This window comes from Meriones unguiculatus, chromosome 10, assembly GCF_030254825.1.
Source record: "Meriones unguiculatus strain TT.TT164.6M chromosome 10, Bangor_MerUng_6.1, whole genome shotgun sequence".
NCBI lineage: Eukaryota > Metazoa > Chordata > Mammalia > Rodentia > Muridae > Meriones > Meriones unguiculatus.
In genome coordinates, this window is record NC_083358.1 from 119,364,196 (window position 1) to 119,508,374 (window position 144,179).

The window sequence follows — 144,179 nt, forward strand, 5'->3', positions numbered from 1 at the left end:
TATTTTTTGAGACAGGGTCTCTCATTGAGCCTGGCTAGCTGGTTAGGCTAAGTTGGTTGACTAGAGGGCCCCCTAGAGATCTGTTATCCCAGGAATTACAAGCACACACTTCTGCCTTTCAAAATATGTGTTCTCTGAAAGCCACCTCCACCTGAGAGCCACCTGAAAATGAAAAATGAGGGAGTCTCACTGGGGAAACAAACTGCTCTTAAGGGTAGGCCCCATTTCCATTAGTAGATGGTCAGCAGAAAAATGAACTCAATAGCATCTTTGGGGTTTTTTAGTCTTATAGTGCTAAATCAGGGCTCCCTGCCCCTACCATACAGGTCCACTGCATACATAATATTGTTTACCATTGTTTTGTGTTTTTAAGGGAGTCCTGAGTAGGCCAATGTGTGGGTTTCTGCATCTATATGTGTTTCTTTTGGTTTTTCTTTGGTTCTTTTTCCTGTTTGGTTGTTTTGTCCTGGTCTGAAGTGTTCGTTATTGATTTATCCTATCTTATTTTATTATTATCCCTTAGAAGCCTGTTTGTTTCCTAAAAAGAGACAGAACATGTATGGATGGGGGGAGTGTGGGGAGGAACTAGAAGTAGTAGGGGGAGAAAAAAGCACAATCAGAATAGTTTGAAAGAGAAAGAGAGAGAGAGAAGAAAGAAAGAAAGAAAGAAAGAAAGAAAGAAAGAAAGGAGGAAGGAAGGAAGGAAGAAACAAGGAAGGAAGGAGGGAAGGAAGGAAGAAAGAAAGAGAAAGAAAGAAAGAAAGAAAGAAAGAAAGAAAGAAAGAAAGAAAGAAAGGAAGAAAGAAAGAAAGAAAGAAAGAAAGAAAGAAAGGAGGAAGGAAGAAACAAGGAAGGAAGGAGGGAAGGAAGGAAGAAAGAAAGAAAGAGAAAGAAAGAAAGAAAGAAAGAAAGAAAGAAAGGAAGAAAGAAAGAAAGAAAGGAAGGAAGAAGGAGGGAAGGAAAGAAGGAAGGAGAGAGATGTTTTGGGGTTCTGTTGCTGTGAAGGGACGCCATTACCACCGGAACTCTTATAAGGAAAACATTTAATTGTGGCTGGCTTACAGTTAAGAGGTTTAGTCCATTCTAGTAATGGTTGAAGCATGGCAGCACACAAGCAGACCTGTGCTGAAGAAGGAGCTGAGAGTTCTCCCTCTGGAGCCACAGACAACAGAAAGAGAACTGGCTTGAGCTTCCGAGACCTCAAAGCCCGCCCCCTAGTTATGCTCCTCCTCCAACAAAGCCACGCCCACTCAACAAGATTACACCTACAAAACAAGGCCACGCCTCCTAACAGTGTGACTCCCTGTGAGCCTTTGGGGGCTATTTTTATTCAATCCACCACGGGTCAAATTCAGGTCCTCATGTTGCACAGTACGCACTTTATCAACTGAGCTCGCTCCCCACACTTCATAATGGACTTAAAAAATGATAATAGATGTTTTTCATGTCGTATATTGTGATTAGTTTCCCCCAACCCTTCTCAGTTCTTCCCCAATTCCCCACCCACCCAAATCCACACCCTTTCTCTCTCATCAGAACACTACTACTACTAATAATAACAAACAACTAGAAAAGGACAAAAGAAACAAACTAACAAAAAGAGCCAAAGAAAAAACACAAGAGACCCATATAGATGCTGAGACACACACATTCATATATACCCAGAAAAGCCGAGAAATATTTATGGGTTTTTTAATACTATTGCTTTCACAGCGAATCTGAAATGTGATAATTTTAAAAGTTTTTTTCCTCAGATTCTGGCTATTGGATATTGAATGTGGCTCTTTCTGTAATATGACCTAATTACTATTCAAATTCCATCAGTGAGCCCTGTCAAGACAATAAAAACTCTTACAATGTTCATTTTGAGATCTGAGACCAGCTTTTTGTTGTTGTTTCTGTTTGTTTAAATTAAACTATGACTTTCGCATCTGTGATCTCAAATTTAGTGAGACCAAATTATAGAAAAATGTACCAGGTTCATAATTCTAGGCAGAGAATACCTGATTCAGTAGAACCTGCCATACAATAGCCATGTGATGAAGATGAAACACGTGCCATGGAGAGTTTATAGAAGTCCTCAGTCATTGATAACACGCATCTACCTGTAAAATGTAGTGGTCTTCACATTCTCACCAGCTTACTGAGCCGCCCTTCTCCCAAGACGCTCAACAGCAGAGCCGAATGCTTGCTGGCACTCCCCAGATAGGGTGTATGTGGCAAGGCGTGCTTAGTGTGGTCAGCTATGTTAAGTGTCTTACAGTCTAAATAAACTCTCAGCAGTGAGCTGGGAGCCAGGATGAGGCAAAGTTTATCATTTCTTGGTTGCTCGTGAAGAATCAGTAAGAACATTCTGTTTATTTCTGCAAAGAAGTGTTTTTTGATGGATCCAGGCTCACGGAGGTAGTGGTGTGTCCCAACTGTTAACACTGGGGGTCAGGGATGCCCCCCTCTTCTACACGCTTTTTCCAGCTATTCTTTCCTGTGCTCAACAGCTGTATACACATCTCCTAACTGGACACTTGGAAAACAGACAAGTAGCCTGGGCTGTTCCTGCCATAAATGTCACTCAGGGAACCAGCCACTAGGTCATGCTCATGTGCAACGCAGTCTGTTTCCCCCTCCTGGGCTCCAGCTTCACCTTTCTAATGACTGGAACCAGAGCTGTCCCTCTGGGAGCTTGTTGTTCTGTGCTTGAGCTTGGAGTGGCTGGTAAATATGCTATTATTTTCCTAGTATGCTCATTATACAAACACAAAAATTCCAAGCTGGAAAATTTTGTCAGCTGGAATCAAATTCGGTCAATGCTATTAACTTCTCCATCATTTATAAGAGAATACTTAATTATGGAAAGTAGCCTGATGTTTTTATTTCTGCATATAGATTGTAATGTTTGTATGAACCCCTCCACCCCCATGAGTCCTTGTCTGTACCCATGTCCTTAGAGAAACATCATATTCTCTTTCTCCCAGCTCTACAGAGAACGAGTAACAAAGCTCACAGAGCTGATGTGGTAGGAGCAGATGGAGAAACTTGAAGGTAAGCTTACAGGAAACACTGACATATAATCCACAGTAGAAAACATGCCCGCTCTAAAATTACTTTGTTGGTCACTAGGAATACAGGGATATAGAAATAAATCTAGAAGGAATCCCAGCAGTTTCCTCATTTAAACAGTAGACTGTATCTTACCTCTCCAAAATTAGGTCTTAGCTGCTTTCTTCCAGTGTTCAGAAAACCGTAACTACCACTCATGTGTCCACCTCTCAAAATGTACATGGGTTAAATTTAGGCAGAAGGACCTGGTCAGTTTTGTGGTTTAGCATGCTCACAGTGTCAAGGCAAAGACGAGATGAGATTCTTTTTAAAGCATGCTAGTCTTTCATGACCGGAAGTCTACAAAAGCAGAGGATGCCACTCCAAACAGTCCTTTCCACTCAGAAAAATTTGCTCTGAAGGGCAAGGGAGCTGTGTGACTCAGCTGGTGGAGGGCTAGCCTCGACGCAGGCCTCTGAGTTAGAGCCCAGGGGTGGTGCACATGCATGCAATTTCAGAGCAGGAAGATCAAAAGTTCAACGTCATCTTCAGACACCAGCCTGGACTACATCAGGCCTCATCTCAAACAAACAAGCAAACAAAGACCCTCATCAAGACTGAAGACGAAATAATAACAGAAAATGAAATCCATCTTGAATTCCCAGGTCTGCTTTCTAGTTCTTGCTCTGACCCTACCAGCTGTGTTATCTCCAGTTTGGCTACTTATCTCAGTTATACGGAGTGGGTGACAGAGCTCCTGGAAGGCTTGGCGTATACGGAATAACATATTCAAGGACGTTAACATACTTCCTGGATCAGAGTAAAAACAGCCTGTGCTTAGCGCAGTTTTAATTGGGCAGCTGGGAAAGCCCCACTTGCTAAGACTTCTCTTCGCTCCTGCTCACCCTGAGGCTGTCCTAGGCCTCTCCTCTGCATAGGGCTGGTTTCTATCCACGCTGTGTGGACTGCTTAGGTGTGCCCACCATTGCTCTGAGGGCATCTAATTCCACACACTTCATTGCTGCTTTGGTTCATGGCCTGTGTTAGGAGCTGATATGCAGAGCAGCGGTACACAGCGATTTCCAAGTCTCTGTCACTTGTACGTCAGTCCTTTGGCCAGTTCTTCCAAAGTGCAGTTCTCCCACTGGAAGAGGCTAGAGCTCACCAGGGTATTTGAAGGCACCTACCGCTTAACGCACTCACTTTGCGTTCACATTTCAACTCCCCCTTCTAGCTAAAAGTGTGCAACGACCTCCCAGTGCTAAATGTTCTGTGTGGATATTAGTCGTGATCAGCGGTCCTCCAGCAGACACATCTTCAAGACACACCTCAACGCAAAAGGTAGATGCTACGGTGAGACGATGAGGGTGTCCCAAAGAAACGTGTCCGTGTCCTGGTATCTGACAACAGGCTTCAAACGCTGTGACGAAGAGTAAAGACAGTCATTCCACACATATTAAAGGAGCAGCCCATCTACAAGACATCACAATTCTCAACGTATGTGCCCCAAACACGGTGCGCTCAGCTTCAAAACAAGCGCCAATAATTGTAAAGTCACGGATTTTAGCACAGTGATAACAGGTGACTTTAATATCCCACTCTCATTGATTAACAGGTGTTTTTCCCCACAAAATATTGAACAGAGATAAATGATAAGTTAAATGATACCCAAAGGAATGTTTTCGATGCTGTGTGATTAAGCACTGAATTTTGAGATTTAACTTTTCAGCACACAGATTTCCCACAGTTAGAATTTTCTTAAATTAAAAAGACATATCCGGGTCTGAGGAGGGTAAAGTATTTGTCCCACAAGTATGAGGATTTGAGTTCAAATACCCGGCGCGCGTACAGAAGGCTGGGTGCAGTGGTGTGCGGCTGCACCGCCAGCACACCTATGGAGGCCTGGGAGGCAGGGACAGTTCCCATGCCAGCTAGCCTGAGGTACCCAGAAGTGAACAACGACAGATCCGGCCTCAAACATGTCCAATGTGCAGACCGACATCCTGGGCTTTTCCCTGACTTCCACACATCTTTATGGGCACAAGCACATCTGCCTTCACATAGGAACAGCCTCACACATACATGGATAACACACATTAAAAGCAATCAGTAAAAATCTAGCTTGTTTCCATTTCTTACGTTTAAGTCAATGTCTGTTTTCCTTTATTCTTTGCTTAAGTTTTATGTCTTTTCCCTATTTTTAAATTGTCAAAAATAGAAAATAATTCAAATTTTTGGATCTAAGGATTTGCTTTTAAGGTAATTAATTTAGTCTTTTTTTTTCTGGTGCATGATGTTCTAAATTCATTTTTAGTTTTTACTTTTTGATTAAGGCAACTATAAGAATAGCTTTATCTGCATTAGTTTTGGTGACTATTGGTAAATTTTGCTGTTTTCCCACAAAACTTTGACAATAGTATGATTTTATTACTCACTCACTCAAACATTTATTCAGTGTAGCTGCCAGAGAAAGAAGTACTAGTGTGTCTCATGGGGGAAGGAGCATGCGTGTTCACTCAGACTCACTAGTTATTGCAGTACCCAATGAAGCATTTTATCTGAAAACCTAGGATCTCAAACACTGGCTTCCTGTGGCTCAGGGGTGAGGCATTACCGGGTTCAGGACCCAGGCCCTGTGCAGGCAGAAGTCTGTGTTCTGTCACAGGACAGGATCTGTGGAGGAAGTTTATTTGCCATGAGTTTGGAGTAAAGGGGATCAAGATGGAAGATCAGTACTTAGGTGCTGAGGAAACCACCAGAAACTGGCAGGCGGGTAATGACGGCCACATAGGCCAGTTGTGTGACAGTGGACGTGAACAAGAGATATATTCAAAGTAGGCTTCTCTTGGATTAAATAGGGATTATACAGGAAAGAGGAAAGTTAAAGATCCGCAAGTTATGGCTTCAGCATTTTGGTTAAAACGTGAGTAGATGACAAAATCTAGAGAAATAGGATTTTTAGGAACGAGACCTTACCATAGTCATTTGAATTTTGGATATGTTCTGGGGGTTTTGGTACTCACTTGTCAAAATTTTCAAATAAAAAAGTTCTTGGCTATGTAAGTTCATGCTGTTGTCCAGTTTCTCATTATGCAACCAAGGATGATTCCCGGGGCCTCTGCATCTCGTTTCCTATTTGGAAGATAAGGGTAGTTTCAGGAGCTGTTTTGTGAATTTTTTGTTGAGATCAGCAGAACAAGCAATTTTCTAGCACATAGAAACCATTAATGTACGCTGTTAGTATTGTTAGAGGCTAGTATGTTTGGTCATTATAATTCTCTAGGAAATTTTCTATTCAGTTTTTGACTCATTTGTTGCTATTCTTATTTAGGCAGAGCTGTTGAATAGACTTGATATTGTATCTATCATCATGTTTTGGGAGAAAAATAGCTATAAATGAAATTGTGCTTTGAAGTAAATCTTCCTTCCCTCATGTAACTAGGACTAGCTTTGAACTTGCTATGTTGCTGGGCTTTGAACTTGAACTCGTGACCCTCCTGACCACTGTAATTATAGACTCACACCACTGTGCCCAGAGTTGTGTGGTGGTTAGAACAAGAATGGCCTCCACAGGCTCATGTATTTGAATGCTCACTCACCAGGAAGTGGCACTACTTAGGATTAGGAGGTGTGGTCTTGTTGGAGTAGGCACAGCCTTGTTGGAGGAAGTGTGTTATTGGGAGCAGGGTGTTGAGGTTGTCAGAAGCCCAAGGCAGGTCCAGTGGCTCCCTGCTTCTTCCTGCTGCCTGAAGATCTGATGTAGATCTCTTCCAACACCATGTCCGCCTATGTGCCACCTTGCTGATAATAGACTAAACCTCTGAAAGTGCAAGCATACCCTGACTAAATGCTTTTCTTTATAAGAGATGCCGTGGTCATGATGCCTTTCCACAGCAATAGAACACTACCAAGATAACTGTTTTCTAGAGAATCACAGGACTCATTGACTTTTTGGTCTGATTTTCCAGTGTCATTGCACCGTCTCTCACATTAAAAGTATCTGCTGGGGTATGAAACTTGTCGATGTTAACAAACATGTTCCTCTCAGGCTACAAGCAAGGCTGCTCTATAATCTTTGGATCTTGCCTGCTTAATGATTTCAGCCCTCTGGTTGCTACCCTGCATTTCTACACAGATATATATGTAATAGAATTTTTCTTATCTTTTTATTTCCGCATTTTATTAATACACATAAACTTCCATTCATTTTTGTCTCCACCACCAAGAGACGGCTTTGAAGGGCAGCAGGACAAGGCAGAGCTGTGAGATTCTCACATCCTGATGCTGGTTCTTCTCTTGCTTAGCTGATGGTATCCCCTACACATAATGCCTTTGGCTTCTGGTACCTCTGACTATCCCAGGGAGCAACAGTGCTTAACTTACTTATCCTATTTTCCTGATACATATAGCCTCAAAATGGATACAAAAATACACAAGTGATTCCATAGTGAGCTTTCTGCCTCAAATAACATCTTTTGGCCCAGAGAAGGACAATTCCCTTTATTTACAGGTTCAAGGCCCTGAGTCACTGTGATGGGAGAAAAGGCTACTGTGCTTCAAAACAGGATTTGAGGGTAAGCTGTGAGTTTTGTTTGTTTGTTTGTAGGTTAGCACCATTTTTGAAAATTCATTCCCAACTGTAACAACAGGTACTGGTCTCCACTTCGCCTCTCTCCATAGATCTTGGACCCTAGGATGATTCTTTTGGCAGCTACTTCCATGGTGCACCATTTTAAACAAAACAAAACAAAAAACCTCTTTGGTTTTAATTTATATTTTGGCGTTTCTATGTTGTCTCATCCCACAAAAACTTTTGTCAGATTTTGCAAACCATTTTAGGTCTCTCTAATTTTTTTCAGACTAAACATGTTGTTTTGTACTTTTAGGTCTTGAACTGCAATTTACATTATCTGAATTGTTTGTCTACTTAGATCACATTCTCTAGACAGTGTTCAATGCTTTACTAGGCTGCAGACAGATAGGCTGATATACAAAATCTTCTATTTATAAAGTCTTTGGACTAATAGAGAGTCGTCGGCAATTCATAGACATTTAGCTTTGGATGCCTAACTTTGGAAAATCTAAACCCAAACATCAAGGTTCTCCTAAGTGAACAACTATGGTTTGTGCGATCGTGTGTAACTGTGGAAGTCAGAGGATCTCGTGTTCGTCACTGCATACCCCAGGCGAGCTGGCTTTCTAGCTTCCACGGATGCTTCTGCCTCTGCTACCCAACCTTCAGTGCGGGCGCTGGGATCATAAACAGGTATGCCCAAACCGGCTTTTATGTAAGTTCTGGGGGGAGGATTCCAAGTCAGGCTCAGGTTGTAGTCCATGAACACTGACTTTACAATGATATATAAAATGTACATATTCTATACTGATTTTTAACTTTTTGTATTTTTAAATGTGTTTGTTTGTTTGTTTTTGATACAGGCTCTGACTACATATGCCTGCTTGGCCTGGTATTTGCTATGTACATCATAGTGGCCTCAAACTCACAAATATCCTCCTATCTCCAACTTTTGAGATCTGGGACTGTATTTTTTGTAAATTTCATGTATAAATAGTGTCTTTATATAACTTTCAGCACTTCAAACTCCTCCTATATTTCCCCTCAAATTATTGACCTCATCTTCCTTAATTATTATTGTCACATATATACAAATATGTGTATGTATGTGCACACACACAGAACCCATTGAATCCATTTAGTGTTGTTTGTACATTTGTGTGTTTGGGGTTTGATAACCTGTCAGGGGCTTGTCTCTGAAGAAAACAAAGTCTGCCTCTCTTAGCATCCATAAATAAGTGCGTGTAACTCTTCATCTAGGGGTGAGACCTGTTGTCCTGTCAGCTGCTGTTATTGTGTGGATCTTATTTATGACCGAGTTGCTGAGGTTTCATGGGTAGCTTCCCTGTCACATATAAAAGACCCTATTCCCTAGCAGATAACCCTAGTTCTCTGGCTCCTACAATCTCCCCCCCCCTTCTTCCATGATGTTCTCTAAACCTTAAGTGTAGAGGTTTTGCTGAAGACATATCACTTGGGGAGGGTCACCCCATGGTCAGTGGGATTTGCTCACATATCTTTTTATAAACTTGATGCTAAAGATCTTTCGATGTTACCAGGCTTTCATGATGATGATGGAAGCCCCACTGTCCATGCAGGGCTGCTGCATCTAGTCGCTTAGAGCGGGTAAATTATGGAGTACACAAATATGACTCTCCCAGCTCTGGAGACTGACAAGCCAAGGCCAAGGTGCATGCAGACAGGGGTCAGGTACACAGTATAGACGGAGCTTTCTTTTTGGGTCCTCACATGGCACAGGAGTGAGCAAGCTTTAGTTCTTTCTGGTGAGACACTAGACCCATTTTCGAAGGTCCCAGTGTTATGCACTCAACATCATCTGAGAAGGAACAAACATCCAAACCACAGCAGTGGCCACAGTATATCTCTTCTAAGTGCCTTGTCCTGAGTGTGTGAGGTGGGAAGGTAAGGCTTTCCTAGTCAAAAGGAAGCAGGTTTGGTGTACTTGAGATTTTAGCACTTTCCAAACAAATAAGCAAGCCAACTACCAAACACCAAAAATGAGAAGCCCTAATCAACATGAAACCAGGTGTTCCCTCTAAAGGGGGGGTAGAGAGTGAGGTCTAGAGCAGACGGTGTAAAATAATGAAGATCCAGAAAGAGGTCCCTTCTGTTGTCTCACACAACCACACCTCTTCCTTCCATTTTGTTGTAGACATAGGCACTGTTGGCTCTCCAGAAACTTTGATTAAAAAAGCACAGACATTTAAGGCTCAAAATTATTTTTTTATTATAAATTTCTAAGTGCCTTCAATCTTTTTTTTTTGTCAACTTACTAGTCATCCCTCCCTTTGTCAATAGATGCAAGCTCTGGAGGACTTCTTGGCTTGGCAGTTGAAAGGTGGTTGAGGTACCATGGGGGAAGTTGAGAACTTTATTATTAATTTTAACTTTGCTTGGTGTTGGGAATGGAACCCAGGTCTTTAAGTGTCCTGGGCAAGTGATCCACTACTAAGACTTAAGCCTAGTCTCTATAACATGATAGTAATTAATGATAATCATAAAGCAAAAATAATACAGTACTATATATCACATGCCATAAGAAATAGAAAAGGATTCGGTCTTAGACATCGGTTGTGATGTTAGTGTGGAGGCAGATGGTGGCTCTGAAATGTGAGCAGAATCCAGCTATGGTTCTTCACACTGACAGTGGTTTGGATGGGTGTTTTGTACTGCAGTGATTCAGGCTGAGGAAAGCTTGCCTGACTGCCTTTTACACTGCTTACTAAAGATGACAGCGTGTTCAGCTCTGAATGCTCTGCGTGCAAATGCTTACAAAACTATGCCTCCTTCCTCAACATGTCTGAAGTGCTTAGGAGAACACTTTAAACAGCTGAGATTCTTAAAAAAAAACTGAACCAAGAAGTTATTTCATATTTTTCTATAAATATGTTTCAGAACATAAGACATAGTGATATTCCATTTGATATTTAATCTTTCCCTCTCTTCCTCCCTCCTTCTCTCCCCCCATGTCTGTGTGCCTGTGTGCATACATGTGGGCTATGGCATACCTCCTCTGTAGGCATACCAGAGACCACCTCAGATGTTGGCATTCACCCTCCACCTCATTTGGGAAAGATTTCCTTCTTTCTTTCTTCTTTTTTAAAATTAATTTATTTTTTTTTCTAAATTACAGTTTATTCACTTTGTAGCCCAGCTGTAGGCCCCTCTCTCAGCCACTCCCAATCGCACCCTCCCTCCCTCATCTCCTCCCATAACCCTCCCCAAGTCCACTGATAGGGGAGGTCCTCCTCCTCTTCCCTCTGACCCTAGCCTATCAGGTCTCATTAGGAGTGGCTGCTTTGTCTTCCTCTATGGCCTGGTAAGGCTGCTCCCCCCTCAGGGGAAGGTGATCAAAGAGCCAGCCACTGAGTTCATGTCAGAGACAGCCCCTGTTCTCCTTACTAGGGAATACTCTTGGAGACTAAGCTGCCATGGGCTACATCTGTGCAGGGGTTATAAGTTATCTCCATGCATGGTCCTTCCTTAGAGTATCAGTCACAGAAAAGACCTCTGTGCCCAGATTTTTTGGTTCTGTTGCTCTTCTTGTGGAGCTCCTGTCCCCTCCAGGTCTTTCTTTCCCAAGATTCCCTGCGCTCTGCCCAAAGTTTGACTATGTGTCTCAGCATCTGCTTTGGTACCTTGCTGGGTAGAATCTTTCAGTGGTCATCTGTGGTAGGCTGTTCCCTGTTTTCTCTGTCTTCTGATGTCCTTCCCATTTGCCTTTCTGAGTGAGGATTGATCATCTTACCCAGGATCCTCCTCCTAGTTTCTTTAGGTGTAAAGATTTTAGCATGTTTATCCTATATTATATGTCTAATACCCACATATAAGTGAGTATATACCATGTGTGTCTTTCTGCTTCTGGGATACCTCACTCAGTATGATCTTTTCTAGTTCTCACCATTTGCCTGCAAAGTTTATGATTTCTTTGCTTTTAATTGCTGAGTCCTGTATAACAACAGATCATCTGGAAGTATCTCCATTCCTGATCTCAAGCTGTACTCAGAGCAATAGTAATAAAAACTGCACGGTACTGGTATAGAAACAGGATGTTGGATCAATGGAATCAAATGGAAGATTCAGAAATAAATCCACACACCGAAGGGATACTTGATTTTTGACAAAGAAGCCAAAACCATACAATGGAAAAAAGACAGCATCTTCAACAAATGGTGCTGGTCTAACTGGATGCTTACATGTAGAAAAATGTAAATAGATCCATATTTATCACCCTGCACAAAACTAAAGTCCAAGCAGATTGAAGACCTCAACATAAACTCAGACAGACTAAACCTGTTAGAAGAAAAAGTGGGCAAGAGCCTTGAACTCATTGGCACAGGAGACAACTTCCTGAACAGAACACCAACAGCACAGGCTCTAAGATTAACAATCAATAAATGGGACCTCATGAAACTGAGAAGCTTCTGTAAAGCAAAGGACACTGTCATCAGAACAAAACAACAGCCTACAGACTGGGAAAGGATCTTCACCAACCCTACATCTGATAGAGGGCTAATATCCAGAATACATAAAGAACTAAAGAAGTTAAACAGCAACAGATCAAGTAATCCAAATAAAAAATGGGTTACAGTGCTAAACAGAGAATTCTCTGTAGAGGATTATAGAATGGCAGAGAAACACTTAAAGAAATGCTCAATGTCCTTAGTCAGCAGGGAAATGCAAATCATAATGACCCTGACACCCATCAGAATGGCTAAGATGAATAACTCAAGTGACAACACATGCTGGAGAGGTTGTGGAGAAAAGGGAACCCTCCTCCATTGCTAGTGGGAATGTAAACTTGTACAACCATTTTGGAAATCAATTTGGCACTGTCTCAGACATTTAGGAATAGTGATTCCTCAAGATCCAGCTATACCACTCCTAGGCATATATCCAAAAGATGCTCAAGTACACAACAAGGACATTTGCTCAACCATGTTCCTAGCAGCTTTATTGTAATAGCCAGAATCTAGAAACAACCCAGATGCCCCTCAGTTGAGGAATGGATACAGAAATTGTGGTACATTCACGCAGGGGAAAGATTTCTTGTTGCTGCTACGGCACTGTGCCAGGCTGTGCAGCCTGGGGGCTCTGGCATTCTCTTGTTTCCACCTCTTATCTTATATGGGGCACTGGGGCTAGAGATGAATTCTGCTGCATCTGACTTTATGTGCAGTCTGGAGATTTGAACTCAGTCCCTCACACTTGCAAAGCAAGCTCTTCACCCCTCTAGCCTTCTCCCTAGCCCCAATGGTGGCTATTCTAAAACAAAATAGGAAAGGGATTCTTCACTGGTACAGCTCCAAAGATGTGGATACTTTGAACTTCAGAGAATGTATCTTCTTTTCCTCACCTCTCATATGGAAAATAAATCAAATTTTATTAAAAAAAAAAAAAAGACTAGGAATAGAAACTTGTTTTGATTGTTTCAACTACTTAAAACTGAGCTTTTAACTAAGTTGAAAACTTCCCCCGAAAGAGCACTCTGGAACACCACTACATTTTGATCATACTGGGAGTAGCCTAATTTTACTCTCTACCCCCTAGACTGCCTCAGTACAAGGAGAAATTACTCTGCGGCCCACCACCATGGAGAAAAAATGGTTCTCTCTTGGCGTAATTCAGGCCTCTACCATTCCAGCTCCCTTTTGCCTGTGTTTAAGTATATGGCTCAGGAGCCCCTTCTAGGTGTGGTTGTTTCTAAATGGCATGCACTATTTTCCACTGACAGCTTGTGGGACACCCAAGTAGGCCACCAGGGTGCTGGAAAGAACCAGAAAAACAAAGGTATGAGGCCTCTCCTCCCACTCCACCCTCCAATTGCAGGGTTATCAAGCCAGACCAGAGCCTTTAGCAAGCTAGTGACCAAAGGATTTGGGGTTTGGATGAAAGAAGAACAAGAGGGTGGGAAGCAACAGAAAACTGATCCGAGGCAAGGCCCAGAGCAAGTTCAAGGCATTTCAAAAGATCTTCTGTCAAAGAAAAATATACTGTTTTGCTTTCCATGAAACATTCATGAAACAAAACCTAGGAATTTCTCACAGTGTATGCAGGGGGATGGGCGTTTCCACTTCAGAACCAGCTGAATGAGAGAGCAGTAATGTGGAATACTGCCTCTGCGAATCTGGGTTTAGAATATGCCTGAACAGCTTAGGCAATCTTTGCAATCAGGCCCATCTTGGAAAATTCTGCAGCAAGCTCTCTGGGTGTTCCAGACCGTAGCAGAGTCTAGGAATTAAAAGGGGTAGATTGAGCTTTCTGCTCTTCTACTGGCCTGGTGAGATCTCTCACTGCTCAGGACAAATGATTTCACCTTCACAGTGGAGATTCACAGTGCTCCCTTCCTTGGGAACACTGAGACTGATTTTATTTTTATGACTCCTTCCCCTACTGCCTCCCTAGTGTGTGTGTGTCTGTGTGTGTGCTCATTTGTGCACAAGTGCCCCTGGGTGTGAAGGCCAAAGGCAAACTGAGGATACTATTCATCATTTGCCAGGTGCTAACTAAATTTACTTATCCATGTCGCTATCTGTGTATCTGTCCATCCATTTGTTTAGTTATTTATAGGCAGGGTCTTCAAAATTAATTAATTAATTTGTTTGTTTGTTTATAGGCAGAATATTTTCATGGCCTAGAGCTCACAAAGAAGGTAGGATGGCTGAATAGAAACCCCAAGGGATCTGACTATCTATGAGCTTTCAGTGCTAAGCTTTTTAGGGCAAGCTGCCTTTTTATTTCCTTCCCATTTTGATTTCTCTTTCTTCCTTCTTTCTTTCTTTCCTTTTTCTTTTCTTTTTCTTTTCTTTTCTTTTCTTTCTTTCCTTCCTTCCTTCCTTCTTTCTTCTTTTTTTCTTCCTTCCTCTTTTCCCTTTCTTTCTTTCCTTCCTTCCTTCCTTCCTTCCTTCCTTCCTTCCTTCCTTTCTTCCTTCCTTCCTTCTTTCTTCTTTCTTCTTTCTTCCTTCCTCTTTTCCCTTTCTTTCTTTCTTTCTTTCTTTCTTTCTTTCTTTCTTTCTTTCTTTCTTTCTTTCCCATGAGTTCAGAAAATCAAATTCAGATCTCCTGTTTGCAAGGCACTTATGGTACCAAGAGAGACACCTCTTTATTTATTTATTTATTTATTTATTTATTTATTTTAATGCAGTTTATTCAGGAACCTTGAACAATCATCGGCCCTGGGGAAAGCCAGCCCACAGCTTAAATAGCCTCTGGGTAGCCAACCCCAGCGTGCCACGTGGGCAATGCAGATAGGTCCACATACATGGAAGCAAGCCAGATCCTCAGCCTTAGCCAAATGTGGAGTTGTTTGTGACAGAGAGCACTCACCATCGGGAAGGTGGAAGGTGGAAACCAGCTCCATCTTTAAGGCGCGGCATTACGCAGCTCTCTACAGTTCCCCCTCCTTGGTTTGCCTGTGGTGTATATGCAAGATTAGAGTCTCACAGCAGCGTAATGCAGCCATGACCATTCAGGCCTTTACAGCCATTGAAGCAGGACATTCTCCCCAAGCATGGTTGGCTACCATAAAAAGCTAAAATGTTATGCTCAGGATGCGAAGCTAAGCACTGCACTCAGGGTCAGCCACTTTCGACCCAGAGAAGAGCATGTCTGATTGCATGCGGGTTGATGCCCCAGGTCCCGCCTCTGAGAAAAAGGTATCAGACGGGTCTGATGCTCTTTGGGTGGATGACACCTAAATGAACATCGGTACAAAGTCCCAATTTATTTCTAATATCAGAGATCAGACCTCTACTCTTGCCTGATGCGTCTAAAACAAAAAGAGAGACACCTCTTTAAGCACATGGTGACCAGTCCTTCTTTACCTGCTTCCCTAGGGGACACTTGGTGGCTCATTTGAAACCTCCCTGGGATAGCTCAGGCACGATGCAGTAGTTGTGTTGTAGTGGATGGTAAATGTACAGATAAGATCTTTAAAATACCCAGAGAGGATATGTCAAAGCTCTCTGCACGTTCGTATCGCTGCCTTCAGTTTTGAGACTCCTTCAAAGTGTGTGGGCCTGGACATCTTACCAGAGGTTAAAGAAACTCAGGGTATCATTTGTGGGAACATGTGGCTACTCAAACACATTCAGTTTTTAACTTTATAGTCTGACTCCTTGGATTGTGAGGGTCACTCTGTGTTTTTTAAAGTTTCCTTTGTGCTTCTCTGCCCAACCACTTCTTTCCAGTTCAGCTTCCTGCTCCTTCCTCCAGTCAGCCCTTTGTGTGACTTGGCATCTCCTTCCACCTTCGCATGCCCGGGATACTTTCTGAACAAATATTTTATTAAACTTCCTAAAAACACAAAATCAGAATGGGAAGGAAAAGGCCATGTAAGCAAAATCAGTAGAGCGTTTATGCTTACCAGAAAACATGCATAAGCGGGCTGCTATAGGGCTCTCTGATTCTCTCCTATCTCCACTATTTCCAGAGCCAAAAATGCCACTCAGACAGAAATACACCCGTGGCCTTTGTACTCAAGTTTCTGAACACCAATTTCCATAGTAATGTGTTTTTGAGGTTGAGAACAGAAAGCACTGCCTTGGTGTGAGTGCTGTGTTGCTCAAGTAGTCATTGTTATCAAGAAAGAAAATTATGTGATGACAGAAACATCTGCTTCAGCTCAAAAGTCCTGCCGGGGAGTTAGAGAGATAAGACTGCTAACTTTTCCAGTAGCAGGAGATATGGCTATTTGAGGGAATGCCTGAAAGAAATTTTAAATGTTCTTGGAAATAAAAACCTAACATGCATTGAGCAAATCCAACCTTCAGTTGTGTCTACTTTTCCCATTACCACCAATGCTGCCCTCAACCCAACATATTTATACATGTTAACTCATGATAACTTTTGTTAACCATTGGTGGGATAAGTCAAAGAAACAGCTATTATTATTATTATTCAAAATATCCATCTTTAGGAGCTATGGTATAATGTGTCTCTCTGAAGTTCTTGTGTTGAACTCCAACCTCCAGGATAGGCTCAGTTAGTGTCCAGATAGAGGCTTGGGAAAGCCACTTTGAGCTTTTGCCTGTGAGGAAGCGGAAGCGAGAGGGCATTGTTGATGAAGCAGAGGACAACCCTTCATTAGACAACAGATCTATGGGTTACTTGATTTGGGTCTTCCCCACCTACAGGGTTAGAGAAAAACAAATTTCTGCTGCTCACCGTTCCCCAGTCTAACACATTTGTCAGGGCAGGCCAGAGAGGAATTAGAACAGCCTTATTCTCCAGGTTCTGGTTCCCACTAAGAGTTGTGTTGTTACTTAAAAACAATTCTGTAAAAGCAAATTGCACTTTCTAACAAACTTCATTATATTTTCACTCATTTTCTGGAATATTATCCTTCATCTGTCTATGCAAAATGCAAGTTGTGAGTTAAAATTAAATGTGAAGTTGATTTTGGACCAAAACAAGTGGTCTTTTTGAGGTTGAAATATTATCTAACTGTTGACATTCACTGAGAATCTTGTATTCTTTTGCAATGCTGTAAACTACCAAGACAGGAGCCAAAAATGGTCTTCATTAAGGAATGCTCAATCCTTCTCCTGGGACATTTATTTTTGTTTTATTTTTGTCTATTTTGTCTTTCTAATGGGTTCAAAACACTAACTTTGTATTTGCCTGTTTATTAACTACATATTAAAAATATAGTGAGTGTGTCTCAAATCATGATGATCAGGGTCAACTGTTTAAGCATATTTTCAGAAAAGTCTGCCTTTCTGTGGGGACACTTGCAGAGACTTAATGGGGCTGAACTAGGTCTTACTAAATAGCTTTTCCAAAGAAGGGACGGTTGGGTTAAATGAAAGCGAGCAAAATCCCTCCCTGTTTAAAAAAAAAAAAAAAAAAAAAAAAAAAAAAAACTCTTCTAAACTATAGAGACCAGTTCACTTGCCAAGTGAGAACTCAAGTCCCAAGAAATGCCCTAAACACAGAAAAAACAAGCCTGTAGAAGAATGTGCCCCCCCCCCCCCTTTCCTCCTAGGTCTGAGGCTGACTGACAGCACCAGGGGGCAGCCCTCGCAACAGCCTGCTGCAGACACCCTACCTGCCAGCCAAAAGCTGGCAGGAATTAACCAGAAACACGTGCTTCCTGTGGAGGGCAACGGTCAGCAGGTGGGACCCTGGCCGACTCTGTAACTGAGCGGCGGCCTCCTGTGTGGTCATCTGGCCGCCCTCCTTGTGGGCACCCAGGGCCGGGAACAAGACATTTTCTCAGCTCTGTGTTGGAAGTCAGTCAAGTGCAATTACCCTGAATGTCGCTGCGGAATGGATGACTTAGAGGCTCCACACAAATTGAATTTTGAGGCCAGCCTGAAATTACATTAGATTTGGGGGCTTCGACAAAAGCCTGTCTGAATCCCGCTGCAGTCCCTCAGGGTCATCTTTCTTTAATCATTCACTAATGTTTTCCTAGTGAGGTCATTGATTAATGGATGAACTAAATCTCTCAATCCCCTAAACCCCCACCTTTTAGGACAGTATATAATGTTTTATTAATTGCCCTTCGGACTGCTTTTGAGATAGCAAATGCCAAACTAATTTCTGAACCTCAAAATTTTGATATTTCTATTTCTGTGGTGTATTATCTTAAAAACCAACAGCTGGATTGTGACACCAGCAGGGTACCTTAATTCTCTGTCCTTGTCTGTAACTCATGAGTGGAGAGAAACTGAGGGAGTGAAAGATCTAACTTAGGAGAAAAAGAGGAAATTGCTTTTTCAGGACAGGAAGTGCAAACTCGAATACTCAGATCAACAACATCCCGAATCTCAGACAATTACTTCATTTTTCTTGATCGCTTATGAAAGCAAGAAGTCATGAATCTCAGAAAATTGTTTAAGTTGTAACAAAGTCAGAGGTCTTCCAGCTTCCTCACCTCTGGAAACATTAGCATCTCCCTAAACATACAACCACTTGTTGGCTTAGCGTGTTCCAGGCGACAAATGAGCAAGTCCAACAGGCTATCCACAAGGTCTGCCTTTTCATCCTCCAGTCACGGATTAGTAAAAAAATCTTCAGAAGAAAATTCCAGCTTATGAAGTGTTTTTCTTTCTCTGAACAGAAGCATTGATTAGCTATCCCCAAGATGGGAGCAGATAATGGCTGCTGTGGAGGAACTAGCAGACAGGTACCAGACTCAAAGGGGTAGGGCATTTGACAATCTGATGTTTCGGGTAGTTTGGCTTCAAACTCTGTTTCTGTAAAAAAAAAAAAAAAGGAAAAAAGTGAAAGTTATCTCACTTTGATTTTGCATTCTTTCAAGAAATGATTGTTAGAATATGGCAGTGCAAGCTTATTACAGAGTATGTCGGTGCATGCTTACAGTCTCCGCCCACGCGGACTAGAGGCTGGAGGATGAAGTGCTCAAGTCCGCCTCCATGACACATAGAGTTTGAGGCCGCTGCCAGGCTACATGAACCTTTTTGTGTAGCCAGCCAGCAAGCAAATAAAATAAGTCTACCTTATGCAGGCTTGGGGTCAAACACTGGAAACCATGTTAAACACGCACAGGCTGGCGGCTTCATCAGAAATGGTTAAGGAGACAGACAGACTGCCATGTTTACAAGGGATTCAGATGCAGTCTATTAGTTTAGTTTTTCCGGATTTTAAATGTTCTGTCAGTAGAGCCATGAAATATACACTCTTTTACCCGGGCAATTTTCTCTGTTTATGAGATCCATCATGTTCTTCATGCAGTTTGCTCATGCTCTGTGACACATAATGCTCTGTTGCAGTAATATGTCATAATGCATTTGCCGTCATTCTAGATTAGAAGTTGAGTCTTTCCTGTTTGGGTCGTTACAAATGCTGTTTCTATGGACATTCCTACACATGTCTCCTGGTGAACATGTGTACTCATCCAATCTCTATTGGTTATTACCTCTGAGCTGAACTGCTGGACCAGAAGCCAAACTCACATGCCAAACTCCCAGCATCTCAGAGATAATAGCAGGAATCTCCAAAGTGTCTGTAGGAATGAATGTGAGCAACCCCCGTTAGCGGGTTTTTCTTTAGGCTCCTCAGTGCACTGCCTGTTTTCTTACTGCACTGCCTGATTTCTTTACTTCAGCAATTCTCTTGGACACGTAGTGCCTTTACATATAAAATAAATATAAATGCAAAGATGTCTTTCTGTCGGTAACTTAATTATAATGGCCAGAGTATGTCCTTTTGGACACAGCTCTGGCAGAGAGTGGATTATTTTACAAAGACAGAGATACAGTGATTCAACTTGTAATTGATTTTGTGACACCCTCAGAACTTGAAACCTCTCCCTAGTGCATCTTTTCCACCATTACTCTTCCATTACATGATGCTTTTGCCTCTCTGCAGGCCACCTCAAACTCTATGAATTCGCTCAGCATTGTTCTAAAAGCGCTCCACAGCTCCTGTCCTCTAATCCTCACAATTCTATGGCTTAACTGGGTACTGCACTTGACAGGTGTGAGGAATGAGACACACAGAGAGCATGTCACTAACCAGGTAGAACAGGCAGCCATGCAGACTGAGTTTGGAACAAAATGCACAGATTCAAACCCAAGAGCTGAATTTTTGTGCTGTTCTGAGCCACTGTGAAGCTTACCCCTTTTCCTTTAGGGTATATCTACAATTGGCAGTAGAAATGGATTATGGAACTCAACTCTTTATTGGTTAACAGAGTATTTATTTCTTAAGTATACCATGAATGCATGGTAAAGAGTTTATTGTAATTTTTCCAATTCTTTGAGAATTTAAAATAACGTGTTCTCTTTTTTCCTTATTTTTTAGATTGTATTTTAATTACATTTCTCCATTCCCTTTCCTTCCTCACAGCCCCCCCCATATGCCCCTCCCTGCTCTCCTTCAAATTCACGGCCTCTTCATTTCTCATCAATTTTGTTATTGCATGCATATACATATTTGTATATACATATATTCTCAAATATAGCCTGTTGAGTTCGTATAGTGTTTAAAATATAATTTCATGCTTGAATAAAACCTGTGGCCTTTCAAAACTTTTCCTTTTATTTGATCTTCATGAGAGTTAACTGACCAAGAAATTTAGTGAGTTGCCAAGGTAAATGGCAGCCAAAGAGAGATGGCATATTAATAACAAATCAAGAACCGAAACTATATAATATTTCCCCATGAACATTGGATCCAAGTCGCAGAGATAAACTTGAGTGAAAGATAAAAGTGAAAAAGGGTAAAGTTTTTGTAACCCAAGCCAGAAGGGTAGGCAGAGCCATCAATGCTACTACCGGTTTGTGTTTGCTACAGATTGTTTGAAAGTCTTTTCTCCCAAGTCCATCATCTGCTTTTCTCATAGGCAATGGTTAGGAGCTGCATTTTTAGCAATTGGTCTATAAATATCTTCATGAAAACCAAGTCTAGTAACCTACATACATAAAAAGTTTGACTTAGTATGAACAACCTCAAACCCAATAAAACAACGCAAACTCACTGTTTTGTGAGTCATGAAAGTCTACTCTTTTGGATAAATTACTCCAAAAATCAAAAGAAAAATCTGTTTTTAATGACTTATGCCATCCTGTGGGTAACACTGTGACTTTCCTAACACCCAGTAAGGAAAACAAACCAAGTTCCATGTGCCATCGCCCTGATCAACGTTGACTGTAAACGCCCTGAGTGCCTCAGTGCCACCCAGCATGTAAACACCTATGTCATATGTTACTTCAAGCTGACGTCTTCCATGTTGGCGGAGAAGGCTGGGTCAGGATCCAAGTGTAAGTCTTGCTCCTTCTGCAACAGTGTTCTCTGTTTTCTTCAACAGCCACTGCCCTGCAGTTAGGAAAACAAATCTCCCCACGTTTCCCTTACAGTTTTCAAACCTCTCCTAGACTTTGGTTTGACTTTGGTGCACATCTTTCATCTCGGCCTCACATATTCATAAAAGGAGTCCTAGGCATCACCCATTCCTCCTCTTTGGATTTGAGACTCTCTTGAGCATTCATGCATGAGTCATGAGACCATTTAGGGAAATGTAGCTTAAAAACACAACATGGAGTAAGCTATATTGAGAAGAAAGTATGTCCCAATGGTTCATGAGACTTACTTCAAGCAAATGTGTGCTGAGTGTTTTTTTTTTTCTTTTGGTGGTTGAATCTATGCCACTTATTTTACCTGTTATGCCACAATTTTATATTTATCTATTTGGCATCTTGGAGTGGCGAAGGTTGAGGTGATTGTAGTATGGAATGGAGAGAGAAGTGGACATTCATTTATAAGTACGTTTACAAATTTTTAGGGAGCGGTGGCATTTTTAGTGGGTTTATGGCTTTAAAGATTTACTATAAACATAGTCATTGACACATAGACATATAAAAACTATATTGAAAATTATGAAATAAAATGTACAAAATAATATAAATAACAACTTAAACTATATCAAACTCATAGATGAACTGGTTCTACTGGCTTTATCCTTATGGATTTGAGTAATTTTTTTCTCAGATTTTACATAGTCATTGAGATATTTGTTTTAAACAATAAATAAAACCCTAGTCAGTTAAAAAAAAAACTGTCTATAATCTATGGACACTAGCAGAAACTGAGTGTCTTTTCTTCTGATGTTAGAAAACAATGAGCCTTGGTGGCACTTATCCTCCCCACCCCCGCCCAAAGGTCCTCTGCCTCTGCTGGCCACATGACTTAGACATCATTTATCTGATTCTATTTGTGGGGTCCAGAGAAGGGGGCAGCAGGAGGACATGCCCTTTGGGGTACAGGGTTTGGTTCAGAGTTGGGAACAAGAAACATGAGAGATAAATCAGGACTTCACCTGGGTTGTTCAGGTTTTTCTTCCTCACTCCTCTTCAGTGAGGGTGAATAACACGGAGCCCTGGGGGTCTCAGGTGAGTGAGAGCTGCTGGAGAGTGGGAGTGCGGAGAGAAGAGCACCGTGAGGGAGGGCTGTGGACATCCTTCCAGTCTCTGACCAAGGTTTGTGTGAAACCAGGCCAACCCCTGAGATCTTCACTTATGCTATTGATGTAGGGATGGGGGAGAATTTGGTTTATATCCAATAAAACCACTATTATGCAGAATAAGAAGTTTCTATACTGCTTGTTCTTGCACCCCAAACATGGCTATAATAATGCATCATGTTGGTTGCACAGATGGATGGACCACTGGACCACTTTATTTTATTTTTTACTGTTTAATGTTTAGGTGGAGGTTCTTAGTTTTCCAAGTCTTGTGTCTTTTCTTAACCTATGCTTAATATTTCACATAGTTCACTTGTGCAAAAGTCTTTCTAATTTCATTCTTTGTTTCAGAATTAAAAAACATAAGCCTAAGGTAAATCCATGATGTTCTATCTATCAAGTATTCTTCCCTCGTTTACTTCAAAGGACCATTTTATTCAAGAAGACTGACTAAAAACATGGCTCAGAAGCATCCAGTACAGGATTACCGGCAGACGGCCAGCCTTTACCGAGTCACCCAAAGCGAATGACTTCTTATTGAAAAGCAGAGAAGACGAGCTTCGTTACAGTGCTAACACATGGCGCTCCAGCAGTGCAACCAGCCTATGATGAGTTATAATTTCTAAGTTGATGACGTTCACCTTTAGCTCATTTCTTACGACCCTTTATTGCTTACAGAGGCAGTTTACTGAAAGTAACAAAGGACCTGAGCATCAATTCATCTCCCTTGCAAAGGAAGACATAGAAGAGTTCAGAAAACAATGCAGAGTCTTGGAATGTTGCAAATTGGTGCTGCATTCTTTACGACTTTCGTATCTGAACTGAAAGATTTGCAGCATTCGATGGGTGGGTCTCTTTATGTTGGCAGACAGCTCCTCTGGTGTGGTAGGGAGGCCAGTGACTGTCCATGCTGTATGGTAGACGTTAGCTTCAGAAGTGTCCGGGATCCTCTGTCTCCCCAAAAGTTCCTTCCGGTCTATACTGATGATATTTTAAGCCTCATTGTAAACTTTGACATGTCTTGTGTGTGTGTGTGTGTGTGTGTGTGTGTGTGTGTGTGTGTTTTAACCACGCCTCACCTTCTACCTCTACCTAGCTTTTGATAAGTGAGACAGAGGAAAAAATATTCCACAATATGTGTGAAAAATCAAAGGCTACAGCATGGATAAATATTTAGATCCAACCTGGAAAGAGCAAGATTCTGCAAGCTGGCACAGAGAAAGGGGGCCTGGGATGGTTCTGAAGCATTTTAAAATCTGTATCTTATTGAGGCAAAATGATCCAGGATGAACAAATTCTTAGAAAGGAATTAGAGATATTTTTACTTTCTTAAGCAGGTTTTGTACAGGATTATCCTCTAATTGCCACCATCTTTGAAGTTTCTTTGGGCCTGCTCACCATCATCTTGGCTTGACCTATTGACTGCTTATCTTCCTCCATGGAAGGAGAAGGCCAGGAGGATCATGGAACCCTGTCTTGACTAACTACCCTCCTTGTCCACTCAAGTGTATGCAATTCTTCTTTAAATGCATGGGGCATCAGAGGAGGGGCTGGAGGGTATAGGTGGGGGAGGGGAGAAAGAGGCCCCCATCTACACGGGGTGGGGACACCATCATCCCTGCTGAGTGTAGGCCTTCCCGTATGGTCAAAGGTCACCTGTGCTCTTGCACATAGCCCCCAACCAGGTGAACTTCGGAGTAATCAAACCTCAGTCTCTGATTGGAATCTCAGAGGGAAGGTTAGACATTGCTTACATCTCTATTAAGGGTTAATGAAATTTTTCATTGTACCATTTTTATTTGTAGTTATAGTTGTAGGTTTTTATTCTTTCCAGTGGGCATTTCAAATATTTAAATATGCATTCTTGACAGGATAGTATTCCTTAAGTTATTAGAAGGTGTTTTTTTGTTTGTTGTTTGTTTTTTGTTTTTAATCCTTGGACTCCAGCTACATGTACCTTCAACATTTTCACTGGCTCCTTCCTTCCTGCATCCCTCTGTTCCTTCTTCCCTCCCTCCCTTCATTCCTCCCTCCATTCCTTCTTCCCTTCCTCCCTTCTCCTCCTCCCCATCCAGTCTTTCCTTTTTTTCTGTGCTGAGGACTGACCCTAGAGATTTGTGTATTCTATACAATGGTTTACCTGGGTTACATCCACAGCTTCTCAGCTTCTCTTTACGTTTGACTTTGATACCAGGATTTATTAAACTCTCCAGGCTAGTCTTGAACTTAGGGTTATCCTGCCTCAGCCCCAAGCAGCTGTGTTTACAGGCATGCACTACCAAGTCTTCCGGCATGTCTTTCCTCCCTTCCCTTTCTTTTATCACTTCATTGATCTATTTAAGTTTTTAATGTGTGCAGGTGCAGAGTGTGCCTGGGCATGTCACAGCATGCATATGGAGGTGAGATTAAAAACTCGAGGGAGTCAGTTCTTTCCTGCTCTTCTTTCACTCCATCTCTCTGTCTCTCCCTCGCTCCTCTTCCTTTTTCTTCCCCCTTTCTTCTTTTTTTTATTTATATATCTCAGCTCGTCCATTTTCTACATGTTTGCCTGCAAACCCAAGTGTCCGTTCTCCGTAACTATTCTATCCCAAGGGAGTTACCTGCTGAGATTGTGTTTACAATTGTAGGGTGGCAATCTTCAGCTTTCCAATTTTCACTAGGAATTATGTATCTTTTCATATATTTTGCCATTCTCTATCTCTTTTTAGAATGTTAACTTTTGTTATTCCAAAGCCCAAACATACCAACAGCCATATCCGAGACACTGAATCATTGGTGATCTACTGTTTTAGTGTTTAGTTTCTTGATTACTAGCCATCCCTTCCAGGCTCTTTACTATCTAATTGTTTTCAGCTATGTGCCAAACATTGGATGTAGGCATCTTTAGAGACTCCAGATTATACCCTCTACCAGTGAGGGCCTACATTATTGCTGTCATGTTAGGAAGGGCTGGTTGTTTCGTTCTAACCTTCACTAAGGTGGTTTGAGCCTGAGGTGTGGCTACTAATGACTGCAAATCTGTTTTCAGGCATATTTTTCCAAGTCTTTTCATTGAAAGTGTCCATCACCTTAACCTTGGAAGACTGTGGGAAATTCAGTCTACCCTCAGAGGTTTAGGACTTTGGTTTTGGTCTCCACCACTGCTCCCAACCTTGACACATGTCTGGAGGAGGAGTCTGGCCATCTGTTTGAGGCAGGTTGAATCCTCAAGAGAGACTTTGTCTCTTAAATTCCATTCCACTACAGGGGGTTTCAGTGTGCATTATGAAAGCTTCCTAGTTCCCAATTTCAACAAATACACTATGGAAAAAACTAACAAGGTGTTTAGGATGCCTGAAGTTTCCAATTGTCCCGCCAACACCGCAAGACCACTGAAAGTTTTGCTGATTCCTCATTCCCTCAGTGAAGTCCCTCTGTGAAGGCCAAGCACCATCAGCCCGTGTGTAGAACTGGCAAACCTTCCATGAAGAAAATGGTTAGTCACAGACTTCTCAGCTCAAAAGCCCACCCGCCACCACCACAGCCAGGCCCTGTCTTTCCAAGATCTTTAAAACTACCTTTTCTTTCCTACTTTACCTGCTTTTGAAAGTTACAGTAGGAGAAATATTGATCCTGTTGTCTATATTTCCTACTTAGAACTACAAAATAAATGTTTATATAAGTGAATGACTTTTTAAAACAGGTTATTGTGAAAGTGAACAATTTTATATAGAGATATTTTATGTAGCTTAGCATTCGTAAGTGTTGTTACATTAGTTATTATTGTAATTGCCCTGTAGTCTAACATTTTCTATCTATTTGTTCTGATTTTTATTTTAAAATAGTCCTTATATGAACATGAAATTCTGCTTAAATGTCCTAAGGAATCTGAGTAAATTTAAACTTTGAATCTGAGTAAGTTTAAACTTTGCATGAAGTGTCTTGCTCCCTTAAAAAACTTTCCTCTTTTCCTCTTTACATCTCAGAGGGTTAACATACCATCTCTAGTATGTACACCCACTCCAGCTAGTGGGTCATGTGTAGCTATGGTTCATGCTGGTGGTAGCCCTTAGCTGCATTGGTAGATACAAGGTTCAAGTGTGTCTAGATCACCTCCATTTTCAGTGCTAAGCATCCTTCAACAGCATTGCATCAATGACAACCCTGGACACAGTTCTAAAGACCAGGATAGACAATCCCTTGTTTTATGGGATACAGAAAACCTAGAATTTAAGAAAAGAGGAAAATATGATGTCAGTACCCACACAGTATTAAAGTGATTGTTCTAGTTTGCTTTCTGTTGCTATGGTAAAACTCTGGAAAAAAGCAACTTGTATAGCAAAGGGACTGTTTCATCTGCTGGATTATGGGCTCTCATAGTGGGAACCTAAGGGAGAAACTCAAGGTAAGATCTTGAAACAAAGCCCACAGAGGAGCACCGCTTGCTGTCTTTGCTGCCCTTGCCTAGGGATGCTACCATGTTCCATCGCTTGGCCTGGCTGCAGCAGTTATCAGTTAAGAAAATGCCTCACAGGCTAATCTGATCTGGGTAATTCTTCACTTGAGGTTCCCATTTCAAGGAGACTGTAGGTTTATGCTAAGTTGATAGCTGAAGCTAACTACGTAAAGCTAACACATAATAATTGTGTTGTGGTTCTGAGGTGGTCTGACTTCTGTCATGGAAGGTTCTTGATTATCTTGATACCTATAATGACTTTCTATTCCCCAATGCACGTGCACACGCTCACACACGCGTGCACACACACACACACCAAACAAATACAAACCAAACAAAAACAACAAGAGAGACGATCATTGATTCCTATTATAATCTTGGTTGGCCTTGTTGTTCTGTCTTCAAGAAATAGCCAATAGAATGCAAAAGTTGCAAGCAATTTGAAGAAGGAATTATTAATCTGGGGTATATCTTTCCGATTACTCATTAGCACATTGGGTACTTTGGTTGTCAGTCAGTTAGAAGGATGAAAATTTTAAGGAAGTAAGCTAGGAGTTGCTCCCTATCCCCTCTCTCATTGGGCATGATATGAAAACTACATGCATTTTAGCTCATTCTTGAAAGTTCCTACTCTGTAAGGCAGCCTGTAATTTATGAGCATTTATCTATTATACTGTGCTCTCAGTGGGTCTTACAGTCACTAATGAGCTATTCAACCCAGCAGCCTATGAACTAGGTCAGCCGAATCATCTCCACTCTGTACACATGAGAACAGACTGGAGAGTAAGTAAGAGACATGCCTGAAGGGATACAGCAAGCCCGAAGAAAAGCAAGTCAGAACTCATGAGGTCTTGATGCTCAGTCCCACGAATGGTAATAAACATTTTATGATCACTTCACCTTCACGATCATGCAAACAGAACTTTACTGCTGAGGCGATGCTAGAACAATACTGGAAAATCAAGTGAAGAGATGGCAGGCCTGAATGGTGGCCCCAGGCCTGTGTGTTTGCATTAGACTGGGGATCTGCAGAAGTGAGTGAAGGAAAAATTAACCACTTTCCCCATTCCGCCTACATTTGGGGTTCATTAAGACCCGGCATCCACCTTTATACTTGGATTTTGAATCTGACTGCACTTCCCAGCAAAAGGAATCTGAAAGCCTTTCATTGGAAGATGACTTTGAATGGATTCTTTGATTTTTTTGAAATGTGCATCACGGGTCTTCTGACTTTGAACACTGTTGTCAGCAGGTCCCAGCAACCAGGCCAGAGGGAGAATGAACGACTCACATTGGAAGCTCAGTTAAAAGAACTTCCCCAACTCAGACTCAAGAGTTTGCTTTATTCAAGCTGAAGCCTGTTATTACATTGGTTAGCCTTTCAGGGGAAAACCAAAAAAACCTATTCACTCATTAACAAATATGCCAGGCTTGGTGCAGGGTTCTAGAGAAAGAAATCTTGAGCAAAGGATGGTAAGAAACAAATAAAATCATGTTCAAAGCATTTGAAACAATTTGTGTTTTATAAGCACATTAGCTACTTGGCCTGTACTTGGTGGCTTCCTTTCTGGTCGCATGTGCCATCCCCATTGTGGCCTCAATGTGGCAGCGAATCCTGTGATTAACTGTCCATGGAAAAGGCTACAACAGAAACCAACCTAATTTTAAACCCTTTAAATGGCAACAAGACACTGAAGCACAAGAAATGCAACCAATCAGAGGGTTTTCATTAACCACTCTTGCTGGGAGGAAATGGTGACTGGTAGGAAAGAATAGAACCCCTTTGGGCCTAGACCACTTATTCTGCTGTAGATCTCAGGCCTGCAAAGCTGAAGGGATGACCACACAGGAGGAGGAAGAGGAATTCAAAAGGACACTCTTCTGGGAAGCGAGTCATGCCCAGAGTACCAAGTATTTTGCCTGCTTTATTCCATGGGTGCCCTGGAGCCAAATGCAGACAGGACTAAGTGAGCGAAGCAATGGGGGCAGGGGTGGGTATCAAGGCAGTTGTCCAAGGTGGTGCCAATGAGCGATTTGGGAGAATTTAAGAAGGGTAATATTGTGGCTATTTTCTTTTTCTCTAAGTGCTTAACTCAATTTTGCAAAGAGACACCACTGGCAATTTTTTTTCTCACATCCAAAAGAATAGGAAAAACAACTACAAAATAAACCAGTGGCCCCATTTCCTTCCTTTTTCTGAGGAATAATAGCTTTCTATCTTTTGATGTGCTGATTTAATAAAAATAATGCCCTCTTGCAACTCATGTTTTGCTGGTGGTAGTAATCAGTTTCATCAGAGACCGGATCTGCTCTCTCTCTGTCTCTCTCCCCCGGCCCTCCCTCCCTCTCACACACAGACACACACACAAGCACACAGACACCTACAAACACACAGACACATAGATGCGTATATACACACATACACACACACCTATACATATCCACTTACACATTCATACACAAGTGTCAGTGGAGAGGGAGTTCAACATCAGTTTGGAAACGTGATCATTTCGACATTAGTTTTTAAACAAGGAAGGAATTTACCTACTTCTCAACCATGTTTCAAAGGGTTTCTTTTATGTCTTAAGATAAATCAATTAAAAAAAAAAGGTTTACAGAATTGGATGTATAGAACTGAACTCTGTTGCAACCTAATACTATTGATTCTCTGCCCTGAATTAGCACCAACCAAGACTCTGGTCACCCGCCAGCTCTGTTCTTCCTTTTAGAAACCCATAGCTGAAGAGACTGTAGTTACAACAACCTTGTCCTGATCTGCTGGAGCCAACCAGTCTCTCCATCCAGTTCAAGGCTCAGCTGTGAGGCGCTTTCTTCCTTGTGAATGGGGAGGAAGGCAGAACAAAGCCCTGCACTTAGTTTTCTCTTCCAGGAATGTCTTAAAAAGTCTTGGTCTTAGGCTAGAGCTGCTGGTATGCATCAGGTGAGGGAAAGGATGCACGAGTATCCGAGTCTTCTTGTCGTAAGTGCACATGTGTGGGACATATGTGGAGGCCACAGGACACCCTTCCTTGAGATATGATTCCACGTTGGTCATTTTCTAATTAAGACACAAGGCTAGCTCTGTTGGTTCCTTTTCTTTCTATCTCCCCTTGTTCCATAGGACTCTCTGCACTCTGTCCAAAGCTTGGCTGAGTCTCAGCATCTGCTTTGATACCCTACTGGGGAGAGTCCTTCAGGGCCCTCTGTGGTAGGCGCCTGTCCTTTTCCCTGTTTTCTCCTACTTCTGATGTCCACCCTGTTTTCCTTTCTGAATGAGGATTAAGCAAGCATCTTCCCTAGGGTCCTCCTTCTTAGCTTCTTTAGAAGTATAGATTTTAGTATGTTTATCCTACATTATATGTCTAATATCCACTTATAAGCGAGTATATACCATGTGTGTCTTTCGGCTTCTGGGTTACCTCACTCAGGATGATCTTTTCTAGTTCCCACCATTTGCCTGCAAATTTCATGATTTCCTTGTTTTTATTGCTGAGTATTATTCCATTGTGTACATGTACCACAATTTCTGTATCCATTCCTCAGTTGAGGGACATCTGGGTTGTTTCCAGATTCTGGCTATTATGAATAAAGCTGCTATGAGCATGGTTGAACAAATGTCCTTGTTGTGTGGTTGAGCATCTTTCAGACATATGCCTAGGAGTGGTGTAGCTGGACCTTGAGGAAGCACTATTCCTAATTTTCTCAGGAAGCACCAGATTGATTTCTACCCCCTTGTTCCATTTAGGATTAGGCTTTTCTTTAAACCTTTTACTAGTGTTTTTTTTTTCTCCTCAAATTGTACATTAAAAAATTTTTTTCCTTGCTCAGATTGCTCCTTTTTATCGTAGGTCTTCATAAGATTGTCCTTTAATAACCCAGTTACAGAGTCAATACCAGGCTGCTTTGAACCTCCTCTGCCAATATCATTAATCCAAAACTCTTAAATTTAAGCTCAAGCAGACTTCAGACAATGGCAAAATCAGCCACACAATTCACCAAAATATCACAAGAATATCACAAGTCTCTAGGCCACTGGTATTCTCCTCCTCCTCTCAATTTTCCTGAGGTGGGCCATCATAGTCTGCATTGTCTTCAGCACCACTGCCTTCCCTGCTCCTACCAGTACGGCACACTGAGTCACACTTAAAATACTCAATGGCTTTCCTAATCCAAAGTCCCAAAGCCCACATTATGCCAAGAAGCATGGTCAGGCCTGTCACAGAAATACCCAACTCCTGGTACCAACTTCTGTCTTAATCAAAGCTCTATTTCTGTAAGAAGACACTATGACCACAAGCAATTCTTACAGAAAAACAACAACAACAACAACAAAAAGCATTTAATTGGGGATTGCTTACAATTTCAGAGGTTTAGTCCCTTATTGCCATAGTAGGAATTATGGCGACACACAAGAAGACATGGTGCTAGAGAGGTAGCTGAGAGTTCTGTATTCAGAATGGCAGGCAGCAGAGAAAGAGACACTTGGCCAGGCTTTGTATCTCTCCCCAGTGACACACTGCCTTCAACAAAGCCACACCTACTCCCACAAAACCACACCCTCTAATCTTTGTCAGGTAACACCACTCCCTAATGATGAAGCCTTCAGACATATGAGCCTATTGGGGGCTGTTCCTATTAAATGCCACAATTACTTATTTTTGAAATGAAAAGTATAGAATTCCTGATGGCCTTCCCACTGGACATTCCTTATTTGGGGCATTGATTCATTCCCTTTATTTTATCCTCTCATTCATGTAGATACAGATATAGATACAGATATCTTTTGCTTTTTGAGACAGGGTCTCTCTGTGTAGCCTTGGCTGTCCTGGACTCACTTGGTATCCATTTGGCCTTGAACTCACAGCCATCTGCCTGCCTCTGCTTCTCAAGTGCTGGGATTAAAGGCATGCACCACTGTGCCCTGCTCCCTCTCTAATATTATAGAAGTGTCTAATTTATGTCAGGCTCTAAGCTGGGAAATAGATTAAAACTGAACAAGAAGATGCAAGGCCCAACACCTAAGACTACTGTTTTAATCCACTTCCAGCTGGATTAGAACAGAACAGAAAATACATGAAGTTGGGTACATTATAAAGAAAGGTCTTTACTTACCTCGTGTTTTGCTGAAAGTTCAAGATCCAGCAAGATTAGGGCTGTGGAAGGTTCCTGCCTTCCTAGAACAAGCTGGAGATGAGCAAACTTTCCCATGGGAAGTACAAATGTAATGGACTGAGTCATTAGGGTGCTGAGGCAAATAATTGCCGTAAATTCCAAGAAATTCCCATTTCTTTTGGGAAAACGCCGTGCTATGAGAAGACCTGCAGCGGTTCTTGGGCAAATGGTTGCTCTGGTTTGTATGTGGTTTGTCCTTCAAAGTCTCCTCTGTTGGAAGGTGGGTTCTCAGCATGATGGTGGTGTTGGGGTGGTGGAGTTTTGAAGACTTCAGGCCTGCAGGGAGGTAGCTAAGTTACTAGGAGTATTTTCACAGAATCATGGAAGGTATTGCACTGGTCCCCAGAGAATTTAGTTACTGTGAGATTGCACTGTTATAAATGAGCAAGCCTGAGTCTCCCTGATTTCATGTCTTGACCCCCGCTGTGATCCCAGCAGCCATGATGCCTCACCAGAACTCTGAGTGATGGACCTGAGCTTTCAGTCTCCTAAACAGTGAGCTAAACCAACCCCTTCCTTTACAGATTAGCCAGCTTGGGGTATGTTGTAGTAATGGTCTTAGACTTGGAGCTGACCATTTGTTAGATTTCCTAGTAAGCTTGAATTGAATGGAGGGACAGATATAAATCAGGTGCCTACTGGGTATCCTCACTCGGTCCTTACAGTGGCCCCAGGATGTGGTCACCTCTGTGTTGAGAAAGAGCAGCAGGAGAGTGCAACAAGCTGACTTCTCCAGTAGACATGGCTTAGTCCACGCTAGGTGTAAAGCTCGAGCCTCCGCTGCCCTCTCCACCACGGCAGGCCACCTTCTCTGTCTGTCTCTTGGTCTTTAGGGTTTTTCCCCCTGGAATTAAGTGGAGATGAGGCATTTCATCTCTGCTAGCCAGCGCTCTCAGTGTGTACCTTCCCTGTCTATGCCTCGCCAGGCAGATGGATGGGTCCAGAACACAGCAGTTCTGTGGTTGGTTCCTGTTGCAGCCTTTAACCCTTTTCCTGCGTTAACGGTTTAAGACAGTAGACTAGGCCTTCTGCCTACTGAAGACCAGCATCTCCAGCACATGCATACCATGTTCTTTCAGTGGCTCAGTTAAAGCTGGTGTCCTTGGCAGGGAAAGGATGAGAAATGAGAAAGGATCAGTTTCAGTAGAAGAGAAACTGAGAAATGAGAACTCTTTACTTGCAGCTTTGGCTTGCAGACTCTAGCTGTTTTCTGCTCTCCAGTCCCTATAGAATGCAGCCGTGAAGAAATTAGAGTTTGGCTCTGGATGCGGCCTCACATCCAGCCTCAATCTATTTCTCTTGGATATGGTCCACCCAAGTTGCCTTACCACCCCGTCACAGGGGAAGCAGTTCCCAGCAGGACTGCCCTGAGCTCCATAAATACTCTCCTGACTCCAGCCGAATGTGTATGTGAAGGCTGTGCCCGGGAGCTTAAGTGTAGGGAATGCATCTGTAATTGGTAATATTTAAATATATGTTTTCGACACTCAGGGTGTTCTTTCTTTCTTCTTCTCTGTCTCTCTGTCTGTCTCTCTCTCACACACATATACATACACACATTTCATAAGGTTTGTTTGTTGTTAAACATTTAAAGAATAAATCTGTTATTTTTGGACAAAAAAATTTACTTTCTTTTTTGCATCACAAATTGTTGTGAGATTCATATTTTTATAAATGCATTTAGTATATTGAAGCAAGCTTAATATTAAAAATATAACTCAGTTCTAGGTCAAGAATAAAGCTACCTATGGATGTAAAGTGTGACATGATTTAAGAAATGTCCTTGTTCCAGTTTCAAACATCCTGCTTTCCTGAAGACTCAGATTTTAAGTTGTTCTGGAAGTCCCACCTTTCTCCCACCACTCAGAGTTTCATTTGCTTGCTTTCCTTTAGGAAAAAAAAAACTATTAAAGTATATTACTTGGTTCATTATTATTCAGGGTTAACAGAAATATAGAAACTGTACATGAGCTAGATTTAAGTGGCTCCAAGGTAAAAAAACAAATAATTAAAAAAGTTTCCCCAAGGCAGAATACAGACATATAAATGCAAAATGTAAAAAACTGTATCTGAAAGCAATCATTCAACTATATGACCAAAAATGTCATCATCTAGACCAAATTAAGAAGGGCCACACCCAGATCATCTCACACTGTATGAGGTTGCCAGCACAGCAAAAGTTAAGTCTTCTGGGGAAAAAGTACGGGTGGGCTCAAACTTTGGATTTAAAAAGAGAGGAGAAAGAGGGGGGAGAATGTCTGATACACAGGGTTTACCGGGATAATCTGTTAACTAGGATGACTCTGTTTCTTATCTGAGATGGCTGTGGGTAGTTCGTGCCACAAGCACAGGTTGTATGCATTCTTCTCCTTTCAAAATGGGAGTGTTTTTCTTCGTGTGCTTCGTGTTTGGGCATCGGGATGCTGGGGTTACATAAATTAATTGTATCCTTGCAGCACTGACGTGAATAGGCTCTTTAGGAATAACACGTTGAAGGAGGGATGGCTTTTTCCCCTTTACCACCCACACTATGTTATGAGAGTAGCACGGAGTATTTAAATGCTTTGGCACGGAGCTTGAATAAAGAGCTGATCTTGAAAATACCATTATCATTATTTATTTTGAAATTGACACCCGGCTCTATTTTAAGGCTTACACCCAGTTTTATCTGTGTCTCAGATAATCTAACACATGGACAAGAAGGGGCCCCAAATGTCTTTCTTTCTTCACCCCTATTCCTGGATCTTTCCATTTAATTTTTGGAGGAAAAAAAAAGGTGAAGAAAACATGAGTCCAGAAAAAGACATCAAGAGAGGAATGTTGTTTATTATGATTGGACAGTTTCTATTGGCCTAGTCGGGTCGTTTTATGTTTTATTTTGATTGAGCAGATATCATTTTGCCAACCATAATTCCTACAACTCAGCTTTTCAACCAGAATGAAATGACCTTTTCCAGCAGACGGTCTCTCCCTAAAAGTGTCATTATGGCAAATAAACTCTGTTACTGTAAAAGTGACCGAGGTGGTACTGCACTCTGTGCTCTTCTTCTTAATCCCACCTTGGCTGACACCCACAGGTCGGCTAAGGGTGTTTATCTGGTAGTGTAAGAAATGGGGATGAGACTTGGGGAATGAGCTACCAACTGCACCTCCACCAAGACTGTTGTCTTGAACAAAGGGGTGTGGCAATTGCCAGTTTAACACTAATTATGTTTGAGAGGGGTTTTCAGAGAGAGTTAAGGAAGATAGATCCGTGAATGTGGGAGCGTTAGCCTGCGGGCTGAGGACTCCGACAGAGTGCAAGATGGTAAAGCTGAAAGCCAGCTAGCTTGGCGCGTCTCTCTCTGTGTGGCCCCTCCAACAGGCTGGCTGCCTCTCCCCTCCATACTCCGCCTGCCATGACGGAGGAGCGCTCCTGGAACCACGAGCTAAAGTAATTCCTTCCATCCTCTTTGTGTCAGCAAAGCAAAGTCTTGCAAACGTACAAGTTCCTTCAAAAAGGAACTCTTAAAATAAGATGAAAAGAAATTGTTCCTGTCGGGCGCTATGGTGCATGTCTGTAATCCCAGCACTTGAGGAAGCAGAAGTAAGCGGATCTCTGAGTTCTAGGCCAGCCTTGTCTACAAAGTGGGCCCTGGACAGCACAGAGAAACCCTCTCAGAAAGAAAAAAAATGTCCCTATTAGCTTTGCCCAAACTTTAGTCTTTATCAGAAATGTGAACAGGAACCCATGTCACAGTCAACTCTTTTCTCAACAATCCTCCATAATAAAACGTCCCATGTTTTGGTTTAAATGGAATTTTTATCCTTTCACCTAGGCTTCTGACTGCTCACTTTTTTGAATGGTCTTTTTTTTTTTCAAGCCATGATTGATGGAATGAGCTTTTAAAGGTTCTGAGTCCACAGCTGTGTTCATCTTGCCCAGTGTGTGAAACCGGAAACAGAAGCCAGTGCTGACAAAGCACTCATGATGCCGAGGAAGGCCTTCTCCCAGAGCGATGGGGATTCCAATTTTACTGTACATGTGCTCTTAATTCCTGAAGTGTGAGGGAACGAATGTGGAATCTTATGCATTACTATTTCAGGATGAGGTCTGGAGTAAGGCTAATAAACAGAAACAGCAGAAGGGAATTTTGCCAACAGCACACCAACATCTTTAAAATTTAGCCTTCTTGTATCCAAAGTTGCCAGTGGAAGATGAAGCAGGAGACTGTTAACTGGCAGGATTCCTAAGTAGGAAGGGCAGAGGTTTGGGCCACGAATGGTTCCTCACTCTCCTGAGAGTAAGAGCCTACCAAAACGCCCAGTTTGTACATCTCTGACTTGAACTGAAGTTAAATAGTCATAGCTATGTGTATACAGAAACACACACACACAAACACACACATTGGCTAATTGTATTCTGATGCCTTTAATACTAATTCTCATATTTATAAATTCAGCTCTGACCCCTGCACTTTCCCTAACCCTACCTTTATGCTTTCATTTCATTATATAACTTTGCTCTGCATTTTAATTTTTTCACATTTGTGATGTGTGTGGATACATGCGTCTATGGCCCCCATAGACTCATATTTGAATGCATAGTCATGAGGGAGTGACACTATTTGAAAGGATTAGAAGGATTAAGAGGTGTGGCATTGGCAGAAGAATGTCACTAGGGTGGGCTTTGAGGTTTCAAAAACCCATGCCAAGGCCAGAGTCTCTCTCTCTCTCTCTCTTTCTCTCTCTCTCTCTCTCCTCTCTTTCTCACATGCCACCATACTCTAACCTCTGAAAAGTGTAAGCAAGCCCTCAGTTAAATGCTTTCTTTTGTAAGAGTTGCATTGGTCATGGTGTCTCTTCATAGCAATAAAACACTGATTAAGACAGTATTTCTACTTCCCCTGGTAGGATCATCTGAGTTTGATCCCAGCTCCTTCAGTAACAGTCTTTGTGAGACTCTGTACATTATTCATTTTAATACCTTAGTCCCTTCTGGAAAACTTGAAAGCTGAGATGTCCAGCACAGAGGGGGTTGTGAGGATTAAGGAAGTTGACTTGGGAATGACAGCCGTGCTCAGGCTGCACTGTATGGAAGGTGCTAACTACTGCTGGCTGGTCCTGTCGCTAAGTGCTCACTCAGCAAATGGCTAACGGCTTAGGGGAAGAGCTTTTAGCTTGAAGAACATCTCATTGTTGAACCCATCTCAGTTTATTTTTCCTCTTCTTATTAGTTCTTTGAGAATTCTGTACCATGTATTTTGATCATATCCACCCTTCCCCCATACCAAATGTCTTTATAGTGGTGGGGATGGGAATATGGATTTGGACTCTTACATGGGCCTTTTTAGAGTTATTTGTATTTATGTGAGATGCAGTCCAGGATTTGCAACATCAGCACTGTTAACAGCCAAGTTCACCCGCCAAGGCTGTGGCTGTATATGTAGCTATGCAGTAGTAATCCTTCTCATCAGGCCGAGCATGCCCGGTGAGGGCTGGATTTTAGACTGCACTTTCACCCACCTGGACTCACTGCTTAACTCAGCACGAAGCAGTCAATATTGCTAATGTTGAAAACTGCGTAGGAAGGAAATAAAACAAAAGGCTTTAGCTTGGATCAGGTTTCAACTTTGTTGTCAACTGTCATCATTTGTTTGAGAATGAGCTCTCCTGTATTGACTTGAGTCTAGAACTTGGCAGAGAGGGGTAAGGTGTTTAAATTTTTACAGTTGTGTTTAAAGTTTCATCTTCTGTGTTTTACAACATGGATCTACTTTCTAGTCAGTGTTTTATAAAATGACCCTTAAAACCGTCATCACATTTTAACTGATTCATTGTTGTGACTGGTCCTCACTGAGTACATTAGCTGTGGCAGGAGCAGTGGGAAGACATAGCCAGTGATCATTAATATTGACTGTCAACTTGATAGGACCTAGAACCACCTAAGAAGGATTATCTAGATTATACCACCTGAGGTGGGAAGACATGTCTTAACCAAGGATGGTACCATTGCCTGGATGGATAAAAAGGAAAGACTGAGGTGGACACCCAGTGCTCTGATTCCTAACTGTGAATTCAACATGACAGTGGCCTCACACTGCTGCCATCTTGCATCTCCTGCCACCTTTGAAGTACCTCCTGAACTGTAAGTCGAAATAAGCCCTTCCCTGTAGAGGCTGTTTTGGTCTGTCCCAGCAAGGAGGAAAGTGGCTATCACAAAATTATTCTGTGGCTACTAAAGTTGATAAGGTTGGGCCAGTGAGAAGGCTCAGAGGTAAGGGTGCCATGCCTGACAATTGAGTTTGGTCCCTGGGACCTACATGGCAGAAAAACAAAAACAAGAGCTGAGTCCTGCAAATTTTTATCTGACCTCCATGCATGTGTGGCATGTACATGTACACACACAGACACACACAGACACACACAGACACACACACACACACACACACACACACACACACCACACTGTGTGGGGGGGTCAGAGAGAGAGAGAGAGGAAAGGGGGAATGGAGGGAGACAGAGAGAGAGGAAGAGAAGTAGAGACTGGAAATGTTGGAGATGGTCTACTTATTTCTCGTAAAGAATTTCTTCTTTTAAATGGGATTGTAACATGGTTGACAGTCTGTGCAGCTCAGGGTCTTAGAGAGCAGAGCTGACACTATCAGGCCCCACGTTCACACACCTTCTCACCCTAAATAGGCACGTCCTGCCTGCTGGGTTAGATACATTTATTACAGATGGGTCTCTAAAAAGGGAATATTGACTTATTAAAAATTAAGTCAACTTAATTTTTGTGGTTGTGTTGAGGTTTTTGACTCTCAAGCAAACAGAAGATTAGATAACATCCTGGAGTGAAAGTTTCCTTTCCCACATACCCTAAGATTATCCATGTCTTTCTATCTGCCCTAGGTAATAAAACTTCAAATCAGTCTGTACTCTGAGAGTACTCTGATATTGTTTTCTTTTTGCTTTTAAGTTTTTCTTAAATCTAACAAGACAGTAGGCATCTTAAGAAAATCAGAAAGGAAAAAAAAAAAGAATGATTGTTCCTCATCTAAATCTCTCTTCTCTAAAGTTGTCTATACTGCTAATTCTTGCTGTGTCTTTCTGCATTTAGGAGCACAAAAACACAGACACAGGGTTGGAATGTTTTTAAAAAACTAAAATAGTGTTATGTTTATTATTTTGCAATTTTCCCTTCCAGTTTTTGATATCCATAAGATCTTTCCAAGTTAATGTATGAAGGCGCCAATGCTGATGCTTGAGTCTACCACGGGGGCCTAGTGTGTTTCTGTAGCCTCTCTTCTTTGTGGTTGGCAGCAAGCTCTTTCTTCAAGCTCTCTTGCTCGCAACAATGCTCCCCAAAAGTTCTTGGTACCTCTGTGTTCACACATGTATATAGTTAGTTCTTTGCGACAAACAGACATCCAGCAGTGGCTATCTCTGCTGCATTCAAACATCGAGAGTCTTCTATGTTTGTTGCCACTGTTTCGTATTTCAGTTCTGAAGCCCAGAGGGAGAGACAGGGATAGCCTTCCAGGCTTCAGTTTTTAGAAGCTTAAATCCTTAGAGGAGTGAAGAAAACTCTGGTCAGAAGAAATATGTGGGAGATACATCATAAGACTGCAGAACGTCTGTTTTAGGTTAGGAAAAGTTTCTCTGGCACGTTGGGGAAATGAGGAAGAGGAGGACAGATGCTCTTTTGAGGTTCTCACTGGTGACCACGCACTGTACTTCCCAGATTATCCACCCAGAGAGCAGCCAGCCTAGAAGGGCACAGCAGAGCCCGAGGAAGAAATGCCCTCCAAGGACACAGCTGCCCACAGACAGCCTGAGAGTCTAGATCGTCACACAGCAGCGCCATGGTAAAACTGCTACAAGGCTCCTGAGGGCAGCCTGACAAGGAAAAGAGAATGGTGGACGTGCTGCCAAGAAATGAATTGCCCGGCATTAGGGTGAGCAGAGCAAAGCCAATGTTGGCTAGTGACTGCTTTAAGGGCCACATTCTCTTCCCCACTCCCCAACATCTTGACATGATAGCCTTAGAGGGACCCTATGAAAAACAGAGCCTTGATTTGACTGAGACTGACTTTCTACAAGTCAACAAAAGAGCTTCCTTCCTAGGCCACTGGATCTGTGCATTTAAATGTGTGTTTCTGTGATGTTATTTTCTTCCCTAAAGGCTCTTCCAAGTTACACTTCCATAAGTATGATAGGACGCGCTTGTTCAACTAGATGTTCATTAGAAATCAAAGACATTAGCTCGATGTCTTTGATTATATGTACATTTACATGCAGACATGTGCATGAGGAGCATATTATGTTGACATAATACGTGAATAGGGAAATCCTTCTCGCTGCTCTAGGTTGCTTTCCTGGCCGTCAGTGGCCATCTTCTCGCGTGCTTGCTGCTTTCTGCTTTCGTGTTCTGTAGAGTGCTAACGCACACCCTCCACCCTTCCGTATTGTTGACAGCATGCCTTCTCTCTTACACGCTGCCAAGAACAGAGGTCACATCTCTATCTCTGCTTCTCAAGGCTAAATTTCGATTTGTTACAAGAATCAGTTTTCAGAGCTTTCGGGTCTTATCATGGAATGAATCATCTCCATGTTTTGTGAAATATAAAATATTATATTTTTTAAATATAAAAAGAAATGATGATGAGGAAGGCATGGGAGGGACATCAAGAAACATCCAGCTTTTTGACATTTTGAGGTGGGTGTCACCAGTGAAAAATTATTCTTTAAAAAGACTGCATTGGTTTCTGCAGTGAGACGATCACAAACAATGGCATGTGACAAGCTGTTGACCCCACTACCTGCTTCATCATTCTCTCTCCCTCCCTCCCTCTTCCCTCTGTTATATATGCACATATATTTGCACACAGAGACCCAGAGGACAATGGTAGGAGCCTTGCTCTATCATTCTCTGCCTTATTCTCTCAAGAAAGGATTTCCTAATTAACCCAGAGATAAGCTGGTGCTCATACAGTCCCAGTAACTCTGCTGTGTCCACCTACCTACACCCCACAGGGCTGGAGGAACAGGCTTGTGACCAAGACCATGCCTGGCTTTTTACACAGGCTCTGGGGATTTGAACTCACGTCCTTTTACTTCTACAGCAAGCACGCTTACCCCTGAGCCACCTCCTCTACCCTTTCCATTAGTTTTAAGTTTGATTTACAAAACCATTTGCTTGTGTTGTTTAATTTAAATTCTCAGGAAGGATGTTCTTTCTCCCCATCTTCTGATAACACTGTTTGATATTTTTGTGAGACTTTTAAAGCTTGGGATGCATCATCAACTAAATCAATATTCACTGCAGCTGTAAATACTGCAGTTAGGAAGGTGCCGTCTTGCTTGCCTCCTGGTGCTGGGTGGTGCAGGCCACCGGCAGAAGCAGGCGAGCCCTTCCCCCACCTCTTCTCTTCTCACTTCATTCCCTCTGTTTCTCAGCGCTCTCTCTCTTTCAGCTTAGCGGGTTCTATGAATCAGCAGTCTGAAGAGCTGCTAGCTGTTCAAATAGAGGCCAGTTGTTAGTCTTTACCACGTGAATGCTGCTTTGATGATGCTGTAAAGTGAATTTGTGACACCCAGAACACTACTGGCATCCTTGGAACAGTCTCAGCAGAGATCAAAGCAGCCCACCGCGTGGAGGCAGCTCCCCGAGGACGGTGCTGAAGACTCTTGGCAGGCTGTCCAGGCAACCTCACAGCACCACTACCTGTACCTGCCTGTTGGAGCACACCCCTGTCTGTCCCAGAGCCCCAGATTAAAGAGGGCTTTCAGTGCTCAGTCCCATTCTCTGAAAGAAGTTACCATCGATTCTACCACTTTGTAAATGAAGCATTAACACCAGCACTTTCACCAACACCGTCCCTTCGTCTCCTTGGGGCTGATGCTGTTCTCGTGGTGATGTTTACCATAGTTGAGATTATTTAAAATGTTATACAAGTGACTACCAGGAACACTGAGCTCTCTAGGTATGAGAGCTGATGTCAGGCAAACTCCATCTAATGCTCAGCAGAAGGGCCAATTTCATTGTCCTAAAATTACTTTTATTCTGTTTGCCAGCCAGATCCCATGGTCTTACCTAACCTGGCACACATCCAACTTTTGGCATGTCATCTCCAATTAGGAAGACGGTTTTCTCTTTTCATTTGCTTCTTGTTTGGCTAAGCAGAGGAAGACATCTTGACCTACCTGAGAAATTTTGCCTCTTCGTGGAATGCAGATTCCTTCTTGCAGGCTTGAAAACAAGGACACATGACTTAGACTACCAGCTTAGGCAAGGAATTCTTCAGTTGTAACCAACTGTACTCTAGACTTTCATTTTTATCAGTGTAGGGACAGGAAGGGATAATCCAACAATGAAGGGGCTCTCCTAGGCAGAGGCTGTGGGCTCTCGTTTTCCGGAGTGAGGACTTGGAGTATCACGGATCTGTGAGTTAAGAGGGCCTTGCTTTCATGTGGACACTGTGACATTCTTGGGAAAAATGAAAACATAGCCTGCTGTGTATACTATGGCATATTTAACCCTGACAAGGCAGGGTTTCAGAGTGCAGCAGGATTGTCTGAGGCCATTCGCTGTGCAGGTGTGAAGACAGGAGAAGGCTTGCCGGTTACTGGAAGTGAATGTAGGAAAACATAGAGCCGGCTGTTTTTGGCTTCCTGCATGTCTGTTAGAGCTGAATGCATGGGTGGAAACAGAGAAACAAACTATTCTGAAACCAATGAGCAAAATTCCTCGTCAGTGCAGCAAAGGGCTAAAGGCACACAAAGAGCAGTTATGATCAGGACAGTTCTTGGCTAATTGGATGAGCCCCCAAGTCACCTCTGAACCCAGTGGAACTCCTGTGTGTTCTAGCAGCCATACAAACTTGTCCAAACTTTTTACAAATATCACCTGGTGTATCTAATAACCCCCTGCGGTTCATAGAAGAATATTGCTGTGCTAATTCAGAGGTGAGAAAAATGAAGGGGAGCTCAAAGTAGTGATTTCCCAGCCAGTGTAAGGACTTGGGTTCGATCCTCGACACTACAGTGGGTGAATGAATGAGCGAATGAGTGTGTAAATCCTGAGAAGTAGAAGGAGCTTATGAGCCTGATAGATCATAAGCATGTGAGTGGGTCTGAGCTCAATCTCAGGCCTGAAATCAGTCCAAAATCTTTCATATGACTGCGTCCTGTCTCTACACAGGTTCCCTTAAGTTTCAGGTGACCTCATTTATGCAAGTAACAAATCATAATAACTCCATCTCCAGTCACAAGAAAGTTGAACATACTTTAATATTAAATAAATAATGCACATGTATAGTAGACAATGTAAAAAAATAGAAGAAAATAATCACCATTTATAAACCACCACAAGATAACTGTTGGTATTTCTGAACTATCCTGTCACTTTCATGAGGTAAATCTGTGCATTTATGTGGATTAATGTTTCAGGTACTGAGAAGAAGATCATTTGCTATAGAATGTGACTGTGTCTTAAGTTGACATATATATTGAGGAAAATCAGTCCACCCTGGGCTCCTCAACAGTGTGTGCCTTTTACGTTCATCTGTTTTTGCATTGTGCAGGCATAAGAACGAGCCTTGCGTTATCTGGTTTGCAGTTTTCAGTTCATAAACAATGACGCAGGGACTGACCTAGTGGACGTGTTTTACAAATATCCTTACTGCTTCCCTAAAACTCACTTCTAGAGTTTGAACTGCCATTGCAGATAATACATGCATTTTCACAGTTCCCAAGAGGACATCAGTGGAGAGAGAGGCCTCCTTTCTCCACCCCTTCAGCAGCGCTAGCTTTTACAATGCAACAAGACCCCAGGTCCTTCACAGAGCTGGAGCGGGGAGGCAGCCAGAGTGTAGGAATAGAAGGAAGTGTCCCAGCTTCTTGCTTCTGATTAATAAGCAAAACAAGTTCCACCCAGGTTTTTTCTGTACTTACTTCTCTCCACAAGACTGACTTCTGTAAGTGAAACAGGATCCCCAAGAGGGTACATTAAGGAAGATTACTCCCAACCCCCACTTCAAAGGCCTGGAAACAGCACCAAGGGAAAGTCTAATTCATCAGTGGCCCATGGCCATATACCTTCTCCTGTAATCCCTACACTTTCACCGAGCTAAGCAGGGTTAATCCAGGTCAGCACTTGGGAAGAGGGCCTCTAAAGAAATCCTAAGTAAGCAAAATGTTGTTCCTGATTGTGTAGGTGTCAATCTTACGCAAACAACCGGGGACAGTGCTTTCCCAAATACCTGGCCTTTGTGTGAAAATAGCCAGCTTCTTAAAGACTGCTGGTACAGAAAGCCTAACTGGGAAGAAGCTCTGGTCCGGTTCTAAGACTTGTTGGAAAGCCAGGGAGACCATCAGCCGGGTCTCACCTGATTGATTGGCTCAGGATCCTGAAATAACCTGCGCTGTTCTTCCTGCAGAAGGAAGATCCTCTGTCCCTTTTTGTTATAAAATGGTTTAAGAAAGCGAGGCGGACTTTCAGCTAGGATAACATATTGCATTTTTGGGCTGGCAACACAAGCCAAATTGAGGGCAGATGAAGTGATCTAAGCTCTTCAAGGAGACAGGAAAATATGAATTTCTCTCCTTGAAGACAGAAAATATAAGACAGCAAAATGAATTTTCAGCAAGGGCCTGCAATATTGACTATGCTTTCTCCCTGCCCAGCTCCATCAAAGTACACCCAAACCTCAGTGCTTCACTAAATTGTCAAAAAGGGAAAGGAACCTCTGGTTACCTGAAGGGTTAGGTGGAGTAAGGCAGATAGGGGGCTGTTAGCAGACCCCAATGCAGGATGACAGGCCCTTTTATGCTGCATGTGCTGGCAGGTTTGGAGGGCACTAGTATAGCTTGTAAATTTAATTTGCAGCCCTAATGTTCTTCATAAGAACTGTAATACTCAAATAAGCATGTATTGACTATAAAATAATAAGAAAAATACCCCTCAAAGTGAAGAATGCCATAAACTACAATGATAATTGTTTTATAGTTTCTGACGCAAAGTAGAAAAGTTCCAGGGACTCTGAATGCAGCCAAACTTGTCATCTCAGTTTGTTTATAACTGGTGGGTTCCAAAGAGAATTGAAAACAAATCTAACAGATGAATGGAAAGTTTGTAGATATAAAAAGAGTTTTTTTGTTTTTTACCTTTAAAAAGTGATTAATCATTTAATAGTTATATTGACTTATGAATCAACAGTCAAAGCAAAGAAAGCTGCCTATGGTTTTCAGCCAGGTTTTTTAAATTTGTGTGTACATATTCTTAAATATAGGGAAGTGTTTTATATCACTTAATTTAGATCATAAGTCAGGAAAAATATTCAATGAATGTTCATGGATAAATTATAAAGTGGGTGAATGGCAGGTTTGAAAAAAATTAACCAAGTAACATGGATTAGAAGTGAAATGTTCACCACAAATACGAAGTTTCCAGCAGACAAAAGAAAAATGACTCAAACGGAGGAGACATGTTCCATTAGTGAATTCATATTTCAGTCCCCACTGCTTGAACTGGAGACATCAGTCCCTCCAGGAGAGCCTGCAATCACAGCTGACAGGGCGGTGGTCAACTGTTCTACTTACTGTCCTGAGCAAACACGGTAACTTTGAAAAGTGTCTTCTCTGACAGTGTCTCTAATGACTGAGAGACCTCAGTTTCTAATTTAATATTCCTGCTGCCATAGTAATGGAGCCCCAGAAAATGGACAAACCTGATTTTAGAGATTGAAAGAATGTGTTTGCTATGGCTAATCTCAATTGCTAGTGTGAGTGTGTCTGTGGGGACGCTGGCAGAGAGGACCAACTAAGGATGAAATCCTGATCCAGAAATGTGGCTGGCAGCACCCACTGCCTGGAAGCTCTGATGGGAGAGAAGGAGAAATCCAGTGAGCACAGTCTGCTCTCTTTGCTTCTTGGCCACCATGATAAAAGAGGCTCTATTTTTCTGTTTCTGCCCAGCAATGATGGACAGAAAGCTATGAAACTGTGAGCCCAGATAAATTTCCTCCTCCTTCAATTGTTGATCTAACAGGCTTGGTGGTATCAATTTGTTATCCTGATAGTGATTAATATGGAAAATTAGTACCAGGAATTGCTTTACCTGTCAATGTGTTTCTAAGTTTTGGAACTGGTTTGTGGGGATAATTTTAAAAAGCATGCACATGTGGGCTGAAGAACTCAATAGATGATGCTGGTAGGAGCTCAGAAGACCAGAATGCTAACAGTGATGTGAGAAGAAAAAGCTATGCTAGTGAGATTTCAAATGACAATAAGGACCCTACTTGGAAACGGACAAGAAGTTGTTAGTATTATATTTTGGCCAAGAACACATCTACATTGTGTCTATTCCATAAGATTTTGCAGGAGGATGTGTTTAAAGATCAGGGTCCAATTAATCTGGCAAAATAAAAAATAAAATAAAGTAAAATAAAATAAAATAAAATAAAATAAAAGGCAATCCTCAGGGATGGCCATTGGTTTAACTAGCTTCTTTTTGCCAATTTATAGTAAGAATCTGGAACAAAAAGCAGAGAGAATGATTTTAAAAGCATGTGGTATGGGCAGAAAAGAAGCACACGTGAATTCAGAACGACATCAGATATGATTGTAAAAGAGATTAGATTTACTTGGAAGAAGCCGCATCCTGGGACAATGGAAAAGACACCTCAAGGGCAATGGAAAAGACACCTCAACAGAGTAGCTTTATTTTAGTCACCAAGAGAAATCTTTTTGCTTATTCAGTAACCCAGGAAATCAGAGTCTCCTATTGCTGTGGTCCAATGCGGTCTGGCTGCTGTTCAAGATGGTGGCAGACACTGGGATGGCCCACGTGATGTTGCCTTTTCAGTTGCACAGAATGTTAAGGGTTACAAGGTTATGAGACCTCATTCAGACTTCAAAGGAAGGCCCCTGAGATTAGGCTACAAGCAGCAGGTCACATTCCTGTAGACAGCCCTGCAGAAGCTGATACATACACCTATGGTAACTAAACTAAAGATATGACGGAGCCCCCAGGAAGGTGCCAGGAATATCTACTGAGGCAAAGTCACAATAGTGAACAGAGTCAGCCCAAGGGAGACTATGTAGCGTGCAAATGCCAAAACTACTGGGTCCAAAATGCCCAGGCCAGTGGCAGCTCACATCACCACAAACCGGCATAATACTTAACGTTTGGTCTGATTTTGACCCCACTCCTTCATTCTTTGCTCCCATCTTCATGCTTGGGCTGAGAAGGCTTCTTCTACATCACTGTATTTTGAGAACTTGTAATTTGTTTTGGTTTTGAGCTGCTTACAGCTAAGAATCAGCCTAAGGCTTCGAGGAGACTTTGAACTTTTAAACAATTCTGGAATTATAGGAATATAATTGCAGATGAATGAACTTTGCAGTTTGAGATGGATACAAACCATTGTGAGGTAGGGGTGAATATTGTGATATTAAGGAGATGTGCTCAGGCATCAAACTGACAAGGAGTGAACTTGTGGTGGTTGTTCTTCATAGCTTGACAGGATTTAGAAAACCCTCGGAAATTAATAACATGTAGCTTTTGGTATGCTTGTGACTGACGGAGTTTGCAGAGACGGGTACCTGATTAGGAGGGAAAGACCCATCCTGCATGTGGAAATGTGGGCAGCAGCATCCTGTAATCTCTCTCTCTCCTTCTTGGTCACACACTGTGAGCCTCTCTCTACTCCTCATGCCCTGCTTGCTGTGGTGGAATGACATCTTGAAACTGTGAACCAAATAAATCTTTCCTTTCTTAAAATTTTCTCTTATAAATTTGACCATGGCAACAAAAAGTATTAGCACACTATTGATGGGTTAAGGGAACCAGAATGTCTGATTATTTTCTGATGGCTTTATAAATACATGTGAATAAAATGAATGCTCAACTCTCATTGAGTAGCTTCTTTAAAACAAGGTTTGGGGTACATTCCCGTCTGAGACATGTAAGCAACGATTGTAACCAAGCACCCTAAAGATGCCCCATGGGCAAGCACACAGGAACACTAACCCTTTTCTTCCAGGAGAGTTGAAGCTAGCTTCTGCTGGATCTCCTTAAATCCTCTTAGAAGGGTTAGCCTGGAGAAAACTCATTTACTTTGATTCCTTCTCAAGAGCTGGAGAGGGGGTGTGGGCTTTTAAAGCATATTAGAAACAAGTGGATGATATACACAGAAAAGTTAAGTCTGCGACATTTTCTAGGATAGAAAAATAAATGGATCAATTTTATCACACTAGTGATTTATCTCAGTTGAGGTCACCATTTCTCTTTCTCAGGAAGACATAAATGCAAAGAAATAACCACCTAGCACAGGGAAACACCCTCTAGAGTGAGAATTTCGGTTCCCTGTCTCTGTTCACAAGGAAGGTGATAGCAGCCTGCAGGCCTGGCATGCTCGGGGGTACATCGCAGCATGATCCAGTGTGGGTGCCTTGCAGGCTGTTGACTTCAGAGCCACCTGCCTCTGCCGAGGTCTCTACCGACTCTGCTTGGTGTTCTGTTGATATGGATGGTGCAGCAGGTGAAACGCTGACCTGTGCTTTAAAGAAAAAGTGTTATAATGCTAAAAATATTGTTTGTTTTCACAAGCAAAATCCATGGAGGAATGAGGACATGAGCCATAAATTCTTCTTCTTCTTCTTCTCTTTTTTTTTTTTTAAGTTTCAACGGGTGACACTGCTCTGTTTATTTTAGGTTTTAGCCATCATAGGCCAGCTGCCTGCGCCTCCCTAGTTAACTTGTCACTGTGCACGTTAATGAACAGAAACAGAAAATCCGTCAGGACTAGAGCTTAGCTCTCCAGTCCCCAAAGACAACAAATATGGAGTAATAGGAAGAGGCTGTCCTGCCTGTGAAATAAATCACCCTCATCTCATTTGATGGAGAAAGGAATCATAGCCATCAAGGAGAATCTAAGTGGCTTTATTAGACCACTAATTTAAAAAAATTCTTTGTACTTCTATCATATCCATATTGCCTCATCCCCTCTGATGGTTTAGAATTAGATTTATTTTTTTTGTAATACACAATTTACTTTGGTTTTTAAGCTTTCATTTTTCCAAAACATATTGTGTCATCTTGTTATTCATTTTTAAACTCTATATCATTTCATTTATGCTCAAAAGAACTTTAGTTATTTTTAAAAGAAAATATCTAACTTCAATAGACATAAGTCCTATTTGTTAAACATGTACCCAGAGCCTGTTTTCTGTATTTTTTTTCTCAGTTCCCTGCTCAAAAAACATTAGCAACTGGGTGAAGAGAAGACTTGTAAAGGGCTGGTAATGGAAATGCTGAGGAAGGAACCGAGTTTCAAGTGACAGCCCATTTGTCATCAGTGACACCATAGAACAGGAAGAACCCTTTTTACATGAAAACCTCAAACTGTTGACATTGATGAGGGTTTCCTCAGAAGGATTACCTGGGAACTATCATAACTTAAGCGGAGAAGGCGGGTTCCTGGAAAGAAGCTGATATGAGATTTCCCTTTGAAGAGCTTTATTAGCAGGTGTCGACCTCTGTGCCCCCAAGGCAGCTGCATTAGAATACCTCCTATGCTTGTATTGCATGTCTGGAGTCCCCAAAAGAGACATAGATTCTTCAGTTCCTGGATATCAGGGATATAGTGCCATAGCCATCGATAGCCATGATGATTACCTAGTGGAAGAGGTGGAAGGGAGCGAGGCAGGGAGTCAGAGACAGACAGACAGACAGACATAATCTTCAAATCTAGAGAGAGGGTAGGTTTTGATGCAGGTTTTCAGGGGACCATGAACACACCCGGCAGTCTGAAGGGGCAGGAGCTGCAAGGTCACATCACGGCATGCCTTCTTACTGCCTCTGCCCCAGAGAGCTAGCTGAGGGAGCGCGGCCTGGTGTCTGAGAGGTAGATCAGGAGGTGGAGGAAATGTCTAAGGGAGCTTGCTCCAAGGAGCTAAAACATTTAATGTGACAGCAAACAACCCTCTCCAAATACTCTCAAAGTCCCTCATGCTGAGCTTTCTGGTCCTCTGCATTCCTCCTCACCGATGATGAAGATGATCAGGTTTTGCAACTGAACTGAACGGGGGGAAAATGATGTCTAGCAATGATGTTTAGTAGCAAGCAACGTGCCAAATATTCTCAACAGAAGGTAAAAGGCAAAAAAAAAAAAAAAAAAAAAAAAAATCCACGTTGTCAACAACCCAGATAGAGTTGATAAGAGCCTTTAGTCCAGAAGACCCTGGAGACAATCCTATTAACCCTGGCCATTTGCATTTCAGGCCACTCCATTCCAGGTTTTAGGCAATGGAGGAGTGCAGAAATATCTGTTTACATTGTTATCAGTACGATTGACTGAAAGTATTCATAAGAAAAGTTAATGGTTTTCTTAACATTTAATTTATTTTAGTAAAAATAACATTACCAGCATTCAAATAGCGTTCTAAGAAAATAAAGCCAAGAAAAGATCGAATTTAGGCAGCTGTTAGCATTAATGGTCAATGCCTGAATAACTTTTGCATTGCTTTGACCAAAATACCCGACAAAAGCATTTGGAGGGAGAAAAGATTATGTTGGCTCATAGATTCTATTTGATGAAAGCAGGGTGGACAGTGAAGAAGGCAGGGTGGATGGTGAGGAGGGCAGGGTGGACACTGAGGAAGGCAGGGTGGACACTGAGGAGGGCAGGGTGGACACTGAGGAGGGCAGGGTGGACAGTGAGGAGGGCAGGGTGGATGGTGAGGAAGGCAGGGTGGATGGTGAGGAGGGCAGGGTGGACGGTGAGGAGGGCAGGGTGGACGGTGAGGAGGGCAGGGTGGATGGTGAGGAGGGCAGGGTGGACACTGAGGAGGGCAGGGTGGAAAAGCTGCCTCTGTGGGGGTGAGAACATGAGTTGTTAGCTGATTCACATATACAAACAAGAAGTAGAGAAACATAGAGCAGAGCCAGGGCCTGGTGTAACCATCATCGGGGGTCTGCTCTGGCTGAAAGCCTTCCTCCTGGAAGACACTGCCTGCTAAAGCCTCCATAGACGTCAATATCACATCTCGGGCTGAGAAGGGAAGGTTCAAAACAAGAGTCTCAGAGCTGGAGAGAGCTAGTTGGTAAATCACTTGCCTTGAAAGCATGGGGACCTGAGTTTGAGCCCCAGAAACTGGGCAAAATGCTAGGTGTGCCAGCATTGATCTCAGCAGTGGAGAGAGGGAGACAGTCAGATGTCTGCAGTTTGCTGGCCTGCCTTCCAAACCGGGGAACCCCAGATTCTTCCCTCTACCCCATAGGTGCACAGTGCTTGAGGAGGGATGGCTGCAGTTGTACTGTGACCTGTGTATTCACATGTACATATGTGCATGTAAGCACACACACACACACACACACACACACACACACACACACACATCAGCAAGAGCACTTAGGGGACATTAACCATCCCACTAAGGTGAGACATCTTAGTGGTTTTCAACATGAGTTCGTTGCGGGCAGCCATCATGGCGGACACTAACATAAGTAGGAGAGAGAACAGTCAGTGAGAATACCTCCTTTTTTTACAGGGCTCACAGGCCCGTTGGGAGAATACAAGTGGGTTTCATTGTCTGATGAATTTAGCTTTGATGGGTTCTGACTACCTGCAGATTTTTTTTGTTGTGTTGTTTTTTGAGATGAGGTTTCTGTGTGTAGCCCTGGCTATCCTGGAATTCACTCTATACCAGGCTGGCTTTGAACTCAGAGATCTCACTTCCTCTGCCTCCCAAGAGCAGGCATGGGCCACCACCATACCTGCAGACTTTATAAGAAAAAGCCCAACTCCACCAGATAAAGTGCCTGAATCCTATACTTCCTGAAGCCCATGTAACTCTGTAACTTTGTAGAGACAGGGTCAGCAAAGACTGGCTAAGGACACAGAACTCAGGTGTCCCTCCCAAGTCTTCTGTTCACTTGACTAAGCCACTCCAGTGGGAAGGGCTCATGTACTGTGTACACGACACAAAACAAAACTTTGACTGTGAAACTACGTTTATATTCCAAACCCTAAATATGCTGAGAAGCATTTAAACAAGAATCATGAAACAAACTATGACTACAGGACCATTCTCCTGAGAACAGGTATCTCCCTGATTTGTTCTTGCCCTGTTTTATAGAGAAACTGTGTTAAAATCTGTGTGGGAACTGCAGTTAAGGCAGGGCTGAGAGTAGCTGGTGTCAGCGCGGCGAGCAGATGGCGCTGCGGCTGGAAGGTCGGGAAGGCTGCACAGCTTTGCTAGGCAGTTTACCGAGCCCATTTTCCTGAGGAAGACCCCGTTTTCTATGGTGGGATTTGGCCCACGAAAGCAGTTGGGAACGGTTGGCATGGATGAAGACTGGGAAGAGAATTTCAGTGCACTCATGTCTCCAATTTAACTCCAAACTCTGAGTCGTGTACCCCCAGCACAGTTCAGTGCTTTCAGTGGTGATGGAGGGTGGCAGCCGGGGCTGGTGGGCGTTCAACCTGCCAGAGCCACACAGATTTATACCTCATAATAGCTACCAACGTGCTGCAGTAAAACTTTACGTTTCAGCTAAATTACTAATGACTTTCAGACCCACGCCAGAAATTTTAGAGTAGGCTTATAAAGGGAGATGAGAGAATGTATGGTCAGGCATTTTTAAGAACAGCGGGTGTGTATGTGTGTGTGCATGTGCGTGCGTGTGCGTGCGTGCGTGCGTGCGTGCGTGTGTGTGTTTCATTTGGGACTACGGAACACATGCTCGTCATTTTTTGTTGCCTTCTTGATTAAATGTAATTAGGTCCTGGCAACCCACCCTCCCAGTCTCTTGGATGCTGGCCGTCTCTGCACACTGGCATGGGTTATCTGCAGGAGTCAGAGCAGTTAATGTCGTTGCCTTTTCTGCCTCTACTCCAAGGGTGGTCACATTTTTTTTTAACTTATTGCACTTTTCAGTGATTTATAGATTAAGGCCCAGGCCTGTCCTGGAGCCAGCAGGACTGCTGTTCTCTCTCGCCGACACATCCTCTGCTTGGATCCAGCGGCTCTTTGCTTACCCGCTCATTATAGTCCTTGGTCTGCACTTCCTCTTGGCACAGTGCAATTGGTTATTTTGTCACTGTGCTGGCTTTGTCCCCTGCCTGGACCCCCTGCAGAGCTGTGAAAATGACCCCAGTCCGGGAAGTAGGTGGTCAGGGAGCTCTGTGCTGTCTACTCCCTCGCCCACTCCTATCTGTGCCCAGAAATGAGGGTTTCTCCAAGCCTGAGGGTTTGCTTTGCACAGAGAGACTGCACTCTTGTCTGCTACAACATGCTTAAACAGCACAAGAACAAGGAGCCCCTATTACTAATACTTCCCTGTTAGTGATAGTTAAGATGGGGCCTTTCAGCTTGTGCTATTCTTGCAGCAAGGACCATGACTACTGTGAGCAATCTCAGGACCTCCTCCATACATGCTTCCTTCACTCTGACAAGGTTCCTGGGTAGCTGATGTTGACACGCACTGGCTTCACAAATGTGCAAACACTGAAAATTAAAGTATAGCTAAAATTACCCTCGATTAGAAGCAAGATCAATTACAATATAGGTATAATAGTTTGAAATGGCATAAAACCAAGGCAGTGTTTTTGAGGGGTGGATTTTTCCTGCCATTCTCAGACTTCATTACTTTTAAATGAGGAATGGCCAACCTATGCTACCTCAATTTTACTCTTCCCATTCTTTTAAAACATAAACTCTCATATTGGTCTAATAGGATTTGTTTTAAACAGTTCACACTCATCTTTGGACTTTATATGTATCAGTATGCTTATATTGCATTTTTTTACTTTTATCTATTTTGTATTAATTTATTTAAATGAAGGAAGACTAAGGTTATTATTGCAAAACTTTTCAGGTCACAGTCCCCTTCAGGTGTGTCTGATAGCCCAACTGTTTCTATACAGCATGCTGAGTACCTGAGCTTATAGCCCTTAAGCCTGTGAGAAGTGCTGGACAGGAGGACCCTGAGGTCACTGGGTAGCCAGTCTAGCTGAATTGCCAGGTTCAAGGAGAGCCTATCCCCAAAAAATGTGCTGGAACGCAGTTGAGGAACATTCCTAAAGTCCCCTCCTGGCTTTCCTACAAACACGGATATCTGTTTGTATTTCAGTCATCATCATTCTGGGTTTTTTGTTACTGTCATTTTTAAGGATGACGTGCCTTAACTTCTGTAATGAAGATTCCATTTCTTACAAATGAGAACCCTGCGATATAGGTAGGCGAGTGTCCCAATTAACCAGCTCATTCAGGTGACCTGTCTGGGTTGGCTCAGCACCTTTTCTCTTCACTACGGGTGCCCATAATCACCTCACACGGGCACATGACAAGCCCTACAAATCACGGGGGCAGAGAAAGGTGTTCAGTTTAACTATGGCTTAATGCGATAGGAGCCAAGTCGCACTAATTCACTTTCAGGCTGATGCGAAAGCTCACTAGGGCCAGCCTCGGTTTACAATCTGCTTTCTCTGCGCTCCCCCGTCCCTCTCTGAACTGCATGGTCTGCAGGCAGCTGGAGAGCTGAAGCGCTTCGCACCGTGTCCCGCAGGCTCTCTCTGGGTCTGCCCTGATGCGATGGAACCTGGGCTCACGTTAAGGCTCTTGGTGGTGGTGATGGGGGGGGGAGCTCACTGCGCCCGTGGTTCTGCTCCCAAAGTTTACTCAGCTAGTTTAGCTTTGGCAGAGGAGAGAGACAGAGACAGATCTGAGCCCTTCCTCCCAACCACCCTCTCGCACGGGGTTTCTTTTGAAACATCCACGGGCTTGGCCCAGAAACTACAAGCGAGCAGTGTGCTCAGATGTCCTTCAGCAAGACTCGGAAAGCCCCGGGTTAAGGCACTAAGGGTAGCAGGGCACTGTGGTAACCCTTCACCTCCTGGAAGATGGTCTCCAAAAGGAAGCCGGGCATAACTTGGTCTTTTCTTTCCTTCTTTTAAAAATGTTTCCTCGGTTTTTTATTCTTTCTTTTCTCTTCTCTCCAACTATTTTGCTTCTCTCTTTTCCTCTTTTCCTCTCTTCTTTATTCCTGGTCCAGCTTTCCTGCCATTTCTCTGTGCTGTGGCTTACAAAATGGGGCGTGGCCAGGAGCTGCCCTCTGAGAACATGGCCAGGAGCTGCCCTCTGAGAACATGGCCAGGAGCTGCCCTCTGAGAACATGGCCAGGAGCTGCCCTCTGAGAACATGGCCAGGAGCTGCCCTCTGAGAACGGCCTTTGGTACTGCCATAGCGTGAATGTCTGTAGCTTGGTCTGTGATCTGTGTCTTCTGTTAAGCTGTTTCAGCCCTTGTCAATCACTGTTTCCAATAAAATAAAAGTATGATTCCTTAACCTTAAGAAAACCAGACGCTTCAGATTATATATTGAGTTCCTACATCTGCCACGATAAATGACCACAACTGTGAGAATTTAAAGCAACAGAAAGTTGGGGGTGGGAGGAGAGCTCAGTTGGCAGACTGTTTGCTAGGCAACCGGGAGGCCTGGGCTTCATCACCAAAACTCAACTCCCGTGAAACAACTGCAATTGTGCCGTGTGCTTAGAAGCTCCAGAGAGGTGAAGGCAGAGACAGGCAGACTCTGGGGCTTTCTGGTTAGCCAGCTGTGCTGGATAGTTTTAAGGCAACTTGACCCAAGGTAGACTCATCATGAGGAAGGAGCCTCATCTGAGAAATGCTTCCCTAAGATTCAGCTACAGTGCATTTTCTTAGTTACTGATAGAAGGGCTCAGCCCATTGTGGGTTCTATAAGGTTGAGCAAGCCATAGCGAGCAAGCCAGTAAACCGCACTCCTCCATGGCCTCCGCACCAGACCCTGCCTCAGGCCCTGCTTGAGTTCCTGTTCTGACTTCCTTTCATGATGAACAGTGCTGTGAAGCATAAGGCAAATGAGCCCTTTCCTTCCCAGGTTACTGTGGTCATGGTGTGTTGGCACAGCGATAAAAATGTTAGCTACAAATCATACTTGTTAAGTTCTAGGCTTAGCAAGATTCCCTGACTTTATTTAAATAAATAAATAAATTTTAAAGGCTTAAGGAGTGACACCCAGGGCTTTCTTCTGGCATGTAATCAACACACACATGTATGCACACATGTACAAGAGGGGAGGGTGGGAAGTAGGGAGAGAGAGAGAGAGAGAGAGAGAGAGAGAGAGAAACAGACAGAGAGACAGGCAGAGAGACCCCACAGAACCCAGAGGTTTATTTTGGCCTAATTCCAGAAGCCCTGCCTTCAAAGGCTGGCCAGGAGGACTTTACCTGCTTCCTCCAGTCCCTGGGAGCACCTACCATGCTCTGGGCTGCAGTGCCACTGCCCTCCCTACTGCTTTCCTTGTCACAGGCCCTTGTTCCTATGTGTCTGTGTCTGTTTTTCCTTCCCTTCTGTGAAACTGACTTGTCATTGGATTTAGGGTCTGGTCTGCTCCAGTGTAAGCCCATGACCCCTAATTTCATCCGTGATGACCCCTTTTCCAACTGTGTCACATTTACAGGTTTTGTGGGCTAGAGTGTATGCATATCATCCAGGCGTTGACTTGTCTAACCTATTACAGAAGGTTAAGAAAAAATGTTCTGTATTCAGATGCAATAGGTGGTTGCATTAGTTCCCTTATGGCTGTGACAAATCAACCAAAGAGAATAGGATTTATTTTGGCTCCTGGTCTCAGAGAGCCCATGGTCGCATGGTTGCATGGTTGCATGGCTGCATGGCTGCATGGCTGCATGGCTGCATGGCTGCATGGCTGCATGGCCCCTGTGTAGAGGAGGACCTTCATGCTGGATAGAAAGCAAGGATTCATCTGGCTTTCTTCTTTTTCCTTCTGGCCCCAGACCATCAGATGATCCCACCACAATGGAGAGAAAGGTCTTCTCCCCTCAGTTCATACTCTCTAGAATATTCTCAAAGTCACACTCAAAGGTGTGTAGCCCCAATCTCCCAGGCAGTCCTAAGTCCAATCAAGCTGGCAAAGAAAAAGTATTTAGTGCAGTCAGGGGTAGACACTGGAGCAAGGCGAGGGATCTCCTGAGAGATGGCAGATCTCCAGCAGTGTGAGCTCAGAGAGCTGAAGATGGAAAGGGCAGAGGGCAAAGGAGCCCTGGATGGACCAACAAACTCGGGCACATGCTATCTGGTCTACATTGCTCAGAAGCAGGGGGCATTCCTCATGCTCCCCAAAAGTATTGTCAGCCTCTGATCCTAATGTTTTGTGGAATTTCTTTTCTATAATAGATGTCACTGGACAGAATTTTAGATCAGAGGCTGGCAATACTTTTGGGGTTCCCTAAAATGTTCTCTCTCCCCTCAGGGTTGTGACCAATTTTTAAACTATTCAATTTCCAAAGAAAACTCTTAAACTTGAAAATGTTGGAGATTAAACACCAGTTATTCTCTATACACAGTCATAATGTGCTAAGCAAAACTGATATGGAGTAGATTCTTCCTGAGGGACTTAACTCCAGAGCTCATGCAGCTGGCTATTGATATCTTCATAGCTCACCTTGCCAAAGGAGCTTCCCCGAGCAACCCCATCCAAGGAAGCCTTCCCGAGCAACCCCATCCAAGGAAGCCTTCCCGAGCAACCCCATCCAAGGAAGCCTCCCCAAGCAACCCCATCCAAGGAAGCCTTCCCTAGCAACTCCATTCAAAGGAGAAGCCTTAGCCAGAACTTGAATCCAGTTTTCTCCCTCCCACCATTCTTCTCTCCCTCCTTTCCTTTGGTCCTTCCTTCCTTCATTTCTTTCTTTTCTATTTTTTCATTTTCTTACGGATCTCTCCCTTCCATGACAATGGGAGAACCATGACAATAAGAATGGGGACTATGGCTCTCCTCCCAAATTCCCCAGGGTCTTTGTCATTGTCTGATTCCTACCTCCCTTTAGATAAAGAACCATGCAATAATGAACAAGTAGGCACCTGGGTGAATTCATCTGCCCATGACTGTATGGAGAGAGGCAAGACCAAGTTCAGATCTGAAACTGAGACAAAATGTACACTATCAAGTGAACTGGTGACTTCGGTGAGCTGGGAAAGAATAGTGACAGGAATTTTCATGAAAATCTCCGCCCCTACTCCCAGCACCCTCTACAACTGCCCATAAATAACAGTGTAATATTAAAATTAAAAGACTCTTGGAGAGTTTTAAATTTAAGAGAAATACCAGAAGCACAATAAATAAAACCAAAAGTAATTAATGGGTTATGAGCTAAAGCTACTGAAAATATTACATATACTCACTGGAGTCAAATTTCCTGTTAGGAATGATAATAAGAGAAAGGACTGACTTTGATGACTTGCCAGAAGCCACCACTATGGGGACTCAAGTCACTGTGATGTGGGTGCCTGGCCTACAGATTTCAAAATTCTGTGTGGTTTCCCCCAACCAAATTTCTGAAGGAGCTGGTAGAAAGGGGTGGGATGGGAAATGTGTTATCTATAAAAGCAAACCACAGAAGGAATTTCCAAGGGCCACTAAAGGCTTCAATTTGGGTTGTAAAAGCCAAGACATTTGGAATAAACTATTGTAGCTTTGTGCAAGGATGGCACACACCACCGGCAGTGTGCTGGACAGGGAAAGTGAGGTAGGCCTGCATGGGAGAGCAAGGGAGGCAGTGAAGGGGCCCCGGGGGAGGTGAGCAGCATGGGTTTTAGACTTCGCGTTGTCCTCTGGGAAAGTCCCTTGTTTGTTCTTGAGGTCAGTCTGTAACTGTTTACTAGACTGTGATGGTCATCATATTATTGGGTGGGGGTGTCAAAGGACACGAGTATGACTGAGTAAAACTCATTTTACAGTAACACTTCATCGGAGTGAAAACGCTCAAATAATTTTTTTCTTCTTCAAAACAAAACTAAAATCACTCACTCTGGTAGGAAGGCCCAGTCGACTCTCCTAATGATGGACAGTGCTAACCAAGAAGTTGTGTTTGGCCTGTTTGAGTGTATTGATCAGTAAATAGATTGTTCCCTCCCATGAAGACAAAGCCAGCATCTCCTGGAACTGTATCTCCTACTGATAACTGCAGATTTCCAGGAAGATTTTGCTGCCCACTGTCTCCTAAGTGAGATATATCATAATGCTTTGGGATTAAAGAGCAGCACAGGCAATTCTTAATGCTGGGAAGGAATTGTAGCATTGCACATTCTAATTCCCAGGCAAATAGAATGAAAGTTGACTATTTTTTATTTTTCTTTTCCATTGACTTTCCAACCTGCCTGCAGATTACAGATTAATTATAGTGACTCTGAGTAGCTGTATGACAACTTCACCCAAACGTCCAAAGGTGAAGAAAATACTTTGAATGCACAGCAAGCTGTTGTCATGTGTCCTAAAGTACACTGCCCTCATGCTGGCTTTGTCACATTGACCCTTTGTACTAAACTTTTATGGACAGCCATCTATACAACCAATTGAAGACAGGGTCCCCTCCCCACAAATACAGGGGCCTCCTTATGACTCAACCTGAGGGAATACACTTGGGAAGGCAGCGGACAATATCTGCAGCCCTTCAGAAAATATCTAGAAAATGATTTTGTCAAAAGTTCTTTTGGATCAAGGGTGGCTTAGCCAGGTTTTTCTTCTACTATTTTCTTTAAGTGTTTGCCCTTACTGCTCTAGGATGGTGTGACATTCTGTAATGTAGGCCAGCTGACTTTTTAATACAGGACACCATAAGGTTTTCCTATAAATACCTCCCATCTTTCAGACCACTCAACATCTCCGCCACTGATACTCTTGCTCCCTCACTTCCTCTTCCCTTTTTCTTCCCTTTCTTATTTCTCTTCCCTTCCTCTTTTTTTCCCATACAATTTCCTATCATTTTTCTCTTCCCTTTTCTTCTGTAATAAAATCCTTAACTTAGGTCTTCCACAATAAAGGCTGGGATCATCTGAACTGTTTGGCTTCAGTATGGTTTGACCTCATAGTCTCCATTTTCCATTAACTATGTATTATTCACATTTCATTTTCTAATTTACTGTTAGACTTTCAGGATACTTCTTAAGGATTAATAATTTAGTTAATTTAAAACATCTTTTATTGGAAGGAAACAAAGAATAGTGCGCTGTGATGCTGAAGCACAAACCTGTGAGCTCCCTGACCCTGGAAACAAAGACAGGATCATTCTGAGAGCGTTTTGGCTAGCTGGCTTTGCTGAAGTGGACTCATTCGGAGAGAGCCTGTCACAAAGCAATGAAATGGGGGTCACAGACAAAGACAGCTGGCCTCCTGCCTTGGCCTCCACAAGTGGACACATGCACTCTCTCACACGCAAACACAGTCTGAGCCTTACTTAGAAAACTCGTGTCTGAACACCCCACTGTACTGCAGTGTGGCTAGGAAGCAGGTGTAGAATAAGGGGTGACTTGTTAGGGAACACAGGGTCACCCCATATATCAGCGGGGAGAGAGGAGAAAAACCCTGCATTTCTCCAGCAGGAGGGGAGGGGAACCCTGAAAACTCTCATTTCTATGGAAATAATGTTCGATAACTTGATTTAATCTATTCCAGATATTGAAAAAGAACCTAGCCTCTTAAATGATGAAAATCTACTCCTTGTTTTTCTATTATGGCTGAGGTTTTAGAGAAGGTTCCACTGGTGTTTTAAGTGCAGGTAGTGGTGATTACTGACTTGAGCAGTCTTGTAGCCAAATACTGATAATTCAATGGCGTTCTGGAGGGGACTAAGTACTTGATTCATTTGTTCAAGATTTACAGAGAATAAAAGAGAAGAAATATGAAACATTCTGGTACAAATTGTATACTATTTTTGACCTTGAGAACATCATGTTTTGGGAACACCGATTTGTAAGTAAGTTGGAAAATCTGGAGAATTATCAGTCTTAGCAATGTAGAGTGGATACATGTTACAAGCAAGGATTATTTTTTATTTTTATTTTTATTTTTTTTCAATGCAGTTTATTCAGGAACTTTGAACAATCCTCGGACCCTGGGGAAAGCCAGCCCACAGCTTAAATAGCCTCTGGGTAGCCAACCCAGGCGTGCCACGTGGGCAATGCAGATAGGTCCACATACATGGAAGCAAGCCAGATCCTCGGCCTTAGCCAAATGTGGAGTTGTTCGTGACAGAGAGCACGAACCATCGGGAAGGTGGAAGGCGGAAACCAGCTCCATCTTTAAGGCATAGCATTCCGCAGCTCTCTACAGTTCCCCCTTTTTGTTTTAGATGCATCAGGCAAGAGTAGAGGTCTGATCTCTGATATTAGAAATAAATTGGGACTTTGTACCGATGTTCATTTAGGTGTCATCCACCCAAAGAGCATCAGACCCGTCTGATACCTTTTTCTCAGAGGCGGGACCTGGGGCATCAACCCGCATGCAATCAGACATGCTCTTCTCTGGGTCGAAAGTGGCTGACCCTGAGTGCAGTGCTTAGCCTTGCATCCTGAGTGTAACATTTTAGCTGTTTATGGTATCCAACCATGCTTGGGGAGAATGTCCTGCTTCAATGGCTGTAAAGGCCTGAATGATCATGGCTGCATCACACTGTTGTGAGACTCTAATCTTGCATATATACCACAGGCAAACCAAGGAGACCAACACCAGAAGGCCTGCTAAGGCTCCCATGCCCACCCATTCCTTCAGATGATTCATGGCTGCAGCAATCCATGTTGATAATCCTGTGGCTAGTCCTGCGTCCACTCTGGTAGAATTTACTGTGACAATGGCCACTCTCAGCTGCTCCATCGTAGTATCGAATTCTCCAGTCCAATTACCTAAAATATAGCTCGACAATTGTTTAGACAGATTTGCAGCACAGGAAAAATTCTCATGTTGTATGCACAAGCAAGGATTATTGCAAGGACAAAATACAAGCAATTTCCTTTCTGAAAAGATAGAAATAAATTGCAATTTTCATACCATGCATGAATTTATGAACTGTGCTGAATTTTGAGTTAAGCATGACTTCATGACCCCAGTGTTGTGTGTTAGCATGTCCGTCTCCTACAGGAAGTGGATAGACATGAGCCACTGGCGGACAATGGTGATGGTGTGTTTTCTATGAGGAAAGTTCTCAGTTGCCTCGGTTGCCGCTTCTGTTCCTCCAACCTACGGGGCTGCATGCTTCTCTCATGGTCTGTGTCTCCTGCTTCCTCTGTGTCTTCTGATGGATGCATCCTTGGCTATGTGTCCTGCTTAGTTTTTTGTCACATTTCCTTCAGGCAAGTCTCTGGAGGACATTTTCTTGATCAATGATAGATATGGCAAGGCCTAGCCCACTGCAGGCAGCACCGTCTGTGGGCTGCTGGCCTGGTGGCCTAAGAAAGCAAACTGAGTAATCCAGGAAGAGCAAGGCTCTTAGCAACGCTCCTTTATGACCTCTGCTTCAGTTCCTGCCTCGAGTTTCAGCCCAGATGCCACTTCTTGAAGGATTGGGGTCAGAGCTTGTAACTCAAATAAACCCTTTCCTCTCCGCCCCAGGTTGCCTCCTGTTATTGTGTTTTACCACAGCAGGAAGCAAACTAGGATGCCATGTTTCATCATTCTGTGCTGCCTCACGTGTGCCTTGCAGCTCCCTAGAAAGGGTGGGGAAGCACCAGACGCCCTGACCCTTTTCTCTGCCCAGCCCTGTGGCCCAGATATTACTAATGAGACTGTTTCATAATATGTGATTGCTTTTTATCTGGAATTGCCTGAGCAATTAAAAAAGCACAGGTTCTTAAAGATTGACACTAAGAGAGAGTGATCCTCTGGGCAATACTCTGCCACCCTTCACCCCGTTTTCTTCTCTTTTTTTGATCACTCCATCTCATTACTCCTTTGTGAAACTTCAACCTGTGGGCAGAAAGTCCTTCTGGAGAGCCTTCAGGAAGATCTGGAATAAACTCCAGTAATGGAGGTGGTGAAGTTCGTTGAGACTAATTCGTTGGAAGCTATGGCAAAATGAATGTGTTCCCCATGGCTGATGATGGCCATGGCTGTCCCATTTGTCTTCCCCTTGGCCAGGGTGAGTTTCCGGTGTGATGGTTATTTTCTCAAGGGATTTTTCCATCGGCAGGGGTGGAAATAAGATCCAGAGATGTGTGTCCTTAGCCCAAGGAAGGATGCATAGCTAATAAATAGTTAGGTTTTTCTGACTCAGAAGACAGGCCCCAGACCCTACTGTCTGCAGTACTTAACTGTGGCTTTTTTTTCCCTGAACCTCAGTGATGCAGATTTAGGAAGAATTACCTCAGGAGTGAACGATCAGTAGAATTCTCTTCTCTGTTTTCATAAGAGACTTGCATTGTGCTATGGCTCACACAAAACATAAATGAGTGCTATGTTGTATGAAAAACTGCACTGAAGGCTACACTAGGATGTTTAAAATGCTACTGTATCAGGCACATGAAAATGAGTGCTGTACTTCCTGCATTTATTGTCTAAATTTGCTTTGCCTTTGCTGTGTTTGGATTCTTTTCACAAAAAGTAAATTTGCTGTATTGTCTTTGACATATCTACCAACCAAAGATAAATGTTTATAGTGAATAAGTGAGTGTGGGAATTCTTGAGAATCCTTAGGTTATTTATGTTCAGAATCTCTATAACAAACAGCTTCAACACATCCAGAAGATAACGTATGGTAGGAATTGCATCTTTCCAAGGGGACAAGGACCGTCCCTGGCCTCAGAGTCAGTTCTCCCAGTAGTCAGGACTGTAGGTATGCCAGCTGGCCTTTGTATGTCTGTATTAACTTGGTACTCACTATTTTTAAGACATTTTTTGTGGGTCAAAATTTGTACAATCCTTGTTAAAGAAAGGTAAAATAATTTTTTATAATCACCATAAACATATAACCCTGTAACCATTTTCAATATTGTATTAATGTTTTCTGGATATAGGTGTGTGTGTGTGTGTGTGTGTGTGTGTGTGTGTGTGTGTAGATATAAATGTGAGTGAGCAAATGTATGTGCTGGCATGTACATGTGTGCATCAACAGACCAGGACTGTACTTTGACTACCATCAAAGGGACCTTGAGAGAAGATAGCTAGAAGATGTTGAAATATTACTCAAAAGTAAAATCTTGGGTCTGTGAGTATTGAGCTTCAGTAGAGGAAGTCCTACTGGTACAACATCATTTCCCTTTCCATAGGCCAGAAAGCTCGAGTTGGGCAGCTCCTCCCAGCCAACGAGCTGTTCAAGAACCTTTGTGTTGTAAAGCCATTGTGTATCAGCAGTGGGCTTAGAAAAATGAATATGGCATGATTTCTGCCTTGGAGACTTCCTCTGCAGGACGCTATGGTGCAAGGTAAGTCCTTATAACTCAGTCTGCTGAGTGAAACATTAGCGTGGTTATGATATCACAGAAACTGTTCCTGGCCAGAATTTGAGGCTGTATTCCTGGGGGCGGGGGGGGAGGCTTCCTTAAAGAGGCATCTTGCCATAGCTTTGATTTAGTGGAGAAGTGTAAGTTCCTGAAGACATTAGCTCTAATTGAAGCCTTATTTTCTTAGCATCATTTGTCAAAAAGCTTATTATTTAATCCTTGACTTCAGTAGGTTTATGCTAGGAGTGTGCCTAGCTGCTCTCTGTGTTTCACCTTTTGGTCATGCTGCTGCACCCTACGCAGCTAGTCTTGTAACAATGTGATGTGACAGAGCTATCCCCAGCACGTTTGAAAATGGGGGTCTCTGTGAGTGTAAGCAAGGCCATCTTCCTGGTGGCCTTACACAGCCTTCCTCTTAGGTTGGGGGCGTATCTCAGTTAATGAATGCCTCGCAGGCATGAAGACCTGCATTTGGTTCCCAGCACAGGTGTGAAACTCTAGCACTGGGCTGTGGGCTTGTAATTCAGCATTGCAAATGCAGAGGGCAGGGGGGAGCTGGGGCTTTCCGGCTAACCAACAGAGCCTAATTGCTGAGCTTTAGTCCAATGAGAGACCATGTCTCAAAGGAGGTAGACAGTGTTCCTCATGGTGACACCTGAGGTCATGCTCTGCCCTCAAACACACAGTGCACATGCACATACAGATGAAGACACAGACAGACAGACACGCACACACAAACACACATTTAAAAATTCTTACTCTGTGGAGAGAGTCACTAACTGACTTATTCAAGGATATACAGTAAGTAGATGACCAAAGCAATTTACTTCGTGTGCCAAAATCTCGGGTCACATAGACATATACTGTCTACCTGCTAACACAGAAGGCAGAAGTGGTAGAATACTGCCTGTTTAGATAATAAGAAAAAAGAAAATCTAATTCCTGGTAGTGTCATCCCAGGCCACAAATGAGTGGAGTATGTGATATTTATGGTTGGTGATGAGGAAACCTCAAGAAAGATGAAGGATTATTCGAAAGACTGAGTATTGCTCCATCTATGTTTGTATCTCCTGAAACTGAACATCGGGCTGGTCATTCTACAATAACCATTTGCTGGCTTCACTTTAGAAAACAAACAAACAAACAAACAAATAAACAAAAAAACAGTGTTTCTAAATATAAGAAAAGCTGTATCAGAAAGCAGTGCAATGTAAGACATTTTTAAAAGTTCAGGAAATGTTTTGAAATGTCTGGTGTGTGTGGTGTGTATGTGTGTGTAAAAGCAACTCAAACAGCCCAGAGCTCTGAGGAGGTTCCCAGCTGTTAGGATGGCTCAGACTCCAAGGCATATTTCCTTCTGGGGGCTTTAGTTTCTTCTGTATTATATAGAGGTTACAGGACTAAAGATATGGCTCAGTGAGTAAAAGTGCCCCCATATGGTGGCACACGTCTCCACCCCCAATGGCACACGAAGTAAGTAGATAATTTAAAAATCAAAGTAGCAATATTTTATTTAAGTTTTCTGGATATAGGTGTGTGTGCATGTGTGTGTGTGTGTGTGTGTGTGTGTGTGTGTGTGTAGATATAAGTGTGAATGACCAAGTGTATGTGCTAGCATGTACGTGTCTGCATCAACAGAACAGAATTGCACTTTGACTACCATCGAAGGTACCTCAAGCGAAGATAGCTAGAAGATGTTGAAATATTATTCAAAAATAAAATCTCGGGTCACATAGACATACATGTAAACATGTACTGTCTACCTGCTAGAACAGAAGGCAGCAATGGTAGAATAACGCCTGTCACGATAAAATTTCCTTACAACGAAACGCAGGGCCAGCTGGCTGATGAACAGAGAAGGCTTAGGGCGAGCAGGGCTGTGCGTGGCCTTGGGGCTTGTTTTCGGCCACGCTGAAGGGAAAGCTACCTAAGTTCATCTGTAAAACAATGCCGGGAGGTCTCCGTTATTCTATCCTGCGAATGCAGATCAAACCGAGACCCGCAAGGCCAGAAATATTACCCAGACACATTTACAGTGTAAAAGCGAAAGAGTTCCAACGCGAGTCTGCCTGATTACAAAGCTCCTAGCACGTTCTGTTCCTCAGCGCTCGCCCCAGTCCCCTGTCTGCAGGAGAGGCTGTGGCCAAACTGGAGGTAAGATCCCAATAAGGTTATTTTAGCTGAGCTTCTCCTCCGCTTTGGAAGCCGGCCTTCCTGCTGCTTCCTCTGTCACGGCCCTGTCACCCCCGCACTGTGAGGCAGGGAAAGGACCACCCCTGCTATGTTGACAAGAAATAAGCTTCTAATTTGCAACACTTCTTTATATGGTTTGTCAGCTCAGAGCTCCCACCAAAGAAGAATTTCACAACAGCCCTGGCCACCTTGTGCTCATCAGGCAGGGCCAGAGCTTTCCTGGGCTACGGTACTGGGAAACCTTTGTAGATACCAGGTCTTTGCCCTCTGTCTTAATGCCAACAGGATTTATCCTCTCCTCCCCCCATTTCCTCTCATCTTCAAAGAAGTCATATTATCTTCCATTATATACCAGGCAGCATGTGGCTCTGGGTTACAGAATAAGATAAATCACAGCATCTAACAGTCTGCTGCTTTGGCTGTGCACACGAAAGGCAAATTTGGTAAATTTGCGTAGCATGTCATCAGGACAACTAAGAAAATAATTTTTTTTTTTTAATTTGGTTTCTGTCTCAGCACTGTTTGCTAAGTGGAAAGAGGTTTCTTTCAGTTTGAATGACAGATAACTGGTTTTGCTTCTTCCTTGCATCCATCCCTCAAAGGACTGCCGTTTCTCCTGTAAACTACCCAGTGTGTGCCTGAAAAAGATTAAGATGGTCGGCAGGGGTGGGGCTTTCATCAGAATTTATTACTGCTCAAAGCCTCCATAAAGGCTCTCATTTAACACCGGCCTTTGTATTTCTATCCATGAAAATTGTTCATACCATGACAAATCTGAGACATTGTCAGTGTGCTTCATGGAATATTCCAAAGGAGACCACAGTGAACCATCTCCTCGGTGGGAGGAAAGGGGGAAGACATGGGTCAGTCAAAAAAACAGAAGTGGCATTTAAATTCTGTGTGGCATTTTCTCTCCAGGTCAGAGCCCGCTTAGGCCAGCAATGATGGAAACCCTGTTTTGACAGTTAGGAGAATACTTTCGATAGATGCTCCCCCACCATGTGGAGTTTGACAATGAACCCAACTTTCAATTAGCCTCCAGGAAAAAAGTAGGGTCGAAAATGTACAGTCTTTTGTCCCCATTGAAAACCCAACACCTGCCAATTACAACTGCCTATCTAACTGTTAAACTCTTGTTTTTCTTTCATGTAGTGAAAATCTTGCTTAGCATCTGTCAGACTTGTGTTCTAAGAAAAGAAGATTGTACGAACTCACGATGTCTTTATAATTCTTTATTTAAAACATCTTAATGTTCATTAAACACACATCCCTGCCTACACACACACACACACACACACACACACACACACACACCTCACTTGCAATCAGCATTATTTAAAATCAACTCTAAATACAAAAGAGAGGAGGTAGGAAGAAAAAAATATTCTTAGGGGTGGGCAGAGCTGGCGGTCTGCTGTCATTGAACCCCATCTCCAATGGGGAATGACCAGAAGCTTAATGCTCAGAATTTTAACTGGGTCCTATATTGACTGATGTTCTGCCTATGTCCGTGATTTCTGTACACAGAGGCTACAGTTCTAATGACTTAATGCTAACAATAAAATCTTGAAACAAATCTGCATGTTAAAAGCGGGCACCGTAAATCATGCGCTGAAGGGGGTAATGTGAGCAGGGGCTGGAATGTGGGTCCTGGGAGAGCTGGAACATTGCTTCAAGATTGCAAGTGTCAGCCTTAACTGGAGGGTCCGAAAATGTGCCCTTCTAGATTTCAGCCGGGCCCTGACCCCGAGGCTTACGTTCGTTTGGGGACCGCTTCTCCTTGCGCCCAGCCTCCTCGCATCCTGAGAGAAAGTAGTTTATGTTCCCACAGTTGCGCTGGGCGCGGTTAGTAATTTACATTGCGTTAGTTCTGATAAAGGGCCTCGGCAGCTTTCAGTGATTAACTTTGTAAAAAAAAAAAAAAATCTCCCGTCACTCACGCTCACCTCTTCCAATCCTCCAATCAGCTTGCTAAGGGTTATCAATTGGGTGGGAAATAGGAAAGGAAAAAGAAAATAAAAAGTGTGTGTTACCACAGCAGCCCCTTTCTGGTGTGGTAACATTTAATCGTCTCTGTGGGATGGAGATGCCACACTGCTCAGTGGCTGAACCTAGCTAGCCCTACAGAGCAGCTTGACATGAATATAGAAAATTCCCAACTTGGGCTAAATGCTGACAAACTATTTTCTGAAAAGCTGATCAAGAACATCAGTTATGCCTAATACAGCCAACCCCACCTCTCCCAAAGCTTGCACACATAACCAGGGTAGGAGAAAAAAGCCTTAATATTTCCATTTACTAAGGTTTTATGTGCTGAGCATATTCTGAATTTTTTTTTTCTGTTTGGGAGGTTTACTGATTTTTTTCTAAGTTATTTTTTCTCTATTAAGTTATTTATCCTTTTTTCCTTTTGATCTATAAGAAATCTTTAAACGAAGACATTTAAGCTGCTACAGATAGATTTTCCCAATGTGTGTGCACCATCTTGTAGGGTTTGAGGCTACTGACCACTATTACATACTAGTTCACTTAACTAGCACAGTCAAGGCCTTTCTCTCCCTCTTGGCCCAGGAAAATGGCTGGTATGGCTGTGTGTTTGTCTGGATGGGTGGTTGTGCCTAATCATACCTGTGCTTGTGTGACAAAGAGGACAAAAACATGCCACTCAAAAATCTCAGTCTTAACTGGGACATCTGTAGCGTACTCCCTGCTCCCAAGACTGAGGAGTCACGGCAGAGGGGAGGGCAGAAGGATTTTACGAGCCAGAGGGAGATGCCTATGAGAAGAATGCTTTTCAGACACAACAGGGCAGCTGCAATTATCACACAACAGTTGTGACAAACACGCACAAGACCAGCACACGCTCAAGACAAAGTCCCAGCATGGAGAGAGGAGGCAGGCATGAAGTCCGCCCATGACTGAATCGCTATTGGCAGTTGACAGCTGCTGAGAGGGAAAGTTGGTTTTCTTTAAGCCTGGTAGATCAGCTATACACCTGTGAAAAAACGACAGCCAAGAATATATCAGCCTCACTACTGGCCTTGAGGGAGAGAGAGCACAAAGTTGGGTTGAGAGTGATCTGGGGAGAATTGGGGGTGAGCATGAATAAGATCAAAATATGCTACAAGAAAGTCTCAAAGAATTAATTTAAAATGAAAAAAGTCACAACTATAGTCTTTCTGTTATTTGACATTATTTGATATATTTTGTGATTCAATGACGAGATGCTTTTTTTAAAATCCTTCTCAGTAGACAAATACATTAAAAATTGTAGTTGGTTTGTTTTCTGAGATTATTGTTAGTTTACAAAAAACAAATCTGTCATGACTTTAGGAAACAAATTCTTGTTTAGGAAAGCGCTTTCTTTGTTAGTCAGAAGTGAGAAGCTGTGTGACCTTCTCTAGGGAAGTCATTCCCCCATCCAATATCGTGAGTCACCTGCTTCATGAAGTGTGCTGCTGAAGCAGATGGAGAGTTTCAGGTATCCAGAAATTCTAGCCACCTTGAGTGTTATTTACCATGCCTGACTCTGCATTCAGTGTCTTAAAGGACAAACGTTGCCAACAACCCTGCAAAACCCTTAACTGGAGACTTCTAGGTCTGCAAAGATGCTTTCCTATGGGTTATGAAGGCAATTGTCTCTCTCTAATCTGTATTACATCCAGCTGTAATGTTGAGGACCTGTGCATAGCTTGATTCTACTCTAGTCATTGTTTCACAGGTGGTACTGACAGTGGCACCAGCATTCCTCTTGTCTAATGAGCCTTTCCTTCTTAACAACTTTGTAAGCATTTTAGAATTTCAATATTGTAGTTCATGAAAATGTAACATAAGCATCTAAGCATCAGAGTTAAAGAAGCAAGATGGTATGGTGCTGGCTTCCTCTTTGCTGCCGCGCTTACTATTTCTGGGTGGAAATATTTGTGATACTCTCATCAACTTCTTAACTATATTAAGTACAACTACCTATGTTATTTATATATAAGAAAGAAAACTTTCTAAAAATAAAAACCGGAGTAGCAGCTTCCAGACTCATCTCAGACATTTTGATGGGTCCCTCTGAAGTTACTTCAGCAAGGAGCCTGAGATGTGGAACTTTCTAGAGACACTGAAAATTCCCTGCTCTTGATGGATTGGAACCCCGTGCTTTCGGTGCTCTCGGCATGTCTCAAACACGGCACATCCACGTCAGCAGTCCTTGTGTCTCCAGGTCAAGCCTGAGCACCGAGTCACCTAAGTTGAACATTGGAGGGTGGGCCTTGCAGACGCAGCAAATGTTTATCTTTGTCATGTCCCTTCATGAGAACCAGCAGTAGGTGGAAGTGGCTGGGGAAGAGGGAACTCATCATAAACTCTAGGGAGGGCTTCTGTCATGGGAGAGCTTCATGCTGAGAGGTAGCAAACCTTAGGGAGGTAGGTTTTGTGTGTGTAGAAAAAGCTAATGGGGGGTGGGTCAGAGTGAGAAAGACAATGGCAAGAGAAGATGGGTAGGTTAGTCAGACTAACACATCTATGCCCTTAGTTCATGGAAAGAATGTGGGGTCCTAGCCTCCATCACAGAGATGACACTGAGAGGTTTGAAGAAAGCAAAATTTAATTGGTGACCTAGGAGACCAATTCTGGATTATAGCTTGCAAAATTGGATGAATATTGTCTTATTATGTGAAAGCACAAAACCTGGAAGCTGTCTATTTATTTAAAATGAAATAATTAACGATTTACCACATCTGTGTCATTGAACATGGTGTGGTTGCTTAAAACAACAAAGACTAGTGTAGTTTGGGAAAATATCCAGTTATTATTTTGGAAAGAAAAAAAGTAAGCCAAAGCCAAATATATATGTGTTCAATAGTTTTTGAAAAATGAATGAAAATGCTTGGTGAATTATCACAGTTGTTCTTGTGTTATAATATGTATATACACCTAAACACATGCTCTATGTAGGTATACACATATATATTTAAAAATTTGAAAGTGCACGATCACAGAAATTTTGTTGCCATTCATCTAAACATTTTAATGTTTAAACCGTACTTATTTTGACTCACCTAAAAATTAAAAACAAAACAAAAAAACAACAGGTCAGTCAGGTAAGTTCTAAGAATTGGTCAAGGGAAAAAAATAGAATATTCCTTTCTGAAGCACTAGTCTTTTCCCCCCCAAGTTTTGGCCCCTAAAATTGTATATTAAATGAGGACTGGGAAAATTTCTGGTGGTCTTACATGACTTAGCTTGAAAAATGATGAGAAAACTCGGATATTCTCCACTGCAGACCCACAGGGGGTTAGCTTATGGAGAGGAATTCCCCAGGACCAAATGATGCCGTTTCCCAGCTTAGTAACTATAATGGGCATGAGCTGGCTTGTGTCTGCTAAGGATCTTCCCAGTTTAGGGGAATCTTGTGACTCTGGGAGGAAGGCAGAGTCCTTTACATGCAAACCATTCTACACAAACAGGAAGATGAGCGGCTAGGCAGCCTTCCAGGCTCCGTGACCACAGCCTGTTACTTCACTCCGCTTTTCTCGGCCTCCACAGCTAAAGCAGAGCAGGAACTGCTCTCACCGACCACCCAGTGATAACGCGAGGCTTGGGTGATGCTCTAAAGATGCAGGGGACATAGTCAACCTGAAGAGCTTGAACCTACAGCGACCAGAGCACCATGGGGTGAGCTGGAAGCTATACCAGAGTCAGCTGGAGCTGGAGAGACAAGTGGCGTCCTCAGTCTCCCGCTCACTCGCAGGTGCTACCATTGACCTGAATGTGACACTCAGACTTTGAAAACTGATCTTTATAGATGTACACATGCAAATGCTCTATGAGTCGGTTCTTCAACATGGAGCATTATGAGAAGGTGTTGCATTCTGTCCCTGTTGGCTCTTCATTTTAAAAATTTGCTCCATTCGGTCAGTTATTGTGGGGGTGGGGTCAAATGGCTGAAGTCCTTTCTCTGGAGAAGCTACCTTGCTCAGGTAAGGAGAGCAGAGATTTCAGAATGGCGGGAGTCTGCTGCCTGCAGAAGATAACCCTACTTGATGGTATCATACCTACTCCATCATCTGCCTCCTACGACGCAGAATTAGTCTGGGGTGCCACTGTGCCAGGATAAAAGACTCGACTCCCAGGTCAGGGAGACAGCTGAGTAGGCAGAGCGCTAGCTGCAGGAGTACAAGGACTCAAGTTTAACCTCCCAGAATCCATGGTGAAGGAGAGAACAGACCTTACAAAGCTGTCCTCTGACATCTACCCATGCTTTGGCCCCGGGGTGACCTCTTTTAATTATTTCCTTAAAAACACTTGTGCTTTGCACATTGCAACTTCCTATCATGGAGGAGATAGCTTTGATTCAAGAGCTCTTGTTGCCACAATTCCCAGATTTTCTCATCCTCCAAATATAGCTATACTTTAGGCTTAAATAAATATTGCATATTTAACTTAAGATGAGCATATAAACATTTTTATAGTTAAAGCAATTGGTATACACAATGACCCTTTTTCTTCTTTTTTCCCCTTAGTAAAACTTTCTTGTCCCAAAGTTATTAACTCTCACAGGCTTCTCAACTTCTTCTATCTCTGTACTTCCCAGGTTCCTAACTCTCATCTCAATGGATGCAAACATTTCAGTTCTATTTGCTTCCTTGTTTTTTTTCATCCAACTGGTCCAACTCCTCCCCAACAGCTCAGAGGTTCCTACACATGGTGTTGAGGACTTTCTTGAATTTTCTCTCAGGTCTTCTGGACTTTTAATTTTTCTTCTTCACATTCTCCTTGGCACTGTATTCAGCAGCTTCCTGAAAAGAGGTGTGTAGGAAAAATTGCAATGTTCAAGTCTGAAAATGGGCCTCATTTTCTTTGTGACCAGAACTTGCAGTTTAAAAGTACATGGGATAATTTTTGCTCTTATGTAGGCAACATTGTTCTTTGACTTCTTGTATCCCATGATGCTTTCTAAGATGCTGATCTCAACATCACCTTGACTTCACAAGAGAACACAGTAAACCAATTTATCTCCTAAGTACTGATCAGTATTTCCTCAAAAGGTGTCAGCAAACTGGACACAGCAGTTTAGCAAAAATACTGTATAGCTTAAGCAAGTACGGTTTGTCCTTGGAATGTTAGGATGGTAATGCGCAGATCAATCGGTGGCACATCACCTTGACAGAATGAAAGATAAGAACCACATCAGCGTTTCAATAGATGTGCCAAAAAGTGTAAGACCAAGTCCAACAGTCTTTCCTGATGTCAACGTTCAATACTCTGGCTAGAGAAGGGAAAGTCATAACATGACCAGAGTAGTTTGTGAGACGTCACAGCTAGCAGCATAACCAAAGGAAAAAACCTGGAAGCCTTTCCATTAAGATCCGATTCAAAGCAAAAATGCTCAGTCTTACTGGTACAGTACTGGAAGGCCTGGCAAAAGCAGTCAGACATGACAAAGAAAAAGGCGTTCAAAATGGAAAAAGAATGTACAAATCATTTCTTTTGGCAGATGACATGATCCACTCAAAGAATCTGCAGAAGTCCTTTTTACTAAACTTGCAGGATGTAAAAGTTATACGTAAAATCCACAGCACTTCTATATGCATGAAACCTAGCTGAAAAAGAAGTCAATAAAACCATCTTATTTGATAACATAAAAGAATGACAAGCAGCAGGAAATATTAGGGATGTGACTGAGCGGTTAAAGCATCTACCCTCTGTGAGTAAGGTCCTGGATTAAAGTTGTGGCATAGCAGAGAAAACCACCTCTGTTACAGTCATTTTTATAAAACTGTGTTTATTTCTCTGTTTCTCTCTTAACCTGGCTATCACACAAATAATCTTTTCTATTTGTTTAATAATAAGCTTCACAACACAAGAACTGAGCAGTTATTACTCTATCCTTAACCCCTCTAAGCTAATCTGGTTTCCTCCCAGTGTACATACCAGAGACACTTGCACTTTGTAGCTTTCCTTACTGAGCTCTCTCTCCTGGTCTCTCGTGGACATCTGCCTGTGGCTGAATTCTGTATTTCTTCCTCTAACTCCTCTGACTGAAAAGCAGTCCAGCCCTATTCCTTCCCCTTTTCAGTGACTGACTGTGAGCTGCTTTATGGCATATCAGGGAACAATTGGAGAGCAGTGTTTATACAACGTCAGGACAGAAGATTCTCAGAACAAGGATTGCAAACAGATACAGGGTGGGGCAGGGTGCAGAAATTAGCATTTAAATTACACAATAACCTTATGCCTACTCACTTCCCTCCATACCACAAAAACACCAGCAAAAACCTGAGACAAATAAACCATAACACCCACCGCGATGTACCAACTAACATTCATCAAAACGAATACTATAAAAAGTTATACGGAGATGGTGGGAGTGCCCATCACATAGGAGCACTTTCTATGCAAGCCTGAGACTCTGGGCTTGAACCCCGGGTGCCCAGGTACAAAGGTAGGCATGGCTAGTTCAGGCTATGTTGTTGTTGTTGTTTGTTTTGCTTTTGTTTTTTAGTCTCTGTATCTGTTGACAGATGCCCAAGCTGTTTCCATAGTTTAGCTATTACATATGTGTGAACGGGATACTTCCATTTGCCACACATGCAGTAGTCTAAATGAAATAAACCAGCCATGAGAGGGAAATACTCCAAAATAACTTTATACATGGAATCTAAAAACCTAAATTCAACATGACAAAATAAAGAATAAAACTATCGTTACTAGGCACTGGGAGGTGTTTGAGGAGGAAAGAGCTAGGTCAGAAGAAAAAAAATGTAGCAAATGTGAGAAAAGGCTATTGACCTAGCATAAAAGAGACTACAGTAATAACAGTGCATACAGAATCCATCTGCACATGGATTTTCATTGTTCATAAAGAAAATAGAAAAGGGAAAATAGGTATGTGTCAGATGGTGGCTTCAACTTGCATCACTGTAGTATTCTGTGCTCTATCATCTATCTTCTATCTATATTCTATCTATCTATCTATCTATCTATCATCTATCTACTATTTCTGTCTATCATCTATCTGTCTATCTATTATCTATCTATCTCTCATCTATCAACTATCCATCCATCATCTATGGCTACCCTATGTATCTAAGTTGTATATGTTGTATACCTCAAATGTACATGATACAATTTGTTTTAAAAAGGCAAATTGTATCTTTCTGATTTCTGATCCTTCTTACACTGTCCGTCCTATCCTTCCACCCCACTCAACACTAAATTATAAAGTTGTAAAACACTCCTTTGGTTCCAAGTATTCTACAAAACTTGGATATGTCTATTTTAATTGATTTTCAAAGTATTTGGTAAGATATTTGTCTGTTTTTTTTTTCTTATTATATCCTCCTGAATTACTTTCTAAAATTTGTATGTTTCAGCCCTTTGGCTTCTCTCACATTTGCTACTCTTCTACATTCCATTTACTTCGTTAATCAGACTTGTTTGGAGGTCTAATTAACATGTAACACCTTTATGACATACACAGTTAAAAGAATCTAGACAAATACATATGGCCATCACCTGTTTTAGCTACTTTGTAAGTTATTACTACAAAACACCTGAAAAAAGCAACTTAAAGGGGTTCATTTTGGATCGCAGTTCAAGGTTGAGTTATGATGGGAAGTCAAAGTACCTGAGGCAGCTGATCATGTCATAGCCCAGAAGGACACACATGAACGGTGCCACCTGGCTCCATTAATTCTTTCTATTGATCCTAGGATCTCTTGTGGAATGGTGAAGTCTGCATTTACAGTAGGTGTTTCCATGACCACTCTAAGCTTGTTGAGCTGGCAATGGAGACTTTCCCCCACCCCACGCACTGTGGTAGTTTTGTGTCTGCCTTCTGTGTGTTGCGAGGACGCACGTCCTAGTGACTGTTCCTGGATTACTAGGTAGTACTATTCCATCGCTTAGCTCTGCCTTGCTTTGCCTAGCTTTTGGCAAAATATAGGTAGATCACTTACCTCCATTTGTAACTGGATGAAAAGGCTGTCATGAACAATGGCATTCAGGAGTATGGGAGAACGTACACTTTCATTTCTTTCAAGTAAATACCAAAGAGTGGAAATGGTGGATCTTGGCTAATGATAAATTTATCTAATTTTGTATTTTCCAAAGTGGGTGGGCTTTTTGGCATCGCCTCACAGTAACACCAAGTCTTACACCACCAGCCTTTTATATTTTAGATGTTCTAGAGGGTGTACAGTAAAAAGCAGTGTTGAAAAGATTTTTTCATAGAAATATTATAAAATTTTATTATCTATGTTGAAAACTAAATTCAATATACAAAAGCAAAGGACAAAACAGTGGTTACTAGGCATTTCAGGGTGGGCGGAGATGGCTAAATAGACCAAGGCTGAGAATATAGCTCAGAGCAGAGCATTTGCCTAGGATGAGCAGGTCCTTGGTGCTGCAAAAGCAAATAAATAAAAATATAATGTTGCTTTCCAGGTGACTAATGATGTTGAGCATCTTTTCAAAGAAGTTGGTGTATATATTTTTTATGAACTGGCTGTTCAAATATTTTGCCAATGTCTTTTATCAAATAATGTGTCTGGTTCTTGCTGAATTGCAAAAGCCCTCAGTATATCTGGATATAAATTCCCTGTCAGATATGAGTCTTGCAAATATTTTCAACCCAGTTTGTGGGTGGTCTCCTAATTTTCTTACCAGCGGTCTTTACAAGGCAGAAGTTTTAAATTTTATAAGTCTAATTTATAAATGTTTTGCTGTATGATTTGTGCTTGGCGTGCCAATGTAGATAAACTTTATCAAACTCACGCTCATATAAATTTTCTCCTGCATGTTTTCTGATTTAGACTTGATTAGAGCCCACAATCTCTTTTGTTTTTATTTTTGTGTTTGTTTATTTTTAGATAAACAATTTTTTCCAGGCTGGCCTTGAGCTCAATGCGCAGCTGAAGATGGCATGAACATGGCACCCTCCTGTCTCTCGAATAGTGGGACTGCAGGCGTGCATCAGCACCCCCAGAGTGAACGCAGGGTTTTGTGAGAACTAGGTAACCTATCAACTAAGCTGTATCTCAGACTCCTGTAACCACTTTTGAACAGAACATGGGATGTAGAGCGTGGTTTGCCCATGAATACTGAGATACCCAGTGCTATTGGGTAAAAAGATTTCTTTCTCTCTTCGAATACCCCTGGCACTGTTGCCAACAGCAGTTTGTTGTGCACAAATGAATTGGCTACCATGCCCTCTGCTCTCTCCTGTTCTCTAAGTCCATTCTTACATTGCCACCATGCTGTCTTACTGATTAGATTGCACTGTGTGTCTTGAAGGAAGGTAGTGTGAGTGCCTGAGGTTCACATCTTCAAAGTTGTTTTGAGGCTTTTGAGCATTTTTTCCCATGTAAACTAGATTTGGCCTGTTGGTCTCTAATGTAAAGGCCTGTGGAATATTATTTGGAATGCAGAGTCTACAGAATAGCGTAAGGGAAGTGGACACTGTAACAACATTCAGTCTTCTGGTCTTCCTACAGTCTCTCCATCCCTCATTCAGGCAGGTGCTTGCAGTCTCTTCTAGCAATTCTCTTTTTTTATTTAAAATTTTTTTATTCATTACAATTTATTCACTTTGTATCCCAGCTGTAGCCCCTTCTCTTGTCCCCTCCCAATCCCACCCTTCCTCCCCCTTCTCCGTGAATGCCCCTTTCCAAGTCCACTGATAGGGGAGGTCCTCCGCCCCTTCCATCTGACCCCAGCCTATCAGGTCTCATCAGTAGTGGCTGCATTATCCTCCTCTGTGGCCTGGTAAAGCTGCTCCCCCCAGCGGGGGAGGTGATTAAAGAGCCAGCCACTGAGTTCATGTCAGAGACAGCCCCTGTTCCCCCAAGCTACCATGGGCTACATCTGCGCAGGGGTCTAGGTTATCTTTGGAAGTTCCAGCTCATAGTCCAGCACTGGTCTTGTTGTTTGTCACTAAGTACTTCATTTCCTTTTGATTATTAAAAGTCTGCTTTACATTTGCCTTACAGTTAACAACACACAATTTTTTTGCAGTTGGCAAATATCTAAGGAGCTGCTGGAGCAGAATGCAGAAACACATGCTTAAATTCTTTGCCTTACTTAACCTGACACATGAAAACGCATAAGGTGTGAAGTGTACTGTATACCATGTGATGCTTTATGCATGCACGTATACGTTATATGCATGACACATGTAAAATTGTACGGCTTATAGTAAAATACATGTGTGTATCCTTAGTTCCTATTACTTTACAGTGAAAGCAGACTCCTCCTCAGATCCTGAAGCGCATAGCACGTGATGGCAATACACAATCACCCTAGCAGCGTAAGAGCTTCGTAGCCTTGTCTAGTTGAAGCTTAGTTCTCACTGATTAAATTTGCCATCTACCTCCCTCCCCTCTGATCTCTCCAGCCTTGGTTAACCCCCACGGGAAACTCAAACTCTCTTTTATCTTTCACTTAATAATGACATGTAGCATTTGACTCTCTGTGTCTATTCATCAACTGACCAACACCCAGGTTTTCTCCACTTTCCTATTATTATAATTAATTTTAACTTTTATTTCTTAAATTAACATATAAGCTTTTTGTCAAACCAAGTGTGTTTTAACTGATTATCCTTCCCCCCTCATCTTTCCTCTACTTACCTTCTGCTCCCCGCACCCTCATCTTCTCTTTTCTGCTTTCCCATCACCTGGTCCTTTTGCTTCTCTGCCTTCCTCAGCATCTCATTTTGCTCTTCCTTAGTCACCTCTCTCCTTTTTATCTAGGTGTACATTCATATATATATCTATTGGAAGCTACGATCTGCTTACACGAGAAAGAACATGTCTGAGTTTGTGTCACCTCAATTAGTACACTTTCAGATCCATCCATTTTACTGCAGGTTTTAGAATTTCAGTTTTCTTCAAAGCTGAGTAAGATTCCGCTGTGTGTGTGCCTTGGCTAGTATTGGCAGTGCTGCACTAAACACAGACATGAGGGGTCTCTAGCCTTCTGGACCCATTTCTGGTGAGCAGATAGCCAGTGTGCGGCCACCGTGTCATGTGACGGTTTGGTTGAGTACTCTGCGCAGCCCTGCATTGCTTCCCACCAGCTGTACTGATGTACACCCCACCGGCTGTGAGTCACGAATCTTCTCTCCAACTCTCAGAAAAGGCCGTTATTCACCTGTCTGTTCACAGCCATTATTCCTGGAGTGAGGTGGGAGCTCACGGTTTTGACTTGTATTTTTCTGATGATAAGTGAGAGCAGCAAATTTAGTCTACCTATTGCCCATGTGTGCATCTTATTTCAAGATATTTATATCAATCACTCATTAGGCTTTTGGCAGTTGAGCTTTTAAATTCCTCATATGTTCTGAATATTATCCTCTTGTTTGGCTCATAGTTTGCAAATATTTTCTCTTATCCTGTAGGTTGTGTCTTTACTCTGGTCATAGTATCCTTTGATATGCAGGAGATTTTACGTTTGATAAAATCTAATTGTTTTTATTTTTTCCTGTGTTTTGGGGACCTTATCTAAACCAAAACAAACAGAAAAGTTTTGGTTATTCCAATGTTCTAAGTATTTCCTTCATTTTCCTCCCGTACTTACATAGCTTAAGGGTTTGCTTTTAACATTTTATTCATCTTTTAAATTTATTTATTCTTATTCTCATTAGGTATGTGTGTGTCTGTGTGTGTCTCTTTCTCTGTGTGTGTGTGTGTGTGTCTGTGTGTGTCTCTTTCTGTGTGTGTGTGTGTGTGTGTGTTCTGGGAAACAGCACTCATATGGTGATCAGCAGACAGCCTTTCGAAGTCAGTTTTCCCCTATTTTCACGTGTACTCTGGGTCTCAAACTCAGGTCACGGGCTTGCAGCTTCTGGTAGCACACAGCCTTCCCCTCTTCCAGGGACCTTTAACCCAGTTTGAGCTTAGTTTTGGAACTGGTAAGAGAGTGTCCACCTTCCCTGGCATTTAATGAACAGGCTGCCCTTTCTCCAGCAGATACTGCCAACACCTTTCTCAAAACTCAGTGTGCTTCGAGGCATTCTGTTCTGTTGCTTTTTTTCATGTGACTTTTTAACTGTCAAAGATTTTTATGTACTGATAACTTTATTCTACTATCACGCTAAACTTGTTTATAAATTCCTGAAGCTATGAGTCTCAGCCTCTGCTTTGATACCCCGCAGGGTAGAGCCTTTCAGAGGCCCTCTGTGGTAGGCTCCTATCCTGTTCCCTGTTTTCTCCCTCTTCTGATGTCCATCCTGTTTGCCTTTCTGAATGAGGATTGATCATCTTACCCAGGGTCCTCCTTCTTGTTTAGTTTCCTTAGGTGTACAGATTTTAGTATTTTATCCTATATTATATGTCTAATATCCATTTATATGTGGGTATATGCCCTGTGTGTCTTTCTGCTTCTGGGATACCTCACTCAGGATGATCTTTTCTAGTTCTCACCATTTGCCTGCAAATTTCATGATTTCCTTGTTTTTAATTGCTGAGTAGTATTCCATTGTGTAAATGTACCACAGTTTCTGTAGCCATTCCTCAACTCAGGGACATCTGAGTTGTTTCCAGCTTCTGGCTATTACAAATAAAGCTGCTATGAACATGGTTGAGCAAATGTCCTTGTTGTATACTTGAGCATCTTTTGGATATATGCCTAGGAGTGGTATAGCTGGATCTTGAGGAAGCACTGTTCCTAATTTTCTGAGAAAGCGCCAGATTGATTTCCAGAGTGATTGTACAAGTTTACATTCCCACCAGCAGTGGAGGAGGATTCCCCTTTCTCCACATCCTCTCTAGCGTGCGTTGTCACTTGAGTTTTTGATCTTAGCCATTCTGATGGGTGTAAGGTGAAATCTCAGGGTCGTTATGATTTGCATTTCCCTGATGACTAAGGATGTTGAGCATTTCTTTAAGTGTTTCTCTGCCATTCGATATTCCTCTACAGAGAATTCTCTGTTTAGCTCTGTTCCCCATTTTTAATTGGATTACTAGATTTGTTGCTTTTTAACACTTGAATTTTTTAATACATACTGAATATTAGCCCTCTCTCAGAGATGGGGTTGAAGATCCTTTCCCAGTCTGTAGGCTGTCGTTTTGTTCTGATGACAGTGTCTTTTGCTTTATAGAAGCTTTTCAGTTTCATGGGGTCCCATTTATTGATTGTTGATCTTAGAGTCTATGCTGTTGGTGTTCTGTTCAGGAAGTTGTCTCCTGTGCCAATGAGTTCAAGGCTCTTCCCCACTTTTTCTTCTAACTGATTTAGAGTATCTGGTTTTATTTTGAGGTCTTTGATCCATTTGGACTTTAGTTTTGTGCAGGGTGATAAATATGGATCTATTTTCATTTTTCTGCATGTAGACATCCAGTTGGACCAGCACCATTTGTTGAAGATGCTGTCTTTTTTTTTTCTCGTTTTGATTTTAATATTAAAGATAAAAGCATTTATTTTCCATTAACCAAGATGTTATCAACTTTAAATTTTTTGATCCTTTATCAGTTACCTTAATATTCCTAATATATTGGTCATTTTTATCATTAACATATGCTATATTTTGTCAAATACTATTTCTGAGCCCATTAAAATATAATATTTTTTGTAATTCTGTTCATATAATGTGTAATACTGATTTTCAAGTTTTATGCCATTGAAAAATATTTAGTAAAATCTCTTGGCCACAACATATTATTTTTACATATTGATGTAAATATTTTTATGAAGGATTTTTGCATCTCTAATTGTGAGGAATATTTGGTGATAGTTTTCTTTTGTTTAAAGGCTGGGGTATCCTTGTCTCACAGAACAAATTAGATGTTCATGCCTCTTGTGTAGGAAAAAATTGTTTTTAGTTTTTATTAAGAGTTTAGAAGAATTATCCTGTTAATCCACCCAAGCCTTGACAGGACTTTCAATGCAAATTTAATTGATTTAATTAATATTCATGTTTTTATTTCCTTTTTGTTGAGCTTTGGTAATTCGTGTGTTTTAAAACATTTTCCCATTATTAAAGGGTCGTTAATGACCTATTTAGAAAGTTCTGTGCAATTCACTGGACTGTCCCCACTGTTCAACGAGGCCCTCGAGTAAATGGCCTTCTCTCTGTTGCTCCTCATTATTCTGACGAGACGTTCATCAGTTTTATTGATTATTACAAAAGGCTTTTTCCTCTTATTATTTTTCCTTTTTTTGCTCAATGTCTAGCTTATTGATTTTTCTTTTATTTATTTTCTTTCATGTGTCTTGTTTTCAGTTGTTTCTTCTTTGTCTAATTCTTTCATATAAAAACTTAAGAAGCCTTAGACACATCTTCTTCTTCTAATGGGCTCTCAAACTTTGTACTTTCTTCTAAATATTCTTTTAATTGCTTTCTTGTGTTTTAATATATTGTGCTTCTAATATCTCATATAAATGATAGTCTGACTTATCTCTTCTTCCTCAACCACAAGTATTTTGAAAGGTGTTGCTTAACTTCTGTGTATTTGGGAATTCTTTTAAGATTTTTCTTTTTGTCGTTGTTGGTTTCTGGTTTAAATGCACTGACATCAGAGAACATGCTTCATATAATTTTCTTTCTTTTTGTTTGTTTTTAAGATGGTGTTTCTCTTTGTATAGCCTTGGCTGTCCTGGAACTTGAGCTGTAGACCAGGCTGGCCTCAAACTCTGCCTGCCTCTGCCTCCTGAAGGCTGGGATTAAAGGCATGTGCCACCACTCTTTGCTCAATTTATCTTTTAAATGTATTTTGAAATTCATTTTACAGTCTAAATATTATATGACATGGTGAAAATTACATTTGCATTAGAAAAGGGGATAATTCTAAATGGCTTTTAGCTGGTAGTATTCCATGAATGTTAATTAAGTCAAACTGCTTTGCTCATATATACAGGCAAATAGCCATACATATAAAATAAAATAAAAAAGTCAAACTACTTAGTATTATTGGATTCAATGTCCTTTTTTAATTAATCAATTTATTTATTTAGTTTTCTTTTTCTCATTTATTTTATTACATCCTTGTAGCCCTTTCCCTCCTCTCCTTCCAGTCCCATCCTCTCCCTTCCCATTGCCCCCTTCTCTTTTCCTCAAAAAGAGGAGCTCCCTTTCCCAGCCACCCCAGCTCACCAAGCTGCATCAGGACTATGTCCTCTTCCCCTGTGGCCTGTCAAGGCAGTCCTGGTGGGGAAAAGCACTCTAAAGGCTGGCAAGTGAGTCCTGTCCGATATAGTCCCCACTTCCAGTACTAGAGCCCTCACTTGAAGCCTAAGCTGACCATCTGCTACATCTAAAGCCTATATTCCACAAAGCTGGAAAATCTAAAGGAAATGGATGATTTTCTCAATAGATTTCACCTACCAAAGCTAAATCAGTATCAGGTAAACAGTCCTATAACTGCTAAGAAAATAGAAGCAGTCATCAAAAGTCTCCCAACCAAAAAAAGCCCAGGTGCAGATGGTTTGGGTGCAGAATTCTACCAGATGCTCAAAGAAGAGCTAACACCAATACGTCTCAAACAATTCCACAAAATAGAAACTGAGGGAACATTGCCAAATTCATTCTATGAGGCCACAGTCACTCTGATACCTAAACCACACAAAGACTCAACAATGAAAGAGAATGTCAGAAGAATTTCCCTCATGAACATTGATGCAAAAATATTCAATAAAATACTCACAAGCTGAATCCAAGAACACATCAAACACTTCATCCACCATGATCAAGGGCTTCATCCCAGGAATGGAGGGATGGTTCAACATATGAAAGTCCATCAGTGTAATCCACCATATAAACAAATTTTACAAAAATCACACGATCATCTCATTAGATGCAGGAAAAGCCTTTGACAAAATCCAACATCCCTTCATGATGAACGTCTTGGAGAAATTATGGATATAAGGCTCATATCTAAGCAAAATAAGGGCTATATCCTGGAAGCCGATTGCCAACATCAAATTAAATGGAGAGAAACTTAAAGCAATTCCACTAAAATCAGGGACGAGACAAGGCTGCCCATAACTCTTCAATATAGTACTTGAAGTTCTAGCTAGAGCAATAAGACAACTAAAGTAGATCATGAGCATACAAATCAAGAAGGAAGAAGTCAAAGTATCACTATTTTCAGCTGATAGTATAGAGAACTCCTACAGCTTATAAACTCCTTCAGCAATGTGGCTGGATACAAGATTGATTTAAAAAAAAAATGGTTAGTACCTCTGTACACAAACAACAAATGGGCTGAGACAGAAATTAGGGAAACTACGCCCTTCAATAGCCACCAATAATATAAGATATTCTGGTGTTACTCTAACCAAGCAAGTGAAAGGCTTGTATGACAAGAAGGTCAAGTCTCTGAAAAAAGAAATTGAAGAAGATACCAGAAGGATGGAAAGATGTCCCATGCTCGTGGACATCTTTTGATTTAATAACCCACGTCTCCTAGGAGTAGTACCCATGCGTGAGCACTCTGTCCAAACTCTTTTTTTAAGTTATGTTATGAAATTAGCTTACTCAATGGTGAGCTTCCATAAAGTGTTTCTCATATATCTCTCATTCTGATTTAAACTCAGTCTCTGCCCTCTGATCTCCTCCATCCTCCAGCCCCTATTTTGCATAACTCTTTTAACTCCTCTCTCTTGGCTTATACCTCGTATATTCTACCATCCTTATAAATTAATATTTTGACCATCTTTTTATTAATATGAACACCAGAACCAGAGTCTATCAGGCTTTGAGTATTGATTTTACAAGCACTTGGAGAGCAGATCATCTGAAGAGGACATTCTAGAGACTTGTTTCAAAACCAGATGCCAGAATCTGGCTATTCTGAATAAAGCTGCTATGAACATAGTTGAGCAAATGTTGTATAGTTGAGCATATTTCAGATATATGGCTATGAGTGGTATAGCTGGATCTTGAGGAAGTGCTATTCCTAATTGTCTGAGAAAGTACCAGATTGATTTCCAAAGTGGTTGTACAAGTTTACATTCCCACCAGCAATGGAAGGAATCATCCATATTGTCTCCAGCTTGTGTTGGTACTTGAGTTTTTGATCTTAGACATTCTGATGGGTGTAAGGTAAAATCTGGAAACAACCTAGATGTCCCTCTACCAAAGAATGGATACAGAAATTGTGGTACATTTACACAATGGAATACTACTTAGCAATTAAAAACAAGGAAATCATGAAATTTGCAGGCAAATGGTGGGAACTAGAAAAGATCATCCTGAGTGAGGTATCCCAGAAGCAGAAAGACACACATGGTATATACTCACTTATAAGTGGATATTAGACATATAATGTAGGACAATCATACTAAGATCTGTACACCTAAAGAAACTAAGCAAGGAGGAACTTGGGTAAGGTGATCAATCTTCATTCAGAAGGGCAAACAAGATAGACATCAGAAGTGGGAGAAGACCAGGGACAGGACTACCACAGAGACCTCTGAAAGACTCTACCCTGTAGTGTATCGAAGCAGATGCTGAGACTCATAGCCAAACTCTGGCCAGAGTGAAGGGAATCTTATGAAAGAAGGGGGAGACAGAAAGACCTGAAGGGGACAGGACTCCACAAGGAGACCAACAGAGCCAAACATATCTGGGCCCAGGGGGGCCTGCAGAGACTGATACTCCAACCAAGGACCATGCATGGAGAGGATCTAGACTCCCTGCTCAGATGTAGCCCATGGCAGCTCAGTTTCCAAGTGGGTTCCCTAGTAAGGGGAGCAGGGGCTGTCTCTAACATGGACTCAGTGGGCTGCTCTTTGATCACCTCCCCCTTTGGTGGGGGAGTGCAGCCTTGTCAGGCCTAATGAGACCTGATAGACTAGAGTCAATAGAAGAGGAGGAGGACCTCTCTTACCACGACTAGGGGAGGGACATGGGAGAGAAGAGGGAGGGACAGTGGGACTGGGATCAGACAAGGGAGGGGGCTACAGCCATGATACAAAGTAAATAAATTGTAATAAATAAATAAATAAATAAAAATTAAAACAAACAAACAAAAAACAAAAGCAGGTGCCAATTATTAACCAGGTGCAGTGACACAAGCAGGAGTAATGGGCGTAGTGCCTGTCCATCTTCTCTTGTGGTTAGCCTGATTAGAGACCAGGTGGGAAGAAAGGCACACCTCTCATGGCAGACGTGAAGAAGAGATCTGCTGCCAGAATAGTAAACAGTGGGCCGGCAGCACAGACACATTGTCTACTCAAACAAAAATGGAAAACTGATCAGGAGAAGGTTAAGGAGTGGCCCAGTGGGTAAGAGGGAATAACCTGATTCTGGATATTGTGAAAATCCACATTAAAAAAGAGAGAGAGCAAAAAACAAAAATAACTGCCCAGAGTGAGAATTCAGAGCTACCAGGGCTAAACACAGAATGATCACTGCTGTTTACTGGCCACCAGCCTTGCTTCAGATTCAACCAGAAATTCTGTCTAAAGGGGATAAGGCATAGTGCATTAGAGTAAGATGCCGGATGCCCTACACACACACACACACACACACACACACACACACAAATGCTTGTGTATGTATAACAAATACCGTCTAGTCTGAGGTCACTGTGGGACCAGCAGGTATATGCACAACAATCACTCTCAGCAATGCTCCCACAGAGCTGGTGCCCAGGACCCCCACCTGAAGGCGGAAAGCAGTACTCCTGGAGTGTGCTCAGCCTAGGAGACACAGCGTTCCTGAGGCAGCAATAACATGAGCTAGCAGGACAACAGAAGGCAATGGACAGCCATTAGACACAAAGAGAGAAAGGCTGGAGGAAGCGAGGACTCTTTTGTAAGCCCCGATGGGAGAACATCGAGCAGTTGGGCCCTGCTGTGAGCACGTGTGAGTACATAATTCTTGAATTCTGCCATTGAGCACAGAAACTCGCGCAGCGCGTTGGGGTCCATTCAGTACCGCGTGTGAGCTTTGCACACGCTTACCCAGAACTCAGGAATCCATATTTTAGCTGTCACACTTGTTCACTGGAAGGCAAATGAAGGCTCACAGTTGTATTGTCTATAGTAGTAAACCCTACGAGCAATTAAAATAAATTCTAGTTGGCAGGAGGATGGAGCAAGGTGTGATAATAGGATATAAAATGCCCTAGCAATGAAAATTAATGAACAACATATATGAATTTTTGGACTTGATTAAAAGGAAAAGAAGCAAGCCATGGAAGGAAACACATTCTGTTAACAAGTTTTAAAGTAGACCAAGCAGCCACTAAGCTACAGCCAATCACAGGCCACCAGCTCCTCACATGTTGTCCAAGTATGTCAGTCATAGAACTGTGACCCTCCCAGGTTGGTGCCTGATTTCCTTTCTTCATCTACAAATACTGCCTGCTGGGATTGCCCGGCACATTGTCTGTCCACACAGTCTGCCTGCACTGCCTTAACCTCTTCTAGTTAGAAGTGCTGACCCATGAGTCATTCTCCACCCAGTTAACTCAGCAGGGTTCAGCAGCAGCGCATTTCAACCCTGCCACCTTCTGAGCAGCTTCTTGCTACCATGCTGGTCTAGATCTGCTAGCACCCTAGATAGGTGACAATTTCAGAAGTTCAAAATCAAGGCAGTCATTTCGAATAGCTACAGTGGCGTTAGAAAGTCTCATGTTGCGCTCAAGACGCCAAGGGAATTCTCACGCAGGTTTTCTGGAAGTAATTGCCCACAGGAGACACTTGGCATTGGCAGGCATCTGTCAAATGTCAGCATCTATGCTGCAGAGCCATTAAGAAGAAAACAAAATCAGGCCTCTGGTCTGAGTGATTTCACAGTGTTAATGTGAAATGTGCACTTAGTAAAATTAAGCTCTTATTTGGAAACTCTGAACTGTGGAAAAATTGAAGGTCATTGGCTTTGTTTTATATGCTGACTAGTGGGTAGTGCTGTTAGACTGTGACTCTTCCCTGGATAATAAACCCAGTGTTTACCGATTATTTGACACATAGAAGCTCCTTGATGTAGCGCCGTCACTAGCTGAAAACGCAGTGAGTCAGAAAAGCATTTGTCCTTGCCGATCTCAGGCGTGTTCAAAACAGCACCATCCTAAATTTGAAAGAAAAAAAAAATGCAAGTTGCACTGTCAAAAATCAGCCACCATCTGTGCTTGTGTCTGTTTTGATTTAGAAATTGGGTTCACAGGATGAGTGGGGACTTCCACAGTCAGTCAATTGGATGAAAATATTGAACTCTTCTTTCTAGCAACAAAACTCATACTTCTGAGGCAGCTGCTACATTCCCTGATAACTGGCACACTAAGAAAATGTAAAGCACAGTATTGGCTATTAGCTTTTGAAAATTAACACGTTTTTTAAACATTTCACTGCCCACAGTAAGAAAGGCGACTCCTTTCCACTAACACACCCTGAGATCACTGCTGCAGAACTGAACCCCAGCACTTCTGGTCATCCTCGCTTGATTGTTCAGTAAATGTGCATTTCCCGGCACACTGAAACTTTAGGACAGCTCTGACCGTAAATTCTAAAAGACAAAATCCCCAATCCCCTGACACCGAACTGCAGAAAGTTACAAATTCCTAAAGCCTGAAACATGCAGAAAGTCACAACCCAAAAGAACAGAACCTGGAATACTGGAACCCCAACAGCGGATTCCCATGAAGGAAAAAGCAAAAGCAGAAAGGTGGAAAGCCAAAGTCGGGAAAAGGGCCTGGCCATGGTCATGTGCCACCGTGAAAACTTTGAAAGCAAAGGCTTCGCTGAGACTCTTCCTTTATTAGCAACTTTATTAGGTCATGCAGCTCAGCAGACACCCCAGCGCCCCGTGATCCATACCCACCCCAGTTTAACAGTTGTCTAAGCTGCTTGTTAGGAACTTAGAGGCCACTCTAGCCTGCCTCAGCAGGGTGAAACCACACCCTGGGCCTGGCGAATGATTCCAGCCAGATCACGTGTGCCATTTTCTGAATGTGCTTCCTATGAAGGGTCATGAAGTTTAAGCATAAAGGACCACAGATGAGTCATGTTGGTGACTTCTCCACACCTCAGAGGACCTGTTCATACTGTGCTACTGAACTTGGATAGATAGACTGGAGACTTCTCCCACTTTCCACCTGACATTTATTACCAAACAAACTCTCCCTTTTGTTTGCTCTGGCATTATTACAGGCTGCACAGGCAAGTCTGGTTGAGTGACAGCTTAGATTTAAAACTGTTTCTCATTGATGAAATCCCAGAAGATTTTCGTGTATTGAAGCCACCTTTGCCTGAAGAAGCCAGCGGAGTTACTGACTGGTAGGAAAATGATTATGTGACAGTAGAATAAGATGCTTAGATGGCATGGCTGTGCCATCACCAGTATTGCTTCTGCCAAATCTGTGGTCTGTTTACTAATACTCATGAAATGGATTTCTGCATGCCCATGACAACACAGAAGCAAAACACAGAAGACAGAACAATCTAACAGGGAATGTTCCCATCAGTGCACACTGAATCCTAGAAGGATTTAAAAATGAGCATCAGTGCTTTATAGACAGTGAGTATGAAAGTGTTCTCCACTGATACCCATGCCTGGAAAATAGCTTTTTATCACCATGCAAAATCTCAGTTTAGTGATGATGTTGAAAGTTGGATGGCTCCATACAATGCCCCATAATCTACCCGTGCAATACACTTTTCATATTGATTTTGATTTTGTTACTTCTTTATTTGTTTGTGTGTGTACATCCACATGCAAATACTCTTGTAATGGCATGTGTGTGAAGGTCGGAGGACAACTTGTGGGTGGTTCTCTCTTTCTATCATGTGAGTCCCAAGGGTTGAAATGAAAGCATCAGGCTCAAGCTCACCTCCTGAGCCATCTCATTAGCCCTAAATTAATTTTGCTTTTTAAGATTTTATATATGTATTTTTTACATTCTACTACTTATGACATCTGCATTAGCTTTACAGTTATTATTATTATTTTGTGCATATGTGCATTGCATGTGAGTGTGTGAGAGAGGGAGAGAGAGGAAGAGAGAGAGAAAGGGAGGGAGGTGTTGAAGATAGATGCCATCATGGTGCAAATGTAGAGGCCATTGGTGTGTCAACTCTCACTTCCTATTGTGGGTTCCAGGCTCAGAACTCAAGTTGCTATGCTTGTGCAGCAAGTGTTTTATCTGTTGAGCTATCCTGACAAGCATCACTACACTTCATTACAGTGTGTTTTTGATCTTTCTATCATTTCTGATTTTGGACATATCAATTAAATAAAAATATTAGAGAGCGTTTATTCTGTTTTTGATAACTAGATCCCATAAAAGTACATTATCTCTGTATTGATTTTGTATGTAAATACTGCATATATACTTCAAGATTATGAAGCTTCCTCAGTAAACGCAAAGATGTTCTTTTTGTACAACTCCAGTTGTAAGTATAAAATTTGTCAGAATCTTGTCATTTGGGGGCAACTGCATATTTATACAGGTGGGTTTTGATCAATCTCATCAAGAGGCTTAGGTTCTCCATTGTGATATTGCAAAGGATTATACTTATCAAGAAGAACACACAAGAGTACTATGAGGACACAGGCCTATGCAATTGCTTTTGCTTTTTATGAACATTATGCATCTCATAACTGTCATACACACACTACTGTCTCTATTGTACCTGGATACGTGTGTGTGTGTGTGTGTGTGTGTGTGTGTGTGTGTGTGTAAATGAGGGGAGACTTGAGCCCACAGGAAAACAATCCTTCTAGAAGAAGAAGAAGACAGCAAGTGCACCCACACACTGACTGTGGAGTCTCCAGGGAATAAACGGGAGAGTTGATCACCCATCCTCGGAGGTAAAACCTCACTGTCCTCAGCGTACAGGGCATCCAAGCACAAACAAACAAAACTAGGAGGATCAAGTGATACCTGGCCAAATCGGCTTAGCCAGAATTGCAGAGTAGTGTTCCACCAAACATAAAGAACACATGCTTTTGTCACAGAAATTGAGCATATTTTAAGAAATAAAGTAAGTCTTAACGCACACAAGAAAAGTGAAAAACACCTTGTAGCCTAGCTAATCAGAGTGGGACAAAACTAGAAATCAGCAGCAAAGGTAACTAATGAGGCTATACAAATTTTTAGAAATTGACCAGCACAATGAATGGATCATTGACAAAATCAGGAAGAAATTTCTTAGAAATTCTTACAATCAAGTGAAAATGAAAAAAAAAATGTGAAAAACAGTGAAAGAAGTTCGAAGAAGGAAGTTTATAGCTATAATTATATATATTAAAAGCATCTTTAAGACTACTGATAAATAATTTAATGATGCACCTCAAAGTCTTAGAAAACCAAAAATAAGCCAAACCAAAATTATTATTGTTAAATTATTATTTAAAGGACTGGATAGAAATTAATGAAAAAGAGATGAAAAGAACAACATAAGAATCAATAAAATAAAAAACAGTTCTTTGAAAAAATAAATATGATTGTTAAATCTTCAGCCAAATTAGCTGAAAAAAAAGAGGAAACATACCAATAAAAATTAGACATAAATAGGAGACAAACCTAACCCTAACTATAATCCTAATCTAACCCTAATCCTAATATATCAGTGAAATTCAGGGAATCATTAAAATATATTTTGGAAATGTATATTCCAATAAGTTGGAGAATCAAAAAGAAATGGGTAGATTTTGACAAACATGAACTACTAAAATTAAACTAATAAAACATAAATAATTTAACTATGAATTAAGATACTAATAATTTCTCATATAAACAAAGCTTGGGCCCAGATAAATTCACAGATGAATTCTACCAGATTTTTGGTGGAGAAATAGCATCAATGTTCATTAAACTATTTCAAAAAATAAAAGAGAAGGCTGCTCCATCTTGTTCTATGAGAAGAGCACTTCCTGGAACAGAAACGGGGTAAGGACATGTCTTAGGTACAGCCCTACTGCTGTGAAGAAGCGCCAGGACCAAAGAGACTCATGAAAAGGAAGCATTTAATTGGGGCTTGCTTTCAGTTTCAGAGGGTCGGTCTGTGATCACGATTGGGAGCATGGTGTAGGCAGGCAAGTCTCTGCAGCAGTAGCTGAAAGGTCACATCGGACACACAAGCACATTAGGCCTGGCTTGCGCTTCTAAAACCTCAAAGCCCACCCCCAGTGGCACACCTTTTCCAAGATTACAGTTCCTAATGCTTCCCAAACTAGTCCACCAACTGGGGACCAAACATTTAAATGTATGAGCCTGTGGGAATGTTCTCATTCAAACTATCACAGGGCACAACAACAACACCAAGAAAAGAGAAAGAGAAAAGGGGAGGGAGAAAGGGGGAAAAAAGAAGGAAGGAAAAAAAGAAAGTTCTTAGAATATATCTGGAGGAATCTATGTCCACATACTACAGCTGTATTTGCACATCCATGTTTATTGCAGCAATAGCCAAGTTATTGAATCAGTGCAGCTGCCTACTAACAAATGAAAGAACAAAAAAGGCACAGCATACATGCATACATACATGCATACATACATACATGCACGCATACATGCATACATGCATGCATACATACATGCATGCATATATACATGCATACATACATGTATGCATACATACATGCATGCATACATACATGCATACATACACACACATACATACATACATAAGGGAGTTCTTTTTTGCCATAAAGAACAAAATTATGCTATTGATAGGAAAGTGGATGGGATGCAATTGTAGATCATTATATAATCAAAATATACCAGATTCAAGAAAACCTCTCCTTCCTTCCTTCCCCCTCTCTCTCTCAGTCACTCTCCATTCTCCATCTCTATTCCATGCACACACATACTACACATATATATATATTGTTTGACATGAATCATCTGCTTGAAGGATGGAGACTACTGTGAAAAAGAAAAGGTCATGGGAAATGAATATGGTCAATTCCATGATATGATTGAACACAAATATCCTTATTAGACCTGTTATTATGTTCAATAAATATCCATCGACATTTTTTGTTTGTTTGTTTTTTGAGACAGGGTTTTTCTGTGTAGCCCTGGCTGTCCTGGAATCACTTTGCAGACCAGGCTGGCCTCGAATTCACACAGATCCACCTGCCTCTGCTTCCCAGAATGCTGTCCCGAGGACTGTCTCTGGAGTCACTTTGTGTATTAACAATTTACTTAGCAAAGAACAGTAAGGAAAGATAAATTCTTCCCCGTGGCCCAGGGTAAAAGGTAGCCGTGTTTCGTAGAAACGTTAGTGTGACGGCGTAGCGGTGGTCGCAGCGGCACCGCCTGGCTTTTCCGAGAACCTGCTTCATTCAACAGTTAAGTTTACTTTTGTCTGAATCATTTGGAAATAAAAGTTTGATTTTTCTTTAATGCATATATTTCCTTAGAATAAATAAAAGTTTTGGAGGATGTGGTTAAGCAACTGGGGGGTGAGAATTTATCTGAAATTTATGGAGAAATGTCCTTATTCTTTTATTTGCCTTCTTTGTGACAATGTCTTACTTTTTTCTTTTTTCCATGTGCTTCAGACCTGCTCATTTTATTTTTGTCCATCTTCCTGCTAGTGAAACTACATTTTTTTGCTGTGCTTTCCGACTTCAGCACTGTGTTAGTTACCTGTCCCATTGCTGAGACAACATGCCTGACAGAAGCAACCCAAGGGACAAAGCGTCTATTTTGGGCACAGTTTGAGGGTGCAGTCCGTCATGGCCGCAGGATCGGTAGGTCACAGTAAAGACGGTGATGCACGAGTGTGCTCAGATTGTTCTCCGTCAATTCCATGGACGCTATCCCATGGAAAGGTGTCCTCATAGCTTATCTGAGTCTCCCCATACCAATTAACCTAATCCAGGTAATCTTTCAAAGGCATGCCTAGAGGCTAACCTTATTTATATCATCCCTGAAAGGCTTTCCCAGAGATCGATCTCCTAGGTAATTCTAGATCTTATCAAGTTGCCATTACCAGCCTCCATAGCACTATACCACACTCAGTTTCCCTGCCATTGTATCATCAAGAAATGTGGTTAACGCAAGTGTAAATCTCAACGAGGCCAATAAAGCTAGAAGGAAGTGTGTCTTTCTGCTTCTGGGATACCTCTCTCAGGATGATCTTTTCCAGTTCCCACCATTTGCCTGCAAATTTCATGATTTCCTTTTTTTTATTATTATTATTACTGAGTAGTATTCCATTGTGCAAATGTACCACAATTTCTGTATCCATTCCTCAACTGAGGGGCATCTGGGTTGCTTCCAGCTTCTGGCTATTACAAATAAAACTGCTACAAACATAGTGGAGCAAATGTCCTTGTATTATTGAGCCTCTTTTGGATATATGCCTAGAAATGGTACAGCTGGATCTTGAGGAAGCACTATTCCTAATTTTCTGAGGAAGTGCCAGATTGGTTTCTAAAGTGGTTGTACAAGTTTACATTCCCACCAGCAGTGGAGGAGGGTTCCCCTTTCTCCACATCCTCTCCAGCATGTGTTGTCACTTGAGTTTTTGATCTTAGCCATTCTGATGGGTATAAGGTAAAATCTCAGGGTCGTTTTGATTTGCATTTCCCTGATGACTAAGGACGTTGAGCATTTCTTTAAGTGTTTCTCTGTCATTCGACAGTCCTCTATTGAGAATTATCTGTTTAGCTCTGTATCCCATTTTTTAAATTGGGTTACTTGATTTGTTGCTGTTTAACTTCTTAAATTCTTTATATATTCTGGATATTAGCCCTCTGTCAGATATAGGGTTGGTGAAGATCCTTTCCCAACCTGTAGGCAGTCGTTTTGTTCTGACCACAGTGTCCTTTGCTTTATAGAAGCTTTACAGTTTCATGAGGGTATATACTCACTCATAAGTGGATATTAGATATATAATATAGGATGAAAATACTAAAATCTGTACACCTAAAGAAACTAATCAAGAAGGAGGACTCTGGCTAAAATGCTCAATTCCCATTCAGAAAGGCAAAGAGGATGGATGTCAGAAGAGGGAGAAAATAGAGGATAGTACAAGAGCCTACACAGAGGGCCTCTGAAAGGCTCTACCCTGCAGGGTATCAAGGCAGATGCTGAGACTTATAGCCAAACTTTTGGCAGAGTGAAGGTAATCTTATGAAAGAAGAGGGAGATAGTAAGACTTGGAGAGGACAGGAGCTCCACAAGAAGAGCAACAGAACTGAAAAATCTGACCACAGGGGTCTTTTCTGAGACTGATACTCCAACCAAGGACCATGCATGGAGATAACCTAGAACCCCTGCACAGATGAAGCCCATGGCAGTTCAGTGTCCAAGTGGGTGCTCTAGTAATGGGAACAGGGACTGTCCCTGCTCTTTGATCACCTCCCCCTGAGGGGGAGGGGAGCAGCCTTACCAGGCCACAGAGGAGGACAATGCAGCCACTCCTGATGAGACCTAACAGACTAGGATCAGAAGAAAGGAGAGGAGGACCTCCCCTATCAGTGGACTTAGGGAGGGGCATGGGAGGAGAAGGGTGATGGAGGATGGGATTGGGAGGAGAGGAGGGAGGGAGCTACAGGGGTAATACAAAGTGAATAAACTGTAATTAATAAAAATAATAATTAAAAATTTAAAAAAAGCTAGAAGAAAGTGTCTTAGTTTGGGTTTTTAATTGCTGTGAAGAGAGACCATGATTGCAGCAACTCTTACGAAAGGAACCATTTAATTAAGTCTGGCTTACAGGGTTAGTCCATTATCATCATGGCAGGAAGCATGGTGGCACGCAGGCAGATATGGTGTTGGAAACAGTTGAGAGAGACTGTGTCACACTTCCTCCAACAAGAGCACACCCTTTCCAACAAGGCCACACCTCCTAATAGCAACACTCCCTATCCACCTATGGAGCCATTTTATTCAAACCACCAAGGCTGCTTGGTGAACTCAGAGTTCCTAGGAAACTTACCAATGCATTCCTCATGAAGGAGTGATGAAGCATATTAGCTTACTATAGGCAGATCTTGGTGTACTTCTTTTTCATGAATGTCAGATGGTTTTGATTCAGAAAATAATAAATTTATGGTACAAAGAAAAAACTTGGGAAATCATGCAGAGACTGAAGAATATCATTGGATGATCATCAAAGACCCAGAAGGCAAAGGCGTGGTCCTCAAGATGGTGCTATTGAAATGTAGCAGAGTCTTTAAGTGATGGATCCAGCAGATCTTCAAGACCTGGGGGCATGCCCTCACAGCAGCTTAGGAGAGCCTGTCCCTTCCTTTTTCTCTGTCTTTTGACTCCTGGCCACAAGGTGAACAATTGTGCTTTGCAATATGCTCTGGCCGACCACGGAGCCAGAACAATGAGAACAACCAACCAGGAACTGAGATATAGAAAACTGTAAGCCAAAGCAGCGTCGCTTCCTCTCTTCTCTCTCTCTCTCTCTCTCTCTCTCTCTCTCTCCTTGCTTTTTGTTTGTTTGTTTGTTTGTTTGTTTGTTTGTTTGAGACAGGGTTTCTTTGTGAATCCTTGGCTCTCTTGGACTGGCTTTGTAGACCAGGCTGACCTCAAACTCACAGAGATCTGCCTGCCTCTGTCGCTATCTCTGCCCCCCCCCACCCCGAGTACTGGGGTTACAGGTGTGTGCCTCAACACCCTCCTTCCCTTTCTTAGTTAATTATCTCAGGTATCTTTTATAACGATGGAAAACTAGCATAAATAGAGAAGTCAATGCAGGCATAAGGAGCTAAGAACTACTGATAACATGTCTTAGCAAATTGTAATTGGTTCAGGAACCCATCTTATACTTGTCTTGAGACATCCTAACATCCACTGCCAATCTTTTGAAAACCATGACATTACATTATTAGCCTTTTGCTTGCTTCTAGATTCTTATAAACTCCTTCCTTTGGGTCTAGAAAGACATTATAACAGTTTATAGATACTCTGTGTCTGTTGTTAGTGCCTCTAAGAAAATAGTAGTGTTTAATTTTTTTATATTCTGGTTCTTTTAGTCTTGTGGTCAAATATTGATCTTCAGACTAGAGACTTTATAGCCATATGTACAAATACCACTCAGAATAAGAAAAAGCAGCTTTAGATTGAATTATGACCTTGAAAATATTAAAAACATTGAATGCTAACATATACAAGTTATGGTACCAAATTGTTATAAAATCCATTTAAATAATTAAATGTTTCCCTCATCAAAAAGGTTGTATTTTGAGTCACATTCAGTCAGATGGAGCAAAGAGAACCATTTGTAAACCAACTGCATGAATTCAAATCAACAAATGCCACCATCTTCAAATAACACATATTAAGCACACAAATGTTTGAGGTCTGAGCTCTATTAATAGAAAAGGAATTGCATAGGTTCTGAAGAAGACGGGAGGTGTCCAAGCGCTTTTGTCGTTTGAGTGATATACGTGAGGTGTAAATGAAATTTTATTGATAAAACACTTCTTGGCTGATTTACTTCATGCAAGATTCTGTGTTTGTCTGGTCCTTTTTGTACCCTCGTCAGCTTTACGGCGCGTCTGGAAGTGTGCTTCAAGCACAAAGCCCTGTTGGCTGGGCTGCTTACAATGAGTGGTCATTTGGAAAGCACTCTATCTCAGAGGCTGGCCCCAAGTGCCCCAGGCCAGGCCATGCTGCTTGCACAGTACGCTCTTTATGAGGCCAGAGGTGGGATTTCAATGAGGAGCACTGAGGTATGTTTTTCCAAACGAGGCATCTGGCTGCAGGATTGGTTACGTGAAGGCAGAACAGTTGATTATACCTGTGGTTTCTGCTAATTAGCCTGAGGCTGTGCTGACTGCCTCTCTGGGCTTTCAGAGTGCATCCAACTTTCCATCATCATCAAAACTCTAAAGATTGCTAAATGCGCGTGTGGTAAGTTCAAGGGCCTTTGAAGCTGGTGCAGATACCTGTCTTCTGGTGGACAGAGTGGATATTTATTTGCTGGCCTAATGATGGGTCAGGTCATTTGGATTTCAAATACGGTAATAATTAATCCTGAGGAAGTTTAGCCTAAGTACAGGTTTCCTTTCCCTTACAACTGACTGTTTCTGCTCCAAGCAGACAAATGTTTTCTTAAAAAATTAAAAATATTTCCCCATTCATCTGTCTCTGTCATTCTCCTTTCTGTATTTATTTCTGTGGATACAGAACTGCTTTGGCCATTTGAAGGATGTGTGTGTTTATGCATGGGTGCATATATATTTATAAACAGGGTTTTACTATAAGAGGGAATAGGAATTCCTGGTACAGCTCTGGCCGGAAGGGCCCACTTCCCGCAGTAAAGGCCCTGGACCACACAGAGAACAGTTCCCATTCGGTTGGCTTTGCTTCCCTCTTCTATTCAGAAATGGCCTGGCGAGGCACAGAATTCAACCACACTCTGTTGTCTGCACCTGTCTCCTCATTCAGGTGCTCACTGCAGAGTCACATAGGCTATTTTTAGAAGGAAGAAAGCAGAACTAGAGGTCTGAGAGTGTGTTTCTGGGCCCTATTCTTGGACAGCAAAGATGCCCATGGACAAGACCCTTCAATACCTGTGCGCACAATCTACTAAGTTCTATAAAATGGTGATAATCAAATTGTGCTTGTCTTATAGCCCACAGAATCTAATTTGACTCCTTTTTTGAAAAGGTCTCAGGTGAAAAAAGTTGGGAAAGAATCCAGGAAATGTAAACAATTTGTGGAGCGCCATCACAGCAGAGCCTCACATTTCTACTACCCAGGGCTTTGTGGTTAGCACACCATATCAGGCTCTGTTCAAACTGGTCTATTTTGGTATCAAGAGTACATAGAAAACTTGGCAAGTGATATCATGCCATGGTTGGCTTAGTCATGTGTTCCCAACCCTGTGGAAAACCAAGGCATTTATGCTGTAGAAACCCTTCCTTTGCTCTTCTTGCCTACATCATCTCTCTAAGCAATACCTTGGCAGGAAACAAGTGAACAAATGTTTGAAACACTTTGCTTCCTTCTTGGTAACTGGGTAGCAATTACACCATCTCTATTTTGTCCTCTTACAACAACATGTAAGTTTGTTATGCCCACAACCGCGCTCAGTTCTATCTCTATACTGAGTCTGAAGCCAACATGGCTTTTCTGCCATTCACACTCTCTTCTCTCATCTCTCCCCTCTATCACCTCTCTTTCCTCTCTCCCCTTACACCATTTTTCTGCATGCACTGCTGATCTCAAGGCATTAGTGAGTGATTCAAGACTTCCGCAAGAATGCATAGATAAAAGAATTTCAAGTTTGCCTTATCTAGAAAAACAACAGCTTGACAACCAGTTTTTCCAATAAAATCTGTTCAACCTCTGACTGAGACAATGATGTCTGTCATCCAAATTTCTGACCTATTATTCCTCTTACCCCTTACTATTACCCCTACCATCACTCCTCTACTTCAAAAAGTCTGGATGCCAGCTTGAGATTTCCTTAAACCATGTGCCAGAGTTTGTGATGTCTTTTCCCCCAAGAACCCAATTTAAGGGTTCTCTGTAGTTTTTAGGGAGAGCTTACGGCCGTCATTTATTGTCCCTGCGTTTAGTTCTTCAGGTGGTGTAAAGGTTGGGTATCGACCAACGGGGCCTCTCTCCCCCACTGCTTGCAAAGGGCCAGGTGCTAAATGCCTCCCGACACCCCACCCAGCGGGGCCACGCGCAAAGCTCTGATGACAGGTGCACTGAGCCATCGGCACACGGTTGTGTCTCCTTAGTGCCCCTCACTGAACAGCAGCTTGTTGTTTTCACCACAATGGAGGTCTCCTTGGAAAAGAATCTCTCTCCTAAGGTTTAAGTGGTTAAATCTTCTCCAGGTCATCTACAATGGCTTTCCTAACAATTCCAGAAGGGAAATTTTGTTATGTACATCCTTTAGTCACGCTCAGAGATTGCCCAAGGTTAAAGAAGGACATTTAACAATATTTTACTAAGATTTTATTTTATATCACATTTTCCCCCAGAAGGGAGAGAGTGTTATCTTGGAGGGAAAATAACCTTTAATAAGTGGCTGCTTTTTTTCTCAAGTTTGATAAAAGACAAGGCTATTGCCTTTTCTGAAAGAACTACTAAGTTTCAGTTAGGAGGGATACAAAGTAATACACAATGGCAAATTCATTTAAAGGTTCAATTTCAAACGTATTAAAATGAAAAGAATGAATAGTGCTTGTTAGAATTTAGGAACTGTTAGCATAATTGCTTTGAAGTAGGAGACTGAAGAGCCAGGCAAATGGAAACGGACCTCTAGGAAGGAGAACGTGATTTGAGAAGGCCCCACAGCTGATGTACAGGCACTTTACTGAGTCTCTTTATAATCTCCTTGTGTTTCCAGGAAGAGGACCACCAGGGTACTCTGTGACGTAGCTAGGTAGGAGAACAAAGATGTGTGGAATAGGTCCTGATAAGGGAGTAAGAAATTCCAACTACAACAAGCCAAAGAGCATTTGGTGTAAGACAGAGATCTGGTGTGTTTAAATCTCGCAACCCTGGAAGTCAGTGGAAGCAAATAGCAGGTGAAAGGCAGGAGATGATGTCCAGCTCTTAAACACAGTTGACCTGACAGCGGAATCAGATGCTGCTGAGGTGAAGATCAAATGAATGGACAGTATTGGGGTGATTTCCGAATCCTACTTAGCACAGCTCATCATTCAAATGGGGAAGATCCTGTGCTATTGTATAGTTACTTTCATGAAAACTGTTTTTTAATTAAAAAAAAAAAAAGATGAAGTGCAATCCCTCTGAGAGTGGAGTTCTGCCCATGCCAGAAGGATTCTTCCTTTTGGATACATCAAACCCGTGCCTGCTTCCCAAATAGGCTGATGCTCATTTTGTTTGTAATTTAACCTTGGTAAGGATCTGCCTTTGACTTTTTCTTCTTGAACCATTTGTGGGATTGGGTAGTCATCTATGAATACTTTTAATTCTTGTCCAGTGTAGCTATTTTAACAATGAGAACTATATGTACCTTCTCATTACTATTAATTTTTAATTTTTAAAGATGTTTTATCTACTCATAAGTCAGTAGAAATCTCACTGAAATTTTGAGTAGGATTATAGTTGACCAGTCTTTCATTTCAGAAGATTTTCTATCTCTAAGACATCTACTTGGGAGCAGGTGACCTTTTCACTGTATGGTGACAGGTCATTGATTTGGTTTACCTCTATATGTTCCTCAGCCAGCATTTTTGAAAGAAAAAAAATATTCTCAATAGTCATGGGCTAGGGGCATCTGTGAGAAGCATTTAATCTCTACCAGAAAGCAACAGCCAACAAATCTGAGAGAAGTAGGAAGTGAAAAAATCTTTTATCTACAGCTGCTCCTGCCCTGAGGTCCGTTCCTTGTCCTTCCCCTTGGATTTGGTACCCTGCTACCTTGCCTTGGCTCTTTTCCTTCTTCAGCTGAGCTTATCCCTCTGTCTCTCCAGTGAATCATCCCCAGCCATTTACACTCATTTCCAAGTTATTAGTTTTCTAAATAATAATTTTTAGCAATTTGATAAGCCTTTTTAAAAAATGATAATATGCTAGAAAATATACACTGCCATTCTGGTTAAAATATATTGTTACATCTTCTAACTGGCTGTTAAAGGACTGGTTTTATGTGTTTTTTATTAACACTTCCCAACCTGGGATTTATTTGTTAGTTCTTGCTGCTGCCCAGTTCCTCGTATTGATTTATTTGGGGCTGTTGATTATATGCTAATAGATGTAAGTTCTGTTTCTCTATTGAGTGACCCAACTGCTTTGAGGTTCACTGAAGCTCACCCACAGCCTCCCTAGAACCAGTGAATTGACTTACATGGTGCACATTACAGATCCTAAAGGAGATCATAGCGCTCAGCCATGTTTGAACAAAGTTAGGAATGATTAGGGAAGCTGACCCTGGTATAGGACACTGTCCTTGACCAGAAAGGCAGAATCCTGAGGGTGAGGCCATTAGCAGAATCATCACCATCACAGTAATGCTGAGGTCGTTACTGAGTAACTGATGACAGGCTGACAGCTGACCATGGTGAGGTATGCTCTGCAGAGGGAGTAATGAAGAGGTAGTGCCAAAACCCCAGGTCGTTACAGGGAGTGGATTAGGAGGATAAATGGGGGATAAATAATTGACAACTTGGTTAGAGTACATCCTTGTACGTGACATTTGACATCTTTCTAATAAAAAGTACTTTAAACTTATTGTATTATTTTATGTAACAGATCACTTTATTTTATTATTTCCAGTGACTATGTTCATTTGTCTTAAATTCTTTATTTCATAAACCTCCCAGGAATGTCTGACCAATGAATAATAACATTTTATAGCATAAAACACTAATCACATGAATAAAGCTAAATTCGTTTTCCATGTTGCTAAACTTTCTCAACTTACAAGCAGTCGTTGATTTAGAAGACAAGACTATAGATAGTTTCTCTAGCAATTTCCCCTTAACTACTATCTATCTACTAGCTATCTATCTACTTACTCTGTATAGCATTTGGTTGTAGCACTGCATGCTTATCCTCCTGTTCACAATGGATTGTTTTATTTGAGTGTAATTCAGTTTTGCTGACAGCACTCCTGGTTTCTCTGAGAAGACAGCCATCGTTGGGAGAATTCTTGATTGAACTAATTTAGCAAATCTTTGTGTAGTAAAATGGCATTGTTGGAACAATTATTCTCAATTACTCTTTCTATATGACTTTCTAATGTCCGTTTTGGAATAACCCTGAACTTCTGGGTGAACATGAATCTATGTTGATGGCCAATGACATCAGTGCTTTCCATGTTATGTCCAGAATACTGAAGACTGAAGGATCTGCCTCCATTTCACACGAACTTTACAGAAACAAACTTTTGAATAAAAGATTTAGTAATAATGACATTGTCTTTTGGTATTTCTTATCAGACTGCCATATTCCATAGGTCTGGGATCATGGGCAACAACACTAGAAACCTCAGCTACCAGTGAAGACAAGAGAAAGAGAACAAGTTAAGAGTATTGCTTTGTGCCCATTGGCTTCAAAGTCTTAACTAGTTGTTGTGCTTGCTGAGAGAGCACCTTGTGGAACCTCCAGCCTCCAGTGACAGGCTTGTGCAAGTCTATGGCCAGGTTTCAGAGGACCATGCCTTCGTTTCCACTTGCTAGCTCAATTGTGCAACACTGGGGAACTCTCTCAAGCTGTCTGTTGCATCTGTCGTTCTCCCTGTAATCCATCTAATCCATTTCCTTGCTTAGAAATGGTGAGCTTCTGTGAATGCTCACAACTTACAATGCAGGGACAAGCTCATCGTGTTCCGACATCCTGTGAAGGGATGATGAAAGGGCTCAGGACAGCCAGCCACAGGGGCCATGGAGCTTCAGAGCCACTCGTCATGTCATCCTATGACTGCTAATAACTAGACAACCAATGCATTCTGTACCGACAGCTGGAGTTTCTGGGAGGTCCGTAACCATAGCTCTGAGAAAGGGCATTGAGGTGATCTGGGATGGAGGTCACCAACAGATGGAAAACTGTGGTGGGATTCTCGCTGGTGAGGAGAGAGCAGAGGTTACAGCCGCTTTGCCAAGTCCTCTGTGGCTGGCTTCCGTGGCCAAGCGATGATTTCCATTGCAGAGGCAGGGTAACATCGGTGGTATCTGTCTTTGGGAGCAAAACAAGTCCTGATACTAAGCCCCACTCTGTCCTGGAGAGGCCCTGCCAAAATGTGCTGGGAGAGCCTATTTCAAGGGGGATTTTGTTATCTAGAATCGTTATTTCAGAATCAAAAAGTGCCTTGATGAAATGAAATGAAGGGTGAAACCCAATGTGTACAAATCATGTTGGAATTCAAAGGGTCTGGATTGTATTATATGAAGAAAAGGGGAAATGGCATATTAATCTAAGGAAAGTGTAATAGAGAATATAAGCAAGCTTTTTCTCCTTCCACTCCTAATCAGAGTTTTTCCTTTGAGTTTATAGCACCCCATGACTAATGAATAGCCCAACTTACACAAGCCATGGTTCAAAACTGTTCTTTAGCTTTCCACTGTAAACAATAATGAGGAACAAAGATCCACGACCACATTCTCTTAGTATTGAGCTACGTTAGCTGTTTTCTTGATCAAGAGGGAGTACCACACAAAAGAACACAACTAGCTGGCCGAAGATCAAACTAGCACACACAACTGATACATGACTTCTAACCCCTGAGAGAAGTGAGCGCTCATGATTTTGTGACTCTGTGATGAAGAGAGGTATACATATGAGTTACATATTAGGCAGTGATGTCATTTTATCTCTGACGTAAGGAACTAAGACATTTGCTAGTCACAGGGAAGGAAACTGAACTGCACATTGATATTTAAGCAGTAAATTAATGCATTCAAGGCTTTGGCCATATAATGAAGGCTTTCCTGGAATCGGGCTCATTAGATATAGGCTATATGAACACCAGAAAACCAAAGTTCCTTTGGAGAAGACTCATCCATCTAAATACAAATCACCATCTTGTCGTCTTCCTCCTCATCACTGTTGATGGTGTCAATATGTTCAGTCTGATTTTTGCCTCTCTAGATCAGTACTCTTCGATCTTGAGTTAATGTTCACCTGTTTCATCACTAGACTTAATTTATTACACAGGAGTCTCAAAGTGGCAAAGACACCTGTGTATGCACAGATACATAGGCACTTTTAAATTTTACTACAGTTAATGGTTTAAAGGGTGCCAAGAACAATTATGTATGCATTTTAATTATAATACATAGACAAAATTATATTATGGTCACCATAATATATTTCTTATGATAGGTGGACTATCCAACTGGATTTTGAGAATGAAGAAATTGCTTTTGGAATCTCAAGTATGGTCATTTTAGCTTTCTCACTGAGCAGGGCTCCAAGCCTTAATTTTTTATAAGGTGATGTTGTCATGCTTAACACGGGATAAACCCGACTCCGTGTCACTTTACCTCACTCTGGTCTCATCTTTCTAACCAGGAGCCAAGATCCTTAGGACTTACTCTGATGGTCATTTGCCTTCTAAGCAGACGAAGGCTCACATTGCCTGTTAGCCATAGCTGCTGGCTTTTCCTTTATTTAAAACTTTCAGATTGTCCTCTCTCCAACTTTCCAAAGGCTCATTCCACCACCTCCGCCATTGTTTTGGTGTGTGGTTTGCCTATTAAGAATCCTCATTTCCTGTGTAAGTCAGCAGAGCTCTCCTGTCTAGCCCTCCGATGGCTTATAGATCTAATTAAATTCAATAAACACGTATTAAGTGCCTATTTTCCAGGCTCTGTGCCAGGCTCTATTCAGGCAGTCAGAACTCAATTATACACCATTTTAATTATTTTTTAACTTTTCCTCTAGATAGGCCATCTAACTAGCCAAAAAGCAGGCCTCCTCTGAGGATCTGGGCTTGGTCAAATAGCGTTTTCTCTGTTCATATGTTTTATAAGTGTTTCACAGGGGCACAGGCACACAGTCACACAGTCACACAGTCACACAGGCACACAGGCACACAGGCACACAGGCACACAGGCACAGGGGCACAGGGGCACATGGGCACACAGGCACACAGGCACAAGTACACACTTTCTAGTTAACTTGCATTGCTTCTCCAACTCGTTCTTCTGGGTCCAACACTACTCTCTGGTTTCTTAATAGTTCTTACCTCCTTGACGTTTCAGGCCTCAGAGCCACATCCCATGTGGATAGCTGACATACATGCACTTTGTGGCCCTAGACACCTGATAGGCTTTGCCAACCCCTCACTTATTCTCTGCTTTTGTAAACTTTATGTAGAGTCTAGGTCCATAATGGGTCCATAATGGGAGGCTTATGGTGATTTAAGAGGCACACCCCTTTCCCAGCTCCCTCTGGAGGGAGTGTGCTAGCTGCTGAGTTCTTACATGTCACCTGCTTTGGTTCACCTGAGGAGGAAGGAGACTTTTCATCATACACTCAATAGTATTCAGTCACTGCTTGAAGTCGGGAAAAGCGTAGAACTACGTGACTCTAACTCGGGTCCCGTGTCACACACCACACTAATTAAGGAGGTGATTCAAAGCTCAGGCCAATGGATATTTTCAGGTGCACCAATTAGGAGTAGAAATAGGAGCCTGGGGCACTTCTCACGACATTCAATACGCAACATTCAACATTCAACGCCAGCACAGCAGGGCAGGGCATCACTCACTGAAGGTGTTTGGCCACAGTTATACGCCTAATAGAAATTTAAATGCTTGGAAACTTTAGAAAATGGGTCGTACTCTAAGCATGCCAAAGAAAATAATATTCTGTGTTTAAAAACTTTATCCAAAATATGTTAATTACTGTACATTAATAGGATCGTGGCTCACATAGTGTTCTGAAACTTTTTGTTTTTACTGTATATTTTGTTCTGTTCCATGATTTTTATTTATGGTCATGAAATGTTTTTCTGTACTAACATATCCCAATGTAAGCTTTATGTACCATGGATTGTGAATAAATGTTGTGTTTGATAAGAGAAAGATTTTTATTATGAGAAAGATTTTTGGTTCAGTAATATTACTTCAAGTCTTTAAAAAATATGCATTGTAATTCTTAGCAACATGGGACATAGCCCCTAGGCTCTCCATATCATCCCCACAGCATGTCCTTTATGTAATATGTGCTGGATGCATTTGCATGTATAAATTACATCATTTTAGTAGAACCAGCATTTTTTAACATATTCTGGGAACTTTATTAAATTATCTGAAGCAAATCCTTGCTTTCAGCGTTTCCTTAGTGTGCTCATCTGTATATATGTTCAAGCTTCAAAGGAAGTAAGATTCCCCCACACATAACCTGCTAGCGCCAGGAACTGCAATCCCTCGAAACACACCTGAAGAAGGTGGCGCCATGCCTTTCCTCCTTACACCTGACAACTTTGTGCTCTGTTTCTCACCCATTTTCAGACTGATGCTGGTGTTCCATTCTCAGCTGTCTATTCAGGATACGGCCAACTCCACTCCTTGCTTTGCTAACAATACAACAGGACCCAGATAGCCTCCTTTCTTAACCTAATTCTGCTTCATGCAAATACACTGGCCAAAAAAGCAGCTATTAGGACTCTTACAGCAGTTAAGAATGTCTGCAGAATTTGGGCAGAAATGTTCCTTTATTGAAGAAAAAGAACAACAGTTTGATGCTCCAACAAAGATTCACCTCCACTCCAACGCTGCCCCCGTTTGCTTAGACACTGGGCCCAGCAACCTTGTTTGGCTCCTCCTAAGCATGGCTGTCTCCACTCCCACAGCTGCACATGTCCTGTGGTTTCCCACTTGTGCTGTGTTAAATGAAAAACGTAGATAGCTTTTCTCTCCAGTTAAGCTGTGCTTATCAGCATTTTTCTTGGAGCTGAAGACAGACATGAACCAAGTGAGGGGCTTGGTGCTGCTCACAGTTTCGGGGAGAGCAGAGGTCTCAGACTCGGCTTCTCCGTCAGGAGCACTGGGGACCTCTTAGCTGCTCCTCCCACCCTGCAGCTGTGCTTGCTGTGTCTTCTTGAATTTTGAAATTCTTTCCTCTCTTCTTCTGGCCATTGTGGGTACTCTTGAGAGCCTTTTGTACGAGAACAACTCAGTACATTTATGTGTGAGGAGCTGCACACATAAGGACAAGCTAAGCTAGCAGGGTTTGGACTTCTTTCTCAGACTTGAACAGCAGCTAATCTTTTAAACTTCAGCTTCAGTGCCCTGATAAGGAGCAATGCAGTGTCTGGAAGCTGTTTTATCCTGTGAAACTAGCCTGACATCGTTCCACAGTCCAGGCTGCGCTCGTTAGCTTGACCTGTCCACTTCGCTGCATGTAACTTTTTCACAGTGACCCACATTCAAATCTTCATTTTCTTCCATTTATGAAGCAATTGTCATATGATGGAGGGTGGGAGGTGCACAGTGCATAGTCCAAGGTATGGTCTTGCCCAGAAGCTCATTATATGCTACATACAAGTGTTCCTATATAAAAGTCATTATGGGTGATACCTATTTGTTGGTTGGTGACCTTCTAAAATTGGTGGTGTGCAGCCACAATTCTGGAATTTTGGTTTTTTTTAGAAAACACAGAAATATTATCAGACTATGTTTTCATATTAATCCCAGGTGTGGGAATCTGGGGCTGCTTCACAGCAGCTGAATATGATTTGTCTCGTGCTCTAGCAGAGGCATGGTTTTGCCAGCTGCAGATAGTTCCTGCAATTGTATGACATTTGGAATTCTGGGAGTTTTTCAGAGGGTATATAAATGCTAGAGGCCCAACAGGTAGGGATGGTGGTTGTTGGTCATTCGGGGTTTGTTTGTGGTTTGTTAGTAGTCATGCACAAAGAAGAAGCAAGAAGAAAGGAATTAGATTCAAGGATCTCTGTCTTCTCCCCCTATCCTTCTTTCTGTCCTATCTAGTGTTAAGGGGTTAAGCATGGGGGTGGAGATAAAGGGTGGAAAAAAGAAGAACCCATAAAGTAGCAAAAAGTCCAGCTACAGTGCTGTGAATATTGAAGGAAGTTGCAGGAGCACACTTGGTTGTCCTGAAGCTAGGATGAAGGTGAGGAGGCTGGAAGAGCTTGTCAAAGAGGAAAGCCTGCACATGGTACCTAAGGCACCCAGCCAGTTAGCCAACGATGGAGACCAGAACTGAGCTTTAAAGGGTGGATGAGTGCTATGTAAATTATTTAAGAAAGGAACGATATTTAACTAAGTGTAAAGCACTATGTACATTCTTATCAAGAAGGACAATTTGAAATTTGCTGTCTTTGTTGCTTTGGAAACATTTAAAAGTTGCCTTTTTAATCAGGGGCTCTCTTGATGTTTTCAAAGGACTTTATCATTCCATGGGAGTATAAGATTATTTGGAAAACTCTTGGTTCAAGTTATGGCCTCTATCTGGAAACTGTTTGTGAACATCACACTTCCAATTTCAGTGACCTCTGGTAGGCCACGGCTGTTGCTATGTTTATAATATTCCTTGAACATGATAATGGGTGGTTATACATCAGTCTCAGGAGATGCCCAGGGAGTAAGTACTATCACTGTTCTGCCACGGGAATTTAAGGATTAGATGGAATAAATCAATTGTCTATAAGAGTCTGAGCCAGATTCCAACATCTTGGTAAACCGTCCCTCTTTGTTGTTTTTCTTTCTCTCTGTGACTCTCCAACTCATTTCCCTGACAACCATGGGTAATGGTCTCTTTATCAGGCGTCTGGCTACTGTTTGCTTTAGGGAATAGCAAACAAACTCTTGGCTTCCTTGAGGCTACCCATGAGCAGACAGCCCCATCACTCAGCTTGTTTACAGAAATTAGATATGTGTTTGTGTTGGCACCTAGTGACACTGAGAGACATCACATCCCTCTTCCAATGGGTGGCATGAAATAGAACAAGATGGTTAGTGAATCTTAAGAGATAAAAAACGCAAGATGTGGCATCAAAAGGAAGAAACTATGGAATTATGTGGCAGAGATGAAGACTAAGATGTAAACATGAGGAGCCAGCCTGGGATCCAATTGTCTGAAGCTCTGTGAGTTTTATGAAAGTACAAGCTACTAGGCTATCTGGGAAATTGAAGAGGTTGGAGAGGATGCTGAGGGGAAACAGGAACTTGTAGAGGAAAAATTATTTTCCCAGCTCCATGAGGTGTCATTCACGGGGGCCACTGAGGAGAAGAGTCTGAGTCCAGCTGCCCCTGTCAGCATGTCTGTAGGGTCTTTTCCATGCCCTGACCTTCCATTTCTCCTGAAGGCAACTGATTTTACATTGAAAATTACTGTCACATAAGTTCAGCCAAGAAGAAGCTGCATCCAAGTCATGCTAGCCCCACCCTGACAGGACTGTGGGTGAGTCAGGCTTTCCTTGGGATGCAGGGAACCTTCTGCGAATCCAGAGAAAATCCCTTAGGAAGTCACGCCTAGCCAGGAGGACTGCTGGGGCAGCATGAATCTATCAGAGAAGAGGAAAAACACAATCTTCCTCAGGATGAATGAGGAGTCTGTTCGCTCACCACAGTGTCTCTGAAGTGCCACAGCTCAGTGGTGAAATGACCCACTTTCTGCAGGTTGCAGACCAGCTGCAAAGGCTGCCCCTCAGAGACCTCAGACACCCTGTCCCACTCCTCCATTTCTTCGGCTGAAGTCACTCTGTTAGCTTCTCCACATGAAGGAATGGAAAACTATTTGATGGATCTGACATAACGCAAATTGAGCATCTCTGCCCTAGCTCAAGCTATTTGGCTTTGCCAACTAGAGACACTCCTATGCATTGCAAGTTATCTGAACATCATTTGGCAATGCAGACAGGGGTGATGAAAAGGACCAGAGAGTAGCCAAAGGAAATAGTGAGCTTAGAACATAAAAGTCATGGTGGCCATTTTGCGGTTTTACTTATAATTGTTAATCAAAAGTGTTGGGGAACACTGACTATACAATTTATTCTGATTTTTTAAATGTTCATGGTCATTGTGAATCTCCAAAAGATGAATAAGATAGCTCATGTTTCTCAAATGGTCTTCAATAGGACACTCTGTGGGTGTGCCATCCTACAATATTCGTTAAGTACAAATGTCCAGAGGGTACTGTGGTATCATAGCAAAGTAAAATGTTTGCTGTTTTCCATGTAAACACAAAATATATGGTGGATATCTGCTTTTTCTGCGAAATATGCATTATGATGGTGACCCAAACCCTTAAAAATAACTCAAAAGCTATTTCTTAGAGAGTGAGATACGTTGTATCTAAAAATAGAATTTCAAAAATTAAATTAAAAAATACTAAAAAATAATAGTGAGATAGAATATTTGGGTAAATATTTGGCCAGTATGCATACGGACTATGAAACATATCATGAAATATTAATAATTACATTTGTATAGAACTGTCTACACAACTGTTTACAGTAAATATCAGATGGCAATTATTGTGTGTTAAATACATGAACACATAAATAATTAACTTTTATTTTAAAAAGAATCACGTCAAATCCACTAAGAATGAATGAATTGTGTAAAAAATATCCATGTTATGAAACACTTACTTACTCAGTTGATAGAACAAATTTAGAATATAAAGGCTTCTAAATGTTAAAACTAATTCAGGTAAATAACCGTGGTACTGTAACAATCAAATAAGTAAAGCTGAAACATGTTTGCTCGATCCATAAGTGAATAGAGGATTTAAAAAATTGAAAGGTGATAAGTTTAAAATAGATATGTTTAAATATATATAAATTTTAAGGCTTTGTGTATCTAAAATCTCATAAATGAAAAGATAATGAATGAACTTGGAAGTATTTGCAGCTTGACAACTTAGCAGGATTGGAACTCCAGGCTGGCCTTGGATGCCCAGAGATCCGCCTGCCTCTGCCTCCCAAGTGCTGGGATTGAAGGGGTGCGCCACCAACACCCAGCTCAAATATCTTTAAGCTTAGTCAATGTGATAATCTGTAATATTTGCTGATGGAATTAACTAAGAAGGAAAATCACCTTCAGTGCCTATGCCTGTAGAATAGTCATTTCTAGAAAAGGAGCTGGATAGTGCAAATCAGGAATTCAAAGATTGTTTACATCCTGTGGTGTAGTATTCATTGCTTTACTGTTTATATAACAATAATACATGAATCTAGTAGTAATTTGACGTTATTATTGATAATAGGTCTCTTGTTTTGGAGTTACTAAAAATGAGTTTAGGCTAGCTGAGAAACCTTAGAAAAGAAAAGAAAGGGGATGATAATGATTTCCCATTTTTGATTCAAAGCTATAAAGAAAATATTTATATAACCAAAGTGGTGCTACTAAGATAGCTAATTGAAAGAAAATTGTAAAGAATGTCAAATAAAAAGAAATAAAAAATTAAAAATAAGAAAGACAACATAGTTAAATGAGTAATATAAAAACAAATAGAAAAAAGTATAATTGAAAAGAATCTTCACTTTAAAGACACTTTAAAGACAAGTGTTTGGCCTGGCTGCATATATAATGTGTGAGGGTAGGAAGATTCAGGAAGTCCTGGGTAATAAATAAACACGTCAGTGTCTTTGGCATGCAATGTGAGAAGCCCTGCATGATATATTTCAAAATGCCAGAGAAACAGAATACAGTTCTTAGGAGCTGCCAACAAGGTAAAGAATCACGAGTTAGAGCAAACAACAAAAAAAGTAAAAAGAAATTAAATATCTTAATTATCAGTTAATGTTGAAAATTTACAGACACGGTAATGGAAAAGCAAAGAAAATCTAATGTGTACTCAATAGATTATCTTGAAGGAAAAAACTGCAAAAAAATAGGAAAACTACTTAATGATATTAAATGAAGAAAATTATTCCAATACAGTAGAAAATATGAATCTATATACCATAAATACTTTTTTTAAAAGACTGAAAAAATACACTAAAGGAAAAATTATTAAGCTTCAAGGATAAATTATGAATTTATGAGTATTACGACCAGAAGTTCCAGCCATCTCTGGAAGAATTATTTCAGAGTCCCCATGGCAAGTTTGTATCCTAGATGTCAGTGCAGAAAGTTCATAATGTTGGCAACAGAAAGGAAATTGACTCACTAATATCTGTTCACCACTGTTCAAGTAAGAAGGCAACATTAATTCATTCTAAATGTTGGAGGTCGAATTTTCATAGGTCGGGGCTGGAGAGATGGCTCAGAGGTTAAGAGCACTGTCTGCTCTTCCAGGGGTCCTGAGTTCAAGTGCCAGCAACCACAACCATCTGAAATGAGATCTAGCACCCTCTTCTGGAGTGCAGGTGCACATGCAGGCAGAACGCTATACATAATAAAATCTTTAAAAAATTTTATGAGTCTTCTTTCGATAAGCTGTTAGATTATAAGTTAACTAATTCAAGAGTTTCATCTTCACTATAATGAAACCATCCAGGGCCAACAAGATGGCTCAGCAGGAGAAAGATAATTGCTGTAAGTTGCACGTACCCAGTGGATGACCCCGTAGCCAGCCATGTAGCCACACAACCCACCCACATACACAATTAAAAATAAATCTTAAAAGAGGCAAAACGCATGAAAATAATAAAACATTTGTTAAAAGGAAAATGTAATTTAATATGCAAAAGTATCACTAGGGGCTCAAAAGGGAAAAAAATCATATCATTTTCATGGTTAAACAAATATAGTTATTATCATAAGACCAGGTCTTATGATTACGAAATATTTAATAATTTACAATAATGAAAAGTGTAGAATAGTTTAAATTGGGGCACTCATTAATATATTAAGGTATGGATCAGTTTATTAAACTAGTATTAACTGCTTCATGTGGTTTAAGATAAATGACTGTAATCATCAGATGATAAATATTTTGTAAGTCTGCATTTAAACCAAAGCAGATTGGAGCTGAAAAATCGGTATTCTCATACCTCTGTTAGATGACACAGAAACCTATTTGAAAGTATGACATCACTGACCATGAAAAGCAGCAGTGATGTGCTGTATCAGTCAGGCGTCTCTAAAGGAACAAAACTGATAGGAGTATTCATATATCCTCATATACACACAATGTAGCATATATGTTGTTTAATTGTATGTGTGATGGGGCCGATTATATTGGCTTGCAGGATCAGGCGCAGGCAGGGGAACATTGCTGTCTCACGCTGGAGAAGCCATGAACCTGGCAGCTGCTGCAGGTTCCAGCAGTCCCATTCTGGTGTTTCAAGGCCGAGAGAATTTTCAGATGTGCCGACTTTCTGTCTACATGAAGTTGGTGCTAATATGGGTCAAAAAATGCCCCTGCTATAGGTGGGAGCCGGGAAGGGTGAGGGCCCGCAGGGAAAGCAGCATTTCCTTCTCGCATCTTCTGATCTGGACTGCCGCTGAGAGATGCCGCCCCGGGCCAGCCCAAGCCTTCCTCTCCAAACGACCTGATCAAAGCAGTGGCCAGAGGCTAGCGTTTTAGCCTGTTCCACGCAGTCAGGCTGACAAGCAAGGTTAGCTATCTCGTGTGAGAATATTAGCATTGCAAGAAAAGTGACGACAGAGTAAAAACAGAATGTTAACTTGCTATTTATTAAACATAACAAATAGCCCAATTTTATACATAATAATGGCTTGTAGTTAATGAAACTTATTTAAGATGACATCGTGAGTAAAGGCTTGTTCCAGCAGGAGCCCTCTTAATTGGTCTGTTTTCCTTGGTATCTTTTCAAGGTGACATTTTAGACATGGACAATGACTCTCTGTGCAGTCTCAAGAAGCTATGTGGGTGGTCGGAAGAATTTAAAGAAACCTAATTCTAAGGAAGAAAGTGTTAGACACAACTGCACATCTTTTATTCCTGTAAAAACCACTCTAGTAGACTCATCTGCTCTACTTATCTTTTTAGCTTATCAATAAATTTATTCTCATCATAACCGTGCTCCGTATAAAATGTAAAAACACTGGACAATGATGACAGCATCTTACCAGAGGAGTTTCGTCTCTGCTCAGGAGGCCAGTTCAATTGTAGACTAAATAAGTACACACCCAAATCTATCCTCTTTTAATCTTGAACTTAATACATATAACAGGATAGAAGTGCCCTAAGATGGGGATTGTCATTGATAAGATTGCAGAAATTTGTTGACAAGTGACTTGAAGCTATTAGTGTCTCTCTTCTTCACAAAACAAACAAACAAACAAACAAACAAACAAAAACCCGAATTCTGTGCAAGGATTTTGGTCTTTCTAAACCTCAAGTTGCTCACCTGGAAAATAAGGTTCAGGTGTTTGGAGTTTTGCATCAGCCTGTCCAGGCTGCAGCATGTGGTGACTGGATACACAGGAGCCGAGACGCTGCTGTGTCGCTGCCTCCTAGACAAGGTTATCACACAGTCAACTGATTTTAAGTAAATTATAAATAATGTGATTAAGCTTAGTCTAATCGAGTCAATGTTTTAAGAGGAATAATAACTCTGCACCGAGACCTTATATTAATTCCTGCCTCAGCTGATCGCTTGCCTGCCTGCCTTCTGGGTTCCAGACCGTCAAGACCCCACACTCCTGTAATTATGTTAGCCAATTCCTGTTGAAGAGGACTGAGTGTGGGGACACACCCCTTTAATCCCAGCGCTGGGAGGCAGAGGCAGGCGACTCTGTGAGTGTGAAGCCAGCCTGCTCTACAAACTAGTTCCAGGCCAGTCAAGGCTACATAATAAAACCCCGTTTCAAAAAGAGATGAGGGAGCAAACTCTGATACATACATGCATACATATATACATTCTCATTCATATATGTAAATGCATATACACATCACTCCATCCATATATTCGTCTGTTACCTGGGTATCATTTATCCATCTATAACCTACTTGTCATCTATCTATAACCTACCCATCATCTATCCATCTATCCATCATCTATATCCTATCTACAATCTATTATTTACCTATCGTCTATCTAACCTGTCATCTTTCCATCTCCTGTCTGCTCTGTATAAATTACTATTACTGGTACCACATGTTAAATGATATGAAATCTTAATCATGATGCAGACTATTGGACACAGACCATTCCACTGAAGCGTGGCTTGCTGGTGACGTTCCTGCCATCTACAGTGCTTCTTCTGCAATGCTTACACCGTGCTCGCTCCTCTCTCCAGGCTTTGTTCAAATTGGCAAACGTCTCCAGGCGTGATCCGTGACCGCCCCTTTACTCCTTCCTCTTTGCTTTTGTTGTTACACTCATGCTCTGACATGTTACTTTCCCTGTCCTGCTTGACTAGGACTAATGTTCCCTGAGCAGTTGTCATCTGTTGTCTGGTTTGAGTCCCAAGGTCAAATGTGTGAATCTAAAACCACACTGTGACTTTTCTGAACAACCCCTCCTGCAGCCACACACGCTTCCCTTCACGCAGCAATGATAATTCTTGTCGTTTGAGTTTTGCTAAGGTGGCTCCTGATTTCACATGGTTATCAAGCTCTGAGCACTGACTAGAGCAGCAGGAAACTCATGTTTTTTTAGTTACCTGAGGTTAGTGACAGCATGTTCCACAGCACAGGTCTTTCTGCGCTATTAGGTGCCTGCCTTCTTCAGCATCATTTCCCTCTGCCCACAGCTCACACCCGGAACAAAACAGAAACAGTGCACGTGTTCCTCAGAGCCTCTGTCCTCCAAGATGACCCTGTCAGCTGGCCACCTCTGATTGTATTCAGGAGTCCTTCTCCTCAGAGGCAACCTCGCTCGGCTTAGGCACCCTTCCTTGATAATTTAGGGATGCGAGAATCCAGGCCTAAGACTCTGTTTTTAGTGTGGGCTACGCTACCTTTCCTGATGTGGCTCTGTCTCTACTTCAAGTTGGCTTCCTTCAGGTCAAGCCTCGTTGGTATCTTCATACTTTGGGTTCGCAGTCCAGTGTGTGGCTCAGAGTTAATTCCTAGTAAATCTTATTGCGTAGACGAAGGACTGAGTTGTACCAAGCGTTATCTCAGAAAGCCCTGCCCAAGCGCCGTGCCAGTTTCCACAGCCCTCTTGACGCTGATGCTCTTGCAGCCTACAGCACTGAAACAGAGGCTGGCGGGGCCATCGCCATAGCGGACTTCCCTGTGCCTCCCCTACAGGAAGCAGGTGACTCCACGGGGAAGGAGGTCGACTCTGCGCCAGGGGCCTCACACAGGTCTCTCGGGCCGTCAGAAGGTGGCTTCCGAAGCCAGCCGACTGAGTTGTGGTTCTGCCCCTCAAGGTTTTGTTTGGGAGAGGACAAATCCGTGGAGTGACTTCAGCAGGGTCGCTCTGCGGGGCTCAGCAGGGTCGCTCTGCGGGGCTCAGCAGGGTCGCTCTGCGGGGCTCAGCTTATGGACACGGCTTATTAGCCGTGTGTGTCCAGGGACCGTTCTGAGTGTGGCGTGTCTCAGAACACTGAGAAAAAAATAAATATCTTGGCCTTGTGACTCTTTGAGTTACACAGCATGTTTCAAATTCACAACATAAAACGTTTCTACAGCTAACTCCTGTTTCACTTTCTGTTGGGTGTTCACTGTACCGTCTAGACGTTCCCAAAACTGTGTTCAGGCAAAGAGTTAAAACCAGAAGAGCTCTAAGGAGAGGTGGGTAACAGGAAAAGGCAATAAATCTCGAGCCCTCGGGACTTGGACAGCCAGCTGCATGGGCAGATCCAGCAACTGCCAGCCGCGGGATGTGTCGGGGTACGATCAGAGCAACTGTTACCTGGGAGGCTGTCAGAGTTCTAAGTCATGTGAAGATCAAAACGGTGCAACTGGGAGGTATTCCAAATGCTTTCCAATGTGCATCTGTTGAAACAAGGAGGCTATTAAAATGCCCTTTAAAAAGTCCCATTAAAATAACAATCCAATAAAAGGAGAGTAGAATCAGAGAGCTCTGAAGGCAGCAGGGAGTGAGTGCCAGCGCACTTGCTGACGTTACTGGGGCCTTTCCAGAGACTGGGCTCCTCTTGGTATGCCCAACAAGGAGCGTCAGGTCTGCTCTGCCAGTAAGAAATAATCTCTTTTAGATCATGAGTCTGCAACACACACACACACGCACACGCACATGCACACGCACACACACATCTGCATGTGTGAATGCAAGTGTATTATAGCTGAGCTTTCTTTTTCTTTGCAGGAAACAAAGGTTTCCTGAGCTAGACACATGTATGTATGTATACATACATACATACACATACACATGTATACATATATACATACATACATGCACACATATCCAGTGAGATCTTGATTCATTCACCCATTAGATATCCATGTTGGGTTACAGAAAATAGCTCAATTAACTCAAATTCTAGCGAGACTATTACACGCATTGAAAAATAAGCATAGCCTTTTCGTTTTTGAGAAATAAAGTCTCATTGTGTGGCCCAGAATTGCCTTAAATTTATGGCTTCCCCGCCCTTGTTTCTCCATTTCTAGATTATGGGTGTGTGCCATGATACCTGGATTTTACAAACTTTGATTACCAAATTATTTAATAACACGTGAGCACTGGAGGGGGAAGCAAGGCTGTGGGGGCTGGAGAGAGCCTCCAGATGAAGTGCTTGCTACATGAGCGTAAGGACCTCCATTCCATTCCCACATCTGCACAAAAAGCTGGGTGTGGTGGTGTGTGCTGATCACCCCAACCCTGGGGAGGAGGAAACAGGCAGATCCCTGGAGCCCAACGGGAGCCCCTGGTCCAATAAGAGAAGGCAGAGAAACAAGGTGGACAGATCCTGAAAACGGCACCTGAGGTTACCCTCTGTTCTACACACACACACACACACACACACACACATACACATACACACACACGCGTGCGCGCGCATGCACTCATGACAACAAAGTACATACACACAGATGAATTTTGAGTATTTTAAGGCTTTAGCTAACCTTCACTAAACCCTTTCGCTCTCCACCGAATGCATTCATCTGGCTGCCTCCTTCGGAGCCTTCTAGAGGGCCTAAATGTGTGTTTTCTCACTGGGCTGAGAAGAGATTTTCTCACACCTCCGGTTTCCTCACCTCTGCTTTTCAAGAGGTTCTCTTTCTCCTCTGTGCACCTTCCGTGCCAGAGGCCTGTCACTTTACCTGTTGTTCCTTTTTGCACACTTGCAGCTTGTGGTGTAAGCATTCACTCATTTGCCACAAGTCTCTCGCACACACTGTCAACAGCAGTGATGGACCAGTCTGTGTTAAACGCAGAAAACACAACAGGGAGAGACCAGGAAGATTTGCAATTTACCTAGTTCCTCATCCAGCACTGCCAGTTGCTGTGTTTTCGAGGGAATGCTTCCTGCGTCCATCTCCTCCGAGAGCCCTAGGGGCCTCTACAGAGTGGTGGCATACACTAGCTCATGCTTCCTCCCAGGACAAATCCTCCCCCTTTACCCAGCCACGATATCCATTGTCATTCTCGCTTTCACATTTCTCCTAACCTGATGTCCTTTTCCACTGACTCAAACCCACTTTATTTCTCCTCCAAGTCCTTTAATCTCACTCTTTTGTTTAAAAGGTTTACAGACTGAAAGGTTTCTCAAATTGAGTGTCACCCTTACAACAACACATGATCAGTGATTTTTTTTTTCCCTTCTCGATAAATGCTGCTATTCTCCTTGCAGGAGTTTAAGACAGTTTTAGAAAATGCTTTTGATTCTTTCCTTTCCATCAGTCAGTCCAATCCATTTCCCATCAAAGAATATATCAAGTCCCCCCCCCTTTTATCTCCATCCCTCTTGAGATTGCACACCACAGTCTCACCTGTTTGGGGTCCCAAGTGTCCCCTTCTGTTCCTGCTCTCCTCAGGAACTATAGACCAGTGACTGTGTCTTTATAGCACGTAGCCGAGACTGTAGTTTTTAATCAGCATTTCAGATCCTGTCGTTCTCTGGCTGCAGCCGTTGGTGTTTCCACAAGGCGCAAAGCCTCCTTTCTCCCTTACTGTCTGTTCAAGTAACATGCAGAGTGGTGATGTGAGGACGAAGGTGTTCAGCCTGCAAAGTTGAGGGTGAATTTATCCTCTGATTTTTGAAGTAGGGCTGCCAAATTTAGCAAATTCGGCCAATGCCTATAAAACTTAGATTTGTGTATGTGTGTGGTGCTAAGGCTTTCTCCACGCTAGATGCAGGTCTAATCACTGAGTTACATCCTGAGCTCATTTATTGTATGTCCACATAATGTTCTATGTATGCACACCCTAAAAAAATACCTAAAATTCCTCAAAATTCACCTTTGCCCTCGTCTATCTGGTGCCCTTGATCTGGTTTTCCACAGACCTGTCAGATTCTTGCTGTGAGTCACTCACTTGACAGTGATGACCTTGACACCCTTGGTTCAAGCATTTCTCTGTGAGCCACTGACATGCAGTTGAGAAAGGATTGCTTTTTAGAAAGAGAGTACTTCTCGTTCTAGACCAACAATCAGGCTTAACAAAACTGATACCCCGGGATATGTGACCCCCTTGATGACATGAGCCATTCCCAACTCTTCTCTTCTTGAGTTGTCACCTTCGAGCCCTTATTGACTCCATCTTGGGGCTCACTGAACAGCAAAGCATGAAACCAGAGTGAATATAGGATAGATTATTTTGTTAAGATTTATTTCAGTTTTAAAATCGTGCATGTGCATATAGGTGTCAGCAGAGGCCAGAATAAAGTGTCAGATCATAGAGCCCCTAAGTGTGGAGTTTCAGGAGCTGTGAGCCACCAAACTAAGTTGTTGAGGGAATAACTCGGGTCTCCAGAAAGAGCGGTGCCTCAACCCCAGGAAGTCTCTTTTGAGTGACAGCTGCTCCCATACTCTATTCTGTTCCTTCAGTTCTGACATTTAGGCTTCAATAATGTCTCTGGGAGTTGTGTTTAAATAATTTCTATGTTTGTCATAGTGTTCTATAGCTAAAAATAAATAAGATGACAATTTCTAGATTTTTGTCTCATGTGAAAATTTTGCAGATGCAGAAATGTATATGCTCTAGGGTTGTATATTTCTATAACCTAATGCCACAAAAAGCAAGATTTAAGAGACATATGAAGCCTTCAAAATCCTCGTTGAGAAAGAGCAAGTCCTTGAGTGTACAGGTTCTGCTAGCTCTCTTCCACTACAAGCAAGTTTTTCTGTCCTTGCTTCACCCACTGGCATGTTTGAGTCTTGCATGAACTTCACAGCTAAGCCCACCAAGCTACAGACATTTTGAGATCTGTTCCAGAGTTCTTCCTATAATAGGTAAAAAGGTAGACTATAATTTACTTTCAATGGCAGTAGAAGCAGTTCCTTCAAATTCTAGGTCACACAGCTATCTGTTGCTTTTCTGTGTTTCCTGTAGCAGCCACTATTCCTTATAGCTAAACCAGAATCATCTTCTCATAATATCTTGGAAGACTTCTTTGTAACTAGATACATACTCATGAACTTTTTTTTAAATCAATGAATAACTTCACATAAGCCTGAAATTGCTGTGCAGATGGAAGAGGTAAGTACAAATGTTACCATGTCTGCGAATTATAATGTGGCAAAGAAGTAGAGGAGGGACAATTAAGCTGAATGGATTTCATAAGTAAACACCTTTGGATAAATACAGACATGTATTTCTAAGGAATTGTTACAATTTTTAGTATAAAGTACCTCTCACAAACTCAATTCAAGTCAACTAACAAAATCATCATTAATCAGAGAAAAGTTCCAGTTCAAAATGTCTATAGCTTGGTGAGAAATCACTTGTCAAACACTGTTTGATTAATGAAAAAAAAAGTTTTCTTATTTGTAACAACGTAATATGAAACTAGCCAACTATTTGATTTTTTTCACCAATTAAATGGGATGATAGCAGATTAATTATTTCAAAAACCAAATGATTTTACAAAGACACACTGAAGTTATGTAGTATGAGTAGTAATTCAGGGGAATGAAAATAATGCCAGGGCTGGATGAAGAAAACACTTATGAAGGATTTCATAACGCTTCTGGGAATAAACATGTGTATGTTCCATTTCTCCATTGTTACAAAGAAATGATCACAAATTTAGTGAGATAAGATTAAGAATGGGTTGGATGGGTGCTGAAGAGATGACCTAAGAATAAAGAGCACTTGTTCTTGTACAGGACTCCCAATGTGTGGGTGGCTTACAACCAGCTATAACTACTGTTCTGGGGAGTCAATGTCCTCTTTTTGAGAGAGCCTAGCTAGATAGCCATGGCCAACTCCATGACAGGCTTCATTTTCTTGCTAGACAAAACAGGCCTAAGAGTCAGGGACTTCTGCAGAATAAATGCCCTTTGTTGTTTGCATGCTGCTTGAGTCTAGGGAGTTCTTTCAGCGAATTCCAGAACCTAACATCTGGTGCATTGGCTGGGAATCCATTGAAGCCCCTTGCTCAAGTGCTAGGGCATTTAAGAGGAACCTTTGACTTCCCTACCAATAAGTAAGTTAGGAGGGGTGCCCCATCAGAGATATTGTTTTGTTTTGTTTTTCTTTGTGTCTATGTTCTTGTTTCTGCTGTCTACATTCTTGTTTTTGGTCTCCTTGTTTAAGGTTGCTTAACTTCAGGTTTGAAAGGCATCTAAGTCTTGACCTGAGTCATGTAGCTTCCATAGGCACCAGCCAATCCCAATCATGATCACATAGCCACAGTAGGAGTTTATTTTCTAGCTTTAAAAGGGACTTCTAACTTCTCTTGGAGTCACCATCATTTTTAAGGTGGTGGCCACAGCATGCTAAATTTCTGCAATAAACACCCTTTGTTGCTTGCATGCTATTTGAGTCTGAGGTCATTCTTTCAGCAAATTCTGGACCCTAATATTGTAACTTCCACAGGTGCCAAACACACAAATGGAGCACACACATGCACACATAATAAACAAACAAATAATACATGCATACATAAGCAAAACATTCATTAACATAAAACAAAACAAATATTTTTTTTAATTAAAGGAATATGAATGGACTGTTTTACTCCCTCTACAAGCTAAATCTGAATACAGGTGGACATGGAGTCCTGCTCAGAGTTTCCTGGCTGAAGTTGGGCTATTGGCCAGAGCTGTGATCTTATCTGAGGCTTAGTTTTCTGTTCAAGATCATCCAGGTTGGAGGGAGGCTTTAGATCCTCAATGTCGTAGGACCACACTCTTGCATCACTCTTAGGTCTTCAGAGCCACCTGCTCTTCAGCACAGGGACCTTTCCACAGCATAGAAGTTTGCTTTCAAAGATGGAAGCAGAACTTCTCCTCTTTCAGGAAGTAGCCCACCTTGTTTCAGGACTCAATTGATTTCACATAGTATGTAGGCTCTCCCTTTTCATGAACTAAAAGTCAACTGGCTTGGGACTTGAATGCATCTGCAAAGTCTTCCCACATTTACTATACAAAAGATTTGAACTAGGGTAAAGGTCCACTGCAATGACAGTCTATTTCTTACTAAGGAAAGGAGAAAACACAGGGTGGAATTTCAATCTCTTGCTGATTACATTGATAGTAGGTAGCAAAAATCTCAATGAAAATGAGTTCTAACACAAAATTGGTATTCCCTTTTAAACTCCCAACAAAGACTTAACTTTCTTTCCTAAACCATCTGAAAATGGAAATAAATGGGAAAGAAAAGCCAGTGAGTCAATGAATGAGACTAGGACAAGATTGTTTATCTCATAAGTTAGTGACCTTCAATGACCAAGTATCATACAAAACAAAATCAATCAAGATTGAGAGAGACTCCCACAATATTTTAAACCTTGTTATTAACATTGTGTACTATATATCTATTAATATTTTTAGTGTTTTTCATGAGCAAGAAATTTAATTCAGGGCTTCAAAAAATAGTATCTACTGACTTCTAAATAAATTGAAAGAATGTAATGCAAATGAGTGTTATTCTGAAGAAAGGGCCTTGTTTCATGAGTGGTACTAAGACAAGGTTGGTTAGTGTTTATTGACTAGCCACTATCTCCATATTGGCAAAATTGATTTTGTAATCTATTGGGGAATCCCAGTTTGTCATAAAAGTAATGAATATTTTCTTTTTTCGTATTTTTTTTAATTTTAGAAAAGTCAAATCCTACTTCTTTGCATGCATCTTTCTGTGGCTTCTCTATCCCTTTCATTTGTTTGTAGAGGTCAAGGACAAGAAAGCTGAGAAAGACTATGAGAACAGTCTGCAACTTTACAACAAATACAAGATAAATGAGGCAACTCCTTGTCCCTGGCGATCTGTACTGAAAACAAGCAGCTTCACAGAAACACAGTAGCTGCCTTGCATCTTGGGTGGCTCTGCCTTGACGACACATCACATTTATGATGGTGCATGTCGTAGTACATTAACTTGCCTATCCTATTATATTTGGTTACAATGGGACACAACTCAAAAACAACATGCCTGAAATTGAAGACAGATGGCCAAGAAAAGGGCTAAAGAGTTTCTTAGAATTATTCACCATCTCCTTTTTTATTGTGTTTCTCTCTGTTTTCTTGCCATGTCATATAAGGACATTTATGCTCTTTAAAACAAGCAAACAACAACAACAAAACCATAGTGCCATTTTTTCCAATGTATGCACCAAGTCAAGAATCAAGAAAGAGAAGTTGATATTTAATATCAGCCCATGACAATGCTATTTATCTATATATTTGCATAAGTTTGTGATTACAAAAAGATAAATGGAAGCGTGTTGCTTCTGATTTATTTCTGCAAGGGTTTAGTGTGGCCCAGCCATCTGACTCCTGCTGTGAGGATTCCTGTAATGGTTCCTCATCCATGATGAATGAAATAAGAGTTTCAGGAAGTCAGCTCACCAATAACATCCACCCAAAGTAAAAGTGCAGAAAGCTACAAAGTTGTGACATTAAGCAATGGCACAATGGTGGCTTTGATGTGGCAGCCTGGGATTCATAAACTGTGGCAGATCCATTTCTTCTCAGACTTTGTATTCATCTCACCGCCTCAAAACTCGGTGTAAAGGCAGAAATTGATCTTTAGTGGGATTTCCCTTTTCCAAATATATGCATGGATATTTTGTCCCATGCGGGGAAATATTTTTTAAAAGCTTGCTGATTATTATTCACTTTTATAGTAGTAAAACATATGTAAAATTTATTATCTTTACCTTGTTTAAGTATACAGTTCAGAGGTATAATTTCACACATTTTAAAATCTGTTTCAAGATCTTTAGTCAGCACTGGGATTTTCATCATTAATCTCTTGGACGGGCTTACAGCCAGTATGCCCAGTTCTTGTTAAATTGCTGAAATCATGACTTCAGAGAGACAAACTGATTTGGAATCATGAGTAACAGGAGAAAAATAACACTCAGAAGGTATTTTTGTAAAACTTGATATTTCCTACACAATTTTGTACTGGGTTTTGTTTACAGGAAGGGCAATTATTGGGGTCCATAGATATATAATTTTATTCATTTATTTTATATCCTAATTGATAAAGTGATCACACTGAAAGTTGTAGCAAGAACTTCCTAATGTGTTAGAATTATATTTAGGTGTGTTGTTGTCAGAGACACAGACACACAGTAAGAACAAACAGCACATTTTCTGTTTACATTTCAGTTCCCAAAGATAATTGTTTAGTCAGGATGATTACCCTTGATTGTGGGTCATCCAGAGTCACTAATAAAAGACTCTGTTTGGATTTTACAAGTTTGTTTCAGCTTGAACATCTCCTCCCTCGTGAGTAAGCTATACTGATACTAAGGTGGCTCCAGAGTTCGTGGTAGTAAAGGGGCTTGTGAATAAGTGGTTACCTTTAGAGTTTGCATAGACACAAATACAGTTGAACAGCTAGTTCACATAGACAGCAGATGCTTGCTCTGTGCATCTCTAAAGAGAAGTTTTCTGACGCGGTGGTTTGAGTCTGCCACTCTCTGAGGGCAAACGATGGCTCCTAGAATATCCCAAGGGATACAGTGAATTACAGTGAACACTGGCTTTGCTTCGTTTGTCAATTTTGTCATGTTTTATTGGGTAGTATATATGTGTATGCCTATTTAAACTTCATAAAGTAGCTTTAAATTTTTTGTATCAACACTTACGCGATTATGCTGGGAAACCAATTATTGGCTGAAATTTAACATATCATGCCTAGAATTGGCCAGGTCCAAGAAATGCAGCACTGATGAATTTTCCCTTTGTACCAACAAGTTTTCAGTAGTTAGGTATTGAATGTTTATTATTTAATCGTGCATAGTGTCTTACTGAACAGAGGTGTTAAAATGCAATTTAGCCATGTCTTACTAAATGGACACTGAGGGTGCCCTCTTTTGCTAATTTTTCCCCCAATACAAATCACTGGAAAGCACGTGGCTGGCTTCTTGAAAAAAACCTTAAAGACTGTGAGATAGGTGCTAATTCACAGGCTGGAGGAAGGCTGAATCTGTGGATCATAATTAAGTAGGAGAGGAAGGGAGAGGGAGCCTGTGGGAGGCATGAAATACATGTGAACTTTACTCCTGTGCGTTAGCATCACTTTGTAGATGCACCATCACAAGTCAGTAAGTCTCAAGGACTCCCGGAGTCTTGCTGAGCCATCACTCCCTGCTAACACGGACTGAGCTCACACCCCTACCTCCCCATTAGTATGTGGATATGCAAACGGTCTCTGTGCACCTCACAGAACATCAAATGGCTTTGAAAATTCTGTGAAAACAACTTTGAATTTTTTATGTTGTTAGCTAGCTGAGTGTTTATATATCACATATGCATTCATAATTATTTAAGTTATAAAAATGTTTGACATAGTATCGATTGCACACTTGGCTGGTGCCTTCTGCAGTCTCCCTTAGGAGTTACGTGTCCTTTGCCTATACAGTATTTTTTTTTCTATTTTTTCAATTAATCTCATTTGTTGGAGTCATTCACTAGTTTTTAAGTTGCAGCACATTTGTTAACTTCATTCCACTTTAAATAATCCATGTTTCAGGGAATGATTTAATCTGGAAAGGTTCTTGGAGTTTTGACAGTGATACTTACGAGTCTGAAGTCTAAATTGGAAGAATTAGAGAATACTGCCAGTGCTGGGGAAGATGTGGGTTCTAGTCCCAGTCACTGGTTAGCCATGAGTGGCAGGAGAATCTGGGATCTCCTTTGCTCATCTTTTGTCTGTGAAGTGAAAAACGTTCGAGTGTCGCTGCGGTCAGAGGTGACAGAAACGTAGAGAATGGACGCTGAAGCACCGCCAAGTGTCTGTATTCTCCAAAGCGCCTCTCGCACTTTAGAGTGAAAATTCCCCGGCTCCAAGAGTTCAGTTTAGGTGTGTGCTGTTTGGATATTATGCCATCAGGAAGGTGGTGATAAATCCATGACTTATTAGAGACAGGAAGTGAGCAAGCACAACATAGAGCAGCATGGAGGATTCCTGGGCAAGAGGGGAAAACCGTGAGCTGGGACGGTTTGGATCCAGGTCACCTGTGGACATCTCCGGGGACTGAAGGTGGCAAGTATTCAACCCCCCTGAACTTCTCCCCCCAAGCATGGGCCTCCCTGCTCTGCAGAGAAGGCAGTGGCTGCCCCAAGCACAAGCGTCCGTGCTCGACCGAGACTGCAGAGGCAGTGGCAGTAAGGGCCTTTCAGATCCTTGGGCGGCTGTGTGGGCTCCTAGGCTGGCAACTGCAGTGGGGCGGGGGCAGCTGGCCCAAGCAGGATCCTCCCTGCTCAGTGACTGAGACAGCAGGGGTGGTGCCCCAAGTTCAGGCTTCCCTGCCCAGCGGCCACACACTGGACACCACTGAGCTGACAGATCTCCTACATTCTCATTTACCCCACGGGCTCAAATATGAGAGTAGAGAACACAGGGAAACCCGGTGCTTTCCAACTAAGCCTGCAGGCGAGTGCGCCTTCAAATGAGTGCCTGCAGAGCCCCGGATCCAGGGTCCCTCTAAGCTGGCAGCCAGACATCAGATCCCTCCCACTCACACCCCCACTGTGGGCAACCTAGGAATCCTTGGGACAGCATTCTCAACATTGAAGGCCCTGTTCTGTGGTTCTACCAGTGGAGTCCAGGCAAACAACTCCTGGAGCCCAGACAGATCTAAATACCAGGAGGACAATATGACAGGCCTGTAGGGCACTGAGGTATTCAGGGCACTTGTGCATGTGCATTGTACCCTCAAACAGTGCCAGCACCCCCTCCTGCACTTATGCCCCATACTTCCAGGCACCTACACTCTCTAGCACAGTGTCCTTCAGCGCACACTTCCACCCACACAACCATGCTTGCGCAAATGTGCCTGCAACCTTCGTTAGGTACAGCTAAAACACCATCATCCACTCTCAAACCAGGGGACCTCTTTCATCTCCCTGAAGCATACTCCAGACACCAGAGACAGACAGACCCACTCAGAAATACAGACTCCAGGAACAAACATTGAACATTACAGATAAGCAGATGGCTAGAGGTGGGTGTAAGAACACATCCAACAAAAATTAGGATATCATGGCTTCACGAGCAACCCCAAAAATCAATAGATATGCAAATTCATCAAAACACAGGAAAACAATCTCAAATCTATGCTTATCCAGTTACTAGAGGCACATAAAGAGGATAAACAAAGTTCTCAAAGAAATACAATCAAATACAGCCAAACAAATGTAGGCACATGTAGAGGCACAAGTAAAGACATATAGAGAAGAAATGAACAAAAAAATAGATGACATTACCAAAAGACAGAAATCCACATTCAAACAGATGAAGGAAACTGTGCAAGATATGAAAACAGAATTATAATCAATAAAAGAAACATAAACAGAGAAAACCCTGGAGCTGGAGAACTTACAGAAAAGATCAGGAGTCACAAAGGTAAGCATCACCAACAGAATACAAGAGATGGAAGAGAGAATCTCAAGTGCTGAAGATACAATTGTAGAAATTGATACCTCCCTCAAATAAAAAGTAAAATCAGAAAAGTTCCAAACACAAAACATACGAGAAATCAAGGACCCCATGAAAAGATGAAATCTAAGAATAATAGAAACAGATGAAAAAGAAGACTTCAAGCTCCAAGGTCCAGAAAATATTTTCAAGAAAATCATAGAAGGAAAATTTCCCAACTTAAAGAAAGAGATGTCCATAAACATACAAGAGCCCTACAGAACACCAAAAAGACTAGATCAGAAAAAAACAAAACAAAACAAAACAAAAAACCTCACGTCACATAATTGTCAAAACATCAAATCTACAGAACAAAGAAAAAAATATTAAAAGCAGCAAGGGAAAAAGGCAAGTAACATATAAAGATAGACCTATCAGAATCACAACAGACTTCTCAACAGAAACTATGAAAGCCAGAAGGGCATGGGCAGATGTCAGGCAGACTCTAAGAGATCACAGATGCCAACCCAGACTACCCAGCAAAGCTTTCAATCAACATAGATGGAGAAAACAAAATATTCCATGACAAAACTAAACTTACACAGTATCTACACAGCAACCCAGCCCTACAGAATATACTAGAAGGAAAACTCCAATTCAATGAAATTAACTACACCCAAGAAAACACAGAATATAGATAACTTCACCACAAAAAATTAAAAATAAACAACCATAGAAACACAGTAATACCACCAACCCCACAATAAAAGGAACCAAAACTCATTAGACATTATCATCTATCAACATCAAGGGACTCAACTCTCCAATAAAAAGAAATAGACTAACAGAATGGGTGTGGAAACAAGATCCAACATTCCGCTGCATCCAAGAAACACACCTCTGCAACAAAGATAAACACTACTTCAGAGTAAAGGGCTGGAAAAATGCTTTTCAAGAAAATGGACCCAGAAAACAAGCTGGGATAGCTACAGACTGGAAAAAGATCTTCACCAACCCTATGTCTGACAGAGGGCTAATATCCAGAATATATAAAGAACACACAAAGTTAAAAAGCAACAAGTCAAGTAATCCAATTAAAAAATGGGTTACAGAGCTAAACAGAGAATTCTCAATAGAGGAATATTGAATGGCAGAGAAACATTAAAAGAAATGCTCAATGTCCTTGGTTATCAGGAAAACAGAAATCAAAATGACCCTGAGATTTCATCTTACACCCTTCAGAATAACTAAGATCAAAAACTCAAGTGACAATACATGCTGGAGAGGTTGTGGAGAAAGAAAAACCCTCCTCCACTGCTGGTTGGAATGTAAACTTGTACAACCACTTTGGAAATCAATCTGGCTCTTTCTCAGACAATTAGGAATAGTGCTTCCTCAAGATCCAGCTATACCACTCCTAGGCATATTTCCAAAAGATGCTCAAGTACACAAGGACATTTGCTCAACCATGTTTGTGGCAGCTTTATTCGTAATAGCCAGAACCTGGAAACAACCCAGGTGTCCCTCAACAGAGGAATGGATACAGAAATTGTGGTACATTTACACAATGGAATACTACTCAGCAATTAAAAACAAGGAAATCATAAAATTTGCAGGCAAATGGTGGGAACTAGAAAAGATCATCCTGAGTGAGGTATCCCAGAAGCAGAAAGACACACATGGTATATACTCACTTGTAAGTGGATATTAACATATAATATAGGATAAACATACTAAAATCTGTACACTTTAAGGAAGCTGAGCAAGAAGGAGGACCCTGAGTAAGATGCTCAATCCTCATTCAGAAAGGCAAATGGGAAGGACATCTGGAAGAGGGAGAAAACAGGGAACAGGACAGGAGCCTACCACAGAGGGCCTCTGAAGGACTCTTCCCAGCAGGGCATGAAAGCAGAGGCTGAGGCTCATAACCAAACTTTGAGCAGAGTGCAGGGAATATTATGAAAGAAGGGGGAGATGAAAGACCTGGAGGGGGCAGGAGCTCCACAAGGAGAGCAACAGAACCAAAATATCTGGTCTCAGTGGTCTTTTCTGAGACTGATACTCCAACCAAAGACCATGCATGGAGATAATCTAGAACATATGTAGTCCATGGCAGCTCAGTGTCCAAGTGGATTCCCTAGTTAGGGGAACAGGGACAGTCTCTGACATAAACTCAGTAACTGGCTCTTTGATTACCTCCTTCCCCTGATGGGGGAGCAGCCTTACCAAGTCACAGATGAAGACAATGCAGCCAGTCCTGATAAGACCTGATAGGCTAGGATCAGAGAGAAGGGGAGGAGGACCTCTCCATCAGTGGACTAGGGGAGGGGCATGGGAGGAGATGAGGGAGGGAGGATGGAATTGGGAAGGGATGAGGGAGGGGCTACAGCTGGGATACAAAGTGAATCAAATATAATTAATAAAGATATAAATAAAAATTAAAAATGTATCACCAGTATTTTTTTGAAGAATCGATTGTCTTAATATTAAATTAAATTAAAAATTAATTTAATTTTTAAAAAACTTTAATTTTTTCATAAATTGATCTGCAGCCTTCTTCAAATTTATACTTCATATTAAATAAATTTGAAATTATTTCTGTCATCAATTTACCCTTATCTGTCTATCAAGGTACTTATAATTGAGAAATAACACACATGGGCACACTTACATGCACACACAAATAGTTGGGAACCTTTGAAAACCTTCAGCTGAAGAAAATTCTCAATTCAAGTTCTTACTCACTAACGGATGTAAATATTTTAACAGGTGCTGGGTTTTTCCAGCATTCAGAGTGTATGTATATCTCTGTGTGGCCATACACACGCATACATATGTTTTATTTATAATTTTTAAATTATCAACCAAATGTAGAAGTATCAAATAGTGGGCTTTCTCAGTTTCATTCCATTCCTATTTCAAATGTAAACTTATCCCACTAAATATAGCAAGTGGGTAAGATGATGCCTCCCATAATTCAAGGTATTTTAGAGTACAACTATCAGACTTTAAATACCGTCTCCTAAAAAAAATAAAAAAATAAAATAAAATAAAAATACCGTCTCCTACAGCATTTGAGCTCTCATGGCTTAATTTTTTTAGTTATTCTACCCTTTCTTTGAGGTATATTTTAGTGTCTTCTTATTTGCAAACTTTTCAGTTACGTAAGTTTTCTTAAAACATGGCAAGCTTTGAATTTTTTAGTTCATTGAACAGCTAAATATTTTAATTGATTAAAAACCTGTAACTAGATTTTAAAGATTTTGCTAAAAAGTGTTTCCTTTGGTAAGTATATCCAGATCATTTGTTTTAAAAGTGGTTTCAACAATTTCTAATGTCAATCGTTAATGAACAGCACAAAGAAAAAGTCCAAGTGACATTAGTGTCGGAGAGACGTCTCAGGAGTAAAGTCACTGCCACCAGGCCCGTTGGCCTTAGTTCCATACCCAGGAATCCACGCGGTGCAAACAGAACTGACTCTGGTAAGTCGTCCTTGATCTTCACACAGCACTGTGGCCCATGCACACCTAAGCAAATACTCCTACAGACTGAGCAAGCTATATTTAGGAATACCTATGTATGTGCATGTAACAAAAATTGATTTAAAAGGGGGCTATAAATTTGAAAGAGAGTGGAGAGGGGTTTATGGGAGTTTGAAGGGGGCAAAGGAGAAATGGTTTAATTATAATGTTAAAAATAAAATAATTTTTTAAAATAAAATAATGAAGTTTTCAGTCTCAAAAAAATGTAATTTTTAATACTTACTATTGCTTTGGTAAGATGTGGGCTTTGCTGCTACAGTATTAAGCATTATTGACCCATGTGCACGCAAGTGTCTGATGCTTATATTGTCTCTGTGCTACAGACTGCCTCCCTATGTGTGGAGGGGATTAGGAACTCTCTGCATGGAAGAACCAGGTCTAAGTATATTTCTACCTTCCAGATTTTTTATTCAAAAAATATTTATTGTTTTAAACAGTGATCTCGTTTTCCTGAAGTTTGAATATGTGTTGCCATTGTCTTCTGGTGCATATGCCCTGGTCCTCTGACCTGTGCTAGCTACACTGAACTGCTTTTTTCAGCTGAAGCCGCTCATGTGAAATTGGCACCATTAAAATTATTGTAAAACTATACCACTAATGAAGTCAGCATCCTTTTTAAAGATTTATTCTTATTTATATGTATGAGTCTGAGTGTGTGTGTGGGTGTGGGTGTCTGCGTGTGTGTGTGTGTGTGTGTGTGTGTGTGTGTGTGTTATGAGCGCAGTGCCTGTGGCAGCCAGAAGGAGGCACTGGAGTTCCACCCTCTCATGAGCAACCAGGTGGCTGCTGCAAACTGACTCACCCTCAGGAAGAGCAGTAAGCATTTTTATTTGCTAAGCCTACTCTCTAGACTTCAACTTTTACCAATGCATAGAAAGAACATTAGAATCAAAAATGAATAAAATTCAGTTTACAAACATGGGTATTGGAGCCAATGAAATCCACATCATAAGGATAAATACAGCTTCTGCCATGGAGTGTGACACAATGCCATCCTACAATAAAGAGTTACTTATAAAGTGTTAAATTATTAATAGTATAAAAACCTCTGCTTTTTTTTTTTTTTTTGCCCACAAAATGGCAACTTCATATAGTTTGGCCTAATTAAACATAAATGTTTCTCTGGAGATTTGTGTCTTTTGGTTTTCATGTGCCCTGTGATGTCACTCCGACTCTTCTGTAGATGATAAATGACAACTAATATTTTTGTGAACTGAAATGAAAACCTATACTTTCTGGTAATGTACAGTTGAGTTTTCTTCAACGTGCGGCTGCTGAAAGGGTTTATTGCAAAATAAAATAGAATTAGCAAACAGTAAAATAAGCAAACAGTTGAAGATTAACACCATGCAAAGTCCTGAAAGAGTCCCAGCATAGCGGAGTGTTCCAATTACCTGCTCTGTGTTCTTTGGCAGGGCTTGGTCTTCCTTCCCTGTACACATTTCTACACACCTAATGCATACTTTTCCACACTTTCCTTCGACCCGGCTGCCTGGTCAAAGGAAGCAGATCAATGGATCTTTTAAGCCTTGTCAGGCTGGGGTTTCAAAGAAACCTCTGCCCCATCTATCCAGAGTCCACTGTTTGAATCCCCAGGTAGTTACTTTATCAGCAAACTCCCCAGACACTGTTCCATAAAGGGAAGTGTTAATTATGTGACAGCTAGACTGGGAGAGGGGAGAGAGTGGGTGGACACTGGTCACCTTTCAGACCTTACCACATGTTAAAAGCCACAACTCTGATCACTTTTAGTCACCTCAAAAGCAGTGGTGGCACAAATGGGACACACAAAGTAGAAGAAGGCCAAATTCACCTTGCCTTATTTTAACACAAATGACGATAATATTTTGCAAAAGGAGAGAGAAAAAGAAAGACATGTTAGTTGGTTAGTTAGTTGCTTGGTTCGAGGAGAAGTGCTAAAACGGAAAGGGCACTGGCTTACCAGGTTAAACCAATTACTGTTCCATTAAATCGGAACAAATGAGCCTTTAATAAGAATTACTCATTCATCCATTCTGCAAATATTTACCCAGCACCTACGAACTGAATGCTCTCGTTAGGAAATGAGGGTATGGAGACGAAAGGAAAACAGCCTCTGATGAAAACTTACTTACGGTTTCAAGGGTTGGTGGCTCTGAAATGACTCCCAGTAGTTCTAGCTCCGTCCCTGGACCAAAGCTGCATGCCTTACTTCTGAATCTACTGGGTGACAACCCATCCGTTCTTGGCAGCTTGCTGTCATGCCCCAGTGTCCCAGCGGTTCTCAGGGGCTTATGCATGTGAGCTTACTCAAGAGATTTATATGTGCAAGCATGAGCATGTGCGTGTGCATGTTCGTGTGCATGTGGTCTGTGTTCCTGTACATGTGAAGGTATGTGGATGACAGGGCCCACAAGGAGTATAGGTCCTCAGTTACTCTACACCTTAGTTTCTGAGCTCAGTATCACTCAGTATCACCTATTCAGCTCTATTGGACACTCCAGGGATCTTATTGCCTCTACCGTCTCAGTGCTGGGATGACATCCATGCTACCAGGCCCAGCTTTGTATGTGGGTACTGAAGATTTGAACTCAGTCCCCAAATTCCGTCTCTCCAGCCCCTCAGGTACCTTTTAAAAGAAGCCTGTCACCCCATGACTGGCCTCTAAGGCCTCCAAGTTTCTGACTCTTAACTTTCAGAGCTGAGAAATTTGCCTTTCACAAAAGACCTTCTGTGACCCCTCCTCTGGTGACCAGGGCAGATTATCTTCAGAAACACAGACAATTCTTCTTGACTCTAATAGTAATAAAATCATATTGATGTCCCCATGCTCTTCTTCAAGTATCATGTCTACTGAGTTCGATGTAATTCATGCATTTCAGAGGCCATTGTTGTTCAGGGATGTACTAACTGGATTACACACAGCTCCGAGAAGCTTCACAGGAACAGTAAGCGGTGCGACACACAGAGGGACCACTGCAGCTCAGCCGCAGATGTAGCCCCATTGCTCTTCTTCAGCATCAAACCACATTGTGGCCTGATATTGTGTTTGGACCCATGATGCAGGATCACTCCCATCTTGTAAGAAAGCACTTGAGTGTGATCACCTAGACAATGAAATACTTATTGAAGGCAATTTCACACTATGTCCTACTTTCTTCAAACTCTAAAATACACAGTTTAATATGCTCTGTTTCTCCCCACCTTCTCCTTTCCTTCCAACAGAGGTCATTCCTAGCAAGCTCTCCACTAGGAAGTCTAATTGAACCTGGGAAGCAAAACAGATGCAGATATAAACCATTTCATTTGTTCACGTGCTAGAGTGGTCTTCAAAGAAATACAGATCGCACAAAAGCCAGGACTCAAGTGGAGGCTAAAACTGGCAACATATTCGGTAGTCCAGACTCCTACAAGCATGAGGTGCTGAGAACCTTTTAGAGAAAGTATCAATGGGGAATGAAAGCAAGTTGCAAATTTTTTTTGCTACTTAACAGTCCATGACTGGATTTTCAGTATCAATATTCTATGTAGCCAACATAACTCAACCTCATGAAAAAAAATATCGAATATGACAAGATATAGGCCATTAAGAACTGCTCAGTTCCCCCATATGTTTAATGTTGCCACAAATTCTTCAATTCTCATTCAGAAAGACATATAATGAGAACTTAAAGGGTGCAGTGTACTTGAAAGAAGTAGAGCTATCAACTGCAACAGAATAGGCTGTGGGCTCTCAGAATCCGCACAACGGTTTTCTTTTATCCTCATGAATATGTGACTTTCAAGTTAAGCCAAAGTCAGCCCATTGCACTTATGCCTTAAATTAAATTGAGAACATTGGCAAAGTCCCACAAGGCGAAAAAGCAAAACCAAAAATGAGGCCCTGGTTTTCTTGTATATACAACTGTATTAACAGGAAAAGGGAAATGATATCTCATGGCTGTAAAGACAGTGAGGTCAAAATCACTTTCTGTGAGCATTAGTGCTAAGGAGGAAAAACCCTGGCTATACCACTTTCCTCTTATTCCACTCCACTCCTGTGACGAGGACCTTTGAAAGTTGGCACTAACATCACTGGATGCTTGATACCACCTTCAGCGTTCTCCTCTGGGGCTTATCCTAAACGGAGGTGAGCTACGTTTGAAGCCCTTAGTAGCCCCCATGTTAGCTACATGTGAAGAAAAGGAGCTTCATTTTTCCTTGATGAAGAAGTTGAGTAACGAGTAGGTATCTTGGTTGATCTACTTCTGTCCACAGAGTATCTGATGGTGATTTTAAAATGTGAAATCTGGAGGTACTACTTCTAAAAGTGACTCAGTGTTGACCTACTCAAGAGTAAGTGCTATGCATACCTAGACAAGACTCTTCAGTTGGCATGTCCTTACCCACATATACTTTTCAAGAAAGGTCAGATCAATTCTTTGCAAATAGTCCCACCCACTGAGTTTCCTAGGATTCTTAATAATGGATTCTCTTTCACTTGTGCTGACTGTGTTGTCAGAGCGCCATCCCAGCCCTGGCATGGTTGAAAACACTTAGCTCTGCATAGCTCAACATTCTCCCACCAGTGAGGTCCAGTTGCTCAAGAGCAGACTGATTAGTCACAGAGTACAGGCAATGCAAAAGACCTTTCCAAATAGTTTGGCTCAGCCATGCACTGAATTGTGATATGTTAGGTCAATACTTTTTCATGTGAAGGAAATGTTATCATTCATTCTTATCGGAGCTAGATGTCTCAGTGCCAATGCATGTGTGTACTGGACATTGGGAAGAACCTGAAGGTGATTCTTCCTATGTTCTAGTCAATGATGCTCAGATTCAGCTGCCTGCTGAGGCCGCTTTTTCCTAAAGCACATGTTCTGGCATGTGCTCAAGAGGACCAATATGGTCAGCTGATGCTACATGTCTAGGAGCTGAGCCACCCTGTTCTTTTGCTCTCATATGGCAACAAGACCAGATCCTAATTGTCAAGTCTCCTGCTAATTGTCCCCAAAATGGGTTCAGGCTCTTGAATTCTTTTGCTGTACTATCGTAATGGACTTTTCTTATGATTCTGAAAAATAAAATAGGTAAGGGAGAGCCTAAGGTGAGAACTAGGACATAAAAGGTAAAACTTCAAAGAAAATAAAAAAGAAAGCAGTTGTGAAAAGCTTTTTTTGACCACAGAAAGGCTAGGTAAGAGCTTCGCCCCTTTGGGTTAGTTATGCCTTTATGGCTGTGACCCAAACCTTGACAGAGGGTAAGAAAGTTACTGTAGTCTACAGCTGGAGAGTTTCTCAAGCTCTGTGACTGGTGGGGAGCTGGTTACACTGGGGCTGACTGAAGCAGACGGCTGCAGGAAAGGGGCAGGGCCATAGTCTGTTAAGGTCCACGAATCCTTACTGAGGCTCCATGGCTCCTCCAGCCAAGGCCCGCCTACTCAGTGTAATATGGCCTCTCACAATCATGCCACCAGCTGGAAAACAAACATTCAAAATGATCTTGCATGGGGGCATTTCGGAGTCAAAACAAGCCCTCTTTATTTCTAGATGATTAACATTGCTTCTTTGTCACTGAGTCTGCTAGCTCGGATGGCCTCCAGGCCATGGTGCATGCTGACACCAGGCATCCTGTGCAAAGCAGGGAGCTGTTCTTGCACCACTGAGCAGCAGAATGGCTGGCAGCATGCCCTGGTATCCTTTTCATAAAGGTTAGGAGTTCGCTTCCCTTGTTCCTGGTTTAAGAAATTTTATCATGAATAATACTGGGTTTTCATAGTGATTTTTCTATAACAAATTGAGGCAAGCATGTTTTTCCTTCAATGTGATAATAGCACTGATTTACTTTAATCTCATGCAGCTTTACATTTCAACAATACAGCGTTCTATGTGATATGTTATTATTTTACATATTGTTGAACTTGAGTTGCTGATTTCTTGTATTATACATCTAGTTTTATAAAAGGTATTAATGATTGGTTTTCTTCTAATGCCATTGAGTTTCAATGTTAATGAAAATAAATTGACAAATACTCCTTTATTTTCTACCTTTTAAAATAATTTGTATAGCGATGACATTTTCCTTAATTGGTTGAAATAATTCACCAGACGAAACTATTTGAGGTTTCAGTGTTTCTGAAGAAAAATGTTTGATTACAGCTTTAAAAGAGAAAAGATATGAGCTGAGGATGGTTCTATTAGTAAAATTCTTGCTGTTCAGGGATGAAGAGTCAGATCCCGAGCATCCATGAAAGGTTTAATGGGTCAGTGTGCACCTGTGATTCCAGTTTCAGGAAGTCAGGAGGAGGATTTCTGGAGCTTGTCCATCATCCAATCTGGATGAATCAGGAGTTCCAGGCTCAGTGAGAACCTGTTTCTAAAATAAGATGGAAAGCAACAGTCTAAGCAATGCGTATCAACCTTTGACCTCTACATGAGCGCACACGAGAGAGAAAAGAGAGAGACAGAGACAGAGAGAGGAGATAGAGAGGAGACAGAGAGATGAGACATTGAGAGAAACAGCAGAGACAGAGACAGAGAAAGAATAACAATTCAAGTATTTTTGTTCTGTCTCTGGTTACCACTGGTAATTTTTTCATTTCAAGGAATGTGTTTGTTCTTAAATCTAAGCACAAAAAATTATTTTGTGAATGGAGTTGAGGAAAATGGCACACAAAATATTTGATCTCCAAGAGAAGGGCAATGAGAGAACTGAAAGCCCTAGTTTTCCTGGTAGCTATGGACCCATTACCACCACCATGTTGGTTTGGTCTGCAGACAGGTGACTTTGGGGCTGCCCCATCCACCGCAGACAGTTGGGGGCAGCCATAGTGCTCTGGACCACTGACTACACTCCACCAAATGCGTCAAGCAGCCAGCGGAGGTGGCCAGAGTGTGGGGGTGTGTCTACAGAATGCAGCAGTTTGAAAACACGAAGCCGGGAAGTTTGTGTGCTGCCCAAGCATGTGAAGTTTTTGAACGAATAAATTCTCAGCTTAAAAGAGTCAAAGAGAAAAAAAAAAAAAAAACAAAACTGTGATCAGAATGACCTTGCCTTCAAAGGCATTTACAGGCTTTGGCTTTCACATCAGGTGAATATGACCTGATTGCAGGCAAAGTGAAGTTCTCACACAAACGTTTTGGATCTTTCAAACTCGATCCTGATAACTGCAGCTGAAGAGAAAAACCCTGGCATCTGGTTCTGATGACTGGAGTCTGCTTGTACTTTAAGGGAAAAGCTTTCAGGAAAGAGCTGGAAATTCCTGCTCAGAAAATCAAAGTCCAATACAGTTTTCCAATACCTGAGCTTGTGTGTTCCAATTGACCTTGATGACTTTATTCTACCAGCTCCACATATTTTTTACATTATAGTATTAAACTTCATTTCAGAATGTACCTAGCCATTTGTTGTGGTGAGTTGGGGGTGGCTTTCTTGTTATATACCTGCTTACTTTGCATGTATGTATATGAAAATATGAAATAGATATGTATATATCATGCTTAGAGAAAAATCCAGTATTCACATTTTTAAAATGAAAATATTGGTATTTTAATTACAGAATACTAAAATTTATATTATTTCTATGGGGCTAAAGGACTCAGCTCATTGTCTAGGACAGCTCACTGAGTACTGCGTTCAAGAAGACGCTGCCACGTTCGATGACATCGGCTTTGCTTTTATTGCATTGCATTGTCCTGGTGTAGCTAGCCCAGTGCTTCACTGTCACGGGCTACCAAGCCAAAGCAGAACAAAAGCATATAGAAGTGGGCTGCAGATGCAGCTGAGTGGGAGAACAGTTGCCGGGTAGGCACGAAGCTCCAGGGTCAGGCCCTAGCACTCTCCGCACACACACACCTCAGAAAGGATTCTCAGAAAACATAGCGGTTTTGAATTGAGTTAAAATATACTTAGTAATTATTCAATGGGATAATCATTTTAATTTCCAAAGGTTTACACTCAGCCTGTGTTCTTCCGTGCCCTTCATTTTAACTCTCTCCTCTGTTCTCCAGTTTACCAACAACAGGACAAGAGAAGAAAAGACCGAAAGAAACTAAAAGCAAATCTTTAATCTTTTATGGATTACATCTTCTGAAACAGTCTGGTCAAAAGCAGTTTTAAGAAAGCAATTAAAGCCAGTGGCTAAAAATAGCCTGGGGATTATCAGTCAACATCATTTATCAGAGCTGTCTCTGATTCATATAAAGAGACGATGAAGACAGCATTCATGGTGCTCCATATGTTGGTTGTGTTCAGGCAACCATTGTATTAAGTCTGAAGATGAGAGCATTGTCTGTGCATGCAAACATCTCTGCTTTGTGATGGAGGCTATTTTCCTTGCATTTTTCTAATGAAAGCTCTGGGGTAATTGAATCTATGGACGATGTCATGGTTGTAATGTTGAGTGCCGTAAGAAAATGACCTTTTCTCTGTATTTCCACTAATTGGCTTTTAAAATGCTTTTGATGTTGCCAAAGAGGTCAAAGATCAATGAGTAGCTTGTTAGTCTACATCATTTATTTTTATCAGAAAACAAAAATAAAAGCTATTGAAGAAAAAAAAACGTATTTTGAAAGACATCCACAGTCTATTTGCCTTTGGCAAGCACAGTGATTTTTTTTTCCCCTTGGCTCCTCCAAGTACAAGCTGTCTAATCAGGGGATTAGCAAGTAGGCTGAAGAAATGTAACAAAGTTTTGTGCAACAGTAAATATTTGCAAAATGAAACTTTGGAAAAAATTCATGATACATTTAGTGTCATTGATTTTAAAAGTTCCAAGGTATTTCTAAAATCATTATCAAATAGCCTGAAGAAGCATAAGCCAGACTGTCATCAGACAGTGTAGACACATGCCGTTCTGCGTTTCAAGTCTGTGGACACAGCTGAGTTATAGGAGAGAGGACACTGAGATGGAACTTTCCCTCGGTTGCTAATTTTTAAATCTGCAACCTTAAACACACATACGTGTTTGTCAAGGCATGGAGGAAAGAATCAGTGTTTGCTGACCTCTTAGGAAACTGTTTCAAATTCTATGAAAAGAGAGATGCAGTTCTTGTTATTTCCAAGAAGCAGCTGATATGTAAACAGCTGATTACATTCACTGAAATGTGCTCATTATGTCTTAAGGACAGAGATAAGAACATTCTCAAGCATGGCAGATTGTGTTTAAATTAAACAATAATCATGGGTTTCAGGACTCTAAGCGGGAGGCTGATGACTGTTTGGAAATAAGCCTTGACCTCAAGGAAGGCATAGGGTCATTAGCCCTTAATGATCATTTACCTAAAAGAAATGTTCTGGACTGCGGGCCATAATTCTCTTAAATAATACACCAAGGGGGGAGGGGACGTTGACAGCAGGTGTATTAAATGCTGCAGCCAAGTAAGGACTCTGGGCACACTTTTCTAAAGAATAGACAGAACTGTCCTGTGTCTGTCATTATTCTGACAGCACCCCAGAACAGTAACTTTTTATTCTCTTCCTATTTATTTATCCTATCTGCTCACTTAACCAATACTCATAGTTGAGGACCTACCCTTTAACTGTGACTTCCCTGGATGCACAGAAAAAATGTTCTCTTCAACATTCACAGTGTGAAGGAAGAAACACACAAAAAGGCTATTTTTTCCATGTTACAGATGATTTCAAGTCTGCTGTGTGGGTAAAAGGGCAGGTAGCCACTCCTGGGGTGAAGGAGTAAAGGAAGACATAGGATTCAAAAGTAACCCAATATAAGTACCAGGTCACTGTCACACTTATTCCTAGTTAGGAGAAAAGGAGAAGCTGCACATCTACCATCAAGCTGATAGTTTTAAGTCCTTCATAATATAATGAACAAAATTTTATCCCACAGGTTTCGAACACCTTCAGTTTCGGTAGCCGTGATCTATAGATAGAGCCAATAACTCCACATACTTATCTAAAATACGTTTGGAGAAAATCCTAGTAGACCTTAACACTTAGAGCTGTGTTCATCCGCCCGCTTGCACCCCAATCCATTTCCCGTGGTCACTGGTTGGGTAATCATGCCTTTGTAAAGAGCGAAGACAGACTAGATAACCTTTGGTTTCACATGTGCAATAGGAATTAAGTGAGCAGAGGCTATGGCATTTTCTTTTAGTTTATATTGGCAAGTCCAGCTGAGGCTTGTCAGTTTATTAAAACAATGCTTTCCTAACTGATCATTTGGCCTTTCTTCTCACAGTGGAGGTTGCTTTTCGTTTATCTTATAACTATTTTCTTTGAGAGAGAGTTGCAAAGAAGTCAGGAAAGTGGTAGGTAGTGTTCACAGCATTCTCAGAGTAGACTCATTTTCCAGAGGCTCAGAGCTACTGTCTTCACTCCCGGGAAAATAGTCAGCATTTTGAAACAAATATTGTCCCCATGTAGAATGGATACAGAACGGGGGGATAGACTTGCAACTTTCCTACCACGACAGCCCTCTTCAAATTTTAAACCAATAAAATATTGCATTCTTTTTATTTCCTTAAGTAAATATTTTTATAAATGCTATTACTGTGTGTGTGTGTGTGTGTGTGTGTGTGTGTGTGTGTGTGTGTGTGACAGAGACAGGAGATCCAAAAGCTCACTAGGTAGCAGCCCCTGAGAGAACCTGTCTCAACCAAAACAGTAGAGAGTGCCTGAAGAACGACATCTAAGGTTGTCCTGCACGCACACACATACATGGACACACCACACATGCTCCACATACACTGATTATGTTTACCTCCACATGCCTACAAAACAGTGAGTCATAGATCTATCGGTCAGTTAAAAACATTTCTCCATCAGCGATGTTCCTCCACTGTGACAATGCATTGTGTTCATGTCCATCGGAATACGAAACCATCAGAAACACCTTTGTTTGTTGTCTTTTTCTCCAGGCTGCTTACAGAGTGACCTTCTCCTGATGAATGCTGAGAATATTTTTCTTGGTCTTCTTGCATTTTTATTCGGGAATAGAATAACTTCGCCGCTGCAGACAGTGACTCCCCTTCCTCTGGTAGCATATTATTCTAGAATGTGAACTTCGTGTGTCTTAAGTAGAATTTTTGTCACATGATGTCTTATAATGAACTTGAAGGAATGCAATATCAGAATCAGATTGATTCTCTCTTATACCCTCCCCATCCCCCACTGTAGCCTGACCTATTGATACTCTCAAGAATGTTGCTTGAAAATTATTGACTTTGAATAAACTATCACCTACTCTATGAAAAGTTTTTTAAAAAATATTTTGAAACCTTAATCAGAATCATATGGTCAAAAGAATTTAAGCTTAAAACTTTGTATAAATCTTGTGATTCTTGGTTTTGTTTCCTTTTTTTTCTGCAAATACTGTTGTGGGACAAAATTGCAACTGGGGAGCTTTTCAGCAGGTCAGACACCAGCTGACACTTGAAATGAAGCTTAAGTACCCACAGGAGGCCTTGGTGCGTCTGTGAGGCTTGTGCAGACTCTGAACATGACACTTGAACCCTGCAAGCTCCAGCTGACTGTCAGGAGTAAGAAGGATGCAATCGGGGCAGTGGTGGTGGTCCCTCTCTCCCTTGTCCCTCTTTTCAGCCAGGTGAGATGAACTGGGAATGAGTCACTTCCAGAGGAAGGTAGAAAGTCAGACACTGGACTGGATGGTAACACAGGATCTCGCCTTTCAGAAACCAACAGAAGAAAAGAGGTTTTTGTTTGTTTGTTTGTTTGTTTGTTTTTTCTCATAGCCACTCTGGGAGAAGCCAAAATCTCTCATATCCACCACATTTTAGGATGACATACACCAGAGAACCTGCGTTTCCTTCAAAAGGTCAGTGCTATCTCTACAGTGTGCCTTTACCCCCAAAGAGAAAATAACTAAAGTGGGGGTAGGGACTAGATACCTAAGTAATTTTACCACGAGTCTTTAAGATCAGACCCCGTAGCATGTATTAACTAATGCAGAATGACTGGGAACTTCTGTGAAAATGTA